Source organism: Stegostoma tigrinum, chromosome 11 (assembly GCF_030684315.1).
Source record: "Stegostoma tigrinum isolate sSteTig4 chromosome 11, sSteTig4.hap1, whole genome shotgun sequence".
NCBI classification, from domain to species: domain Eukaryota; kingdom Metazoa; phylum Chordata; class Chondrichthyes; order Orectolobiformes; family Stegostomatidae; genus Stegostoma; species Stegostoma tigrinum.
Window position 1 is genome coordinate 60133772 of NC_081364.1, and position 136147 is coordinate 60269918.

At 43.9% G+C, this 136147-nt stretch overlaps 2 protein-coding genes across 3 annotated transcripts in view; both read left to right on the plus strand.

Annotated features, from left to right (window-relative positions):
* Positions 1 to 21658: 21658 nt before the first annotated feature.
* Positions 21659 to 89691, plus strand: LOC125460134 (protein SSUH2 homolog). Its single transcript, XM_048547252.2, has 12 exons — positions 21659 to 21776; positions 49693 to 49797; positions 51047 to 51125; positions 51822 to 51951; positions 57852 to 57912; positions 66726 to 66850; positions 68876 to 68938; positions 71306 to 71391; positions 77064 to 77156; positions 81541 to 81646; positions 83480 to 83587; positions 87502 to 89691. The coding sequence occupies exons 1-12, from the start codon at positions 21752 to 21754 to the stop codon at positions 87637 to 87639; spliced, it is 1119 nt and encodes a 372-aa protein (XP_048403209.1). The 5' UTR covers positions 21659 to 21751; the 3' UTR covers positions 87640 to 89691.
* A 14037-nt stretch (positions 89692 to 103728) lies between these two features.
* LOC125460376 (interleukin-1 receptor-associated kinase-like 2) overlaps positions 103729 to 136147 on the plus strand; it is a 51521-nt gene continuing 19102 nt past the window's right edge. For both annotated transcript variants that reach the window (XM_048547809.2, XM_048547810.2), the window contains exons 1-10: positions 103729 to 104354; positions 115786 to 115962; positions 124324 to 124464; positions 124953 to 125050; positions 127148 to 127342; positions 131467 to 131531; positions 131900 to 132014; positions 132885 to 133000; positions 134070 to 134280; positions 135756 to 135818. In XM_048547809.2, coding sequence (XP_048403766.2) covers positions 104255 to 104354; positions 115786 to 115962; positions 124324 to 124464; positions 124953 to 125050; positions 127148 to 127342; positions 131467 to 131531; positions 131900 to 132014; positions 132885 to 133000; positions 134070 to 134280; positions 135756 to 135818 — 1281 coding nt within the window. In that variant the 5' untranslated portion in view covers positions 103729 to 104254. The remainder of the gene's footprint in view (positions 104355 to 115785; positions 115963 to 124323; positions 124465 to 124952; positions 125051 to 127147; positions 127343 to 131466; positions 131532 to 131899; positions 132015 to 132884; positions 133001 to 134069; positions 134281 to 135755; positions 135819 to 136147) is intronic.

Genomic DNA, 136147 nt, shown 5'->3' on the forward strand with positions numbered 1-136147 from the left:
TTAAACTAGCTGAAGTAAGAAGTAGATGTTATAATGAATGTATGTTTTATGTTGAGTATTGGTACCTAATTAGTTAAATAAAGAAGGATTTGTTTAAGTAAAGTCTGAATCAGTTCCCTGCCTTTTTGTGTTTTTCACACGAGAAGAATACCTGGGTGAAAGGTTTGAGTACTTCTTTTCAGGCAACAATGCAATGTGAGAGCACAGAGTGGTGAGTGTATGCCTAATGAGATGATGCAGGAGGGAGGACATTGGCTCCAGTTTTGGGGGGAGGATGTAGAACCAGGATGGCTTACACCTGAACAGAGCAGGACCAGTATGTTGCAGAGAGAGATATTTACAGGTGCCACCTGAAACAAACCTGGCAGAGAGATGAAGGCGTACACATAGATCCTGAGGCAAAACTGGAAATAGTAGGCAGAAAATTAGCGAGAATGCAAAGTTGAGGAATCAAAGGAGAGACGATAAGATACCAGAGGAATTCAGTGCATACTGTTATACACTTCAGTGCAAGGAGTTGACGAATATGGCAGATGAACCAAGGAATTCTCTCCCTCACAGCATTCAACCTACAGCACATGGGCTTCAGCAGTTCAAGAAGGCAGCTCATCACCACCTTCTCAAGGGCAATTATGGACAAGCAATAAAATGCTGGCCAGGCAATGATGTCCACACCCCACAAGTGAATTAAAAAAGGGAGAAATGATACTTTACAGGATCATCAGGTGAGGCTGTATGTGTAGAAATAAATAACACAAATGGGGAAAGTACCCAAGATAACAAAGTGTGGAGCTGGATGAACACAGCAGGCCAAGCAGCATCTCAGGAGCACAAAAGCTGACGTTTCGGGCCTAGACCCTTCATCAGAGAGGGGGATGGGGTGAGGGTTCTGGAATAAATAGGGAGAGAGGGGGAGGCGGACCGAAGATGGAGAGAAAAGAAGATAGGTGGAGAGAGTATAGGTGGGGAGGTAGGGAGGGGATAGGTCAGTCCAGGGAAGACGGACAGGTCAAGGAGGTGGGATGAGGTTGAGGTTGGAGATGGAGGTGCGGCTTGGGGTGGGAGGAAGGGATGGGTGAGAGGAAGATCAGGTTATGGAAGCGGAGACAGGCTGGGCTGGTTTTGGGATGCAGTGGGGGTGTCTCCGCTTCCCTAACCTGTTCGATTCCACCCTCGGGCGACTGTCTGTGTGGACTTTGCACATTCCCCCAGTATCTGCATGGACTCCCTCTGAGCGCTCTGGTTTCCTCCCACAGTCCAAAGGTGTGCAGGTTGGGTGGACTGACCATCCTGAATTGCCCATAGTGTCCAGGGATGTGCAGGCTAGGTGGATTAGCCATGAGAATTACAGGGTTGGGTTGTGGGGCAGGTCTGGGTGAGATGCTCTTCGGAGGGTTGGTGTGGGTTCGATGGGCCGAATGGCCTGTTTCCACACTCTAGGGATTCTATGAATCTAAGTAGTGTCCTCGCAACAGACTAAGCGACACCCTGAAATCAGCAAGTGATGACACTATTGCATGACTTTGTGGATTTTCATTGATAGATGGGAAAACAGCCGCCTGCTGGTTCTCCTCCAAGCCACACACCAAACCTACATTGCCATTCCTCTACTACTGCTGGGTCAAAGTCCTAGAATTCCCTCCCTAACACCAGATGAGCTGCATCAGTTCAGGAACTATCTCACCACCACCTTCTGAAGGACAGCTAGGGGCAGACAATGAATACTGGCCTAGCTCTTCACTAGTTGGAGCGAGACCTATTGGAGATTAGACATCTCAATCCCAGGATGTTACTGCAGGAGCTCCTCAGGGTTGGGACCCAAGTCCAACAATCTTCTGCTTCATAACATGACCCTCTCTCCATTATAAGGTCAACAGAGGAGACGTTCACTGACGATTGCAGTGTTCAGCACTATTCACAGTTCCTAGAATAAAGAAGCAGCACACACCTGCATACAGCTCTGTTAGTACATTTGTTGTAGGGACCTGGGTTTGGATCCCATTGTGGCAAACAGTGAAATTCAATTTCAATAACATCTGAAATTGAGAGCTGACATGGAAACAATGTTGATTATTCTAAAAACCCATCTGGTTCACCAATGTCCTTTAGAGAAGGAAACTGCCATCCTTACCTGAGCTGGCCTACATGTGACTCCAGACCCACAGCAATGTGGTTGACTCTTAACTGCCCTCTGGGCAATTAGGGATGGGCAATAAATGTTGACCTAGCCAGTGACACTCACATCGATGAACAAATGAAAAAACACCAAAACAACATTTTGTCTTAGGCTGATAAGTGATAAGGAACCTTTGTGTCATGCAAGTGATTGTCAATTTGCATTTCCAACAAGACAAAGCCTAACCATGCCGCCATGTGACTTTCAACAATCTGACCAGCACTGGATAAGTGCAGCCCCAACAATACTTTAAAAGCTCACCACCCTCCAGGATAAACCAGTCCATTCAACTGATAGCCCATTCACCATCCTGAATATCCACACCCTCCACCATTAGCACAGGAGTGTGAACCATATACTGCAGCCAGCTTCCTGTGATGACTCCTTTGCCGACCCATAACCTTCGACATGGAGAGAAACAAGAGCAGCATATGCATCAGGAATAACATTGAAAGTTGCCTTCCAAGTCACATACTAAACTGACTTGGAACTACATCACTGCTCCGTCACTGTCACTGAGTCAAGATCCTGTACCTTCCATTGTAACAGCACTGTAGGTTTACCAACAGCATGTGGACTAGAACTGTCCCTGAGTGCAGCTCACCATCAACTTCAAAATGTGAAACTGGGGAGATTGGATTAGATTCCCTACAGGAAATAGGCCCTTCAGCCCAACAAGCCCACACTGCCCTGTGGAGCATCCCACCAGACCCATCCCCTGATAACCCACACACCCCTGAACACTACGGGCAATTTAGCATGGCCAATCCACCTAGCCTGCACATCTTTGGACTGTGGGAGGAAACCTACGCAGACACAGGGAGAATTGCAAACTCCGCACAGACAGTTGCCCGAGGCTGGAATCGAACCCGGGTCCCTGGTGCTGTGAGGCTGCAGTGCTAACCACTGAGCCACCATGCATGACAAAAACCGGCCAGCATGTCTCACATCCCCGAAAGAATGAAATTAAAATTTAAACAGGCAGGTCAGGCTCGAACTTTAAAGAAACATTTGTCAGACCTCCACTGAATTACTCCATGCTGGTAAAGGCACCTTAACACGGGAAAGATGTGATCACACAAGAAAACACCTCAAAGGGGTTGGTAAGAATGCTGTCAGGAATGGAGAATTTTACCCCTGAGGAAATATATGATGGGCTGGTGTTGTTTTCTTTGGAACAGAGTATACACACACAAGTTTTAATCGTGGGATTTTCAATTAAAGACAGGCCTTACAAAGTATGGACATAAAAAAATCTATCCTACACGGTGAGAAGAGTAACCAGCCAGTATAGATGCAGAATAGTTGGCAAAAGATTTAAGGGGTTTAAGAGAATTTTTCTTTTCACCCAGAGCGTGGTGAAAAATGAAAATGGGAACTCACTGCCTGAAACTGTTGTACAGGTGAAAACATTAAAAATATTTGGGTCTGGTGTTAAACAGCTGTAAAGTGGCGAGCTCCGGATTGATGGCTGGAAGTGGGATTAGGCCGGATTGTTCTTTTTGTCTGGTTTAGGTATGATAGGCTGAATGGCCATTTTCTGGGCTGTAAACTGTTCAGACGCTTCAGCTAATACTTACAACCATCACTAATTACACCAGGGAGAATTCACCTTATTGTGACTCCCTGTGACACTGGTAAAAGGAAGCTGATGAAGTTATCTGACCTTGGGTTTGAAAATGTTTCAGGGATAGTAGGAACTGCAGATGCTGGAGAATCTGAGATAACAAAGTGTAGAGCTGGATGAACACAGCAGGCCAAGCAGCATCAGAGGAGCAGGAAGGCTGATGTTTCGGGCCGAGACCCTTCTTCAGAAATGGTGGAGGGGAAGGGGGTTCTGAAATAAATAGAGAGAGAGGGTGTGGCGGATAGAAGATGAATAGAGGAGAAAATAGGTGGAGAGGAGACAGACAGGTCAAAGAGACAGGGATGGAGCCAGTAAAGGTGAGTGTTGGTGGGGAGTTAGGGTGGGGATAGGTCAGTACAGGGAGGATGGACAGGTAAGGGGGTGGGATGAGGTTAGTAAGTAGGAGATGGGGGTGGGGCTTGAGGTGGGAAGAAGGACAGGTTAGGGAGGCAGGGACAAGCTGGGCTGGTAGCGGGAGGGGAGATTTTGAAGCTTGTGAGGTCCACATTGATAACATTGGGCTGCAGGATTCCCAACCGGAACATAAGGTGCAGTTCCTGCAACCTTTGAGTGGCACAGGAGGCCCAGGATGGACATGTCGTCTGAAGAATGGGAGGTGGAGTTGAAATGGTTCGTGACTGGGCGGTGCAGTTGTTTAGTGCAAACTGAGTGTAGGTGTTCTGCAAAGCGGTCCCCTAGCCTCCGCTTGGTTTCCCCAATGTAGAGGAGGCCATAACGGGAACAGCGAATGCAGTATACAACATTAGCAGATGTGCAGGTGAACATCTGCTTGATGTGGAAAGTCTACTTGGGGCCTGGGATGGGGGTGAGGGAGGAGGTGTGGGGGCAGGTGTAGCGCTTCCTGCGGTTGCAGGGAAAGGTGCCGGGGATGGTGGGGTTAATGAGGAGTGTGGAGTGTACGAGGGAGTTATGGAGAGAGCAGTCCCTCTGGAAGGCATATAGGAGTGGGGAGGGAAATATATCCTTGGTAGTGGGGTCAGATTGCAGATGGTGGAAATGGCGGAGAATGATGCATTGAATCCGGAGGTTGATGGGGTGATATATGAGGACAAGGGGAATTCTGTCTTTGTTGTTATTGCAGGGAGGGGTTGTGAGGGCTGAGGTGCGGGAAACACTAGAGATGCGGTCAAGGACATTTTCAACCACTGGGGGTGGGGAATGTTGCGGTCCTTCAAATAAGAGGACATCCGGGATGTTTGGGAGTGGAATGCCTCATCTTGGGAGCAGATGTGTTGGAGGCGGAGGAATTGGGAATTAGGGATCGCATTCTTGCAGGGTGTGAGGAGGTGTGGTCTCGGTAGCTGTGGGAGTTGGTGGGCTTCATATAGATGCCTATTTCGAGGTGGTCGAGATGGAGATGGAGAGGCCCAGGAAGGAGAGGTATCAAAGATGGTCCAGTTGAACTTGAGGTTGGGTTAGAAGATGAAAGGTGAAGTCACCGATTCAGTCATCCATGTAGCAGAAGAAGAGGGACTATTCCACGTATCCTACAAAGAGGCAGGCATAGCTTGGGCCCATGTGGGTGCCCATGGCCACCCATTTAGTCTGTAGGTAGTGGGAGGAGTTGAAGGAGAAGTTGTTAAGTATAAGGACAAGTTTGGTGAAGCGGATAAGGGTGTCGGTGGAGGGGGACTGGTTGGCCTGTGGGTAAAGAAGAAGCAGAGGGCTTTTAGGCCAGCCACGTGGGGGATGCAAGTGTATGGGGATTGGATGTCCATGGTGAAGATGAGGGCTGGGGGCCAGGGAATCAGAAGTTTTGGAGGAGGTGGAGGGCGTGGGTGCTGTCCCGGACGTGGGTGGGGAGTTCCTGGACTGGGGGGGTGGAGAAACAGATTCAAGGTAAACAGAGATAAGTTCGGAGGAGCAGGAGCAGGAGCAGGCAGAGCCAATGGGTCGACCAGGGCAGTAAGGTTGTGGATGTTGGGGAGGAGGTAGAAGCGGGCGGTGGGGGGTTGGGGAACGATGAGGTTGGAGGCTGTGGGTGGGAGGTTACCTGAGGTGATGAGGTTGTGGATAGTCTGGGAGATGATGTTTTAGTGGTCGGCGGTGGGATCATGATTGAGGGGTCAGGAGGAGGAGGTGTCAAAGACCTGGCATCTGGCTTTGGCGGCATAGAGGTCAGTCCGCCATACCACAACTGCGCCTCCCTTGTCCACAGTTTTGATAGTGATGTTAGGGAGGGAGCGGAGGGCTGCACTTTCTGTGGGGAAGAGGTTGGAGTGGGTGAGAGGGGATGGAGAGGTCAGAGTGGGTGAGAGGGGATGGAGAGGTTGGAGTGGGTGAGGGGGGTGGAGAGGTTGGAGTGAGTGAGCGGGGTTGGAGTGGGTGAGAGGGGTTGGAGGGGGTGAGAGGAGATGGAGAGGTTTCAGTGGGTGAGAGTGGATGGAGAGGTTGGAGTGGGTGAGAGGGGTGGAGAGGTTGGAGTGGGTGAGAGGGGATGGAGAGGTTGGAGTGGGTGAGAGGGGATGGAGAGTTGGGAGTTGGTGAGAGGGGAAGGAGAGGTTTCAGTGGGTGAGAGGGAATGGAGAGGTTTCAGTGGGTGTGAGGGGATGGAGAGGTTGGAGTGGGTGAGAGTGGATGGAGAGGTTGGATTGGGTGAGAGGGGATGGAGAGGTTGGAGTGGGTGAGAGAGGTGGAGAGGTTTCAGTGGGTGAGAGGGGATGGAGAGGTTGGAGTGGATGAGAGGGGATGGAGAGGCTGGAGTGGGTGAGAGGGGATGGAGAAGTTTCAGTGGGTGAGGGGGATGGAGAGGTTGGAGTTGGTGAGATGGGATGGAGAGGCTGAAGTGGGTGAGAGGGGATGGAGAGGTTGGAGTGGGTGAGAGGGGATGGAGAGGTTTCAGTGGGTGAGATGGGATGGAGAGGTTGGAGTGGGTGAGGGGGGTGGAGAGGTTTCAGTGGGTGAGAGGGGATGGAGAGGTTTCAGTGGGTGAGATGGGATGGATGAGATGGAATGGAGAGATTTCAGTGGGTGAGGGGGGTGGAGAGGTTTCAGTGGGTGAGAGGGGATGAAGAAGTTGGGTGGGTGAGGGGGGTTGGATAGGTTGGAGTGGGTGAGAGGGGATGGAGAGGTTGGAGTGGGTGAGGGGGGTGGAGAGGTTTCAGTGGATGAGAGGGTATGGAGAGGTTGGGTGGGTGAGGGGGGTTGGAGAGGTTGGAGTGGGTGAGAGGGGATTGAGAGTTTGGAGTGGGTGAGGGGGGTTGGAGAGGTTTCAGTGGATGAGAGGGGATGGAGAGGTTGGAGTGGGTGAGAGAAGATGGAGAGGTTGGAGTGGGTGAGAGGGGAAGGAGAGGTTTCAGTGGGTGAGAGGGGTGGAGAGATTTCAGTGGATGAGAGGGAATAGAGAGGTTTCAGTTGGTGAGAGGGGAAAGAGAGGTTGGAGTGGGTGAGAGGGGATGGAGAGGTTGGGCTTGGTGAGAGGCGATGGAGAGGTTGGAGTGGGTGAGAGGGGAAGGAGAGGTTTCAGTGGGTGAGAGGGGATGGAGAAATTGGAGTGGGTGAGAGGGGATGGAGAGGCTGGAGTGGGTGAGGGGGTTGGAGAGGTTGGAGTTTGAGAGAAGGGATGGAGAGGTTTCAGTGGGTGAGGGGGGTGGACAGGTTTCATTGGGTGAGAGGGAATGGAGAGGTTTCAGTGGGTGAGAGGGGAAAGAGAGGTCGGAGTGGGTGAGAGGGGGTGGAGAGGTTGGACTGGGTGAGAAGGGATGGAGAGGTTTCAGTGGGTGAGGGGGGTGGAAAGGTTTCAGTGGGTGAGAGGGAATGGAGAGGTTTCAGTGGGTGAGAGGGGAAAGTGAGGTTGAGGTAATTGATGTCTCGATGACAGTTATAGATTAAGAGGTTGAGGGAGGGTTTGAGGCTTTGGGATGGGATCCAGGAGGATGGGGCATGTTAGAGGCGGGAGAAGGGGTCTGTAGGGGGATGGGTTAGGCTCACAATTAAAGAAATAGGTGCGGAGGGAGAGGCGATGAAGAAAGTGTTCAACGTCCAGGCTTGAATGGCATTTGTTGATGTGTGGGCAGAGGGGATGAAGGTGAGTCCTATGCTGGCAGACTGACTGTTCATCCTCAGTGAGGGGCAGGTCTGGGAAGTCGAGGGCGGTGATGGTGAAGACACGGCAGATCTGGGGCCTAGAGCTGGGTGATGCCCTAGCAATGTCGGCTGTGGGCGGGGCAATCTCTGCAGTGGGTGGGGAGATGTCAGCAGAGGGCGGGGCAATGTTGGCAAATGGAGGGGCGATGGCAGCGGTGGGCAGGGGGTGTTGATGGAAGTGACATCATCCTTGATGTAGGCTTTGCCCTCAGTCTCAACGATGGAAGTGGCACTATCCATGGTGTGAGCCTTATCCACGGTGTGGATGGTATCTGTGGTGTGGGCAGTATCCGCAGTGTGCATGGTGTGGGCAGTATCCATGGTATGGGTGGTGTCTGCGGTGTAGGTGGTATCTGCGGTGTGGGTGGTATCTGCGGTGTGGGTGGTATCTGCGGTGTGGGTGGTTCCCGCAGTGTGGGCGGTATCTGTGGTGTGGGCAGTATCCAAGTTATGGGTGGTATCTGCGGTGTGGGCAGTATCCACAGTGTGCGAGGTGTGGGCAGTATCCACGGTATGGGTGGTGTGGGCAGTATCTGCAGTGTGGGCGGTGTCCGTGGTGTGGGCGGCGCTAGCAGTGGCACGGTTTGTGGCACCAGAAGTGACATGACTGGCGTCGGCGGATGTGATGAGATCGGTGGCGTCAGTGGGTGATGTAAAAGTGAAGACATGATCAATGGTGCCAGGCACACAAGGTACTAGGGAAGTTTGGGCACTTGGGGGTTGTAAGAGGCTTGTGTTTGGTGGCAGGCACCGGTATGTTTAGTTTTCTTACTGTTTGTAATGTCCAATAGGGCACACTCAAATTGATGTAAAACCTCCCATGTTCCTTTTTTGAAGAAGAACAATGGAGTTCCATCAATATACATCCTTCAACAAATCATCATTAGAATACTTTAGCAGGTCTTGACTCTGTGGGATCTTGCAGTGCACATTGTTTATACCTTGCACCAGTAATATTGGATGGTGTCGTCCTGAATGGTGTGAACATTGGCGAGTCAGTTGGAAAAACAGTATGAGATTCTCAACATACAGAGATAATAGTCAATCCCAAACCAAGATTTGAAGGCTGAGACAGGAATCGTGCTAACGAGTGGCGAAAGTTCCTTTGCCTTACATTAAAGTTCTATAATTACACAATCTCGTCTCATTGATATGCACTCACACCCAGTGGAAGAAGCTAAACAGTGACAATTTGAAAACTATCCACATTCATGATGGCCCCCTGGACCCTCAACAGGTCTCACCCCTGGTGATATTGTAAGAAAAGCTCCCAAGCTATTTCAAATCAGCACACCAGAAACATATAAAGGTAAAAGTGGTGAATTTATGTGACAGCATTAACAGTGCAGGCGTGACTCATCATAATTCAGGATTTTGGACCAATTCGCTGTTGTACAGTTCTTTCTAAAGCAAAAGAAAGCAAACACTTTCTTGCTCTAAGACAAATGTGTTGACCTGTTCAGAAACGAATTGAAGGACTGAAGTGTTGCAAAGGTGGATATAATACTTGTGGATTGGAAGGCAGGAAGTTAGAATTTGGTGCTCGTAAGATGGAGGGGGATGGAAACCATTGAGTGATCCCTTCTAAAAGAACAAGTGTTTTTTCAATGCTTGTACAGTTAAAATGGATATCTGTGAGCAGCAGTTTTAAAGTTTGCAAGTACACAGAGAGCACCCGCATTGAAACATTTGTATCAAAAGGCCATACAATTAACAGACCAAGCAGCAATTTTTACCAAGACAACAAGTTTTGGAATTTAGCTAACAAATTTGTGCCAGGCAATTAGATACCAAAAATCAATTAAATTTAAATCTGTTGGTTTTGACAACATAGGACCAATCCTATTGTAAGAAATTGCTTTGTCATCAAAGATATAAAAGGGGGCAGTTGGACAAAGCCCCAGAGCTAGCTGCCATCCCCTAGAGTTAACAGCCCTCAGCTCTCAAGAGAGAATCGCTGGCTCTCACATCTTCCTCTATGTCTTAGAGAAAGCACCATCTAAATAACAACAGTACCAATGGCACAACTAGTTAATAATCCTGACAGAAGAATCGATGGAGAAGGCACAGAACATTCTCGAAGATGCAAAGCCTGGCTGCACTTTGGAGAGACTGAATTCTATATTTTATATAAGTGGGACCTACATTTATTGGAACAGCATACCATTAGAATTTTGTTTCTGTCAGGAATAGTTCATAGTTAAAGGGATTTATTCGGTTTGTTAATAGTTCACTTAATTTGTTCACTGTTAGAGTTAGATAAACTCTAGTTTATCTAAGTAAATTACTAATTGATTGTAAAGAGAGTGTCAGCGATTTATTTTGTTTAATCATTAGAAGTTGCTGAAAGTGGGTTATGCCACTTTTCACACTCCTTTTGCAGAATATAGGGTGAGGTACCCCTCTTTGGGTATTTCAGTGCTAATCCTTAGGGGTTGCTGGGGTGGGGGCGTGCGTTGGTGGTTACTCCACTTTATAATGAAAGAGATTATGAATGTCCCTGGACACAGAGAGATCTATAAGCTTTCTGTGTTAGGTGAAAGCAATGAGGGGAGAGAAAGGGGAGGGATATCAGGGAAGTGGGAATGTTTTCATTCTCTTCTACAGCAATAGGAGGGAAGGCAGGATGTTACCACCACATACCATCAACTGAGATTGGCTTCTGGACTGGGACTCGTCCATCAAACCTATGGTCAAAGTTATCCCTTCTCTCTCCTGAAGTGGGGAGGGTGAGAGAACATTTTGGTTCTGGTGAAGATAGAATTATAAAACTAGACAATTATTGAACTGGTCAACAGAGACAATGATCATGTGGAGAATGGTTAATGCCAGGAAATTTTGTTTCAAACGTGCCAAGCTAGTAAACCAGAGACAGTATTTGAAAAGATTGTCACAGCCACACAAAACTAAAAACACAAAATAAAATCAAAAATAGCCCTGACTATTTTCCTCAGACGATGTCAATGTCGCAGGCTGATTGCGAAAATATCAATTTTGTTTTCCATCTGCTGGCAGACTTTTCACCAGTGTTCTGTAAATCAGATTTATCAACATAACACTAAAGGATTGGCAATGCCTCCAGGATGAAAAAGTGTCATTACAGTGAGATTAGCAATATATGATCTTAACACAGAACATAGAACATTACAGCGCAGTACAGGCCCCTCGGCTCTTGATGTTGTGCCGACCTGTGAAACCAATCTGAAGCCCATCTAACCTACGCTATCCCATTATCATCCATATGTTTATCCAATGACCATTTAAATGCCCTTAAACCTGGCGAGTCTACTACTGTTCCAGGCAGGGCTTTCCACGCACTTACTACTCTCTGAGTAAAGAGCTTACCTCTGACATCTGTCCTATATCTATCACCCCTCAGTTGAAAGCTATGCCCCCTCATGCTAGCCATCTCCATCCAAGGAAAAAGGCTCTCACTGTCCACCCTATCTAATCCTCTGATTATCTTGTTTGTCTCTGTTAAGTCGCCTCTTAACTTTCTTGTCTCTAACGAAAACAGCCTCAAGTTCCTCAGCCTTTCCTCCTAAGACCTTCTCTCCATACCAGGCAACATCCTGGTAAATCTCTTCTGCACCCTTTCCAATGCATCCACATCCTTCCTATAATGCGGAGACCAGAACTGTACAAAATGCTCCAAGTCCGGCGGCACTAGAGTTTTGTACAGCTGCAACATGACCTCATGGCTCTGAAACTCAATATCTCTACCAATAAAACCTAACACACCATACACCTTCTTAACAACCCTATCAACCTGGGTGGCAACTTTCAGGGATCTATGCACATGGACACTGAGATTTCTCTGCTCACCCACACTGCCAAGAATCTTACCATCAGCCCAGTACTCTGTATTCCCGTTACTCCTTCCAAAGTGAATCACCTCACACTTTTCTACATTAAATTCCACTTGCCACCTCTCAGCCCAGCTCTGCAGTTTATCTATGTCCCTCTGTAACCTGCAACATCCTTCCGCACTATCCTCAACTCCACTGACTTTAGTGTCATCCGCAAATTTACTAACCCATCCTTCTACACCCCATAAAAATGACAAACAGAAGAGCTTCTTGTCATTAATAAAAACCAGGAGTGACACTGCTGCGATGGGAACTTTTTCAACTGCCCATAAGTATCGCAATGTTCTGGGCACACAGCTTGTGATTTTGGAAAAGAACAATTAATGGGCTGGCAATGATGGGCAGTGCACCCATGAGGCAATGAACAGACAGGACTAGGCCAGGTTTACCATCAGTTCAGCAGTCTGTTTTGATAGTGCCGCAATTTCAAAGAATTTTTAAAAATTTATTCACAGGATGAGGACATCTCTGGCTAGCCAGCCTTTATTGCCAGGTCTGGAGTCAAACATGGGTCAGACCAGGTAAGGATGGCAGTTTTCTTCCGTGAAGGACATTAGTGAACCCGACAAGTATTTCCCCCAACATGGGGCACACAGTCATCATTAGACTCTTGCTTCCAGATATTTTATTGAATTCAAATTCCACCATCTGCCATGGTGGGATTTGAACCTAGGTCCCCAGAATGTTACCTGGGTCTCTGAATTAACAGTTCAGCAATAACACCACTAGACCATCGCCTCCCTGAGGCTGACATAAGACAATAAGATATAGGAACAGAATTAGGCCATTCGGCCCATCGAGTCTGCTCCACCATTATATCATAGCTATGTTTCTCAGACCCATTCCTGTGGCTTCGCCCTGTAACCTTTGATCCCCTCAGCAGTCAAGACCCTATCGATATAAGTGCTAAGGTACAAGAAAGGCAGGGCACTCAAATTCATCAGGGAACATTTAAAGTCTACACCATCCAATTTGCATCCTGGTTTCATTTGCCATTGCTGGAAAGAAGGATCAGGTGGGATGTCAGCTCAGCATCTAGGGAAGGCATACTATCATTAGACTATGAATCATGTGACCCAGAAGATGTTTTGGGGATTGAGGTTCAAATCCTGCGTACAAAACTTGAATTTGATTGTGTTTAAAACAAAATCTGAAATTAAGAGTCTGCGGGTGTATAAGAAAACAGTGTGATTGAGCTAACATTGTCTAACAGTTAAATTTGTTTCTGCTGCTAATGGGGTTATGGTTTACTGGTGGAATGTCAAGTCGTTATTGACTAATTGTGTTGCTAAGGCTCGAAAACAAAATTAATTCGTTAAAACTATCAGTGTCTTAATGTTTAAAAATGTAAACTGAACTTAAAATCGACACAGCTATACGTTTATTTTCATACCAGAATGCAACCATCACTGCTTCTTAATAAAAATCCTCAAAGTTTTACCTATTAACAACTAGTTATTCTAAAAAGAAAAGAGAGTATTTATTAATTTATTAAGACCATAAAACCATAAGATTTAAGAGCGAAATTAGACCATTCAGCCCATTGAGACTGCTCCACCACTTGATCATGGCTGACATGTTTCTCAACTCAGTTCTGCTGCCCTGTAACCCACAAATCCCATACCAATCAAGGACCTAATTATCTGACTTAAATACATTCAATGACTTGCTCTCCATACTCTCTGCAACAATCAGTTCCATAGATTCGCCACCTCTGGCTGAAGAAATTCCTCCTTATCTCAGTTCTAAAGGCTGACCCTGCACCCTGAGGCTGTGACCCCAAGTCCTAGTCTCTCCTACTATTGGAAAGTTCATCTCCATGTCCACCCTATCTAGGCCTCTCAGTTTTCATTAAGTTTTAATCAGACCCCTCCTCATTCTTCTAAACTTCATTGAGTACAGACCCAGAGCCTTCAACTGCTCCTCATATGACAAGCCCCTCATCCCTGGGATCATTCTTGTAAACATCCTCTGGACTCCCTCCAATGCCAGCACATTGTTCCTCAAATACGGGGCCCAAAACTGCTCACAATATTCCAAATGCAGTCTGACCAGAGCCTTATACAGCCTCAGCAGTGCATCTCTGCTCTTGTATTCAAGCCCTCTCGAAATGAATCTAACATTGCCTTTGCCTTCCTAACTGCCAAGTGACCTGCCTGCTAACTTTAAGAGAATCATGAACCAAAACACCCAAGTCCCTTTGTGCTGTAGATTTCTGAAGCTTCTCTCCATTTAGAAAATAGTCTATGCCTCTATTCTTCCTATCAAAATGTATAACCTCACATTTTGTACATTGTACTCCATCTGCCCGTTCATTGCTCCCTCACGTAGCCTGTCCAAGCACTTCTGCGGCCTTCCCACATCCTCAATATTACCAGTCCCTCCAACCATCTTCGTGTCATCCACAAACTTAGCAACAATGCCCCCACTTCCTTTGTCTAGATCATTATTGAATAACATGAATAGATGTGGTCCCAACACCAACCCCTGTGGAACTCCACTAGTCACTGGCTGCCACCCCATTCGGGATGCACCCCTTTGTCTCCACTCTCTACCTTCTGCCAGTCAGCCAATTCTCTGACCATGTCAGTACTAAAACCATGGACTCTTATCTCATTTAGCATCCACCCTGTGCGGCAGCTTGTTAAAGGCTTTCTGGAAAAAACAAATAGATCACGTCTACTGGCTCTCCTTTGTCTAACTTTCTCATTATCTCCCCAAAGAATTCTAACGGAATTGTCAGATATGATCACCCCCTTGACAAAGGCGTGCTGACTCCGTTCTATTTTACCATGCATTGCCAACTAATCCGCAATCTCATCTTTAATAATAGACTGCAAAATCTTGCCAATGACCAAGGTCAGGCTAACTGGCCTACAGCTTCCTGTCTTCTGCCTCCCTCCCTCCTTAAACAGGCATATTTCATTAGCCACTTTCCAGTCCTCTAGGATTCTGCCTACCTCCAGTGATTCCTGAAAGATCATCACCAATGCCTCTACAACCTCTTCAGGAATCTCCTTCAAATCCTGGGGTGTAGTCCATCCAGCTTGGGTGGTTTATCACCCGTCAGACCTTTCAGCTTCCCCAGTACCTTCTCCTCCGTGATGGCCACTACACTCAGCTCTTCCCCCTGATTCTTTTGACATTCTGGTATACTGGCGGTGTCTTCCACTGTGAAAGTTGATGAAAAATACCTCTTCAGTCCCTCCAACATTTCTTTGCTCCCCATTACTTCTACTCCAGCCTCATTCTCCAGGTGTTCAAAGCCTATTCTTGCCTTTCTCCCACATTTTAAATATCTAAAAAAAATCTTGAAAGCTTCTTTTATAAGCGATGATGCCCACAAAGCTATTGTTGGGGAAAGCCTAGCTGCTTCACTACAGTCCTTGAGGGAATATCCTTACCTGGTGTGGCCTACATGAGACTTTTAACACACAGCAATGCCTCTCAGAAAGCAGGGACTTGGACTTTTGATGAGCTGGGCATGACTTGCAAAGGGAGCTTAACACAAACTGAGGAAAGGCAGTGCAAAAGTTAATTGAATTGAATTAGCTTTATTGTCACGTACTCACATCGGTATAGTGATAATTTTACAAGTCACTACGTAAGGTGCAGAGATGCCTTGGTACAATTCTTGACCATTAACCGGCCTCTTGAGAACCAGGGATGTATAATAAATGCTATCCTAGCCAGTGATGCCTACATTCTGTGAATGAATGAACAAAAAATTCTGATAGGCTGTTTTAACTCTAATGAAGTTGAACAGTCACTCTAGGACAGGGAATGTAATGTTTGCCTTCGATAGGGCATGTTGATGTTTGACCATTTTTATCCACGTTTCGCAGCTTGCTATGATCAATGTTTGAATTCAAAAGCAGAGTACTCTGGAAGGTTACAAGCATTTAAAATATGAGTTCAGTTTGGCTTTCGTACTCAATAGTTCAAAGTTTAACAGCAGCTTCATGAATTGTATGACTCAATACCACACTTGCATAAAGCAACTAAAATCCCAATATTTCTCAACAGAAATTTTAAAGGAATTCCCAATATTTACTAATGTTGCTGCGAAATGACTCGACTGTGATGAGAAAATCAATGAAATCTGCTCCTTTTCCAATTTTCTGTTGCTTAGGTAGAACTGCTGTTGTTTTTTTGTCCCTACTAGTGCTCTGCTAAGTCTTGAGGTTTGAAGTTTGTTTTGTAGCTACATCTTGCTCACTTCCTGTTTGTTAATTTCTCTGCACTCACAAGAGTGTATACTAGAGTAGAACAGCACATAGAAGTGTCAACTTTACACTCATAATTCACTCTTTCAGTTGTGACCACAAGCCACACATTTGCCTCTCAGAAAGCAGGGACTGTGAACTTTTGATGAGCTGGGCGTGACTTGCAAAGGGAGCTTAACACATACTGAGAAAAGGCAGTGCAAAAGTCAGTTGAATTGAATTAGCTTTATTGTCACGTACTCACATCAGTATACTGATAATTTTACAAGTCACTAAGTAAGGTGCAGAGATGCCTTGGTACAATTCTTGAGTGCAAAATTCTTAGGAAAGAAAAACAAAGAAACAAAAATTCCAGCATAACAGACTTTCAGAAGTACAAATCATAGTAATAAATTAGAAAAATAAAGAAATAGAAAAATTAAAAAGGTTCAGAATAACAATCTTTCCACAGTAATATAATTTTAAAAAGGAAATTAAATAAAAGAGAATTTAAGACGAAGCCCTCTTAATCCATTTCACTGCCCACTATGACATCAATCTCACACCTACAGCGCAGTTTCATAGAAATGTACAGAACAGAAACAGACTCTTTGATCCAACTAATCCATGCTGATAGAATATCCTAAATTAATCTAGCCCCATTTGCCAGCATTGGTCAATATCCCTCTAACCCCTTCCTATTCATATACTCATTGAGATGCCTTTTAAATGTTATAATTACACCAACCTTCACCACTTCCTCTGGCAGCTTATTCCATACATGCATCATCATCTGCGTAAAAATGTCACCCCTTAGATCCCTTTATGTCTTGCCCCTCTCATCTTAAACCTATGCTGTTTAGTTTTGGATTCCTCCACCCTGCGGTAAAAGACCTTGTCTATTCACCCTATCCACATCAGTCATGATTTTATAAACCTCTGTAAGGCCACCCTTTGGTGATCCAGGGGAAAATAGCCTCAGCCTATTCAGTTTCTCCTTATAGCTCAAACTCTCCAACACTGGCAACATCCTTGTAAATTTTTTCTGAATCTTTTCGAGTTTCACAACATCTTTCCTATAGTGGGGAGAGCAGAGCTGGATACAGTATCCCAAAAATGGCCTAACCAATGTCCTGTATTGCCACAACATGACCTCCTAACTCCTATACTCAATGTATTGATCACTGACGGCAACTGTACCAAACATCTTCTCCACTACATTGTCTACCAAAGACTCCAATTTCAAGGAACTCAATTTCAAGATTTCAAGGTCACTTTGTTTGGCAACACTCCCCAGGACCTTACCATTTTACCCAGACATGGAAGTCAGTGTGGTTACCTGGCAGCTCTTAGGCTGCTTCTCTGTGTTCGCTGGCATTTCCCTGCATGCATCAAGGACACTATCATTCTTCCAACCTTCATCCATGTGAGTGGGCATTGCCAAAACACCAGCCTCATCATACCATCATGGTACCCCTTCAGAGAAACTCATGCACCACATCAGCCCTGCAGGACCTTATAGTGAAGTGCAGGGATACCTATGAACTGCATGCCAAGCTGTTCTTCCCACAGGGACACACTCACTTTGAAGGCTGCCAGGTCCTCAGTCTTGCATTGCTTTCTTAGCACAAAGGACAAGGCAAGCAACTCGTCATATTTGTGGGCACTGAGCTGTCAAAGGGGTGACCAAATGGCACCATGCCACCTCCATGTCAGACTGACGATATTTGCCAGCAGCTTACATAGCAAAAACACTGCATTGTGCTTCAACTCAATGCCCATGTCTGAACGCCAAAGCACAGCACTCATCACCGGGGTCCAGGATCAGTGAGGAGGTAAAACCAAAGTCTGTCCAAGGTTTTGTCTAATTCCGAGCCAGCAGTTTGGCCATGATCAGTCCCTGCAGGTCAGATGCAATCAGTTTGGGAACTACAGAGGCATCAGCCAAGATCTTTTGATGACATCAGCCTGAGGGCATGAGGGGAATGGGCCACTCTCTCTAGCAGTGGCACAAACGGAGGGATTCGGAGTAATGGAAGTGAAGAGCAGTTAGTGGTAATACACGAGCAGGATAGAAGTTGAGCTGTCCCCAGTGAGTGAATAAAACAGAGGGGACTGTAAGGGTTAGCAATTTGGGATAATGAAGTAGGTAGAGAAAGAGTTGTCGTCCGTTAACCCTGGCGAGATGATTGTGCAGTGGGTTTAGAATAAGTGGTGGTCCTGTCAGTGTGAGGTGGCCTAAAAAAGACGGTGGCTTGCTGAGCACAGAAGATCATTAACCTTCTATCTGCACTGCTGTGTATTGATAGAGACCGAGGACAGTGTGCTGGCCTCGACGCTATCTGGGTTCTAGTGGTGTGGTCTCCTTCGCTGGTTAGCATACTGTCCTTCCCACCACACCATCCACCAGTAACTGCAGGTCCTTGTGGGTGAGCAGAGAAGCTAACTTGCCTCTCTGGGCCATTTATCCGAGCTAACAGTGCAGGAGCAGAGTGTTAAGGACAGTTTCTGGCAGGCTATGAAGCTGGGGTTTAAGTATGGCACCAGGACAAAATCTTAGCAATGCAATTACAGTTTCACAAGACAGGCACTGAAGAGTAACTAGTGAGCTGAAGAGTGGAAGGTTGCATGAATAAAGTAGACTCATCACTCAAGGCATACTGGCCACCTTGAGTCTCACTGAAAAGAGCATTGAGCCCTCAGAGTCATTATAGCACAAACTGAGCCATTTGACCTATCAAGCAGGTAGACCAGAGTGGTTAAGAGGGCATTTAGCACTGTCTTCACACTTGCCTTCATTGCTCACACCTTTGAGCATAGGAGTTGGGACATAATGTTGAAGTTACACAGGACAATGGTGAGGTCTCTTCTGGAGTACCGTGCCCAGTTCTGTTGCCCTGTTATAGGAAGGAGATTATTTAGTTGGAGAGGGTTCAGAAGAAATTCACAATGATGTTGCTAGGAATGCAGCGTTTCAGATTTAAGGAAGGGGCTGAATGGAGTATAGGAGGTTGATGGGCGGCCTTTACAAAGGTTCATGAAATCATGAGGGGTATAGGTAAGGTGAATGGCAGGTGTCTTTTCCCTCGAGAAGATGTTTTCAAGACTGGAGAGCATACTTTCAAGGTGAGAGGAGAAAGATTCAGAAAAGACACGGGGGCCAACGTTTTACGCAGAGTGGTTTGTGTGTGGAATGAACTGCCAGAGGAAGTGGTCAATGCAGGTACAGTTACAACCCTTAAAAACCATTTGGATAAGTACCTGAATAAGAAATGTTTGGAGGGATGTGGGCCAAGCACAGACAGGCAGGACTAGTTTAGTTTGGGGTTATGTTCAGAATGGACTGGTTGGATCGAAGTGTCTGTTTCTGTGTTGAATGACTCTATGATTCTATAAGTCTCTGCAGAGCAAGACAGTCAGTTCCATTCATCTACTTGTGCTCTGCAAGTGTCTGCCCTACAAGTGGCCCTCCAATTTCCTTATGGAAAGTTTTGATCATCTCCAAATTGGCAGATTCCCTTAGAACAAGAGTCAAGATTGCCGAGTACATTTATCCCACATTTCAGGAGGTAGTGTTCCAATTCATTTGAGATCTACCACTAGAGATGTTCTAAAAGGCAATGTCTAGAATTCTGGAAGTGAAACAGGGATTCATTGGCCACATGAATAACATATAGTGCATGATTAAACATGACAGGAGATCTGGTATATGTTAAAGGTGCTGCAGTACAAAGGCCTTACACTATGAGAAACAGAAACATTCCAATTTACAGTCTGAGAATGCATTGTCCAAGATCAAGGCAAAAGAGGAAGACAAGAGCCGCACAGGAACTTCCGATGTTGGAGTCAGAGTCCACACAGTGTGGAGCTGGAGGAACACAGCAGGCCAAGCAGCATCAGAGGAGCAGGAACATCAATGTTTCGGATTTACACCCTTCATCAGACAACAGCCATCTATGAATTTTTGGAATCAAAGAGCATAAATGATGCACAGCACTTCATAGACATGGAGAATTCAATGGGAAAGTTTATCTCCATCTGAGCTAGTCTTACTCAACCTAGAGAGTAAAAGGCCAACTACAGGATTGGAATGAGGAACAGACGACAGCTTTTGAAAGGATTAAAGAGGGCCTCCTTTCCATGGATGATTTAGCATGTTACAATCCTGTCTTATTCACTATAATAGCCACAGATACATCATCCTTAGGGCTAGAAGCAGTCCTTAATTCAAGTGCAAATGGACAGAGCATGAAGACATGATTGCACTAAGCACATAAGTAAGTAGAAGTAGACTTCTTGAATAATGTAGACTAAATAGAGTTTAAGTTGGTAGGGTGGGGACAAGATGTGTTATATTGATGTTGATTTTAGGGGGTTTGTGATCACAGGTGCCTAATATAGGCAGTCAATTGTTCCCTGCAATTTTCAATAGTTTATTGAGAAACAGCAGCTTAGATATGGAACATTAGTTATTTATGCAAAGAAAGGAAATATGCAACCCATGACAGATGAGCACACATTATCAATCCTGGAGCCATTCTGTAGAATGGAGGAGTGAAGTCCCAGTGGTTCTATGCCTTTTGTGGGGGTCTCAGGTTGTCTTTGGTGGCCTCGGTACCAATTTAGTTTTCCTGTCTTCTAACAAGGAGGGAGTGTGGCGCATCTCCCTGGATCACCTTGCCCCCTCCCTTGCCTTCTGTCCCTGTTAGTACAACGTTATTTTGGAGGGTGGGGCATCAATACAATGTCAATCACCTGCCTAACCCTTCTTGGCCAACTGCCATGGGGCAGCTACTCATGACGTCAGATGACCATTGACCCCTTTGCCCACATTTATCTTAAAGATAGTTTCCATTCTTTCTAGCATCAGAAACCTTCTTATTTCCTGTGCACTATATTGATAATGGGGTAGGCTGATGCCTGATAAAGCTTTGATGTGGCCTTGATGATTCTTATGATCTCTTTGTTTTTGTACAGAGGGGTGTTTACATTTGCAGAAGGGCTAGTTAGTCATGGCGACACAGAAAGGCTACACAGGAATAACCTAACATGGAATGAGGTTTAAGGGGACACCCACTTCTTAACAGTGAGATTCATGTAAATAATGATCATGTAACTGACCACATGTCTCCGAGATCAGTAAGAGGGAAGACATCAGTCTATGATAGTCAATTGAAGAGATAAGATACTGCAATCGACAGCTGCATTCGATAATCTACAATGCATAGATGTAAGGGAGGATTATACTATATTAAGCAAATTTTTGAGATATAAGGATCAGGCAGTCTCAGGGCCAGTGCATGTGCAGGTGCCCACAGACTACAATATCCTCCAGATTGATTTCTGAATGTGCAGTTTAGTAATTGCTTAAACCATAAGATAAAGTGTCACTTTTCTCCCACTATGAAAATGGTGGGACCCTTATTAAGTGGCGGAAATTCTAGATGTTGGCAACTGGTGCCATTTTCACAATGACCCTGAGGCTGCCCATCATCGTGAAGGTATGGGTGTTTATATCCATGGCCATTTTATATAAATCAAATTCTATTTTATATTGAATACATGTGACAATAAATGATTCAATTTGATTCAATGTAAGTAGTCAATTTTAATGTAGCCCTGACCATCTGATATATCTTACATTGTGCTGAAGAGGGAGTCATTGAGTCAACATTCACTTGCATTCAAAACAGCTAACTTTACATTCCTGACCATTTCTTTGATGAGCGATCTTTATTTTCAACATGAATGTTTAAGCTGAGGAAGCATGGATCCTCAACAAGCAGAACCATGTAAGTCAGCATTGGTTTATATTTGTGCTCACAGCCTGTAATTATAGTGGAAAAGTACGTGTTCTTGTTCGTTCTGTGTGACCTACAGTGCCATCTTACTAATGTTCTCAGCAAAACAACAAGGGGCCTCCGGAAACAATGTAGTCAGACTGAACAACATGGTTGACAGTGTGCGAACACTTAGATTTTTGTGTTTTTGCAGCAGACAGTTCTCAAAGCTCCAAATACTTCAGGCACAAAAAGAAAGTTTCAAAAGGGCCTCAGACAGAAGCAGAAGTTTAATCAAAATGATTTTCACTGTTTGGGGCACATTTGTCAAATTTTGAATATGGCTCTCAGCCTGCAGTAAACAGCAGTTTTCAGACAGTGACTTGAGTGATTCCAGAATCTGGTTGTGTAGAATGGTTTCTGGAGGTCTTGGGAGAGGTTTAAATTCAGTACACCAGCTGCAGGCTTCTGTGTCCGGACCAGGCAGAGAATTGGGCAGATGTTTCCCAACTGGGATCCTGGCAGTCCAGTGACTCCCGCAAGGAATCCAAGGTGAATCAGTTTTAGGGAGAATGAACGACCTGGACTTTTTCAATATCAACTAGGTGGCTCAAAGTATGATAAAACCAATGATGTACTTTGGAACTGGAGCTGTTTTGTGGTCAAGGCAACGCGGCTGTCAATTAACTCGCATAAACAATACTTTGATAACAACCAGATACATGAAGGAGCAGCGTACAGTGTCAGAGACAGGAGTACAATGATGGAGCAGTGTACAGTGTGAGAGACAAGGGTACAATGATGGAGCAGTGTTCGGTGTGAGAGACAAGGGTACAATGATGGAGCAGTGTACAGTGTCAGAGACAGGAGTACAATGATGGAGCAGTGTACAGTGTGAGAGACAAGGGTACAATGATGGAGCAGTGTACAGTGTGAGAGACAAGGGTACAATGATGGAGCAGTGTACAGTGTGAGAGACAAGGGTACAATGATGGAGCAGTGTACAGTGTGAGAGACAAGGGTACAATGATGGAGCAGTGTTCGGTGTGAGAGACAAGGGTACAATGATGGAGCAGTGTTCAGTGTGAGAGACAAGGGTACAATGATGGAGCAGTGTTCAGTGTGAGAGACAAGGGTACAATGATCGAGCAGGGTTCAGGGTGAGAGACAAGGGTACAATGATGGAGCTAAGTACAGTGTGAGAGACAAGGGTACAATGATGGAGCAGTGTACAGTGTGAGAGACAAGGGTACAATGATGGAGCAGTGTACAGTGTGAGAGACAAGGGTACAATGATGGAGCAGTGTACAGTGTGAGAGACAAGGGTACAATGATGGAGCAGTGTACAGGGTGAGAGACAAGGGTACAATGATGGAGCAGTGTTCAGTGTGAGAGACAAGGGTACAATGATGGAGCAGGGTTCAGGGTGAGAGACAAGGGTACAAAGATGGAGCAGTGTTCAGTGTGAGAGACAAGGGTACAATGATGGAGCAGTGTACAGTGTGAGAGACAAGGGTACAATGATGGAGCAGGGTTCAGGGTGAGAGACAAGGGTACAATGATGGAGCAGTGTTCAGTGTGAGAGACAAGGGTACAATGATGGAGCAGTGTACAGTGTGAGAGACAAGGGTACAATGAAGGAGCAGTGTACAGTGTGGGAGACAAGGGTACAATGATGGAGCAGTGTACAGGGTGAGAGACAAGGGTACAATGATGGAGCAGTGTACAGTGTGAGAGACAAGGGTACAATGATGGAGCAGTGTACAGTGTGAGAGACAAGGGTACAATGATGGAGCAGTGTACAGGGTGAGAGACAAGGGTACAATGATGGAGCAGTGTACAGTGTGAGAGACAAGGGTACAATGATGGAGCAGTGTACAGTGTGAGAGACAAGGGTACAATGATGGAGCAGTGTACAGTGTGAGAGACAAGGGTACAATGATGGAGCAGTGTACAGTGTGAGAGACAAGGGTACAATGATGGAGCAGTGTACAGGGTGAGAGACAAGGGTACAATGATGGAGCAGTGTTCAGTGTGAGAGACAAGGGTACAATGATGGAGCAGGGTTCAGGGTGAGAGACAAGGGTACAATGATGGAGCAGTGTTCAGTGTGAGAGACAAGGGTACAATGATGGAGCAGTGTTCAGTGTGAGAGACAAGGGTACAATGATGGAGCAGTGTACAGGGTGAGAGACAAGGGTACAATGATGGAGCAGTGTACAGTGTGAGAGACAAGGGTACAATGATCGAGCAGGGTTCAGGGTGAGAGACAAGGGTACAATGATGGAGCTAAGTACAGTGTGAGAGACAAGGGTACAATGATGGAGCTAAGTACAGTGTGAGAGACAAGGGTACAATGATGGAGCAGTGTACAGTGTGAGAGACAAGGGTACAATGATGGAGCAGTGTACAGTGTGAGAGACAAGGGTACAATGATGGAGCAGTGTACAGGGTGAGAGACAAGGGTACAATGATGGAGCAGTGTTCAGTGTGAGAGACAAGGGTACAATGATGGAGCAGGGTTCAGGGTGAGAGACAAGGGTACAAAGATGGAGCAGTGTTCAGTGTGAGAGACAAGGGTACAATGATGGAGCAGTGTACAGTGTGAGAGACAAGGGTACAATGATGGAGCAGGGTTCAGGGTGAGAGACAAGGGTACAATGATGGAGCAGTGTTCAGTGTGAGAGACAAGGGTACAATGATGGAGCAGTGTACAGTGTGAGAGACAAGGGTACAATGAAGGAGCAGTGTACAGTGTGGGAGACAAGGGTACAATGATGGAGCAGTGTACAGGGTGAGAGACAAGGGTACAATGATGGAGCAGTGTACAGTGTGAGAGACAAGGGTACAATGATGTAGCAGTGTACAGTGTGAGAGACAAGGGTACAATGATGGAGCAGTGTACAGGGTGAGAGACAAGGGTACAATGATGGAGCAGTGTACAGTGTGAGAGACAAGGGTACAATGATGGAGCAGTGTACAGTGTGAGAGACAAGGGTACAATGATGGAGCAGTGTACAGTGTGAGAGACAAGGGTACAATGATGGAGCAGTGTACAGTGTGAGAGACAAGGGTACAATGATGGAGCAGTGTACAGGGTGAGAGACAAGGGTACAATGATGGAGCAGTGTTCAGTGTGAGAGACAAGGGTACAATGATGGAGCAGGGTTCAGGGTGAGAGACAAGGGTACAATGATGGAGCAGTGTTCAGTGTGAGAGACAAGGGTACAATGATGGAGCAGTGTTCAGTGTGAGAGACAAGGGTACAATGATGGAGCAGTGTACAGGGTGAGAGACAAGGGTACAATGATGGAGCAGTGTACAGTGTGAGAGACAAGGGTACAATGATGGAGCAGTGTACAGGGTGAGAGACAAGGGTACAATGATGGAGCAGTGTTCAGTGTGAGAGACAAGGGTACAATGATGGAGCAGTGTACAGGGTGAGAGACAAGGGTACAATGATGGAGCAGTGTTCAGTGTGAGAGACAAGGGTACAATGATGGAGCAGTGTACAGTGTGAGAGACAAGGGTACAATGATGGAGCAGTGTACAGGGTGAGAGACAAGGGTACAATGATGGAGCAGTGTACAGTTTGAGAGACAAGGGTACAATGATGGAGCAGTGTACAGTGTGAGAGACAAGGGTACAATGATGGAGCAGTGTACAGTGTGAGAGACAAGGGTACAATGATGGAGCAGTGTACAGTGTGAGAGACAAGGGTACAATGATGGAGCAGTGTACAGTGTGAGAGACAAGGGTACAATGAGGGAGCAGGGTTCAGGGTGAGAGACAAGGGTACAATGATGGAGCAGTGAACGGTGTGAGAGACAAGGGTACAATGATGGAGCAGTGTTCAGTGTGAGAGACAAGGGTACAATGATGGAGCAGGGTTCAGGGTGAGAGACAAGGGTACAATGATGGAGCAGTGTACAGTGTGAGAGACAAAGGTACAATGATGGAGCAGTGTTCGGTGTGAGAGACAAGGGTACAATGATGGAGCAGTGTACAGTGTCAGAGACAGGAGTACAATGATGGAGCAGTGTACAGTGTGAGAGACAAGGGTACAATGATGGAGCAGGGTTCAGGGTGAGAGACAAGGGTACAATGATGGAGCAGTGTACAGGGTGAGAGACAAGGGTACAATGATGGAGCAGTGTACAGCGTGAGAGACAAAGGTACAATGATGGAGCAGTGTACAGTGTGAGAGACAAGGGTACAATGATGGAGCAGGGTTCAGGGTGAGAGACAAGGGTACAATGATGGAGCAGTGTTAAGTGTGAGAGACAAGGGTACAATGATGGAGCAGTGTACAGTGTGAGAGACAAGGGTACAATGATGGAGCAGTGTACAGTGTGAGAGACAAGGGTACAATGATGGAGCAGTGTACAGGGTGAGTGACAAGGGTACAATGATGGAGCAGTGTACAGTGTGAGAGACAAGGGTACAATGATGGAGCTGTGTACAGTGTGAGAGACAAGGGTACAATGATGGAGCAGTGTACAGTGTGAGAGACAAGGGTACAATGATGGAGCAGTGTACCGTGTGAGAGACAAGGGTACAATGATGGAGCAGGGTTCAGGGTGAGAGACAAGGGTACAATGATGGAGCAGTGTTCAGTGTGAGAGACAAGGGTACAATGATGGAGCAGTGTTCAGTGTGAGAGACAAGGGTACAATGATGGAGCAGTGTACAGGGTGAGAGACAAGGGTACAATGATGGAGCAGTGTACAGGGTGAGAGACAAGGGTACAATGATGGAGCAGTGTTCAGTGTGAGAGACAAGGGTACAATGATGGAGCAGTGTTCAGTGTGAGAGACAAGGGTACAATGATGGAGCAGTGTACAGTGTGAGAGACAAGGGTACAATGATGGAGCAGTGTACAGGGTGAGAGACAAGGGTACAATGATGGAGCAGTGTACAGTTTGAGAGACAAGGGTACAATGATGGAGCAGTGTACAGTGTGAGAGACAAGGGTACAATGATGGAGCAGTGTACAGTGTGAGAGACAAGGGTACAATGATGGAGCAGTGTACAGGGTGAGAGACAAGGGTACAATGATGGAGCAGTGTACAGTGTGAGAGACAAGGGTACAATGATGGAGCTGTGTACAGTGTGAGAGACAAGGGTACAATGATGGAGCAGTGTACAGTGTGAGAGACAAGGGTACAATGATGGAGCAGTGTACAGTGTGAGAGACAAGGGTACAATGATGGAGCAGGGTTCAGGGTGAGAGACAAGGGTACAATGATGGAGCAGTGTTCAGTGTGAGAGACAAGGGTACAATGATGGAGCAGTGTTCAGTGTGAGAGACAAGGGTACAATGATGGAGCAGTGTACAGGGTGAGAGACAAGGGTACAATGATGGAGCAGTGTTCAGTGTGAGAGACAAGGGTACAATGATGGAGCAGTGTACAGGGTGAGAGACAAGGGTACAATGATGGAGCAGTGTTCAGTGTGAGAGACAAGGGTACAATGATGGAGCAGTGTACAGTGTGAGAGACAAGGGTACAATGATGGAGCAGTGTACAGTGTGAGAGACAAGGGTACAATGATGGAGCAGTGTTCAGTGTGAGAGACAAGGGTACAATGATGGAGCAGTGTACAGTTTGAGAGACAAGGGTACAATGATGGAGCAGTGTACAGTGTGAGAGACAAGGGTACAATGATGGAGCAGTGTACAGTGTGAGAGACAAGGGTACAATGATGGAGCAGTGTACAGTGTGAGAGACAAGGGTACAATGATGGAGCAGTGTACAGTGTGAGAGACACGGGTACAATGATGGAGCAGGGTTCAGGGTGAGAGACAAGGGTACAATGATGGAGCAGTGTACGGTGTGAGAGATAAGGGTACAATGATGGAGCAGTGTACAGTGTGAGAGACAAGGGTACCATGATGGAGCAGGGTTCAGGGTGAGAGACAAGGGTACAATGATGGAGCAGTGTACAGCGTGAGAGACAAGGGTACAATGATGGAGCAGTGTTTGGTGTGAGAGACAAGGGTACAATGATGGAGCAGTGTACAGTGTCAGAGACAGGAGTACAATGATGGAGCAGTGTACAGTGTGAGAGACATTGGTACAATGATGGAGCAGGGTTCAGGGTGAGAGACAAGGGTACAATGATGGAGCAGTGTTCAGTGTGAGAGACAAGGGTACAATGATGGAGCAGTGTACAGTGTGAGAGACAAGGGTACAATGATGGAGCAGTTTTCAGTGTGAGAGACAAGGGTACAATGATGGAGCAGTGTACAGTGTGAGAGACAAGGGTACAATGATGGAGCAGTGTACAGTGTGAGAGACAAGGGTACAATGATGGAGCAGTGTACAGTGTGAGAGACATTGGTACAATGATGGAGCAGTGTACAGTGTGAGAGACAAGTGTACAATGATGGAGAAGTGTACAGTGTCAGAGACAGGAGTTCAATGATGGAGCAGTGTACAGTGTGAGAGACAAGGGTACAATGATGGAGCAGTGTTCGGTGTGAGAGACAAGGGTACAATGATGGAGCAGTGTACAGTGTCAGAGACAGGAGTACAATGATGGAGCAGTGTACAGTGTCAGAGACAAGGGTACAATGATGGAGCAGTGTTCAGTGTGAGAGACATGGGTACAATGATGGAGCAGTGTTCAGTGTGAGAGACAAGGGTACAATGATGGAGCAGTGTACAGTGTGAGAGACAAGGGTACAATGATGGAGCAGTGTACAGTGTGAGAGACAAGGGTACAATGATGGAGCAGTGTACAGTGTGAGAGACAAGGGTACAATGATGGAGCAGTGTACAGTGTGAGAGACAAGGGTACAATGATGGAGCAGGGTTCAGGGTGAGAGACAATGGTACAATGATGGAGCAGTGTACAGTGTGAGAGTCAAGGGCACAATGATGGAGCAGTGTACAGGGTGAGAGACAAGGGTACAATGATGGAGCAGTGTTCAGTGAGAGAGACAAGGGTACAATGATGGAGCAGTGTTCAGTGTGAGAGACAAGGTTACAATGATGGAGCAGTGTACAGTGTGAGAGACAAGGGTACAATGATGGAGCAGTGTACAGTATGAGAGACAAGGGTACAATGATGGAGCAGTGTACAGTGTGAGAGACAAGGGTACAATGATGGAGCAGTGTACAGTGTGAGAGACAAGGGTACAATGATGGAGCAGTGTACAGTGTGAGAGACAAGGGTACAATGAGGGAGCAGGGTTCAGGGTGAGAGACAAGGGTACAATGATGGAGCAGTGTACGGTGTGAGAGACAAGGGTACAATGATGGAGCAGTGTTCAGTGTGAGAGACAAGGGTACAATGATGGAGCAGTGAACGGTGTGAGAGACAAGGGTACAATGATGGAGCAGTGTACAGTGTGAGAGACAAGGGTACAATGATGGAGCAGGGTTCAGGGTGAGAGACAAGGGTACAATGATGGAGCAGTGTACAGTGTGAGAGACAAAGGTACAATGATGGAGCAGTGTTCGGTGTGAGAGACAAGGGCACAATGATGGAGCAGTGTACAGTGTCAGAGACAGGAGTACAATGATGGAGCAGTGTACAGTGTGAGAGACAAGGGTACAATGATGGAGCAGGGTTCAGGGTGAGAGACAAGGGTACAATGATGGAGCAGTGTACAGGGTGAGAGACAAGGGTACAATGATGGAGCAGTGTACAGCGTGAGAGACAAAGGTACAATGATGGAGCAGTGTACAGTGTGAGAGACAAGGGTACAATGATGGAGCAGGGTTCAGGGTGAGAGACAAGGGTACAATGATGGAGCAGTGTTAAGTGTGAGAGACAAGGGTACAATGATGGAGCAGTGTACAGTGTGAGAGACAAAGGTACAATGATGGAGCAGTGTACAGTGTGAGAGACAAGGGTACAATGATGGAGCAGTGTACAGGGTGAGTGACAAGGGTACAATGATGGAGCAGTGTACAGTGTGAGAGACAAGGGTACAATGATGGAGCTGTGTACAGTGTGAGAGACAAGGGTACAATGATGGAGCAGTGTACAGTGTGAGAGACAAGGGTAGAATGATGGAGCAGTGTACAGTGTGAGAGACAAGGGTACAATGATGGAGCAGGGTTCAGGGTGAGAGACAAGGGTACAATAATGGAGCAGTGTTCAGTGTGAGAGACAAGGGTACAATGATGGAGCAGTGTTCAGTGTGAGAGACAAGGGTACAATGATGGAGCAGTGTACAGGGTGAGAGACAAGGGTACAATGATGGAGCTGTGTACAGGGTGAGAGACAAGGGTACAATGATGGAGCAGTGTTCAGTGTGAGAGACAAGGGTACAATGATGGAGCAGTGGACAGGGTGAGAGACAAGGGTACAATGATGGAGCAGTGTTCAGTGTGAGAGACAAGGGTACAATGATGGAGCAGTGTACAGTGTGAGAGACAAGGGTACAATGATGGAGCAGTGTACAGGGTGAGAGACAAGGGTACAATGATGGAGCAGTGTACAGTTTGAGAGACAAGGGTACAATGATGGAGCAGTGTACAGTGTGAGAGACAAGGGTACAATGATGGAGCAGTGTACAGTGTGAGAGACAAGGGTACAATGATGGAGCAGTGTACAGGGTGAGAGACAAGGGTACAATGATGGAGCAGTGTACAGTGTGAGAGACAAGGGTACAATGATGGAGCTGTGTACAGTGTGAGAGACAAGGGTACAATGATGGAGCAGTGTACAGTGTGAGAGACAAGGGTACAATGATGGAGCAGTGTACAGTGTGAGAGACAAGGGTACAATGATGGAGCAGGGTTCAGGGTGAGAGACAAGGGTACAATGATGGAGCAGTGTTCAGTGTGAGAGACAAGGGTACAATGATGGAGCAGTGTACAGTGTGAGAGACAAGGGTACAATGATGGAGCAGTGTACAGGGTGAGAGACAAGGGTACAATGATGGAGCAGTGTACAGTGTGAGTGACAAGGGTACAATGATGGAGCAGTGTACAGGGTGAGAGACAAGGGTACAATGATGGAGCAGTGTTCAGTGTGAGAGACAAGGGTACAATGATGGAGCAGTGTACAGGGTGAGAGACAAGGGTACAATGATGGAGCAGTGTTCAGTGTGAGAGACAAGGGTACAATGATGGAGCAGTGTACAGTGTGAGAGACAAGGGTACAATGATGGAGCAGTGTACAGTGTGAGAGACAAGGGTACAATGATGGAGCAGTGTTCAGTGTGAGAGACAAGGGTACAATGATGGAGCAGTGTACAGTTTGAGAGACAAGGGTACAATGATGGAGCAGTGTACAGTGTGAGAGACAAGGGTACAATGATGGAGCAGTGTACAGTGTGAGAGACAAGGGTACAATGATGGAGCAGTGTACAGTGTGAGAGACAAGGGTACAATGATGGAGCAGTGTACAGTGTGAGAGACAAGGGTACAATGATGGAGCAGGGTTCAGGGTGAGAGACAAGGGTACAATGATGGAGCAGTGTACGGTGTGAGAGATAAGGGTACAATGATGGAGCAGTGTACAGTGTGAGAGACAAGGGTACCATGATGGAGCAGGGTTCAGGGTGAGAGACAAGGGTACAATGATGGAGCAGTGTACAGCGTGAGAGACAAGGGTACAATGATGGAGCAGTGTTTGGTGTGAGAGACAAGGGTACAATGATGGAGCAGTGTACAGTGTCAGAGACAGGAGTACAATGATGGAGCAGTGTACAGTGTGAGAGACATTGGTACAATGATGGAGCAGGGTTCAGGGTGAGAGACAAGGGTACAATGATGGAGCAGTGTTCAGTGTGAGAGACAAGGGTACAATGATGGAGCAGTGTACAGTGTGAGAGACAAGGGTACAATGATGGAGCAGTTTTCAGTGTGAGAGACAAGGGTACAATGATGGAGCAGTGTACAGTGTGAGAGACAAGGGTACAATGATGGAGCAGTGTACAGTGTGAGAGACAAGGGTACAATGATGGAGCAGTGTACAGTGTGAGAGACATTGGTACAATGATGGAGCAGTGTACAGTGTGAGAGACAAGTGTACAATGATGGAGAAGTGTACAGTGTCAGAGACAGGAGTTCAATGATGGAGCAGTGTACAGTGTGACAGACAATGGTACAATGATGGAGCAGTGTTCGGTGTGAGAGACAAGGGTACAATGATGGAGCAGTGTACAGTGTCAGAGACAGGAGTACAATGATGGAGCAGTGTACAGTGTGAGAGACAAGGGTACAATGATGGAGCAGTGTTCAGTGTGAGAGACATGGGTACAATGATGGAGCAGTGTTCAGTGTGAGAGACAAGGGTACAATGATGGAGCAGTGTACAGTGTGAGAGACAAGGGTACAATGATGGAGCAGTGTACAGTGTGAGAGACAAGGGTACAATGATGGAGCAGTGTACAGTGTGAGAGACAAGGGTACAATGATGGAGCAGGGTTCAGGGTGAGAGACAATGGTACAATGATGGAGCAGTGTACAGTGTGAGAGTCAAGGGCACAATGATGGAGCAGTGTACAGGGTGAGAGACAAGGGTACAATGATGGAGCAGTGTTCAGTGAGAGAGACAAGGGTACAATGATGGAGCAGTGTTCAGTGTGAGAGACAAGGTTACAATGATGGAGCAGTGTACAGTGTGAGAGACAAGGGTACAATGATGGAGCAGTGTACAGTATGAGAGACAAGGGTACAATGATGGAGCAGTGTACAGTGTGAGAGACAAGGGTACAATGATGGAGCAGTGTACAGTGTGAGAGACAAGGGTACAATGATGGAGCAGTGTACAGTGTGAGAGACAAGGGTACAATGAGGGAGCAGGGTTCAGGGTGAGAGACAAGGGTACAATGATGGAGCAGTGTACGGTGTGAGAGACAAGGGTACAATGATGGAGCAGTGTTCAGTGTGAGAGACAAGGGTACAATGATGGACCAGGGTTCAGGGTGAGAGACAAGGGTACAATGATGGAGCAGTGTACAGTGTGAGAGACAAGGGTACAATGATGGAGCAGTGTTCGGTGTGAGAGACAAGGGTACAATGATGGAGCAGTGTACAGTGTCAGAGACAGGAGTACAATGATGGAGCAGTGTACAGTGTGAGAGACAAGGGTACAATGATGGAGCAGGGTTCAGGGTGAGAGACAAGGGTACAATGATGGAGCAGTGTACAGGGTGAGAGACAAGGGTACAATGATGGAGCAGTGTACAGTGTGAGAGACAAGGGTACAATGATGGAGCAGTGTACCGTGTGAGAGACAAGGGTACAATGATGGAGCAGTGTACAGTGTGAGAGACAAGGGTACAATGATGGAGCAGTGTACAGGGTGAGAGACAAGGGTACAATGATGGAGCAGTGTTCAGTGTGAGAGACAAGGGTACAATGATGGAGCAGGGTTCAGGGTGAGAGACAAGGGTACAATGATGGAGCAGTGTACAGCGTGAGAGACAAAGGTACAATGATGGAGCAGTGTACAGTGTGAGAGACAAGGGTACAATGATGGAGCAGTGTTCAGTGTGAGAGACAAGGGTACAATGATGGAGCAGTGTACAGTGTGAGAGACAAGGGTACAATGATGGAGCAGTGTACAGGGTGAGAGACAAGGGTACAATGATGGAGCAGTGTACAGTGTGAGAGACAAGGGTACAATGATGGAGCAGTGTACAGTGTGAGTGACAAGGGTACAATGATGGAGCAGTGTACAGGGTGAGAGACAAGGGTACAATGATGGAGCAGGGTTCAGGGTGAGAGACAAGGGTACAATGATGGAGCAGTGTACAGTGTCAGAGACAAGGGTAAAATGATGGAGCAGTGTACAGTGTGAGAGACAAGGGTACAATGATGGAGCAGGGTTCAGGGTGAGAGACAAGTGTACAATGATGGAGCAGTGTACAGTGTAAGAGACAAGGGTACAATGATGGAGCAGTGTTCAGTGTGAGAGACAAGGGTACAATGATGGAGCAGTGTACAGCGTGAGAGACAAGGGTACAATGATGGAGCAGTGGTTGGTGTGAGAGACAAGGGTACAATGATGGAGCAGTGTACAGTGTCAGAGACAGGAGTACAATGATGGAGCAGTGTACAGTGTGAGAGGCATTGGTACAATGATGGAGCAGGGTTCAGGGTGAGAGACAAGGGTACAATGATGGAGCAGTGTTCAGTGTGAGAGACAAGGGTACAATGATGGAGCAGTGTACAGTGTGAGAGACAAGGGTACAATGATGGAGCAGTTTTCAGTGTGAGAGACAAGGGTACAATGATGGAGCAGTGTACAGTGTGAGAGACAAGGGTACAATGATGGAGCAGTGTACAGTGTGAGAGACAAGGGTACAATGATGGAGCAGTGTACAGTGTGAGAGACATTGGTACAATGATGGAGCAGTGTACAGTGTGAGAGACAAGTGTACAATGATGGAGAAGTGTACAGTGTCAGAGACAGGAGTTCAATGATGGAGCAGTGTACAGTGTGAGAGACAAGGGTACAATGATGGAGCAGTGTTCGGTGTGAGAGACAAGGGTACAATGATGGAGCAGTGTACAGTGTCAGAGACAGGAGTACAATGATGGAGCAGTGTACAGTGTCAGAGACAAGGGTACAATGATGGAGCAGTGTTCAGTGTGAGAGACATGGGTACAATGATGGAGCAGTGTTCAGTGTGAGAGACAAGGGTACAATGATGGAGCAGTGTACAGTGTGAGAGACAAGGGTACAATGATGGAGCAGTGTACAGTGTGAGAGACAAGGGTACAATGATGGAGCAGTGTACAGTGTGAGAGACAAGGGTACAATGATGGAGCAGTGTACAGTGTGAGAGACAAGGGTACAATGATGGAGCAGGGTTCAGGGTGAGAGACAATGGTACAATGATGGAGCAGTGTACAGTGTGAGAGTCAAGGGCACAATGATGGAGCAGTGTACAGGGTGAGAGACAAGGGTACAATGATGGAGCAGTGTTCAGTGAGAGAGACAAGGGTACAATGATGGAGCAGTGTACAGTGTGAGAGACAAGGGTACAATGATGGAGCAGTGTACAGGGTGAGAGACAAGGGTACAATGATGGAGCAGTGTTCAGTGTGAGAGACAAGTGTACAATGATGGAGCAGGGTTCAGGGTGAGAGACAAGGGTACAATGATGGAGCAGTGAACAGCGTGAGAGACAAAGGTACAATGATGGAGCAGTGTACAGTGTGAGAGACAAGGGTACAATGATGGAGCAGTGTTCAGTGTGAGAGACAAGGGTACAATGATGGAGCAGTGTACAGTGTGAGAGACAAGGGTACAATGATGGAGCTGTGTACAGGGTGAGAGACAAGGGTACAATGATGGAGCAGTGTACAGTGTGAGAGACAAGGGTACAATGATGGAGCAGTGTACAGTGTGAGAGACAAGGGTACAATGATGGAGCAGTGTACAGGGTGAGAGACAAGGGTACAATGATGGAGCAGGGTTCAGGGTGAGAGACAAGGGTACAATGATGGAGCAGTGTACAGTGTCAGAGACAAGGGTACAATGATGGAGCAGTGTACAGTGTGAGAGACAAGGGTACAATGATGGAGCAGGGTTCAGGGTGAGAGACAAGTGTACAATGATGGAGCAGTGTACAGTGTAAGAGGCAAGGGTACAATGATGGAGCAGTGTTCAGTGTGAGAGACAAGGGTACAATGATGGAGCAGTGTACAGTGTGAGAGACAAGGGTACAATGATGGAGCAGTGTACAGTGTGAGAGACAAGGGTACAATGATGGAGCAGTGTACAGTGTGAGAGACATTGGTACAATGATGGAGCAGTGTACAGTGTGAGAGACAAGGGTACAATGATGGAGCAGTGTACAGTGTGAGAGACAAGGGTACAATGATGGAGCAGTGTACAGGGTGAGAGACAAGGGTACAATGATGGAGCAGTGTACAGGGTGAGAGACAAGGGTACAATGATGGAGCAGTGTTCGGTGTGAGAGACAAGGGTACAATGATGGAGCAGTGTACAGTGTCAGAGACAGGAGTACAATGATGGAGCAGTGTACAGTGTGAGAGACAAGGGTACAATGATGGAGCAGTGTTCAGTGTGAGAGACAAGGGTACAATGATGGAGCAGTGTACAGTGTGAGAGACAAGGGTACAATGATGGAGCTGTGTACAGGGTGAGAGACAAGGGTACAATGATGGAGCAGTGTACAGTGTGAGAGACAAGGGTACAATGATGGAGCAGTGTACAGTGTGAGAGACAAGGGTACAATGATGGAGCAGTGTACAGGGTGAGAGACAAGGGTACAATGATGGAGCAGGGTTCAGGGTGAGAGACAAGGGTACAATGATGGAGCAGTGTACAGTGTCAGAGACAAGGGTACAATGATGGAGCAGTGTACAGTGTGAGAGACAAGGGTACAATGATGGAGCAGGGTTCAGGGTGAGAGACAAGTGTACAATGATGGAGCAGTGTACAGTGTAAGAGGCAAGGGTACAATGATGGAGCAGTGTTCAGTGTGAGAGACAAGGGTACAATGATGGAGCAGTGTACAGTGTGAGAGACAAGGGTACAATGATGGAGCAGTGTACAGTGTGAGAGACAAGGGTACAATGATGGAGCAGTGTACAGTGTGAGAGACATTGGTACAATGATGGAGCAGTGTACAGTGTGAGAGACAAGGGTACAATGATGGAGCAGTGTACAGTGTGAGAGACAAGGGTACAATGATGGAGCAGTGTACAGGGTGAGAGACAAGGGTACAATGATGGAGCAGTGTACAGTTTGAGAGACAAGGGTACAATGATGGAGCAGTGTACAGTGTGAGAGACAAGGGTACAATGATGGAGCAGTGTACAGTGTGAGAGACAAGGGTACAATGATGGAGCAGTGTACAGTGTGAGAGACAAGGGTACAATGATGGAGCAGTGTACAGTGTGAGAGACAAGGGTACAATGATGGAGCAGGGTTCCGTGTGAGAGACAAGGGTACAATGATGGAGCAGTGTACGGTGTGAGAGACAAGGGTACAATGATGGAGCAGTGTTCAGTGTGAGAGACAAGGGTACAATGATGGAGCAGGGTTCAGGGTGAGAGACAAGGGTACAATGATGGAGCAGTGTTCGGTGTGAGAGACAAGGGTACAATGATGGAGCAGTGTACAGTTTCAGAGACAGGAGTACAATGATGGAGCAGTGTACAGTGTGAGAGACAAGGGTACAATGATGGAGCAGGGTTCAGGGTGAGAGACAAGGGTACAATGATGGAGCAGTGTTCAGTGTTAGAGACAAGGCTACAATGATGGAGCAGTGTACAGTGTGAGAGACAAGGGTACAATGATGGAGCAGTGTACAGTGTGAGAGACAAGGGTACAATGATGGAGCAGGGTTCCGTGTGAGAGACAAGGGTACAATGATGGAGCAGTGTACGGTGTGAGAGACAAGGGTACAATGATGGAGCAGTGTTCAGTGTGAGAGACAAGGGTACAATGATGGAGCAGTGTACAGTGTGAGAGACAAGGGTACAATGATGGAGCAGTGTTCGGTGTGAGAGACAAGGGTACAATGATGGAGCAGTGTACAGTTTCAGAGACAGGAGTACAATGATGGAGCAGTGTACAGTGTGAGAGACAAGGGTACAATGATGGAGCAGGGTTCAGGGTGAGAGACAAGGGTACAATGATGGAGCAGTGTTCAGTGTTAGAGACAAGGCTACAATGATGGAGCAGTGTACAGTGTGAGAGACAAGGGTACAATGATGGAGCAGGGTTCAGGGTGAGAGACAAGGGTACAATGATGGAGCAGTGTACAGTGTGAGATTCAAGGATACAATGATGGAGCAGTGTTCGGTGTGAGAGACAAGGGTACAATGATGGAGCAGTGTACAGTGTCAGAGACAGGAGTACAATGATGGAGCAGTGTACAGTGTGAGAGACAAGGGTACAATGATGGAGCAGTGTTCAGTGTGAGAGACAAGTGTACAATGATGGAGCAGTGTACAGTGTAAGAGACAAGGGTACAATGATGGAGCAGTGTTCAGTGTGAGAGACAAGGGTACAATGATGGAGCAGTGTACAGTGTGAGAGACAAGGGTACAATGATGGAGCAGTGTACAGTGTGAGAGACATTGGTACAATGATGGAGCAGTGTACAGTGTGAGAGACAAGGGTACAATGATGGAGCAGTGTACAGTGTGAGAGACAAGGGTTCAATGATGGAGAAGTGTACAGTGTCAGAGACAGGAGTTCAATGATGGAGCAGTGTACAGTGTGAGAGACAAGGGTACAATGATGGAGCAGTGTTCGGTGTGAGAGACAAGGGTACAATGATGGAGCAGTGTACAGTGTCAGAGACAGGAGTACAATGATGGAGCAGTGTACAGTGTGAGAGACAAGGGTACAATGATGGAGCAGTGTTCAGTGTGAGAGACAAGGGTACAATGATGGAGCAGTGTTCAGTGTGAGAGACAAGGGTACAATGATGGAGCAGTGTACAGTGTGAGAGACAAGGGTACAATGATGGAGCAGTGTACAGTGTGAGAGACAAGGGTACAATGATGGAGCAGTGTACAGTGTGAGAGACAAGGGTACAATGATGCAGCAGTGTACAGTGTGAGAGACAAGGGTACAATGATGGAGCAGGGTTCAGGGTGAGAGACAATGGTACAATGATGGAGCAGTGTACAGTGTGAGAGACAAGGGTACAATGATGGAGCAGTGTTCAGTGTGAGAGACAAGGGTACAATGATGGAGCAGTGTTCAGTGTGAGAGACAAGGGTACAATAATGGAGCAGTGTACAGTGTGAGAGACAAGGGTACAATGATGGAGCAGTGTACAGTGTGAGAGACAAGGGTACAATGATGGAGCAGTGTACAGTGTGAGAGACAAGGGTACAATGATGGAGCAGGGTTCAGGGTGAGAGACAAGGGTACAATGATGGCGCAGTGTACAGTGTGAGTGATGGAATACAATGAGGGAGCAATGTGCAGTGTCTGTGACAGAGGTACAATGAAGGAACATGGAGGGAATCATGCTAATGCTATTTGTCTGATATTCAATGATTCATCTGGAATTATTTAACTCCATGTTTATTTAAAACAGTAAACCCAATTATAAGTTATGAAACGACGTAACAGTAACCAGCTGGTTTCTATATTGCAGCTTTGCAAATCAAAACTCACTGATAAGCAGGGGCGCAGACTTGTCTACGTATAAAACACATGGAGTCATTAAAGATTAACTCTCTTAAAGGACTACATTTAGAGGAAAGCCTATGGGTCTGTGTGTAATTTATGGATAATTTACTGATGCAGCCAGATCTGTGATGATGAAATTTTCTGAGTGTGCTGTTGATTACCACGTTCATCACTAATATTATCAGTTACTCTTGTTTGTGTTAGCAGTGTTGTTGTTATACCCGAATGTGCTTATCCTGATGCACCACAGCTAGGATTTGTTCCAGATTAGCTTTGACTGGTCTCATTTTTCAGCTTGTTTTGAGTGGCTCACATCTGCCTAGCATTTGTTGTGTTATTCATTTTGAAACTTCTAGCTCTGCAAGTAGATACTCAAATCCTACAGAAGTTTTAACCTTTTGCTGAGGCAGTATATTTTCTGTTTTAACCCTGATCTAATAACTGTCCAGCCTTATCACCTTCTTTTTTTCTTATAGTTTTCTTTACATCTTGCACCTCTTCCAAGTGCTGCTTCAGTATGTTCGATTCCCTCTATATCTTACTTGCCTTCCTTCCCAGCAGTATCATTGCATGACATTTATTTCTGTCTCATGAGCGATCAGCAGCTCCTTCATGCATCTTCAGGGCGTTTGGAGAGCTGTCTTCTTTTCTGGTAATGATTTCAGTTTAAACCAATGTTTGTGTAACTGCTCCTGCTGAGCCTGACCTGTTTTATGTGCAAATTGTTCGAGAGCTTCCTGCAAACCTACAATGTTTTCATTGGATTAGTGATACAGAGCTCTTCGTATATTTGTCTTTGAGACCTTCTCTGTATACCTCCTAAAGATGTCGTGTTGAAGTTGATATTCTCAAGTTTAGATTTATGCTGTGCTAGTTGCATTGCCTTTTCCTCTTCAACTTTACTTTTTTCTCCGCAACAGGAAACTGTGATTTTAGTTCCACTAATTCAGGAGGAAGTGAAGTATTCAATTTTTCTTTACATTCAATTCTGCAAGTGTTTTTTTGAAAAGACAGCTGTGGTTTGATTCTGTAGTTGATGTCTTACAGAGTTCATGGACTGTGATTAATACAAAATTTCAGCATGCTGATACCGACAGTCCAGCAACATCTGGGACTTCCAGGTGGATTGACTGTATTTGGACACCAGCACTATTGACCTTGCATATGGAATTTAACGAAGCTTAATAGGTTTAAGGTTTTACCTTCATAGGTTTCATCATGGCTTCCCAGGCCACATGGTTTCTTGCAATTCACAGGGATAGTATATTGGTATTTGTCCCTGTGCCAGCTTTCATCAATAACAAAGAGTCCCCCGTTTTCTGAGGACAGACAATTGGAAATTTTGTCATCGCTCTGGACAAGTGATGACATGGATGTCTTCCATGAGATTAACATTGTTTACTCCTCTTGTACTCACTGTATACATTGTCAGATTCTGGTTTGTTGATTACAGGTTATGTACATGATTCTGACAGGATACTACATTATCTTTATGCCAGCTTGAATAGACTGCTTGTGCACAGTATATTTGGGGTGATGTTTCAGCCTTTGCTCTAGTGCGCTCCCTCTGCCAATGATTTTTTCCACCATATCTTACACAATTAATCGAAAGCTGAGTATTTTCTTGACGGATGCAGAAGGTCATAACTTTCTCATGCATTGGTATGATTACTTATTCTACTGAAGGTCTGCAAATGTTGTCACCTTGCAACAATCCCTTCATTCTTATGTTCTAACCCTAAGTAGCTCACGAATGATATAAATCTTCACTTTGTCTAAAAGAAAAATCTCTCTGGAGAACTGTCAAGAGGCGGATATGACCAGCAGTTCAACAATTCTGTTTGCTAATTCCCATCTGAAAAATCACCCACAATAAGTCCTTTTTATCTGCATCACTGACAAAATGACCTACATATTTTGTAGGCTTCTGTTTAAATGACATGGATACAAGCTGATGAATACAGAGGTTAATGTAACTCCGAATTGGTCTTCTAAAATGTCCATCTATCTTTTGATGCTATTTTAGATCTTTAGCTATTAATCCTGGCACATTAGATCTGTCGAGAGCTTTATTCCCAATTGTTAAGGAAATTCTAGTGGTTTATTTTTCTGCACTGGACACATCCAAACCATAACTTTTAATACCGCATAAACATCTTAAGCTCTGTTAGATGGTTTGCTGTATCACTACTTAAACCGGGGAGTTTCTTTTGCACAACATGCCTCAGATAATATGAACTGCAGATGCTGAAGTCAGACATAACACAGTGAAGGAACAGCAGGCCAAGCAGCATCAGAGGAACAGGAAAGCTGACATTTCGGTTTGGGACTGAAGAATGGTTCTGACCCAAAATGTCAGCTTTCCCGCTTCTCTGATGCTGCTTGGCCTGCTTGTGTTCCTCCAGCTCCACTCTGTATTATTTATGCCTTTGAACCTCCCTTGTTTGCTATCAAGCCAACACCCTGAATACTTGCCTTTCTCAAGCAAGTAAACATGACCTGTCAGTAGGGATTTGTCTCCTTGCCAGCAAGCTGTCTTTTCAACATGCTGTGATGCTGTAAAAACCAAAGATTTTGACGTCTGTCTCAAGCACTTTAGCACAATTTAAGAATGTGTGTCATGTATTCGACATGTAGAATATTTTGCTTGCTGACTGTTGAAGCATGATAACCTTCATCAGCGTAATGTTTTCCACCACTGGGCATGTACCATGTCATGTTGATGACAATGGCCAAATAACCAATCTTATCAGGGGCAGATTATTTAAAACAGTAAAACACATTATGATTTATGAAACAGGCATTACATCAGACAAAAGCAAAAATATAGAACTGCAGATGCTGGAAATCTGAAACTAGAACAGAAACTGCTGGAGAAACTCTGAAGGTCCAGTAACATTTGTAGAGGGAAGCAGAGTGAACATGTTGAGTCCACTGGCCCTTTGTCAGTTCTGATGATGGGTCACTGGACTCAAAACATTAACCCTACTCCTCACTGACTTTTTTTTACTTTATTCATTCATGGAATGCGAGCCTCGCTGGCTAGTTAGTATTTATTGCCCATCGGGCAGTTCAGAGTCAACCACATTGCTGTGGGTCTGGAATCACGGGTAGGCCAGACCAGGTAAGGATGGCAGTTTCCTTCCCTAAATGTCATTAGTGGACCAGGTGGTTCCCCACCACCCCAATAATCAACAATGGATTCATGGTCATCATTAGTCTCTTTAATTCCAGATAGTTATTGAATTCAAATTCCACCATCTGCCATGGCGGGATTCGAACTCTGGGTCTCTGGATTCACCATCCAGTGATAATACCATTAGGCCATTGCTTCCCCTACTTGTTGCAATATTGGAATGAAACAGCATAAATTGTAAATGACCAGAGGATTGCAGTTGGCGTTCTATTTCAGAACTGTGTTCTAGATCATTGAACGTAATTCGACTAGTTGAGGGATTTGTCCAACAAGTAAACTGATTTGTGGGTTGTAGCTTGCAATAAACCTGGAACGGACTATCTGGAAATCAGTGTACTTAAAGGGAACTCTCAGAAAGGCACTGTACATGTACAGTAGAGGAGAACAATATAGCATGACAGACAAAGTTACAGTATGAAGGAGCTGGGTACATTGTGAGAGAGTAAGGTTCTTTGTAAGGGAGCAGTGAATGGTGAGGGTTAGGACATACTGTGAGAGAGAACAGGTACAGGATACAGTAAGAGCTGGTTACAGCATGAGAAACAAGGCACAGTGTGCATGTTTTGAATTTTAATAAGGTGCCACAGAGATGGAGCTCATGGAATTGTAGGCCTCTCCAAACATTTTCTCTTCCATCCAATCTCTTTCTAAGAGTCAAGATCAAAACTGCCTCCAGCAATTTTTTTCTTGGAATTGTTGATAAAACCAAACCAGCTGCTCCAATTCTTACTGAACTACAGAGCTTCCTTTCACTAGTTTCCAATGAAATGAAACGTAAGCTGTTTCCAGTAAAACAAAACCTCCAGAATGAGCCTCAGAGATAGTAAGAACTGCCGATGCTGGAGTCAGAGAGAACAAACAGTATGGAGATGGAGGAACACAGCAGGCCAGGCTTTACTTAATCTTATCTCTAATGTAACCGTCAACTTTCTGCAGCAGAATTTTGTATATATCTCTAATGTCTAAGAGTAGTTGCTGGAGGTATTTCTTTCGGAATGAATAGACATGAGCCGGGCAAAATTGAGGGCAATTTGGAAAAATGGTGAAAAAATTGGAGGTCACCATAAGACGCAGAAAAGGTAGAGAGATGGACAATGAGCCATTCACTAGTTTCCATTATCTTGATTTGATGGAGTGGCAAAAAACAAAATGATTGTGCCAAGGGAGTAGACATGCTGTACGAGAGTGACGATATCTCAGCATGCTTTACTGACTGTACATGTGTGATAGCATTGTTATGCGGAGTTGATGCATGCAGATTATCTTTGACACTGTGCATGCGTACAGCTGCTTTGTCCCGGTTCGCGATGAGCATCTTGGGTGATGTTGGAGGGGTGTTCCCTCAACCTCACAAGATGAGATAATCCATCACACCAGGGCCTTATGCCTTGACAGATGGTGGATAGGCTTTGTAAAGTGAAGGGGTCAGTTAGTTGCCTCAGAATGCCTAGCCTCTGACCCATTCCTGCTGCCACAATATTTATATGGCTCAGTTTAGTTTAGTAAAATGCTAAAATGCGCGAAAGAAAAGAACAGACATTCCATTGGAGATAATGGGAACTGCAGATGCTGGAGAATCCGAGATAACAAAGTGTGGAGCTGGATGAACCCAGCAGGCCAAGCAGCATCTTAGGAGCACAGACAGATATTCCATGCTTTGTTATTTTAGAACTGAAGACAAACACATTCAATTTGCAAGCTACCCTCATCAAATTGCAAATAAATTCTGAATGACCTTTGGTTATACTTCTTAAAAAAAATCTTTTGTGGGAAGTGGGCGTCATTGGCTGGGCCAGCATTTATTACCAGTCCCTAGTTTCCTTGAGGAGATGGTGGTGAGATGCCTTCTTGAGTCGCTGTAGTCCTAAAGGATCAGGCCACTTTAAACATAGCTCCTCTGTAATCATTCACATTGCTGGGATGAAAGAAGTGTTGGTGTATGCCTTAGGAATCATTATGAGACAACACCAAGAAACAAAAATAAAAGGAATTAGGAATTGACGGATAGCCAAGAACATCAGTTCCCTAGGGAATTTGAAGATCATGATCTCCATCAGTTTTCTAAACCAGTGTATAAATGAGATACCTAGGAAAGGCAGCACTATTGGAAGCTCTATTGTATGAATGTGAGGTGTCAAAGTGAGATTCTCTCCTCTCATATTTGCATTAGAGATCCATGGCATTCCGTTACCAACATTTATCCCTCGGTCAACCCAACTAAAACAGATCAGTTAGCCATTTATCTCACTACTGTTTGTGGAACCTTGTTTGGTGCAATTTGACTGCGGCGTTCATTTACGCACCCACAGTAACTGTGCTTCAGCAATGAGCGCATGAAAGTTGACTTAACCTTTGGCCTAAAAGGCAGAACCTCTAATAGGGAAGCATTATGACAAGGCAATGGCATGGTGGTATTGCTGCTAGATTAATAACCCACACATCTAGGTAACATCTGGTGACCTATGATTTCAGTAAAAAAATGGGAATTAATTAAAATTGAAAAAACCCCTGATTCCCTCCTGTCCTTATTTAGTCTGGCCCACTTGTGGCCCTACACCACAGCAATGTGGTTGACTCTTAACTGCCCGCTGGGTAATTAGGGATGGGCAATAAATGCTGGCCCAGACAGCAACGCCCACATCTGGTGAACTAATGGATTTTTTAAAAAATCCCTCAGAACTGAAACAATAGCAACAGCATTCTCAAGTTTCTGGAGTTAGGTTTGGCCCGTCGCTTTCAAACTCACAGGCTCAGATTTTTTTAGATTTAGATTTAGATTTTATTGCCATGTGAAAGGTGTACGATGTCACCACACACAGCACCATGTAGCTTCCAACAAACCTAGGTACAAAATCTTAGTTACAGAAATAGAAAAATAAAGAAATAAGTCAAGGAGTTCAGCACTACAATCTTCTTAGCCTATAGTTGAGAAAAGTAAAGAAATAAAGAAAAATAAAGCATATAAGATTTATTTGATTAATTTGATTTATTTATTTGATTTGTTTGTTGTCACATGTATCTTGTTACAAAATACACTGAAGCCTGTTGTATAGAGTCACCACTCTTCACCGGCATCTTAAAACACAGAAAAATGAACCAAATCACAGAATATAAAGGCAGAAAGAAATAAATAGAAGAAGTAAAAGAATAAAAAAAACAATAGAAGAAATAAAGAAAACGTGTTCAGTTTTACAGTGTGCTCCTGAGACGCTGCTTGGCCTGCTGTGTTCATCCAGCTTCACACTTTGTTATCTCAGTTTTACAGTCTTTTTTGTTTAAGTGCTCCATCAGGAACCATGGGCCTCGTGGCCAGGCATGGACCCCTTCACCATGCCCCCACCACTGAAACAAAAGTAGCCGCACTTTGGCACCATCTTGCCTCTACCGACACCCTCATCACTGATGAGCCCTTGATGGACCTCGCCAGTGTAAACGCCACCAATGATGCACTGGCCAAACTTGGCTCTGCCACTGCCTCCAGTCTGTTTTGGGCCCACCTCACCGATGCAGCTCCTGTTGGCACCGCCAGAAACTTAAACTCGCCCTCTCCACCACAGCGGCCATGTGTCACTGCTAGGACTGCCTCATCTATGCAGAATCTGCCAGGAAACCCAAACTTACCTCTAATGCTGCAGCATTACAACCATGTCAAGGCTGATTATAATGATAGTAACATGAAGGTTAATGTCTCCTTCAGCCTGCTTCTGATGATTCTGTGCATGTTTAAACTCAAGATAGCAACTACATTGTCCAGTGTTATCCGCGGATTTGCTGTGCCCAACAGTACAAACTATAGGATTACTGCGATAGTCTCGCTTAATTGACTAAAACTAACTGGCATCTCACATGTTCCAGCTCAGTTGTTCCCACTCGCAGCAAATGAAACAATATCATTTTAACTGCTTGGGAAATCCCTGACAGGCCCCAACTCAACAGGAAATCATACAGAGAGGCAGCTGAGAAAGGAACGGGGCTTATAATTATTTTCAGATCCTCTTAGCACGCAAAAAGGAAATGAAATTAGTTATGTTCTTTCCCTGATTACCACTCCCAAAAGCAAGTACGCAAATGAAGGCCCAGTCAGTATTGGATTCGATCATGACATTACTTCCTGGTCAAATAACTTGCAGCTTGGGCTCATGAGTAAAAGTGGGCAAGGGAGCAGGGGACTGTCTGCTCTCAATGAAATGTATAATCTTGTAAGTCCTTGCCTTGTAAAAAAAATTGGGGGCATTAAAAGAAAATTAACGTTTTTTAATAGACTTTAAGATATCAAAATCACCATCAGATGAAAAATCTTTCTCACCAATTTGTAACTGTCTGATAAAATGAGTCTGTATTGGGGCTGAAGTGTATTATTAACAGGGCATTCTATAGGGGCACTGCTAGTGGAACTGTCTCAGTATGAGGAAATTGATAGTGGAATTTTGTCTCTATAAAAGGGGCTGGTGTCAGGAGCCACTCTTTGTTGTATTATGGCATAGATTTCCAACCAGAAATGCCTGTGCCTTTGAGACAGTAACATACCATCACTACATATGACCTTCTGGTTTAAAGATATTTGCCTCACCTTCAGTCACAGTCTCTCTTTAATGAGTCAATGCAGTCAGTTAGCTACGTGTATCATAATATTGATAGCACTGAATACAGACCATGAATGTTTGGCTATGTTATTGTAGCTTTGTAAATGGTTAGTATTGCAAATACATTTGAAGGTTTTGAGGTTAGAAGTGAAGATTTGAAGCAGTTACGCAGAAACAGAATAACCAGTTAGAAGTGAAGGTTTTACACCATCCTGTAAGGATAGGAGACTGTCTGTAAAAGGGCTCCAATCGCATGGCTGTCTCTGTAAAGGAAATACTAATTTCATGAATCTCATCTTTGGAACTGTTACCAAACTAAGATCTTTAAAATTCCGATTATATTGTGCATTTTTGCCTTAGGGATGTTGCATTTATCCTCAACAAACTCTACCGTGAGGCTGACAATTGAATCTAGCTTCAGCTTGGTCTCTGTTCAAGTTTCTCTGATATATCGAGCCAAAAAACCAGTTCTGCATCAGCTATCTCTAGTTCCGATCTTTGTTTAGCTTAACCTCAGGAAAATAAAAAAAACATCAAAATCACTGCCATACACTTGGCCCACGGCTGTGTTTTTCAAAATGGCCAAAAACGTTCCAAAAATATTGATGCAAAACTAACAAACTCCAAGAACAGCAGAGACCAGAACAATAAAATAATGGATATATTTCAACTGTGGCAATTCAATTTCACTTTAAAGTGAGATGGATTAGTATCCATTTAAGAATGAGACTGGATATTACTCAGAGGTGGTCATGATTGAGTCTTTTCCCAATTACTTCCCCAATTTTCTGATTATTTAAGTTTCAACATATCACAGAATCACAAAATGGTTAGGGCATAGAAAGAGGCCATTCAGCCTACTGTGCCTGCACTGGTTCTATTATTCAACAAATTTCCCCAAATGCTATATATATAATGGTTGATCTCAAAGAGTTTCCAGAACAATTTTGGGTGATCGGTTCCCATTTATTTTAGTTAATAGTGGGTGTTGCTGACCGATCAATTTTTTAATTGAATTTTCCAACTTCAATGCTTAGCTTTTCCTGTTTGCTGATTGGGAGTTTTCCTACATTGTTCAGTTGTGACTATTTCCACCGATTTCTGCTAACGTACCTCTCCATACCATTGTCCATTTCACCCCTGCCTCAGTTACTGATGCCATCACTCATATTTTTGCTACCCCCAGACCTGACCAATCTCCCACATGATATTGCTTATAAACTTGAGGTCATTCAAATCTCTACAGTCCATGACCAAAATCATATCAGGTCCTTTCAACGCATGACCTATGTGGATGTGAGTTTGCTCACTGAGCTGGAAGGTTAGTTTTCAGACGTTTCGTCACCATTCTAGTTAACATCAGTGAGCCTCCGACGAAGCGCTGGTGTTATGTCCCGCTTTCTATTTATCTGGTTACGTTTCCTTGGGTTGGTGATGTCATTTCCTGCATTGGTGATGTCATTTCCTGTTCTTTTTCTCAGGGGGTGGTAGATTGGCTCCAAATCAATGTGTTTGATGATGGAGTTCCGGTTGGAATGCCATGCTTCTAGGAATTCTCGTGCGTGTCTGTTTGGCTTGTCCTAGGATGGATGTGTTGTCCCAATCAAAGTGGTGTCCTTCCTCATCTGTATGTAAGGATACGAGTGATAATGGGTCATGTCATTTTGTGGCTAGTTGATGTTCATGTATCCTGGTGGCTAGCTTTCTGCCAGCTTGTCCAGTGTAGTGTTTGTCACAGTTCTATAGACAACAAACAAAACGAACGTCATCTACAAAATACCTTGCAAGAACTGTGACAAACACTACATTGGACAAGCTGGCAGAAAGCTAGCCACCAGGATACATGAACATCAACTAGCCACAAAACAACATGACCCACTATCACTCGTATCCTTACATACAGATGAGGAAGGACACCACTTTGATTGGGACAACACATCCATCCTAGGACAAGCCAAACAGACACGCACGAGAATTCCTAGAAGCATGGCATTCCAACCGGAACTCCATCATCAAACACATTGATTTGGAGCCAATCTACCATCCCCTGAGAAAAAGAACAGGAAAGGACATCACCAACGCAGGAAATGACATCACCAACCCAAGGAAATCTAACCAGATAAATAGAAAGTGGGACATAACACCAGCGCTTCACCGGAGGCTCACTGATGCTGTTACCTAGAATGGTGACGAAACGTCTGAAAACTAACCTTCCAGCTCAGCGAGCAAACTCACATCCAGAACCTCAACCTGAGCTACAAATCTTCTCAAAACTCGCTAGCATGACCTATGTGCTTATTGAGCCACACTATCTCTTGATTAAGCAGCATTTCTATTTTAAAATGATCCTGTTTTGCAATCCCTCCATTGCCTCAATGCTCTCTGTCTCTGTGACCTTCTCCAGCCCCACAACCCACTGAAATATTAGTACTCAGCTAAATCTAACCACTTCAGTATCCTTCTCTTTCCTTCCTTTCAGATATTCTTTAAAACTTAACTTTTTGACCAAGTTTTTTTCTCCTCAACTGCTTTAATATCACCATTTGTGGCCCTGTGTCAGGTTTTACCTTATAACACTTTTGAAGCACCTTGGATTTTTAAAAATCATGTCAAACCTGCTCCTACAGGTTATTATTGTGATTGACCACTGTTTTACTTTGCATGCCACTTAACTTTCCAAAATACAACACCTCGCATTTATCTGAACAAATCTCCATCTGCCATTCCTCAGCCCATTGGCCCATGTCATCAAGTTCCCATTGTTCTCTGAAATAACCTTCTTCACTGTCCACTATACCACCAATTTTGGTGTCATCCAAAAACTTATTAGCCTCCTACATTCACATCCAAATCTTTTAAATAAATGACAAAAAGCAGTGGACACAGCACTGATCCTTGTGGTACAACCGCTGGTGACAGACCTCCAGTCTGAAAAACAATCGTCCACCTCCACTCACTGTCTCCTACCCTTAAGTCAGTTTTGTATCCACAAATGCTACTTGCAAAAGAAGTAAATTGCGTAATGCTAAACCTGATGTCCTACTTCACACAGGGGCAGCACCTGGAAATCCTCCAATGGCAGCAGAGGGCCCGACGGCCCCACCAGCAAGCATGCTGGATAAAGTGGCTGGTTACGAATCAATAACAATCGGTGATGGTATGTGAAGGGCGGAGGTTCAAGGGTCGGTGCAGATTAAATACATTAAGAAAACCAAGCACCGCAGAGAATGGAAATCTGAAACAATAACAGAAACTGCCGGAGAAAGTCAGCAGGCTTGGCAGCATCTGTGGAGAGAAAGCAGAGTCAACATTTTGAGTCTTTCTTCAGAACTGATAGTAGTTAAGCGAAGGCGATATAGATGCTGATAACACATGGTAGGGGTGAAGGAGTGAGCAAATAGACGGGGTTGGAGCCCAGAGAGAGCGAAAGACCGTTAGACAGTCAAAGGGATGGATAATAGTAAGCCAGGGAAGAAAAACTGTTAATGGCGGTCAATGAGAAGTGGGTTGGCTGTGTTGAAAGCAGTGCTTGCCTTGACAGGTCCTTGGGTCAATCTGGAGGGAAAGGGACATGGAAGAACATACTCAGACCCTAAAATTATTGATCTTGATATTGAATCCTGCAGGGTCCCCACGTGGAAAATGAGATTCTCTTCTCCCAGCTCACACTGAGCCTTGCTGGAGCACTGCAGTAGGTCCGAGACAGAAATGTTGGCCAGGGAACAGGGTGGTGGATGGATCAACTGGAAGTTCAGAATCATTTTTGCTGTCAGAGTGTTGCCAGGACTGGAGAGTTTGAGCTATGGGAAAAGGCTGAATAGACTAAGGCTATTTTCCCTGGAGGGTCAGAGGCTGAAGGTGATGATATGGAGGTTTAATAAATCACGAGGGGCATGGATAGGGCGAATAGCCAATGCCATTTTCCCAAGGTATGAAGTCCAAAACTAAAGGGCATAAATTTAAGGCGAGAGGGGAAAGATTTAAAAGGGACCTGAGGGGTGAGTTTTTTGGGCAGAGAGGGTGGTACGTGTATGGAGTGAGCTGCCAGAGGAAGTGGTGGAGGCTGGTACAATAATAACATTTGAAAGGCATCTGGATGGGTGTATGAATAGGATTTGGAGGGATATGGGCCAAATGCTGGCAACTGGGACTAGATTAATTTAGGATATCTGGTCAGCATGGATGATTCGACTGTTTCTGTGCTGTATGTCTCTCTGACTCTATATGGGATCTCTTTCAGATTTAAGTGCATTGACACTGACGGGACATTCTATCGATTATTTGTGCATGGCTCCGTTTAAACTGATGTTGTAACAAAATTACCGTAAACGTTGTATAGTATGTGTACTGTAGGCATAATTGTGATGCTGTGTAATGAGAGGGAATTCTGCCTGCACTTTCCACAGAGGAGAGATATCTACCTCCCCCGGTTTATCCAGTGCCCAGTGCAGAGGGCGGCCAGCGACAGCATGTTCAGCAGTGGAGGTGAGACTTGAATCTGAAAGATATCAGTTTGGAAGTGCCCCTGCTCTATATGCTGTGCTTTAAAGGGACACCTTTCAGAGCATTGACAGCAATCAGTCATTTTGGCCCATCTGCGGAGGGCCGACTTTGTCGAAGTTAGCAGCGTACTTTTCTGTTCCTTTCCGCCTCACCATATGAAATGATATTTAAACACTCCTTTGAGGTAACAAGTCCCACATTATAGCCATTCTTCGGGTAAAAGCATTGGATTTATTCTTGACTGTCTTACATTTTTGTCCCAAATTTTGAACTTGCCCGCAAATATCAATTTTTATTGTAATGCCCCTGGGCAGACCATTTCCATTTATTTCTTGATGTTGAACCTCCCTCATCCTCTAACTTTACATACCCTTGCAGAATGTCCTATTTTCTGATTAACAGGACAGGCAAGTAAATTTAAAAATTTGATTGCTTGGCTAGAAGGTGGAGTGGAATGGCAATGTGCCAGGCCATGAGGGTACAGATTGTGGTTGAATACGAAATTCTGCTGCTGTTCATGGCCCACAGCATCCCATGGATGCCCAGTCTTCAGGTGCTAGATCTATTCAAAATCAATTTTGGCAATGATTACTTTTATGATAAGCGAACGAATGAAAAACAAAAAGGCAATTGACGAAAAATACACTGACAACATCCCCTGTGCCGTCTTGCCCACAGTATTCCCTCCATCAGTGAAGATATAGCGAGACAAGCATTGATCAAATATGCTTCTGATCATGTCACTTACAGCAGCCGACCTGCAGAAGAAATGGTCATCAAAGAGTTAAAACCATATAACATGTACAGGGTATGTGATTGCTCAACCTATTATTGTGGATTTGAAGTGGCTTATGTTCTAAATTGTGTCCCTCACTGATAATCGAGAGCTTAATACAGGTAGTCAGCATTAACTGGGGATTCAGTTGTGTTCCTTGTATTAAGAGCAGGAGTGGGACATCAAGTAACTTCCTTATGGTAATGGTTACCAACAGGTCCAGGTAGTGGGTGGTCGAGGGAGTCATTCAGAGTAACCGTGACTACATCTCCTTACAAAGTGAACACACAATGTTCACTGGTGTACTAGTGACTTTCTGCAGCCTGTGGCAATGGGTGTCCACTATTATAATTGCAACAGTGTATTTGGAGCTGTCACATATTAAGTGTACCTTATCACTTGCGCTTCAATAAGACCCACTGGATCACCTGCCCACTGGATCAAAAATGCCTCCATCCAAAGAAGAAAGCCAGCCAACAGTTTTGCTCCAAATTGCAATCGGATTTTAGCCAGGTTGTAATTTTCTCAGATATTGTAAGGGTCCTGGTAAAATTTCTCAGTCAACATTTCTTCCCCAAAAGGGTTTACAAAATGTGAATAAATAAGACAATTTAACTTTCAAACACACACAAGCTTATTACATTGAGCAAAAGCATGTGATTCTGTGAACATGAAAAATATCAATTGCAAAACTAGATTATCCCAAAAAAAGGATAGCCAGCTCTGATTTCTATACAATGATACAAGGTTTAAAATTTACTTGATACGGATTACTTTCTTCCTAAACAAAACGAACGATATCAATCAGGTTTTGAAATAGATATTTTTCTCATCAACCTTTGACAGTGAGAGTCTTTTTCCGAGGATGATGACTTCAGCTTGTACAAGGGGGCATAGCTACAAATTGAGAGGGGATAGATTTAAGACAGATGTCAGAGGCAGGTTCTTTACTCAGAGAGTGGTAAGGGCGTGGAACGCGCTGCCTGCCAATGTAGTTAACTCAGCCACATTAGGGACATTTAAACAGTCCTTGGATAAGCATATGGATGATGATGGGATAGTGTGGGGGGTGTGGGCTTAGATTAGTTCACAGGTCGGCGCAACATTGAGGGCCGAAGGGCCTGTTCTGCGCAGTATTGTTCTATGTTCTATGTTCTATGTTAACCTTTTGGGAGGTTATTATACATGTCTGGAGTAGATGTGAATTGAACCCATGCCTCTTAGTCCAGAGTAGGGACGCCACCACTGCAACACAAGGAGGGTTAATTCCTGAGTGCATGAGACTTTTTAGGGGATCTGAAGTTAATCTAAAGAATTCCAATGAACCTGAAATTGTTTAAGTTACACTTGTAATAACTTTTTGGTGTTTTGTGATTAATGGTTACATAGAAAACGTTAACCTGATCAATGATAGACTACCTCTAGTTGTTATTGGTTATTTAGTGACCGCATTGCAAAGCATTGGGAGGTCAGCATTTATTGCCCATGCCTGGTTACCCTTGAGAAGGTGGTGGCAAGCTGCCTTCTCAAACTGCTGCAGTCTAATGCCATTAGGAAGAGCGTTCCTTAGCAACTAGTTGACCTAGCCGCAGTGAAGGAACAGTGATGTATTTCCAAGCCAGGAGACCTTGATGTCAATCTGTTCATTGAACAGATTAATGGAAGGCCACAGGTCTCAAATTATGTCCCAAATCCCAAACATTTACCTGAAATTCTTCACTGCTGTGTCTTAGAAAGTCGGAGCTAACTTAAACCTACTCTGCCCTTTGGGGAACTGAGCAGATTGAATGTAAAGGGTCTAGGCCCGAAACATCAGCTTTTGTGCTCCTGGGATGCTGCTGGGCCTGCTGTGTTCATCCAGCCTCACATTTTATTATATAAGATCGAATGTAAAGCTAGTTCTAAACCTTATCCTCAAATCTGCTGTGCACTAAAGCTAATGTGGTGTGAAACTGAGTGAGGGGTAAAACCTCCTCCCATGCCCTTTTGGATTTCCTGTCTGCCAAGGTTACAGAATCACAGAATTGTCCTGATGCAGAAGGAGACCATTGTGCCTGTGCCAGTTCTGTTTTCCAGTGCCAATCAGCTGCCTTGCCCCATACCCCTGCACATCAACTCCATCCAGGTAATTAGCCAATGCCCCTGCCTCCACCACATTTTCAGGCAGTGCACTCCAGATCCCACTTTGTGAGAAACGTTTATTTCTCATATCACCCTTACGTCATGTGCACATCACTTTAAGTCTATGCCCTCTCATTTCTCGTTGCTTTTCCAAGCACAAACAGCTTCTCCCTCTCTACTCCGTCCAGACCACTCATGATTTTGAAAATCTCAACCAGATCTCCCCTCAGCCTCCTCCTCTCCCAGGGAACAGTTCCAACTTCCTCAATCTGTCCTCACAGCTGAAGTTCCTTCTGCCTGGAACCAATTTTGTAAATCACTTCTGCATTGCATTCTCATCTTACTTATAATGTGGCATCTACAACTGCGCACAATACTCCAGCTGACAAGTGTCTTGTACAAGTTCAATATTGTCTCTCTGTCCTATTAATAAAGCTGGGAATACTGTCTGCTTTATTTTCTGCTCTCTCTCCACCTCTTCTACGATTGTCGATGATCTGCACACATATACACCCAGTTCCCTCTGCTCCTAAACAATCCTTTGGCATTGTACCCACTATTTTATCTTCTCTTTCAATCTTCTTCCCACTGAAGTGCATCGTCTCACACTTCTCTGAGTCGAAACTTATCTGCCACCTGTTGGCCCACTCCACCAACTTTTCAATGTCCTTTTGGAGTTTTACGTTATTTCACCCCCCCCCCCCCCCCCACCCCGCCCCACACTCTGGCTCAGTGGTTAGCAGTACTGTCTCATGGTGCCAGGGACCTGGGTTCGAATCCCAACTTGGAAGTGGAGTTTTCACATTCTCCATGTGCATATGTGGGTTTCCTCTGGGTGCTCTGGTTTCCTCTCACAGTCCAGGGATGTGCAGGCTAGGTAGATTATCCATGGGAAATGTGATTTTATAGGATAGTGGGGTGGGTCCGGGTGGGATCTTCTTCAGAGGGTTGGTGCAGACTCAGTGGGCCAAATAGCCTGCTACCACACTGTAGGGATTCTATGATTCTCCTCACAGCTTACATTTCTTCCAAGTTTAGTGTCATCTGAAAACTTTGAAACTTCCCCCTGCACAGTAAGATCCTGATTAGTAATATGTATCAGGTTTCCCTGGAAACCCCACTACAAAACTTCCTTGAGATGAGTACTTTCCATTGACTCTCACTTGCTGCTTCTTATCACTCAGTTTGTATCTATATTGTTACTATCCCTTTCATGCCATTACTATAACTTTACTCATAAGTCTATCGTCTACCACTATATGAAATATCTTCTGGAAATCCATGTATACCACATCGACAATGTTACTCTTATTGGACCATTTCTGTTGCCTGATCAAAATCTCCCGCAGATTAATTAAACACAATTTCCTCTTTAGAGATCCACGCTGACTCTTTCTAGTCAACACAGTTTTTCCATGTGCTTACTAATTCAATTCCGAATATTTGGTTCTAAATGTTTTCCCACCGCCAAAACTAAACATTAGATTTAGGTCTAGATTTGTGGAGATTATCCTTATAACCTTTCTTGAATGAGGCCCTCCTCCAGTCCTCTGGCACCTTCCGCCAAGTCCAGGAAAGACTGAACAATTATGACCAGGGTCCCCCTAATTTTCACTCACGCTCGCTTCAAAATCCTTAGATGCATCTCATTCCAGCGCAATGCCTTGTCAATTTTAAATGCCAACCATCTCTAACCAAGAATTCATCAATACTAATTTTGAACCCAAGTTGAGGCAAAGTTTCCTTAGCTGTCAACATGGCCTGAGCAGCATCTTCCTCTTTTGTAAAGACTAATGTGGAGTTTTCATTTAATACCACAGCCAGGTAACCCACCTCTGTGTGTAAATCCCCTTTTTGGTCTCTGATTGGCCCGACTCCTCTTTGAATTTGTTTATTTGCCTTTAGAAGACTTTGGAATTCCCCTTTATATTAGCTGCTAGTCTTTTCTCACAATTCCTCTTGCCTTCTCTTGTTTGTTTATCACCATGCTGAAATCTGCAGCACTTCTGTTGGCTCTCAAATTGAATTCCATCGACCTGTTACACTTTGCTTGGCTTTACCCAAATCGCCACACTGCAGTTTCAACAGAACTCCACCTTTTCTTTCTAACCATGTCAATTAAACGTGATTTGCTTCACTGTTGACTTTACTTAATTAATCTATACTTATCCAGATGCCCCAAACTACAATTTCTAAATACTTTCCCACAACCAAGATTTAAATGACTGGCCTGTTGGGATAATCCTTAAGCTTCTGCCTTGAACAAAGGCATAAAATATACATAATTAGGGAAGGAATATCTGGGGGAGGATAAAGGGAGTAAAGGAAACGGACAAAACAAAGGCATTAGACAGAGTCCAACTCATCTGTGCCAACCACAGATCTTAAATTAATCTAGTCCCATTGGCCAGCATTTGACCCATATCTCTCCAAACTCTTCCTATTCATACACCCATCCAAATGCCTTTTAAATTTTGTAATTGTACCAGCCTCCACCACTTCCCCTGGCAGCTCATTCCATTAACAGATCGCCTTCTGCATGAAAACATCACCACTTAGACCCCTTTTATATCTTTTCCCTCTCACCTTAAACTTATGCCCTCTAGTTTTGGACTCCCCTACTCTGGGTAAAAGACCTCGGCTATTCACCCTCTCTGTGCCCCCTCATGATTTTATAAACCTCTATGAGGTCGCACCTCAGCCTCCAATGCTCCAGGGAAAATACCCCAGCCTATTCAGCCTTTTCCCATAGCTCAAACTGTCCAATCCTGGAAAAATCCTTGAAAAGGTTTCTGAACCTTTTCAAGTTTAACTACATCTTTCCTATAGCAGGGAGACCAGGATGCAGTTTTCCAAAAATGGCCTCATTGTACAAACACAACGCGACCTCCCAACTCCCGTACTCAATGCACTGACCAATAAAGGCAAGTGTACCAAATGTCCTCTTCGCTACTCTGTCTACCTCTGACACCACTTTCAAGGAATTATGAATCTTTGCCCCAAGCATTCTGATTGGTAACACTCCCCAGGACCTTACCCTTAAGTGCATAAGTCCTGCCCCGATTTACTTTACCAAAATGCAGTATCTCACATTTATCTGAATTAAACTCTATCTGCCCCTTCTCGGCCCATCGGTCCATCCGATTTAGATCCCATTGTACTCTGAGATGACCTTCTTCACTCTCCCACACCCAGTTTTGGTGCCATCTGCAAACTTACATTCCTCTAATATTCACATCCAAATTAAATACAGAAGAGGTTTAATTAAGTTGCCAGCCATCCAAGGAGGACAGAGCTGAGAAGCTTGTAACATGTAAACTGGATATCAAGATCTGTTAAAATCAAAGCTGTTTTATAGATTAAGATGCTGGAGAATTGCCATGATTGGTAAATCCATGTTCAGCACAGGTCACTGGTTTAAGGATGTTTATACCATAGGAAGGGTCACTCCTTAAGCGAAGAAGGATGAAAAATATAGAAGACCTTTTTTCTTCCCTTTCTACTTCCACTTCATTTGTGGACCCCTGGAGAAGCTGCTTGTTTTGAGCCCAGTTTTTGGCTCTCGGATAGATTTCCCAGTGTATCCATTCAGCACATGAACTTTGTCCTGTGTTCTCAAATTCTGAACCGAAATTTGGACTGCGTGAGAATTGCTGACAAACTGCTATCTTGGAATAAAACACTCGTACTCAGAGGCTGACGTACATTGTATAGCCCTTCTCATTCTGTATATTGTGTAACACTGCAAGATGGAGCTCATAAAACAAACTAGAAGACTTTGATTGTTCAGCTAACTTCCTCTTTCATTTCAGTATTGCCTGGAAAGCTTCACTGAATCCAGATCACCAGAATGGAAAAATGAACCTTACAGCAGTGAGTATGTCGCATTTCATGAAACCTAGGACAGGATCTTACAAGGCCCTGAAAAATGTGGGCTAGAGTGAGAAATTTGGGATCATCATTTCTTGACACTGAGGACAACTCTTTGCATTTTCAGACAGAATTCCAGTTGACAGAGCAAGATTCTGGCTACGGCTTGGCGCAATGCCAAATAACAGCTTCGTTAACTGCAAGCCTCACCTCATTAATAGGCAGCTTCCTATTCTATGACTCATCGCGACCTGGCCAATGATAGGCATGAAAGTCCAAGCAGGTACCTGCTGATTCCAGTTCATTGCTTGCTCCTCCATATTGGTCACTTGGCAACAGTGTCTCTGGACACTGTCTGAGGCACTAGCCACATGCACCTCTCACCCACAGAGGCTGGCATCTGCAACCTGCTGGCACCTTAGAACCCTCGTGGTGTCTCTCTGATCCACCTGCAGGATGCATCCGCACTTTAAAGCTGTACAACAAGACACACTGCCAACTGACATTGTAATGCTGCAAAATCGGAAGTTGCTGGAAAAGCTAAGCAGGTCTGGCAGCATGTGGGAAGACAAAACGGAGTTATAACGTTTCAGATCCAGTGACCCTTCCTTAGGAACTTCTGCTTTTGTTCCTAATTTACAGCATCCCGCGTTCTTTCAATTATGAAATGCTGCTGCAAGGGCACTTTGTGCATTGGGACAGGTACCCAGCTCATGGATTCTGCCATGCTGCATCCCACGGCTGTTTCGCTCACTCTCTCAACACCACCCAATTTGAACCTAACCCTTTCTTCACACTTGACTCTCCCAGCCTGCGACACTAGGCTGATAGTACTGCTGTCTTGCTGTGCCTTTTGGAGCAGATGCAAAGCCAAGACAGTTGTCACAGTTGCCAGCAGTCCTCAGGCAAGTCAGGGCCTATGGCTTTCAGTCAGGGGGTTCTGGTGCTACAAAGCCAAGGGCAGTCTTCTGCTATCAGTTCAGGGGCTTGGGCACGGTTAGTTGGCCACACTGGGCCGTCAGGGTCAGGATCCTCTCCGTCTGGGGGCAGAATGAGAGTCAAGTGTTGGGCAGTCCACCTCCCACCTTGATTTTTTCTACCCTGTTGTGGGCCATTTTTCTCCTGAATGAGAGAAAAGGAGGGACTGAGTGAGATGAAGATGGCTGGCACATGCTTTCGTGCTGGTTGGGGAAAGGTATTGAGATTCTCCGAGCAAGTGAGTTGACAAGGCAGAGGGTTAAGAGGAAGGGGGGGGGAGGGGCGGCAGGGCTAGGTGAGAGTTGGTGAGGAAAGGTATATTGAGAGTGATCAAGTTAAGCCTTGGTGAGAGATGGGTCCAATAGCAGTGTGTGGTAGCAGAGAGAAGGTGGGGGCACCTACCCTGGCCAAGTGGAGGTGGCCATCAACTGGTGGGCACTCCTCCAGACAGCTGAGACTGCACTGACCCCAGGTGGCACCTTCAGAACAGGTTGGCAGGCTGTGATGGAGCATCGTCATTTATCCTGCTCTGCACCACCCTGCCCACCAGCATTTCCAGGCCCTACCCATCCATGTGGGGTACCAATATCTGCCATGGTTGGGGCAAATTTCAGGATGTGCAGGGCAGCTCCAGACTGGCAGTGCATATCTGGGTGCTCAAAAGCCTTTTAAAGATGGCCCGGGCACCCAGCATATCCAGTGAGTGGCACGCTCTCCCAGGTACAGCAGGATGGTACAATTGGGTTCAGGTCCATAAGACCATTAGACCATAAGACATAGGAGTGGAAGTAAGGCCATTCAGCCCATCGAGTCCACTCTGCCATTTAATCACGGCTGATGGGCATTTCAACTCCACTTACCCACACTCTCCCTGTAACCCTTAATTCCTTGTGAGATCAAGAATTTATCAATGTTTGCCTTGAAGACATTTAACGTCCCAGCCTCCACTGCACTCCATGGCAATGAATTACACAGGCCCACCACTCTCTGGCTGACGAAATGTCTCCTCATTTCCGTTTTAAATTGACCCCCTCTGATTCTAAGGCTGTGCCCACGGGTCCTAGTCTCCCCCACTAACGGAAACAACTTCCCCGCGTCCACCCTTTCTAAGCCATACATTATCTTGTAAGTTCCTATTAGATCTATCCTCAACCTTCTAAACTCTAATGAGTACAATCCCAGGATCCTCAGCTGTTCATCGTATGTTAGGCCTACCATTCCAGGGATCATCCGTGTGAATCTCCGCTGGACACGCTCAAGCGCCCGTATGTCCTTCCTGAGGTGCGGGGCCCAAAATTGGACACAGTATTCTAAATGGGGCCTAACTAGTGTTTTATAAAGTCTCAAAAGCACATTGCTGCTTTTATATTCCAACCCTCTTGAGATAAACGACAACATTACATTTGCTTTCATAATCATGGACTCAACCTGCAAGTTAACCTTTCGAGGATCCTGGACTAGCACTCCCAGATCCCTTTGTACTTCTGCTTTATGAATTTTCTCACCGTTTAAAATATAGTCCATGCCTGTATTCTTTTTTCCAAAGTTCAAGACCCCGCATTTGCTCACGTTGAATTTCATCAGCCATTTCTTGGACCACTCTCCTAAACTGTCTAAATCTTTCTGCATCTTCCTCACCTCCTCAGTACTACCTGCCTGTCCACCTAACTTCGTATCATCGGCAAACTTCACCAGAATGCCCCCAGTCCCTTCATCCAGATCAATAATATATAAAATGCCAGCTGCGGCCCCAACACCGAACCCTGCGGGACACCACTTGTCACCAGTTACAATTCCGAAAAAGAGCCTTTTATCCCAACTCTCTACCTTCTGTCAGACAGCCAATCCTCAATCCATGCCAGTAGCTCACCTCGAACACCATGGGCCCTCACCTTACTCAGCAGCCTCCCATGAGGCACTTTATCAAAGGCCTTTTGGAAGTCTAGATAGATAACATCCACTGGGTTTCCCTGATCTAACCTACTTGTTACCTCTTCAATGAATTCCAACAGGCTTGTCAGGCACAACCTCCCCTTACTAAATCCATGCTGACTTGTTCTAATCCGACCCTGCACTTCAGAATTTAGAAATCTCATCCTTAACGATGGACTCTAGAATTTTACCAACTACCGAGATTAGGCTAATCGGCCTATAATTTTCCATCTTTTGTCTTGATCCTTTCTTAAACAAGGGGGTCACAACAGCGATTTTCCAATCATCTGGACTTTCCCAGACTCCAGTGACTTTTGAAAGATCACACCAAAGCCTTCGCTATTTCCTTAGCCACCTCCCTCAGAACTCTAGGATGTAGCCCATCGGGGCCAGGAGATTTATCAATTTTTAGACTCTTAGGTTTTCTAGCACTTTATCTTTTGTAATGCCTACCATACTCAACCCTGCCCCTGCATGGTGGCTCAGTGGTTAGCACTGCAGCCTCACAGCACCAGGGACCCGGGTTCGATTCCACCCTCGGGTAACTGTCTGTGCAGAGTTTACACATTCTCCCCATGTCTGCGTGGGTTTCCTCCGGGTGCTCTGGTTTCCTCCCTCAGTCCAAAGATGTGCAGGCTAGGTGGATCAGCCATGCTAAATTGCCCGTAGTGTTCAGGGGTGTGTGGGTTATAGGAGGATGCGTCTGGGTGGGATGCTCCAAGGGGGTTGTGGACTTGTTGGGCCGAAGGGCCTGTTTCCACACTGTAGGGAATCTAATCTAATTGTTGGGATACGACTCATGTCTTACACTGTGAAGACTGACACAAAGCACTTATTAAGTTCTTCAGCTATTTCCTTATCTCCCATCACTAGCCTTCCAGCATCAGTTTGGAGCAGCCCAATGTCTACTTTTGCCTTTTGTTTGTTTCTTATGAATTGAAAGAAACTTTTACTATCATTTCTAATATTACTAGCTAGCCTATCTTCATATTTGATCCTCTCCTTCCTTATTTCTTTCTTTGTTATCCTCTGTTTGTTTTTGTAGCCTTCTCAATCTTCTGATTTCCCAGTGCTCTTGTCCACTTTATAGGCTTTCTCTTTTTCTTTGATACATTTCCTGACTTCCTTTGTCAGCCATGGCTGTCTAATCCCACCCCGGATAATCTTTCTTTTCTTTGGGATGAGTCTCTGTACTGTGTCCTCAATTATACCCAGAAACTCCTGCCATTGTTGCTCTACAGTCTTCCCCGCTAGGCTCTGCTTCCAGTCGATTTTCGTCAATTCCTCTCTCATGCCCCTGTAATTACCTTTATTTAACTGTAACACTACTCCGCTATGAATGCCCTTGCATTTGCTCACGGCCAGGCAGGGGGTGCCGTAGAGAGTACCATGGGATGTTTGTGAGTTAACCCGAGATGATGTGGTGAGAAATCTCAATACTGGCCTCGCAGAGAAAAACCTTCCAGGCAGCTCAAGAAAACTGACACGGCCAAAATGTAGTGTCAGTGAGTAGAAATCAGTGCCTAAATTTGTGTTCAAATGTTTGCAGATGTAATGAGTACCAGATTAACCCAATTACTACCTCACCAATAGAAATTTACTTTAATGTCCCATGTCTTGAATCCAAAGGCTATTTTCAATTTGTAAGGTGGTCTAACAAGCCTAAATGAACGGCTAAACTCCCCAAGCTGGAAAAGGTGCAATCCTCATCATTGATTGTGTTAGCTGATCTCAGCAGAAGTGTTTAACTGACCTTAATGTGCTTGCATCACGGAAAGGAGGGGTGATAATGAGAGCTCCTCATGCTGTTACTAATCATTGAGGCTCATTTTGTCAGTAAGCCATTCAACTGGACCATTATGAATCTTAAATGAAGTCATGGAAAGTGACCATCACCAGCAGAGATCCAACACCTAAAGTTCAGCTGTGTATATGAATCAACAGGACAAGTTAAAATGAATGAAGAGCTACCGCATACGGCTTAATCAAATGATGTTGAGCCTACTGGCAAGTTCTTGTGCTTGAAATAAAACTGCTTGTCTTCCTGTTCATTCTCTACTCTCTCACAGCTGCTGTGTTTCCAATTTAGAGACCATTCATTTCACGACCATTTGCTGTGCACATTGTCACATTTGGCTACACAACAGTCACCATTCTCTAAAGCTCATATGACCCTGTGGGCTGTTTTCAAAAGATGCTAGAGTCCTGTGAAAGTGCACACTCTACAAATCTCTCACACAACTCGTGGTTTGTGTAGAAGTGGTGATCATGAGCGCTGCCTTCACTTTCTCTCTTCAGTATTTGCAGCATTCCTGTGACAGGGAGAGGAACAATAAACCAGGATCATAGCTGTGATGCAGTCTACTGTCAAATAGCCTGTTGCCATTCACTTTTGCATACAATGGTTTTGTACAACTGAAGCAAATTCTCTTTCGCATTTGAGGCCTAATTGTCTTTTCGATAGCTTTTGATATCTCCTGGCTTTTAATAATTCATATGCGAGGAATTCCTAACCTCTCCAATCCCTCTAGTTTATTAGTTTCTCCCACACAAAACCAGAAGTTGCTGAAAAAGCTCAGCGGGTCTGAGGAAGTGTCACCGGACCTGAAACGTTAATTCTGATGTTGTTTCTCTTCACAGATGCTACCGGAGCTGCTGACCTTTTCCAGCAACTTCTGTTTTTGTTCCTGATTTACAATATCTGCTGTTAGTTCTTTTTTTTCAGTTTCTCATGATTTGGAAACGCGCAAATGTGTCTTTCTTGGTTCCAAAGTAGATGAATACACATTTGCACACGTTCAGAGATAAGAGAGAGATAATGGGAACTGCAGATGCTGGAGAATCCGAGATAAAAAAGTGTGGGGCTGGATGAACACAGCAGGCCAAGCAGCATCTTAGGAACACAAAAGCTGACATTTCAGGCCTAGGCCCTTCATCAGAAAAAAGGGCCTAGGCCCGAAACGTCAGCTTTTGTGCTCCTAAGATGCTGCTCAGCCTGTTAGAACATAGAACATAGAACAGTACAGCACAGAACAGGCCCTTCAGCCCACGATGTTGTGCCGACCATTGATCCTCATGTATGCACCCTCGAATTTCTGTGACCATATGCATGTCCAGCATTCTCTTAAATGTCCCCAATGACCTTGCTTCCACAACTGCTGCTGGCAACGCATTCCATGCTCTCACAACTCTCTGTGTAAAGAACCCGCCTCTGACATCCCCTCTATACTTTCCTCCAACCAGCTTAAAACTATGACCCCTCGTGTTAGCCATTTCTGCCCTGGGAAATAGTCTCTGGCTATCAACTCTATCTATGCCTCTCATTATCTTGTGTTCATCCAGCCCCACACTTTATTATTTTGCACACATTCAGCTCGATCTGCCACAGTTTTGCCCACTTTTTAAATCTACCTATGCACTGCCACATCCTTTTCCCACTGGCACTGTAACTCTGAATTAGCAACATTTTAGAAATATTACTCACTATTCTTAGGAATTTAGGACTTAGATACAGGAGTAGGTCTTTAGCCGGTCAAGTCTGCTCCAGTATTCAATAAGATTGGTTGCAATCCTCACTTAGACTTTCCTGTTTGAACACCATAAGCCTTAGAGCTTCTGGAATTAAGAAAAAGCAAATGGAATTTTGGCCTTAATTGCTAGAGTTTTAAAATTAGGGAATTCTTGTTACAACTGTATAGGGCCTATACTATAGAGGCCACATCTGGTGTACTAGGTACAGTTTTAGTCCTTCTATTTTTAAAAAAAGATATACTGGTATTAGGGACTGCTCAAATAAGATTCACCAGGATTGCTTCTGCGATGAAACAGTTACCAAAAACAACTAAACAGGTTAGGCCTTTATTGGTTAGAGATTTTGAAGAATGAGGGGTGATCTTATTGAAATGTACAAGGGTGGATGGTGAAATGTTTCCATCAGTGGGAGAGTCTTGAAATAGGGGAAATAATTAGAGAATGACAGGACGCTCACACAAAACTGAGATGTGTGGGAATTTCTTCTCCCAGACGGCAGTAAATATCTGGAATACTCTACCCCAGAGAGTTGCTATGGCTGGATCACTGAAAGTATTTAAGGAGGACATAGACAGATTTTTGAAGTATCAGGGGGAAGCGAGCTATGATGAGCTGAGACGAAAGGAGTTGAGATCTGGGGAGGATTAGCCAAGATCTTCCTGAATGGTGGTTCAGGCTTGAGGGGGCCAAATGGCCTGCTGGCGTTCCAATTTCTTATGTTCTCCCTTCATCCGAGACACGAATGAGTACGGCAGAAAGTTAGGGCTGAAGCACAGACTCCTGGAGAACACCATTTGTTATGTCACATCAATCCAACGACCTTCCCTTTATCCACTAGTGGGGTGATTTTTTACAGAGGCTTCCAGTCTGGAAAACATGCAGTACTGTGTTTTGGGACTGAATTGGACAGGATGCAAGGCCTTGTGTGCACCAGTTGGTTCTGTGCAGTTCTGTTTGGGTTAAGTTGGGGGTGTGGGGGGGGGGCGTCAATGGTGGGGAACCATTTGTAGCTGTGAAGTTGGGGTGACAGCAGAGAGAAATGGATGAGGGTGGGGGATCAAAAGCACAGTGGAGTGGTGAGTTTGTTGAGATTGTACAGGACATTGGTAAAGCCTGGTCTGGAGTACTGTGTCCAGCTCTGGTTGCCCTGTTATAGGAAGGATATTATTAAGCTAGAGAGGGTTCAGTAGAGATTTACCAGGATGTTGCTGGGAATGGAGGGTTTGAGTTATAAGGAGAGGCTGGATTGGCTGGGACTTTTGTTCACTGGAGAGTAGGAGGTTGAGGGGTGACTGTGTAGAGGTTTATAAAATCAGAATCGTTAGAGATAAAGCGAATGGCAGGTGTCTTCTCCAGGGTGGGGAATTTCAAGACTAAGGGACTTATTTTTAAGGTGAGAGGGAAAAGATTTAGAAACGACACGAAGGGTAATTTTTTTTACAGAGAGTCGTTTGTGTATGGAGTAAAGTTCTAGAGGAAGTAGAAGCTGGTGCAGGTACAACATTTAATAGACATTTGGATAAGTACATGAATAATAAATGTTTGGAGGGATTTGGGCCAGGAACAAGGTGTAGAGCTGGGTGAACACAGCAAGCCAAGCAGCATCATAGGAGCAGGATAGCTGATGTTTCTGGGCTAGACCCTTTTTGCTCCTCTGATGCTGCTTGGCCTGCTGTGTTCATCCAGCTCTATGCCTTGTTATCTCAGATTCTCCAGCTTCTGCGGTTCCTACTATCTCATGGGCCAGGAACAGGCAGGTGGGGCTAGGTTAGCTTGGGATTATGGTTGGCATGAACTGGTTGGATCAAAGGGCCTGTTGCCACTCTGTATGACTCAATTGACACAGACCTGAAGATAACACCACTTGGCCATCGCCTCCCCTGAATCTAAATCTCCTCTATCTAAAAGGGTTCCTCAACTCTTCAAAGTGATACCTTACCACTCCAAAGAACTCTAGACAGTTTAGACTTTCCCCTGAAAAGTATAAAGTCTGCAGCTCATGGAAAACCTGCTAATGAAAACTGGATTCATTTGAAGACAAGTTTGGAGTTCTTTTAGATCTGCAGCTGGCTCTGCGAAGGATGTCCTTATGAACCACAGATTATCCTATTTCTGCCCCAGCAGCATTTCTGAATGTCAGATTAAGGGGCACCACGGGCTAAGGCAGACAGCTTGTCCATTTTTGCAAATATTCACGGCAAAGAATGAAATTTTCCCCGGCACATCGGAGTCCCATTCTCACCAGTCTGAATCCTTAGCTGAAATAGAGGCACTATTCAAACAACAGTGGGGAAGGACCCTTTCTTAATTGCAGTTACAATATAAAGTTAACGTTTGTCTCTCTCTTTCTCTCTCTCTCTCTCTTTCCTTTTTAGGTCAGATTGTCGATAATTATGGCCTTGTAGCACCTCCCCTTCCTTGGGAAGTACCAGTTGACATTCCAAAAATGTTTGAGAAAAATAAAACAAAGGTACAGGTGCCAAACACTGCATCTATCAAGGTATGGCGACTCAGAACTAAGGCCAGATATTGTTCATTGTAAGTGTCCCAGCTAACAGAATCCCAAGGTTTCAGTCAAGTTAAAGCTGATCTGTACCATGTCATATAGAATGAATATGATTAGAACTCTTTCCCTAACTCTAAATGATGATAGCATCTAAGGCAAATGGCATTAATGTGTGACAACAAGTTATTTGATTACAGCTAGGGCATGTGGATGTAGTCCATGGCGCCATGCCTGTAACAGAGAGAAGGGCCATGGCTGCATGTTAGTTAACAATGGCTGAAAGAAAGTTTCCAGTTATGTTATTTCTTCACAACCTAATTAAACTTGTTCCTTTGCTTTGAGGAAGCCTTGTTATATGAATGTCCCATTGGGCATTTAGTTGGCCAGAGGTGGGCCCTCCCTAGGATCAGGGCGCCCAAGAGGCAGAAATCCATGCCCCTCACCAAAAAGAAAGCTGGTGGGCAATCAGAGGCTTGCAGCCTTACAGTTGCCAGAAACCCCCATCGGCCCACGATCAGCAAAGGACCTCAGGCGAATGAGAGCACATTTGTGGGATCTTAGGTGAGGGGAATGGTCAGCAGCGTGGGTAAGAGGATGACACTTCACGGGGTCTCATTCCCAATGCCAGTCCCACTGAGTGGTTCGTGTGTGGAATGAACTTCCAGAGGAAGTGGTGGATGCAGGTACAGTTACGATGTTTAAAAGACATTTAGATGAGTACATAAATAAGAAACGTTTGGAGGGATATGGTGGGACTAGATTAGTTTGGGATTATGGTCAGCATGGACTAATTGGACCGAAGGGTCTGTTTCCGTGTTCTATGGCTGTTAAGATGCCCACCTAAAGGTCTTAGTTTTTGGTGAACGAGACAGCTTAATGCTAGCATAGCCTCCCTATTGGGAGGGAGGGAGGCGTGCAGAGGGAGGAAGATGATATAGCCACCCAGCTGGCACCCTCCCAACTCCAAACTTCCCTCAGAGTGAGGACACAGAATCCGACAGTGAGAACCAATAGCTGTACACTAATTGGGTTAACATCAGAAGCTTACAAAGTAAGTAAACAGTAAATTTAGAGCCGCATGATTGAGTCACAAGTCCTTGGAGGGGGGGAATAGAAAATCAAACCTGAAGAGAAGGTGTGAAGAGAAACTGTGTCTAAATTAAGGTGTAAATAAACAGTTCATGCAGGAAACGTTGTGGGTTCCAGCAGCACAACTTTGTGAGATTAAATACCAAAGGGCACCCAAACAGCACCAATACAGGCATTCTCTTTAAAAGTCCTCTTTTGATTGTGCTGTTTTCTGTAGGACAGACTGAGGGATGTGAATGATGGGGAAGGGGACATACTTAGTCATCCCACGTACCACGAGTGCACTCCCACATTGTAATCAAAGGCCAATAGAGAATCAAATCCACTTGACTTTGGTGTGACTGCCTGCCAGCACCGAGGAATGCTTCCTGATAATCAATGTGGCTCAGCTCCACTTCACCTAAAAGCGTACCTCAAGAACGGTGTCCACTTTAGTGCAAAGCTAAGTAGCAAAGGTCTGAGCTCACAACGAGACCAAATTTGGTAATCTCCTCATTCAGGAGACAGAAGACTTTTCATCTGATTTCTGTCACACACGTCCAGGCTGGATCTAAACACAGTCAAAAACCATTACATTGATCACTTTGTCACCCACACTCTAAGATGCCAGTGAAACCATGGTTACTGTTGCTAAAGGAATGATGGACGCCATATTGGATGCTACATTGGACAAATCTAGCACATATCAGCTATATTTTGAGAAACCCTTTGATAAAAGCCCTTTGTATCATTCATCTGCAGTTTTCCCTCTGACTCCCAATTGCCAGTTGGTATTTTTATGTTGGGTACATTTCTGTGGGCACCAGCAGCCATATTTCAAATCCATCGCCAAGCATTATGCAGTCTGAGATTCATGCCTCAACTGCAAAAATCTGATGTGTAAAGATCTGGGAGGCAACACTCACTTTGTTCGAATATGATTTATTTCAGGGATGCCACAGATGTATGACCATGGGTAAAGTACCATGCAATAAGTGTCTTCAAACAGGACGGGTAAGTAAGTGAATAAAGATTTGCATTTATATTGAACCTTTTGTAATTTCCAAGCTTCCCAAAAAGCTTCTCAATGAATGATATTTTGAAGTGTTATCTTTTGGCAAACATGGCAGCTTATCCAGGCCCAGCGAGGTGCCAACAATGTTAGTGACCAGTTACATTTATTTGGAGATTCCTTTAGTTAGTACTGAGGAGTCATTTACAGCACAGAAGGAGACCATTCAGTCCTGTTTACTCTCTTTAAGAGTAATCCAGTCAGTCCCATTCTCCCACTCTATCTGTGAAGTTTTACAAGTTTAATTTCCTCATGAAGCCATCCAACCTCCTTTTGAAACCACCCAACACTCCAGCGTCCTCCATCATTGTGGCAAGTTCAAGGTCATTATGACTTGCTGCTTAAAAGAAAGCTCTTCCTCAACTTACACACACACACACACACACACACACACACACACACACACACACACACACACACTCTCAAACGCACACTCACTCACTCAAACTGACACTGTCACACACACACACATACACACAGAACCACACACACACACACACATGCTCACACACAGACACACACGCATGCACACACAGACACACACATATACAGACGCATAAACACACACACACACACAAATTCACACAATTACTCCTACCTCCCTCTTTCTAGTCCATAACTGTCCTCCCCGGACTGACCTATCCTCTCCCTTCCTCCCCACCTATACTCTCCTCTCCACCTATCTTCTCCTCTATCCAGCTTCGATCCACCTCCCCCCTCTCCCTAATTATTTCAGAATCCTCCCCCAATCTCCCTTTTCTGATGAAGGGTCTAGGCCTAAAACGTCAGCTTTTGTGCTCCTAAGATGCTGCTTGGCCTGCTGTGTTCATCCAGCTCCACACTTTGTTATCGTACACTTGTGTCCCCTGGTTCTTGTACCATTAGCCAATGAGAATAGAAAACCAATTAATGAGTCTTTCCTGGTCAACATTATCCAAACCTGTCCTAATCTTGCACAGATCAAATCTGACTTTCTTCTCCTTTTCTCCAAGGAGAGTAAAGTCAGCCTCTCCAAACTAACTTTGTACTTCAAGGGCAGAGGAATTGTTGCTTCGAATGACACTGAGAGAACTCCACATCTCTCATCTGAATATTGCTACAGCAATATAAATGGTCATCTTGAAAGATGAACGGATGACCATCTCATCCAAAAGATGGCACCTCTGAGAGTGGAGCATTCTCCCCAAACAGCACTCATGGCAATGAAATTGTGTGTTCAATTTCTATAGTGGACTTAGAATGCTGCACTATCTCACTCAGCGATGAGCATGAATGGATTGTCCCTCACATTTCTGGGTGCATATATTAGCAAATTCTGCACCGCAGTCTGCAGTTTTACCGTATTTCAAAATGACAAACTGCATGCGGATACTTTGGACAAAAACGCATGTATGTTTCTGGATATCAAATAAAGGCAGGATTTAGTTATAGCATAACTCATAGTAAAACCGCCTGCAAACACAGTCAATGCTTTTCTATGAAGAGTGGCCGAAGTGGCGGAGGGTGCCTGATATCTCAAGTCATAGTGAATTTCTCGCTCTACAGGTGTTGCCAGACCTGCAGAGTTTCTCCAGTATTCTCTGTGATTGTGCCTGGCATCTTATCTTGTGTATTCCAACAACAGCTAGCATTTTCAGTGTTAATGGAGTGATAACATCCTTGCAATGGACTTGCTAGCTTGACTGCCCTATTCTAAGGTATGTGGATGCACACTCGAAGAATCACAACATTCAGAGCTATGGGCCAAGAAAGTAGGAAACGTGTAGAATGGTCAACACAGACCTGATGGGCCAAAGGACCTCTTCAATTTTACTTTAATGAGGAAAATTAAACCTAATGAGATTACTAAAAATACTACAATTAGGACCCTATTTGAAGAAATGGTGATGGTAATGAGGTGCAGCAAAAGTAAAGTTTGAATTACTTTTCTGGCTTTCACTGTACACTCTCCACAATCACAACTCTCTATTCCTGGCAAAAGTTGCATGTTATTTTCCTTTGCCAAACCTGACAACACGTGTGACAGTAGCTCCCTAGTGGTCCACAGCTTACCCAGCCAATCTACACAAGCCCGCAGCCTTTCAATTACAATGGCAGGCGAACGATCGCTCTGCTGTTGAACCGTTGAATGGATCTCATTGAATGGAGTGGGAGGAAGGGAGTGAGGTGACAAAGTTTAGTCTCCACCTAAACCCAGGAGCAGACTCCCTTCTTAAACAGAGTCTTTTGCACGTCAATCGAAGGGTGCAATTGGGGTGGTAATTTTGTGAAATATGTTCAAGTAACCCTGAGCCATTTTGATGCCACAGGTGAAATGCTGGATTTGTCATGGTAATGGCTCTCGGTTTGGCGGTGAGGACAGATGTAATCATTGCATGGGCAGTGGGATGGAAAGGTAAGGATGCAGCATTGTGTTCTTAAAAATGTAAAAGCCCATCTACAAAACAGAGCTGGTTATCACTTGTACATCAACAATATTTAATTGCATGTGTGTGGTGAATAGTAACTGGGGGATTCACTTTTAACCCTTATGGATAAGAAGAGATAGAAGTTGTCTACGTCTTATTTCTGAGTATAAGCGTCTACAAAAAAATGTCCTGGGCCTAACCAACTTCATCTGCTTCATCAATGACCTTTCCTCCATCACAAGGTCAGAAGTGGAATGTTCACTGATGACTGCACAACGTTCAGCACCATTCATGAAGCACACAGTGTCCATATGCCTCAAGACCTGGACAACATATGATCTGATTAGTGACAAGTAATATCAGTGACATGCAATGACAAGCTCAAACAAGAGATCATTTAATGGTCAGAGATAATGGAAACTACAGATGCTGGAGAATCCAAGATAACAAAGTGTGCAGCTGGATGAACACAGCAGGCCAAACAGCATCTCAGGAGCACAAAAGCTGACGTTTCAGGCCTAGACCCTTCATCAGGCCTAGACCCTTCATCAGAGAGCATCCTCTCTGATGAAGGGTCTAGGCCCAAAACATCAGCTTTTGTGCTCCTGAGATGCTGTTTGGCCTGCTGTGTTTATCCAGCTGCACACTTTGTTATCTATAGATAATTTAATGGTTTCCACTTGACATTCAAAGCATAACCATCACTGAATCAACCTTGGGGTTAACATTGACCAGAAACGGACCTGTACAAGTCATATAAATGCAGCAGCTACAAGACCAGGCCAGAGGCTAGGAGTTCTATAAGTAACTTGCTTCTTGTCTCCCCAGAGCCCATCCATCACATACAAGACATAAGTGTAGAGTATGTTGGATATGCTCCATTTGCCTGTATGGGTGCATCTCCAGTAACACTCAAAAAGCTTAGAGATAATAGGAACTGCATATGCTGGGGAATCCGCGATAACAAGGTGTAGAGCTGGATGAACACAGCAGGCCAAGCAGCATCTTAGGAGCAGGAAAGCTTGACACCTTTAAGGACAAAGCAGCCTGCTTCTTTGGCACCCCACCCAGCAACTTCAACATTCACTCCTCTCACCATCAACGCACAGTGGCAGCAGTATGTACCATCTACAAGATATACTGCAGCGACCTGCAAAGACCCTTTCATCAGCACTTTCCAGACCTGCAACTTTGATCACCTCGAAGCACAAAGGCAGCGGGTGCTAGCAGCACCAACAAGTTCCCCTCCAGGTCACAGATCATCCTGACTAGAAATCATATCGCTGTTCTTTCAGTGTCATCTGAAACTCTGTTTGTAATAGCATTATATGGCAAGGGCTGCAGCAATTCAAGAAGGCAGCTCATCAGCTTGTCAAGGGTAATTCAGATTGAGCTACAAATGATGGCTTAGCCAGTGACACCTATATCTCAGAAATACATTTTGATTGGTTTCAATTCCACCGTTATGGAGTATAATACACTGTCCGTTAATACGCTGAGACTTTATAACCCAAATGTACTGTTTATGAGATCTTTTGCCTCATGTGGTGGCCCAGCATCTAGTGAGCAGCTGTACATTCTGAGAATCGGGTTTCTGTACCGAGATCTCAGGCGTCTGACACTCACTGCATTGCTTCACCTACAAAAATATATAACAACATTTTGACTGAAAAGACGTTTTACTGAAAGCCAGTTTGCTCCCAGGTTGTGCACAGTACCAATTGCTGTGCAGCATATTCTATTCCTTTTAGTTTTGCTGGATTTGAACTGAGGCGAGATTAACATAGTGAGTCCCATATCATAGCACAGCTATCACTTGCATACCACCCTGTTCACACTCACTGACATCCAAAGTTCTGTTCAAAGGAATCATTATAATCTGTGCACATAGACCCTTATTCATTTCTGTGTCATCAACTTTTCTAAACATTATTTTTCCTAACCTATCTGTTCAGAGATGTCATTATACACCTCTGGAGCAGATGGGATTTGAACCTGGGCCTCCTGTCAGGGCATCATCACAAGGCCATAAGCAACCCCATCATCTTTTCTCACTGTACTCCGAAATGCTATTACACACAACTGAGCGACCTTCCCACCTCCTAAATTACTGCGGCTGTTTTTGGCTCTTTTTTCTAAACTGTGATCTAACACCAGTAAAAACATTTGTGTGGCTAATTCAGTGCTTTCATGCAAAGCCCATTACGAGCAACACCGTCGACTTTTATTGTTTCCACGATTAAAAGAAGCAAGAGTGTATTAATTAGAAAAAAGATTGTGAAGGATCTGATTTGAGTAGATCTGATTCCTCATACATTTGCCCTGTTCCAGCATCGTCTGCTGGTGACTGCTGCTCTGATATAATTGAGAAGTGTGTGAAGAAGCATAGGCACTACCCAGCCCACAGTGCCCTATGTTGCACTGTCCTCAAGCAAAATGCACATTGTGCAATAAATATTGGAATGAAATGTCTCATGCAGCTCCAGAAGAAATGTAATGAATTGTACAATCATCTGAAATGCAATGAAAAACATGGATGCATCAAAAATATGCCACAAATTATTAGCTTACTGGAATTAATTCAGTGCTTAATGGACAAATTAAGCAAATTATATATTCTGTGAATATATAAAACTAATTATATGGCCAATTAAAAGATAACTGGCAATAGAAGGCAAGCTGCTGACCAAACATGAAGCAGAGACGAGAGGTAAATAATTACTATTGCAATTGATAAGTTTTTGCAATTGAGAGGAACTAACATTTCACAAGAATTAATGCTAGGAGCACTGCAGTTCACCATTTAACTAAATGGCTTGGATGCAAGAATCAGAAGTACAGTTTCAAAACTTGTGAATTACATGAAACTGGTGTAGGTGGGTATAGGTTAATACAGAAGGGTACTAACATAAAATACAGGTAGAATGCAATTTGCAGACATGTGATTGGGAAATAGCCTTCAGTACAGGTGGTTGTGAGATGACTCATTCTGGCAGGAATAATGAGGAGGTCAAAACCCTGGGTATGGGTATGGGTTCAGGGCATCTGAGGATACAAGTAACTAAATGTTACAGCATAAATTAAAAAGAACATTAAAAAAAAGTGTTGAGGTTTCTCTCTAGAAGGGCAGAGTTGAAAAACAAAGAAGCTACGTTGAACTTAAATTGAAAATTGATTTGATCGAACTTTGACCCAGCCCTTTGAGTATAGGAGATAACAAGGTGTAGAGCTGGATGAACACAGCAGGCCAAGCAGCATCAGAAGAGCAGGAAGGCTGACGTTTCGGGCCTAGACCCTTCTTTGGAAATGAGGGCAGAAAAGGCGGTTCTGAAATAAATAGGGAGAGAGGGGGAGGCGGATAGAAGATGGATAGAGGAGAAGATAGGTGGAGAGGAGACAGGTCAAAGAGGTGGGGGTGGAGCCAGTAAAGGTGAGTGTAGGGAGGGGAAGGTCAGACCAGGGAGGACAGACAGGTCAAGGGGCAGGATAAGGCTAGTAGGTAGGAGATGGGGGTAGGGCTTGATGTGGGAGGAGGGGGTAGGTGGGAGGAAGGACAAGTTAGGGAGGCAGGGATGAGCTGGGCTGGTTTTCGGATGCAATGGGGGAAGGGGAGATATTGAAGCTGGTGAAGTCCACATTGATACCACTGGGCTGCAGGGTTCCCAAGCGGAATATGAGTTGCTGCTCCTGCAACCTGGCATTGTTGTGACACTGCAGGAGGCCCAGGATGGACATGTCGTCTGAGGAATGGGACGGGGAATTGAAATGGTTTGTGACTGGGAGGTGCAGTTGTTTTGTGCAAACCGAGCATAGTTGTTACTATCTTTCAGTAAAGGAGTTAGGATGTCATGTTGATGTTGTACAGGATGTTTGTGAGGCCTCTTCTGGAGTACTGTGTGCAGTTCTTTCACCCTGTTATAGAAAGGATACTATTCAGCTGGAGAGGGTTCGGAAAAGATTTGCCAGGATGTTGCCTGGAATGGAGGGTTTGAGATATAAAAATAGACTGGAAAGTCTAGGACTTTTGTTCACTGCAGCTTAGGGAGGTTGAGGGGGTGACCTTATCAAGGTTTATAAAATCATGATGGGTATGGGTATGGATAACATGAATGACAAGGGTCATTTCCCTAGGACGTCCTCACTTTTAGTGCTGAACTCTGTTTCAGCTAGATTAATCCACTTCACCGAGTAACCACTCTTAAATACGCTTAAAGAATCTTTGTTGAAGCTATATTTTTTTCAATTACGTTTTATAGTTTGCCTGATCCTACTGTTACATTGCAGATCTGGGTCGGCAATGGTCTAGTGCTATTAATGCTGGCCTGTTAGTCCAGAGACCCAATAATGTGCTGGCGACTAAGTTTCAAATCCCGCCACCGCAGACGGTAGAATTTGAATTCTATAAGGAAAAATCTGGCATTAAGAATCTAATGATAACCATGAATCCATTGTTGATTGTCAGGAAGAACCCAACTGGTTCACTAATGGCCTTTAGTGAAGAAAACTGCTATCCTTACCTGGTCTGGCCTACCTGTGACTCCTGGTTGACTGTTAACAGCACTGTGGGCACTTAGGGATGGGCAATAAATGCTGCCCTTGTCAGCAACGCCCTCATCCCATGAATGAATAAAGAAGCTCGCCCCTGCCAGGGCTCTGCTTGTCACTGGCTCCTTAGTCACATGGCTGTTTTTTCCTGGTGGCGGAATGTCATTAAACCTATGTACACAGCTGGTGTTTTCACTGTCTTGTGCACACACACACAGACACACACACACACACACAGACACACACACACACACACACAAGCACACGCACACGCACACGCACACGCACACGCACACGCACAGATACACACACACACAGACATGCACAAACACACAGACACACACACACACACACACAGACATATACACACACACAGACACACACAGACACAGACACGTACAAACACAGATACACACACACACACACACACACACACACGGACATGCTGCATGGCAGTGGTTGTAGAAACAAAATAAGATGAAAAAAGAATAAAGCAGTGCGGTGCAAACCATCACATTTGAGTAATCCAAGTCACTGAAAATCATTGAATGAATCATACACAACCTGTCTCCAGTTCAATCGGGATACAGTATTCAATTACTTTGGTTTTGGTTTAAAAAAATTAACCTTTCAAAGCCAACTGAGTGCTGTAACCACAAACTGCAGTCTTGTTTGTGGATATAACTATTCTCCTCTTTGATCATTCCAGCTCTCAGGAGTCAGAAAACATCATCACAGTGGGAGGTGCTAATCCATCAGTCCCAAATATTAACCCTTTCAGACCCATTCACAACACTTACTAGTGTCAGCCGTGCTCAACTGGAGCCTTCTTGAAAGCTTGCAGACAGTTACAGTTGGCAGAATGCCCCCAGCAGTGGTGAAGGTGACATGGTTATGTTGCGGGTCTGACCAGTTTTGTAAGTGTGGCCTGATTCTAATGCAATGCTATGAAAACTAATGGACGACATTGGGAAAACAAGAACTATACACATAATTGGTACTTAAATGTTGGAATCTCTTACATCAGTCAACATTCAGCGATTTATCCCAAAAGGTTAGTGCATTTGAGTCAAGAACCTGGGTTTATATATGATGATTTTGGATTTACCTCTAGGTGTCAACCCTGCTCTGGATATGGTTGTCAGGTGTGCAGTGTTTGCCGGGGCCAAGGAAGATTGTTTTTCTACATTCAATTGACAGTAAAATGGTAAGTTTCATTTCTTACATGTGCACTAGCATCTGAAATAGGAGTCTTAGTAAGACTCAAGCCTGTTCCACCATTCAGTAAGATCATGGCTGATCTTTTTCTGTTTCAAATCTACATTCTCATCTATCTTCCTCAGCTTTAAAAATATTCAACAATCCCACTTTCAAAGGGAATGAATTCCAATGTCACACAAACCATTGAGAGAAGATGTTCCTTCTCACCTCTGTTGTTATGGGCCAGACCCAAATTCCCTCAAAACATATTAAGAAATTAGCCTAGGCCCTAACATTTTCTTATTTTAAAGGCAAGTGCCAGGCATTATGTTCCAGATGCAGTTCATTTGGTCAAACTATCAGCCTTGAAGGAAAACACAATTTATTCAAACACTTTAGTTAAAAGACATCAAAAGAAAGAAGAAATTGCAATAGCTTAACTCTATTGGAAACCCTAACAGAATAATAGATTATTTAACTACTAAGTGGTAATTGCTCCAATATGGTAACATCCCCTATACACACCCTTGGCAAAGGCAAAATCAGTAAAATAGATTGTTTCAAATGCAATTCTCCTGTCCAGAAGCAAAAACATCAAGAGAAAACCCTGAGAGAGATAGCGTGGCGGGGAAAGATATACTGCACTTTCCAAGTCCAGCTTCAAGACCCCAGCAACTGCTACTGAAAAACGAAAATGAAAAATCCTGGTTCTGAGGGAGCCTGACTTCACTCATTCAGTCTGCTTCTATTGTTACAACTTTAGGCAAAACAAACTTGAGGCGTCACAAACTGTTTAATTTATGGGCTTTGAAGCAGACTTCTCACCACCTCTGTCCCAACCTCTCCTAAAACAAAAAGGACGAAATACCCCTGTTAAAGCTGTAGCATTGTCACACTATACTTGACAGCTTTTTAATCAATGTATTCAGAGATGCTATGACATATCTCTGGCAAAGGTGGGACTTGAATCTGAGCCTTCTGCATCAAAGTTAGAGACACTACCACTGGACCAGAAAAGCCCTTTTTCATCTGTGTTGTAAAGGGGCAACACTCATTTAAAACAGTGCTCCCCAGTTCTGGGCTCACCAGAAAAGGACACATCCTTTCCTAGTCAAGTTAATTGTCAATACCTTTCAGGATCCTTTATACCTTAATCAAGTTACGCCCCCTCACTCTTTTAATCAGCAGTGGAAACAAACCAAGTCTGTACAACATTTCCACTTAGAACAACTCACACATTCATGTATCAATCTAATAAACCTCCTCTGAACCACCTCTGGTTCATTCACGTGCCTTCTTTAAAATAAGGAGGCCAAAACCCCACACAGTATTCAAGATGTAGTCTCAACAATGTTCCGTATAACTGGCACAAAATATTCTCGCCTTTTCTTTCACTACCTGTCATAATAAACTGTAGCATCTTGGCTACGCGCTGGACCTGCACACTAACATTTTGTGATTCATGTACCAGAGCATGGGGAGCCCTCTGCACTTTGAAAGGCTGCAGCCTCTCTCCATTGAGGTCATATTTTGCTTTCCTATTATTCCTGCCAAAGTGAATAACCACACATTTTCCCATAGTATATTGCATCTGCCAGATTTTTTCCACTCATTCAACTTATCTTCCTCACCAATAGACATGAGCACAATCCTCAATAAATATGTAGCGTCAGTCTTCACAATGGAAATGCAGCATACAGCTATAGAAGGGTGGGGTTTTGGGAAATGCTGGAAGAAATTAACAGAGAGAGGATGTACTATTGTGTTTAGCAGCCCTACAAGTGTATAAACCCAAAGGGCCAGATGAGACATATCTCAGGCTGTTGATGGAGAAAGGGAGGAGATTTCTGAGGCCCTGGCAGTAATTTTTAAATCATGTCTGGCCAGGGTTGAGGTGCCAGAGGATCGGGGGACTGCTGATGTTGACCCATTTTTAATAAAGGGACGAAGTGATAGACCATGAAGTTATAGGCCAGTCAGTCTAACCCAGTGGTGGTGAGATTATTAGACAGAATTCTGTAGGACAGAATATGTCAGTACTTGGAGACCTACAGATTAATCAGGGTTGCCAGCATGGATTTGATAAAAGAAGTTAATGTTTGACAAGTTTGATCAAATATTTTTTGGGGGTAACCAGAAGTGATGAGCATTTGATGTGGTCTACATTGACACAAGCAAAGCTTCTGATGTGATTTGTCAGGGCCAACTGGTCAAGAAGGTAAGACCTCATGGAATCCAAGGCAAAGTGGCATGTTGAATCCAAAATTGGCTGAGACACAGGAAACAGAGAGTGATGTTAGAGGGACACTTTTGTAACTAGAAGTTGTTTCCAGTGAGGTTTCCACAGGGCTTGGTGCTGGGACTTTGCTGTTTATGGTGCACATTAATAACTTGGACTTAAGTGGAGGGTTATGATCAAGGACTTTGCAAATGATATTTGAAAATTGGTCGGGTGTGGAGGACAGCCTTAAACTGCAGGAAAAAAATCAACAGACTAGTCAGCTGTGCAGAGCAGTGGCAAAAGGAATTCAACCTGGAAAGGTGTGAAGAGATGCACTTGAGAAGGACTAGCAGAACAAGGGTTTACACTGTGAATGGCAGGACCCTGGAAAGGACTGAAGATCAGAGGTATTTTGTTGTGCATATTCATAGATCCTTGAAGGTAGCAGAGCATGTAGATAAGGTGGCTAAGAAGGCATATGGGATACTTGCCTTTATTAGCCAAGGCATAGCATATAAGGGCAGGGAGGTTATGCTGGAACTGTATAAAATGCTGGTTGGGTCACAACTGGAATACTGTGTGTGTGGTCACCAAATTTTAGGGAAGGATGTGATTTCAGTAGAGATGGCACAGATGAGAGTTACCAGGATGCTGTGAGGACTTGATGGTCCGAGCCATGAGGAAAGATCAGATCTGCCGGGATTGTTTTCCTTGGAGCAGAGAAGGTTGAGAGTGGACCTGATAGAGGTGTATAAGATTATGAGAGGCATAAATAGAGCTGGAGAGGATGGCACTTTTTCTATGAAGAGGATGGTCAGTAACCAAGGTATCACAGGTTTAAGGTAAAGGGTTGAAGACTAAGAAGAGATATGAGGAGAAACGTTTTCACGTAAAATTGGCAAGAATCTGGACTTCACCTCCTGGAATGGTGGGGTCCAATCAGAAGCTCTTGTAACCATTAAGCACTATTTAGATAATCACTTGCACACTCATCTCTTCTGGAGCTATGGGCTGAGAGCTGGAAAATGGCATTAGTATAATTAGATATTTGTTAACTGGCACAGACATGATGGACTGAATGGTCTCCTTTTGAGCTGCGAGTAGCTATAGATCCATCTATATTTATTTGCAGACTCCTTCACAACATACTGTCCTGCCGATCTTTACGTTGTCTGTAAATTTAGCTACCACTTCCCTCATGTAAGTCTTTGATGGAAATTGTAAAAAGTGAAGGCCCCGGTGCCGAGCCCTATGGGATGCCACTCAGCACATCTTGTTAATCTCGAAAGACCATTGAAGCACACTCACCAAGCAGCCAATCCATGTTTGCTATAAGAGACCTTGACCACATTTCAATTCTCCTAGTTTCTCCATCTCTGCATCTGTTCTGATGATACCACCTTCCGCATGTTACAAAGCAATTGGAACATATTTGGTTCCGCAACTAGAATTGTACAGAAAGACAGATACTTAATTAAAACAGAACAAAGGGCCTGTACTGTGCTGTACTTTTCTATGTTCTATGTTCTAGGATCAGGGTAAACCCTAAGGCTTTCTATAGGTATTTAAGGAATAAAAGAATGATGAAAGTAAGATTAGGGCCAATCAAGGATAGTAGTGGTAAGTTGTGTGTGGAGTCAGAGGAGATAGGGGAAGCACTGAATGAATATTTTTCAACAGTATTCACTCTAGAAAACGACAATGTTGCCTAGGAGAATACTGAGATACAGGCTACTAGACTAGGTGGGATTGAGGTTCACAAGGAAGAGGTCTTAGAAATCCTACAAGAGGGTGAAGATAGATAAGTCGCCTGGGCCGGATGGGATTTATCCTAGGATCCTCTGGGAAGCCAGGGAGGAGATTTCCGAGCCTTTGGCATTGATCTTTAACTCGTCATTGTCGACAGGAATAGTGCCAGACATTTAAGTCGTCATTGAATAAGCATATGGACGTACATGGAATAGCGTAGGTTAGCTGGGCTTCAGATCGGTATGACAGGTCGGCACAACATCGAGGGCCGAAGGGCCTGTACTGTGCTGTAATGTTCTATGTTCTATGTTCTAAAGCCTGACTGAGGAACCCGGTGAAATGCATTTCAGATTTTGAACGAGCAAGACACATTTTGAATGCACAACTGAAGGAATGCCCTTTCTCATTACTTCTTAAACAGGGAAAACCACAAATTTGAACAAGTTATCGATCACCAATGTGGATTACCTGTCAAGATGCTCAGCAAAGTCACCGGGCACCAGCTGTTCAGTGACCAACAGTTTCAGGTAAGGTATTTAAGAGCCATGAGATTCAACAGCTTGTTAATTTGAAAATCGGTCTCATATTGTCAGAAATAAACCCTTTACTGCCATTGAAGTTCAGAGCTGAAACGGTCTTGCATGTTCTGACCAATTCCATTCGTGATGGAGCTAAAGCTAGCTGCCAAAGGTGAGTGCCAAATTGTTTTTATCTGACCTGTAAGAGGATAAGTGCTTCATCAGAGTTCACAAAAATAATTTGGGTCACCGCCACCTGCGACGCCATCCTCTCCCTCTAATTTCCATGATTGCAACTGGTTAGGGGCTTACAACAGGCTTGACAAATTTAGAAGGCGCGTCTTCAAACATGGGGACCTCTTTGCAGAGGGTCAACTGATCACCCAGAAGTCTAAATTGAAACCCCACTCCTTCCCACCCTCCCTGTCTCCCCTCCCAACCCCCAATCTAATGAGCCACCGTGGTTTCTTGCAAATTTTTCTCTTCTGAGGCACTACATCATGGAGAGAGTGAGTTGGAGTGTATCTGTTTATAGGATTTCTTGTGATGTGACGAGGAATTGGTGGTGTATATGGATTTCAGCAAGGCGTTTGATAAGGTTCCCCACAATAGGCTATTGTACAAAACGCGGAGGAATGGAATTGTGGGAGACATAGCAGTTTGGATCGGAAATTGGCTTGCTGAAAGAAGACAGAGGGTGGTAGTTGATGGGAAATGTTCATCCCGGAGACCCGTTATTAGTGGTGTACCGTAAAGGTCAGTGTTGAGTCCACTGCTGTTTGTCATTTTTATAAATGACCTGGATGAGGGTGTAGAAGGATGGGTTAGTAAATTTGCAGACGACACTAAGGTTGGTGGAGTTGTGGATAGTGACGAAGGATGCTGTAGGTTGCAGAGAGACATAGATAAGCTGCAGAGCTGGGCTGAGGGGTGGCAAATGGAGTTTAATGCAGACAAGTGTGAGGTGATGCACTTTGGGAGGAGTAACCAGAAGGCAAAGTGCAGGGCTAATGGTAAGATTCTTAGCAGTGTAGATGAGCAGAGAGATCTCGGTGTCCATGTACACAGATCCTTGAAAGTTGCCACCCAGGTTGACAGGGCTGTTAAGAAGGCATACAGTGTTTTAGCTTTTATTAATAGAGGGATCGAGTTCCAGAGCCAAGAGGTTATGGTGAAGCTGTACAAAACTCTGGTGCGGCCGCGCTTGGAGTATTGCGTACAGTTCTGGTCACCGCATTATAAGAAGGATGTGGAAGCTTTGGAAAGGGTGCAGAGGAGATTTACTAGGATGTTGCCTGGTATGGAGGGAAAGTCTTATGAGGAAAGGCTGAGGGACTTGAGGCTGTTTTCATTAGAGAGAAGAAGGTTGAGAGGTGACTTAATTGAAACATATAAAATAATCAGAGGGTTAGATAGGGTGGATAGGGAGAGCCTTTTTCCTAGGATGATGACGGCGAGCACGAGGGGGCATAGCTTTAAATTGAGGGGTGAAAGATATAGGACGGATGTCAGAGGTAGTTTCTTTACTCAGAGAGTAGTAAGGCAATGGAACGCTTTGCCTGCAACAGTAGTAGATTCGCCAACTTTAGGTACATTTAAGTCGTCATTGGACAAGCATATGGACGTACATGGAATAGTGTAGGTTAGATGGGCTTGAGATCGGTATGACAGGTCGGCACAACATCGAGGGCCGAAGGGCGTGTACTGTGCTGTAATGTTCTATGTTCTATGTTCTATATATGGCTGTAGAACCTTTTGCAACTTTAACAATCTGTACATTCTGCAACTGAATATTCACAACTTGGCTCTGCCTTATCCCCAGATTTCCTCCTTACATCCTAGGTACATCCATTAATGACCTTTCCAGATCCCAGGATTAACCAGATGTCGCAACAGGGGATCCAGGAGCATTGGACCCAGTTTGGCAAAATCTCACGCATAATCCAACAGGTGAGGAACAAAGCTGCAACGGGTGGATGTAAGAAACACTCAGATATACTCAGTTAACCTTTTGCTATGTTGATTTTGTCAGAATTTAACTCTTGTTTGCTTAAGTGAAAAGCAGGAGCAAGAGAAATGAGCTGTTTTGGCCGCAACCTTAGGAAAGTGAACGAATTGAGCTCGTCTCCAATCTTTCACCACGGACAACCCGATAGGTTTGCTTGTGAATCAGCTGCAGTATGGTGCTCACTTCTCTGTCTGTGCATACTCCACCCATCTCACGTGTTTAAGTGGCCAAAAAATGGCTAAATGGTGGCCGAAATTTCCTGTAAGCTAAGCAAGTGGATAGCAGTTGAGGGGATGGACTGTGTAGGGAATAAACACAAGCAATATTCCCTCTAACATTCACAAAGCTCTGAGGTACCACGCCATGCAACGAATTGACTGATTAATTTATTTATTGTCACGTGCACCAAAATACAATGAAAAGCTTTGTTTATGAGCAGTACAGGCAGATCATAGTAAGCAAAGGATGTACAGATCGAAAAGGCTTAGACAGAGACATACAGTTTACATTGCACAGGGCGTGCGCGAGGCAAGATCAGCGTCAACAAGATCAGCGTCATTTGAGGCTAGAGAGTCCATTCATCAGCCTGATAATGACAGGAAGAAGCTGTTCCTGAGCCTGCTGGTGCGTGTGCTCAGGCTTCTGCATCTTCTGCCTGATGGAAGAGGTTGTAGGAGATCATTACAGGGGTGGGAAGGGTCTTTGATGATGTTGGCCGCCTTACCACGGCAGTGAGCCATGTGAATGGAGTCCATGAAAGGAAGGTTGGCTTCCATGATGGTCTGGGCTGTGCACACCACCTTCTGTAGCTTCTTACAGTCCTGGGCAGAGCAGTTGCCATACCAGGCTGCCATGCACCCAGACAGTTGCTTTCAATGGTGCATCTATAGAATTTGGACATGCCGAATTTCCTGGGCCAACTGAGGAAGAAGCAGCATTGTTGTACCTTCTTGACTTTTGTATCTATGTGGGAAATCCAAGACTGGTCATTGGTTATCGTCACTGTAGGGAACTTGGTATTCTTCACTCTCTGAATCTCAGTTCAGTCGATGCAAATCTGGGCATGTTCTCCTCCTTTCTTTCTGAAGTCAGGTTCTTTAGTTTTGCCGACATTGAGAGAGAGGTTGTTTTCACTGCACGATGTCACCAAACCTGCTGCCTCCTTTCTGTATTTTGATTCATTTTTAGGTATCTGTCTCACCACTGTGGTATCATCAGCGAACTTGCAGATGGCGTTCATTAGGAATTTGGCAACACTGTCATAGATGTATAGGGAATAACGATAGGGGTCTGAGGATACATCCTTCGGGTGCTCCAGTGTTAAGTGTTGTCGTGGAGGAGGTGCAGTTGTCTATCTTCACTGATTGCGGTCTGTGGGTTAGAAAGCTGAGGATCCAGTTGGAGAGGGTGGAGCTGAGACCAAGGTCTCGGAGTTTTGAGAACAATCTGGCGGGGATAATGGCAGAGTTGTAGGCGATGAGCAGCAGTCTGACAAAGGTGTCCTTGTTGTCCAGATGTTCCAGGGACAAGTGCAGGGGGAGGGAATTGCATCCGCTGTGGACCTGTTACATCGGTCAGCAAATTGCAGGGGATCGAGGCAGGCTGGGAGGGAGACTGGATTTGACGTGCGCTATGGTCAGTCTGTTGAAGCACTTCATGATTATTGAGGAGGTCAGAACCACTGGGAGGTAGTCATTAAGGCTCACTGCGGGGATGATGGCGATCTTCCTGAAGCTGGTGGGGACTTAGCTTGTGGGAGGGTGATGTTGATGATGTCAGTGAATACCTTCACCAGTTGGCCCACACAGGATCTGAGTGCTCGGCTGGGGACACCATCTGGGCCTGTCACTTTCCTTGGGTTGCCTCGCAGGAAGACTGACGTGACATCTGAAGCAATGACACAGTACACAGGAAACAGATAATAGGGGGAACTTTGGTAGTTTATGACAGTGTGACGAGACGACGGTTATTTATGCATGTGACAATATTGTTACCAAACTACTTGAGTGCTCACAAATCTTTGGCAAAACTACTTTCATTTATTTGGAGATAATAGATTTTATTACATCATAACAACAGGTAAAATGAAATATACAATTAATACCCTTGCTGATATTTAATGAATGAATAATGAAATTAATTAAATTATTAATAAAGTAATATGGGGGAGGCATAGTGGTAATGTCCCTGGCTAGTAACCCAGAACCCCAGGCTAATGTTCTGTGAACATCGGTTTAAATCCCACCATAGTATATGGTAAAATTTGAACTCAGTAAAAGTCTGGAATTTAAGAAATAGCCTGTGATAGCCATGTGACCGCTGCGAATTTTTGGTAAATCCCATCTGGTTCACTAATTTTCTTTCGGGTAGGAAATGTGCTGGCTTGATCCAATCTGGCCTACATGTGACTCCAGGCCCACAGCAATGTGGTTGACTCTTAACTGCCTTCTGAGTAATAAGTGCTGATGTAACCAGTGACACCCACATCCCATCAATGAATTTTTTTAAAAATTAAAGCCCCATGTATGATGAGATATTCCCCACTTGTCTGGATGAGTGCAACTCCAACAACATTCAATAAGATTGACACCATCCAGGACAAAGCAACGTACTTAATTGGCACCTCATTTACTTTCAATATTCACTGAAATGCAATTCACCAAGGTTCCTTAGACAGTACCTTCTCTACCCACAAACTCTAGCATCTAGAGGGACAAGGACACACATACACTCTTTCTCTCTCTCTCCCTCTCTCCCTCTCTCTCTCTCTCTCTCACACACACACACACACACACACACTCACACACACACTCTCTCTCTCCCTCTCACTCACACACACTTTCTCCCTCGCACACTCTCTCCCAAACATACACACACACTCTGTCTCCCATAGACACACACACACACACTCTCTCTCTCTCACTCACTCGCTTTGTCTCTGTCAAACACATACACTCTCTCACACATTTCCCATCATGAAACTCTGGAATGTGTTCTTGAACAGGAAGCTCCACTGTTCTTTCAGTGCCCCATGCCATCCTTCTGACGAGGAATGCTGTCTTGAAGGGTCCCTCTTGCCGTTCTCTGTGAGATCAGTGAATATACAGCCAAGCAGAGATCAAACCTGTGACCTTACTGCTCTGAAAACAAAACGTGCTGGAAATCACAGCAGCTCAGGCACCATCTGTGGAGAGAGGACGAGCTCACGTTTCGAACTGATATGACTCTTCATCAGAGCCACCTAGACTCAAATCATCAGCTTGCTGCCTCTCGATGGGTGCTGCCTTCCCTGCTGTGGTCCCCAGCATTTGTTGCTTTCAGTACAGAGTCCAGCACATGCAGTAATTTGCTCCTACCTAACTGCTCTGTGTGCTTTCCTCAGGCACTACTTTCTGCATTTAGTTACAGGGACGCTGAGAAAGCGCTGGGCAATTTTGCGACTGTCACCTTCTTTAAGACCACTGCCTGGGCTGTCTGAGGCTGGTAACTGTACTGTGACACTCACCATTCATTTAGACTCAGTCTGACCTTTAATCTCTGAAATTAATCTCCAAAGGATTGCAGAATGGTTATGGCACAGGAGGCAGCCAGTTGCTTCCTTGTGTCCATGCTTGCAGGAACAGTTCAGTTAGTCCTATGCATTCTCCCACCCTTATTACATAACTCTGCAATTTCTTTTCTTTCATGTATAAATCCGATACCCTTTTAATGGCTACAATTGAATTAGCCTGCACTATACCGATAGGCACTTCATTGCGGATTCTATTACCACCCACTGAACTAAACATGTCTATTTAGTTACACATTCCCATCCCACTGTAGCTCTGACAGATTTTTTTTATCCTTTCTTTAACAGCGCCACACTGTTGAACTCATTCCTGTTGTCCAAGTACATTTCCAGTGGAAAAGAAAGGAGCACAGTTACTTTGTGTACGGCATTGAAAATAAGATTCATGCTCCGGAATATCCTGGCAAGAATTGCGCAATTATGTGAACTGTTTTATATGCCAATTCCCTTTTCTATTTACTGCAAACTCATTCATTGTTTCTTATAAGCTTGTATCTCCAGAAAGAGTTAAATATACATATTAATGGGATGATTAATCAATGAGTCGATATATACATGCACAAACATATATATGAAGCACCTGTGAATTCTAAAGTAATTCTTAATGCAGGAAGGAGACAGAGAATCATAAAATTCCTACAGAGTGGAAGCAAGCCATTCGGCCCATCAAGCCCACACTGACCCTCCAAAGAGCATCCGACCCAAACCCACCAACACCCTGCCTTCCCCATGGCTAATCCACCTAACCTGCACACCTTTGGGACTGTGGGAGGAAACTGGAGCACCCGGAGGAAACCGATGCAGACACAGGGATAATGTGCAAACTCCACACAGACAGTGGAATTGAACCCAGATCCCTGGCGCTGTGAGGCAGCAGTGCTAACCATCGAGCCACTGGGCTGAAAGAAGCGCATCGAATTGTCTTAAACTTCGGTGCAGAGTATCTGGTTATATTTAAGTTAGTTTGAAATTTTGTCTGCACCAGGTTGGTCAGCTATTAACTGTAACGCTGGCTAGCATTTCATTTTGGTGATAAGAGACTCATCTGCCATGAATGGAATTAAGTGGCCAATGTTGGGCCTTCTGTTAGATTTTGGAAAGCAGAGGTGTAAATCGTTTAAAGGTTGGCACCACTATTAAGCCAGGTCCCTTAATTGGGCCTAGGGTTTGCAGGATGACCTTTGTTAGATGGCATTGCATCTTCTGTTGGTTGGACACCAGGTGGGATGAGGCCACAATTGTCCTTCAGGCAGGAAGGCCATCCACAGGTCTTTCCCCCTTCCTCTACCCCCAGCTCCCACTCCCCTCCCTCAGAGCAGTGAGGTGGACGAACGTCAAATTTTGCCTACCACTGACAAGCAAACAGACAATCCAAACAGAATTATTACTGTATAACCCCAATGGAATGGATGACCAAGTATGTGCAGCTTGGCTGGATTGGCCATGCTGAATTGCCCGCTGTGTCCAGGAATGGGCAGGTGAGGTGATTAGCCATGGGGAAGGTAGGGTTACAGGGTTGGGGTAGGCTGCTCTTTGGAGGGTCGGCGTGGACTCAATGAGCCAAATTGCCTGCTTCCCCACTGTAGGATTCTATTCTATGAAATTCCATTTGATTTTGTGCTTTGGGATAATCAATGTGGAATTCTAATCCATTCTCTGTGCGTCCCATTCTGCAATTTATTTACCTCTTTGTATTGTAACATTAAATGTGATGGTTCAAATGTTACTCCCAAATCTATTTAAGTGTCTCTGTGCTAAATCTATATCTTCCATTAAGATAAGCAATTTTCATGGAGCTTGGAATATTTTTAATTTTGCTAACAAGTATTAATTTTCATTTGCTAATTTTTGGCTCAATGGTGCAAGTGTTCTAAATTCATTGGCAAACATTTATCTGCATCCTTTGGCTCTGTGACACCTTATTAAATAGGAGCTATTCTCGCTCTCACAGATGGGATGTGAAGTTAAAACTGCTCAGATAGATGAATTTAAATCCTTTTACAAGGGAAGGTTTTATTCTAGTACAGTTAAGAAAGATATGTAGAATCTAGAGAAAATTTGATTGGGAAGATTAACTTTGGAGACTTTCCAAATTGGTAAGACCGAAGAATTTTGACTCTTGCACCTTGTGCATTGCAGGGTTTAACAGATTGTAATTGGATCTAATTTCAGGAAGGTCAGCGAAGGTCAAGGGAGGAGTTTGCAGGAAGAGGAACAGCAGTGGTACTTATAATAGGACAGATGCCTCAATTATTAAAAGGCAAATTTCTGGTGGTAATCTGGTAAAATAGCAAAGAATGACTTAAACCTCTGCTAAAACATCCAAAACACTATTGTCTAATATGCCGTCGAGGACCAAAATAATTTGGTTAAGGAGTACGTTCCATGTAAAATAACTGCTGGCTGATAGTTTAGGATTGGATTTGCTACTTCAAAGAAAATATGGTTTAATAATTAAATTTTGATATTCTGAACAAACCAATTGGTAATCTTTTTTGTATCTTGATATTTTGTCTCGGAGTGAAGTCTACCACTTCAGTCTGAATGAATACAATTCCTAGGTATTTGAGCTAACCTCAAGGGAATTGAAAGTAAAGTTACAAGCTTAATGCTGGATGACTGTTCAGGAAACCCAGTGCCTCCTTTCCGTTAGTTTCTGTCCAGCTTATTTTTCTCCCCACTGATGACTTAAAGCACAGGAATATGTCCCCGCTATCCCTCTATCATACCAAAGCCACTCTTAATGTGTAAGCCTAATGTGGAGTAGTTACAATGACACATCAGGAATCTGTTTAGTTTCGTTCACTTGACAACTCCCTTTCATTCCTTGTGATATAATTCAGTGGGCAGTGAGCAGGAGCAAAATGCTGGCTGATCCCACCTCAGCAACCCTGTAGTTACCCTGTTTGTTCCAGGTAAAATTTAGGCTGGCAAGATGGCTCAGTGGTTAGCACTGCTGCCTCACAGAGCTGGGGATCTGTGTTCAACTCCACCCTCGAGCGACTGTCTGTGTGGCGTTTGCACATTCTCCCCGTGTCCGCATGGGTTTGCTCCGGTTTCCTCCCACAGTCCAAAGATGTGCCAGTTGGATGGATTGGCCGTGCTAAATTGCCCCACGGTGTCCACTGATACGCAGGCTAGGTGGATTGGCCATGGGAAATACAGGGGTGGGTCTGGGTGGGATGCTGTTCAAAGGGTCAGTATTGGCTTGATGGGCCTAAAGGCCTGCTTCCACATTGTAGGAATTCTATACTCAGAGACTGAGGACATAATTTGAGAGCATCTTTATGGCTGAGTCCAAAAATTCCTGAAGTTTTTTTAGCCCCCACCATTCCTTTACAGTCACATGTGATGAAGAGCTTGCAACAAGACACAAACCTAAGCTGACTTTGAAGCTTTTTCCATTTTGTATCAAATAGAACATATTGTGGTTCTGCTGTGGGTGAAATACAATCTGACCACATCCTTCACTTCTAAAGAGTGCTCAGACACATACCTGAAGAACAGATTTGAAATTACATTATACTCTAACTGCAATGACATGTCCCCTTCCGTTTCTCCATGGGAAGTGCAGCAACGACCAGCCAAGCCTGAGTGGAATTCGCCTTCCTGTGATAGCCCATCATGGAGGTTGGCAGGAGTATGGAGTGAACTTTCTGTCCCATTCTTGTACCAATCTCTTCACTGCCAATGGCGCGCAACTCCATGTAGAATTAGGTGCAGGTGGAATATTAGTCATGGGGTCTTAAAAATTGCTCGCATGTGAAATTTAATAGAAAATGACAACTAAAAGGGACTGCTGAATGTGGGGTGGTGCTGGCGAAGGACAGTTGAAACGCTGAAAGCCTTTGTTCAAAATATACTCGAGTCATATCGCATGGAAACAGACCCTTCGGTCCAACCAGTCCATACTGACCATCATCCCAACTAAACTAGTCCCACCTGCCCTATGCTTGGCCCATATCCCTCCAAACCTTTTAAACATTGTACCTGCATCCACAGGAGAGAGAACTAAAAAAGTAACAAGTGCTTGCATAGGTCACATTTCACACTGACAATCCATCTCTAAGCGGAGGCTTGGGGACCACTTTGTGGAACACCTACACTCGGTTCGCAACAAACGACTGCACCTCCCAGTCGTGAACCATTTCAACTCCCACTCCCACTCTCTGGATGACACGCCCATCCTGGGCCTCCTCCAGTGTCACAACAATGCCACCCGGAAACTGGGTGAGCAGCACCTCGTATTCCGCCTTGGGACCCTACAGCCGAATGGTCTCAATGTGGACTTTACGAGCTTCAAAATCTCCCCTCCCCTGACCTCCTCTCAAGACCAGCCACCCACTCATCCCCGCCTCCTTGACCTGTCCATCTTCTCTCCCACCTATCCGCTCCACTATCGACCTGCTATCACCGTGCACCCCCCTCTCTATTTATTTCAGAGCCCCTTCCCCTCACACATTTCTGAAGCAGGGTCTCAACCCAAAACATCAGCTTTCCTGCTCCTGTGATGCTGCCTGGCCTGCTGTGTTTGTCCAACTCCACACTGTGTTGTCCCATCTTCACTCAGCCTGGCTTATTAAACAGAAATATTTATTCACATGCTAATATTTTATTGAGAATATTCCAGCTTTAGAAGGTACACAAGTGTTTGATAGCACATCAGCCAAACACCTTCTTTAAGCATGAACACTGATCTCCCAAGATTAAACTGAGAAAGTTTTATAAGGTAGATTGCCACCATTCAATGCAAGCTGGTGGCAGATAAATAACAAATGGGCCCAAACCGGTTCTTTGGTAATAAAGCAAAATTCGGTGAAGTGGATGTATCCTGTTCTTTGTTCAAGGTAATTAATAATAAAAGCTTAAGATGCACTGTTGATTCACATTCTGCTAGTTGGTTCCAGTGTAAACACACTAATTAGCAAGCCTATGAATATGTGATTCAGTCGTTTGAATTCAGTATTTATTATGCTTATCATGGAAGCATATAGACTGTTGCGTCCAACCAGTCCATGCCTACCATAATCCCAAACTAAGCTGGTCCCACCTGCCTGTGCTTGGCCCATATCCCTCCAAACATTTCTTATTCCTCTGCTTATCCGAATGTCTTTTAAACATTGCAACTGTACCCACATCCACCACTTTCTCTAGAAGTTCGTTCCGCACACAAACCACTCACTGAGTATAAAAGCTGCCCCTTGTGTCTTTTTTAAAAGCTTTCTCCTCTCGCCTTAAAAATACACCCCCTGGCCTTGAAATTCCCCACCCAGGGAGAAGGCATCTACCATTCACCTTATCTATAATCCTCATGATTTTATAAACCTCGAGAAAGTCACCTGTCAACGTCCTAAGCTCCAGTGCAAAAATACCAGCCTATCCAGCCTCTGCTCATAATAAAACCCACCATTATTGGTTGATATGTTTGCTTTTGTTCCCAAATGAAATTTGCAAGAAAGACCTGCACAAAGTGGGGGGAATATACTAGTCAGACAGACACAGTTGTGAAGAGCATTAGCTGACTAGCAGCTTATGAGGAAAGTTGAGAAAGGGTTCTCTCTGCTTATAAGCATTTAAATCTTTCACTTGAGTTTACACACTTCTCATGCAAAATGTTGACGATTACTAGTTGCCAGAAGATGTCTTCTGATTAATCATTGACTGTCGACCCCACTGCATTCTCAAAGTTATCTCTGCTGCTGGTTTGCCCAGTGAGCTGAAACTTCCGAAAGAGTTGTGCTGAGACAGGCCTGGATGGGGTTTTGTTTTGTGTTCCTGAACCCAAGGATGCACTCAGGGTCTGTAAGAACTAGAGGCCAGTTTCCTGCAACAAGGAAGGAAAAAAAATCAACAAGGCAGTTAGAGACAGTATTGCAAAATGTCCTTGTGGCTGCTTACAGAAAAAAGGTATTTATCCAACCTTCCAGCTGAGCCATCAAGCGATTCCGCAAAAAAACCATGCCCTAACAATTAGTTCTTACTCAGAAAATCCCAACTTCAAGTTGAATATTGGCTACACTGGCCAAACTTTAATATAATGAAGGTCATCAAACACTTGAATAGCAAATCATTAATACATGGTCACGGTGGTTGACTCTCAACAGCCCTCTGGGCACTAGGGATGGACAACAAATGCTGTCTGACCAGTGACACCCTCATCCTTTGAATGAATTAAAAAAACTTCCCAAATAAATAAGAGTTCACATCGCTGTTAACCACACTGTCAATTCCTGAAGATGTTGGTGTTCTTCTTTGGTGTTCTTTTGGATTTAGCCAAAATCTCAACAGCTCAAGACTCGTCCCATAAGAAATCAGAATTCCGATTACAAATAATACCAAACAATTTCGCAGAATGCAACAGAACTTTTAGATAAATAAACTGAGACTCCTTTTCCTTGGTAGCCATTAACCACCTTAAAAATATCTTCAGAGACTCTCAAAATGGAACACACAAACTTCTGATATCAACACAATCTCGCAGCTCTTAAGCAAATTCCTGCAGCCAGGCTAACTCATGGAACTTTCTGATATTGCCTTATTAAAATAACAGTTATTCCGACAACTGAAGCTTCCTATTGAAGCCATCGACCAAGTTGCAGAGTGGCTCCACACCCTGATAGACAATGACATTTTTTTTCTATTCACTCAGGGGATGTGCTTGGTGGGTCAGCATTTACTGCCTGTTCCCAGCTGCCCTTGAGAATGTGGTGCTGAGCTGCCTTCTTGAACTGATGCAGTTCACGTGCTGTAGGTTGGAAACAGCGGGTGGCTTTTACAGGGCAAAAGCAAGATATTGGAGGCTAGAAATTCAAATGTTGATGAAAGGTCATTGACTTGAAATCGCAACTTGGTCGCTTTCCACCGATGCTGCCTGGCCTACTTCAGCAGGGACTTCCTTTCAGTTCCTCTTCTGGTTGACTGATCTAACTGAAATGGAAGCTGTGTTTACACCAAGTTACTACTGAAACTGTTGGACACCAATTGAAGGAAATCCGCAGCCACATCCCTTCCGGAAAAAGGCTCACTAGTTGACCAGTACGCGCGCACTGGCTGCCCCAGTCAATCATCTTGTGCTGACTGGAAAGCACAGCTATCTAAAGTTACATTAAAAACTACACACTGAAATCCGATTATTTCTTTGCACGTGTGACAGCACGGTCACAGGGCAACAGTAGGCCATTAAACCCATCAAGTCTGCATTGTCTCTTCAAGGGTAACCATGCTTTCTAGATAGCTCCGGAGTTTTTTGCTCTTTTCCCAGGTGCTTAATCCAATTCCTTTCTGAAAGCCACGTTTTCACTGCAGCCTCAGACAGTGTCTTCCAGATCCTAACTACTCAATGTGTAAAATCTATTCCCCTTTAGCCTTTAGTGTTTTGCATATTCACCTAAACTGCTATCGCTCTGGACCCTTCTGCCAACTGGAACAATTCCACTCCATCTTCTCTGCTCAGGCCCCTTGAGCACGTCTCTCAATGCTACTCGCTATCTGCTCTTCTCTAAAGAGAATCACCCCAACTTCTCCAATCTCCCGCAACCAACGACTATTCCCATAAAACTTTTCTGCAGTCTCTCCAATGGATTCATATCCTGCCAACTCTGCATGGCCCAGTGTTGGATGCAGTACTCCAGTTGAGGCCAAACTGGTGTTCTGTAAATGTTTATTCTGCCCCTAGCTTTTGTTATCTCTGCCTTGGTGTGTAAGCCCATGATTCTGCATCTATTTTTAACTACATCAGAACCTGTTTTTCCCTCTTCGCTGATTGGGCTCCTAGCTTTCTGCGTCGCTGGACTCTTTCACAGGTATCCCCTTTAGTTTACATTGTTTGTTCCCATTCTTCCCGCCAAAATGTATTCATCCAATCAAAGGTCATCTGCCATGTGTCTGCCCACTACTCCAGACTTTCTATATTCTTTTATGGTCTTTCATTATCCTCCTCACAGTGCACAATATGTCCAAGTCAATCTGTCAGTTTTGACATTAGGTCCTGTTTGCCCGGACCTAAGTCATTAATATGAAGGAAAACGCCAGTTTGAGACCTGAAACAGGGGAACCTGATCGTATAACTTCCACCAGACCAAAACTAGCTACTTCTTTCTACTTCCTATCATTCAGTGAATTTCATACCAATGCCATTACCATTCCTTTCACCCGACCGGCTTTACCTTTGTATATTATGTGGCACTATTTTCAGTCCCATTTGAAATTCCACGTGCACACGAAATTCCATTACCCTCATTGGCTACTTCTTCAAAAAAAACCTCAATCGAATTCGTGAAAGACGATTTGCTTTTACCAATCCACGCTGGCTTTTTAAAAGTAATTCATCCTTGCCGGAGCGTTACTTTTGCCCAGGATTGTCACCTTCTAAAGACTCTCTTAATCAGCAGGTGACAGGTTCTCAGTGAGACCAATCCCTGGAGCATTGAACGCAATTTTGGTCTCCTTATCTGAGGAAGGCTGCAACAGCTACCGGTGAGAGTGCAGCAAAGATTCACCAGATTGATCCCTGGGACAACAGGGCTGGCATATGAAGAGAAACTGGATCTGTTAGGACTATATTCGCTGGAGTTTAGAAGAATGAGGGATGGGGAATCCTATACAATTCTAACAGGACTAGACAGGGAAATGCAGGAAAGTTGTTCCAATGACCAGGAAGCCCAGAACCAGGGATACAGTTTAAAGGTATAAAGTAGGCCACTTAGGCCTGAAGAGAGGAGAAATTTCTGAACCTGGAAAATGGTGAGTCTGCCATGGAAAGTGGCTGAGACCCAAAACATTGATGTTTTCAAGAGGGATATAGATATAGATTGGATTAGATTCCCTACAGTGTGGAAACAGGCCCTTCGACCCAACAAGTCCACACCGCCCCTTGAAGCATCCCACTCAGACCCATCCCCCTATAACCCATACACCCCTGAACACTGCGGGCAATTTAGCATGGCCAATCCACCGAGCCGGCACATCTTTGGACTGTGGGAGGAAACCGGAGCACCCGGAAGAAACCCACGCTGACACAGGGAGAATGTGCAAACTCCACACAGACAGTCACCCGAGGCTGGATTTGAACTTGGGTCCCTGGTGCTGTGAGGCTGCAGTGCTAACCACTGAGTATAGATCTTAGAACTAAAGGGATCAAAGGAACTGGGGCATAAATGGGAACAGAGTACTCAACTGGATGATCAGCCATAATCGTAAAAATGGTGGGGCAGGCTTGGAGGGCCAAGCAGCCTACTCCTGTTCCTTCATTCTATGTTTCTCAAGTGGTTGACCTGTAATTGCTGAGCTGATTGTTACGGACCATGTTTGAACATGGTGTAAAATGTATGATTCTCTAGGTCCCCTGGCACCATTCATGTATCCAAAGGGGAATGGAACTATAAGGCCACTACAAACACCTCTGACATTTCCGCCCCTACCTCCCTCAGTATCACTGGATGCATCCCATCCAGTCCTGCCGACATAGCGACTGCAGGCGCAACCAGTTTTCAACCACCTAGAGATCAGCCAATGTCTCTTTGTTAAATAAAAACAGCCAGCGATGGAGGAACTCAGCAGGTCTCCTTATGTGCGTCAGCCTTCCTGCTCCTCTGATGCTGCTTGACCTGCTGTGTTCATCCAGCTCTACACCTTGTTATCTCAGGTCTCCTGATGTCACTCTGTTTTACCACAGCATCTCCCTTGGAGAAGGCAGACACAAGATATCTCAAACATGCTCCTTGCTGCCAAGCTTTGAGCCTTTGTTTGGCCCTTAATCAATCCACCCCTTTGTTTTAACTATTTAATGAGAGGAAAGCTTTGGATTCCCTTTCCTGTTAGTTGCCAGCATTTTATATCACATTCGCTTTGCCTTCCTCCTTTTTCTCACCTCATCCCTGAGCCTTCAGCCTGGCTGTATTACCACACTGATCCATTTACTTTCTGTCTATCACACATCTAGGCAGCTCTATCTTTATTGTTTTTCCTTGCCTGGTTGTGGGCATACATCTCAGTTGTGCCCTCGCTATCTCCATTTTAAAAGAAGCCCATTGCTCCGTTGTTGTTCTCCCTTCCAACCTTTCACCTGACTCAGGCAAGTCCATTCTCAACCCATGGAATTACCTTCCTTCAACTGCGCATTTTTATTGTTGATTGTTACTTGAATTTATTCATAGCTATAGAGGCCCTCCCACGCTGCTATGACACTTGCCCCACCTCAAATCCCAGAACTGGATCCAGTTATTGCCTCCCCCTTCCACGTTGGGTGGTGAACATACTAATCAAGAAAACTGTCCCAAACAGGAACGCTTCTCCCTCTCTGCTTGTACAGTCTGGCTATGGTGTGACAATTAATGATGCCTACCACTGTCAGACTGTGGACATGGGTGAGAAGAAAGAATGGCCTCTGTTTTAAAACGTTGGTGACATCTGGTGGCACTATCCACACAGTGCAAGAGAACAGCACAAAGTTACTCAACAGGAAAAGAAAGACTTGCATTTATATTGGGCCTTTCACCAGCAGTTTTCCTGCCAATGAAGTGCTATTAAACATAGCCACTGTTAGAATATAGAAAATGCAGCAGCTAATATATGCACAGCAAGCTCCCACAAGCAGCAACATGGTAATTCCTACAAAGGTAGGAAGAACTGTCAATGCTGGAGACAGAGATAACACAGTGTAGAGCTGGAGAAACTGCTGTATTCCTCCAGCTCCACATTGTGTTATGACAATTCCTTTATTTGGTTACAGTAAATCCTCACTGAAATGGTGTAGCTAATTATCTGGCATGTTTTGGGAGATATGCTGTCAACAATCTTCCTCATCGGTATTAGTCTAAGCTATTGATACCAAATGAGGAAGGATGACCATACCAGGTTTTGGCTGAAGATGGGTGAAAAGGTTTAATTCTATTTTTGTGAATAGCTATTCACAATACCTTTAAGATATATAATAGTCACTTGTCAGATATTAGGTTCAAGCCAGTAGTAAGTTCACAATACTGTTGGTTGGGTTAACTAAGCAGCAGAAACATCGAATCAAGTCATATTGGACTACCCTTGCGATTTGCATTAACTGATGTCTTCAAAAATCAAACAAGATACAATCCAGTGTGCCTATGATATTATGTATCATTAAAACTACTTAAGTCAATTCGCCAGATGAATCCTTTCCAAAGTTCTTAAAGTAACTGTGTCTATTTGTCTTTGGGTGAGTGGGGCTAGAATCAAAGAATGTTGGGTTTAAATCATAGACATTAATCAGGTTACCTTATCACCTAGTTTTGGTCTTCTAAAGTTACAGTATTAACAATAAATTGTTGACTTTTGTTTGAGCCGTAAACTTGGTGCCTGGTATCTGTTATTCTTAAAGTCGACTTAGGAACAACAGGGAAAATTTTGAATGTTTTAATTTTACTGTGTTGTGAATGCATGGATAGGAAGGCTGATTTGATTTGACTTGCTGTCCTCATGTATTTAAGACACTTCTTTAAACCTACCTCTTTGACCAAACTCGTGGGTATCTCCTTATCCATTTTATATCGTCGTATCCATTTTATAATGTTTCGGTGAAATATCTTGGGACAATACATCCTGTTGAAGGTGCTCCTCGAATTTTGTTATTTTCCGATCAAAATTGTTGTATAAGGCAGTTAGTACTTCAAAGGGTTAACTGACATCATGAAATAAGCTCAGCCCATCAGGATACAAAGGACTGTTTGCAGGAAGAGCTATCCAGTGTGTTGCACTATTGTCTAAGTAGTGTTTGACTCTAAATAAAAATAAAACGTGCTGGAAAAACTTAGCAGGTCTGGCAGCATCTGTGGTGACAGAAAACAGATTTAACACTTTAAGTCCAATATTACTTGATTCAATGTTTCTGGTGCTTAGTTAACCTAGCCAACAGTATTGTGAACTTACTATTGGGTTGAACCTAATGTGTGACAAGTGACCATCATATATCTGAAAGGTAACATAAATAGCTATCCAAGAGATATTCACTTAGTCTGTACAACTGGGATTCTGTTCTTCGAACTTTCAATAAGTTGATTACAGGATGATAACTAGAGACAAACCAAAACTTCTTCCAGCAGTTTTTACAACCATGACCTTTCTGTCTAAAAATACAACTCAAACTAGTTCAAACTTTAGTTTCTTTTTCTGTTTTATTCTAACATTGTCTTTGTTAAATGGATCAGCACCAGCACCCCTGTGATGACTGCTTTTTAATATTCAAACATTTGCCAATCTTTGAGCATAATACAAATCTGGAACCAACATGTCTACAATAACCGACCTGCAATTAACTTCCCAGGCCAGAATCCATGTACAAATGTCAGTTTAATAATTTTTTTTAACCAAGCTGCTGCTCACAGTGCAAAGGTTGTCTTCAATTCACAGTTCCAACCAAAAGTGACAAAAATAAACACAATGTGCTGAAGGTCTCAGCATAAAGGAAAATGAGGTCAAGAAGCAGAGAGGTTTTGAGAGGATATTCCAGAGCTTGGGGTTGAGACAACCGAAGGCACAGCAAACAATATTGTTGTAATTAAAAAGAAGGATGCACAAAAGGCCCAAATTGAAGGAGCACAGGACAATTTGCAAGAATACAAACTTAAGGGAGTAAATGAATATTTATGCTGAATTAGAAGAGACTGCTGATTCCATGGACTCAGTGGACTCTGATTGGTAGAGGCTGTGCCATGGAGATTGCACCAGATAATGATGACTGACAGTTAACCACCAAACTTTTGAACAGACCTATCAAACGTTAACTCTGATCTCTCTGTCTCTCTGTACCTTCTCCATGACTATAACTCTGTATTCTGCAATTTGTTCAGCCGCCCTGATGCACTTCTTACGGTACAATCTGCCTGTACCGCACACAAAACAATACTTTTCACTGTACCTTGGTCCATGTGGCGACAATAAATCAGATTTTAAACCAGGCGGGTTGACTCTGATTGGTAACCATGTTGCCATGAGAAATGAACCAGAAAATGGCAGTCACCCATTTTGTTGAGTTGTGACGGGCACAGTGCATGTCCTTTCTGTCTGGAAGGAACAGGGCTCTGAGTATTACTGTATGTAGTATCCAGTACACACAGCCACATCACATGGTAAGCAGAACTGAATTGGTAGTCAGTGTAATTCTTTTCACATTCAAGATTATCCAGCAAACTTTACAGTATCAGAATTGGACAATACGTTGTTCAGCTTTGCATCTTATGTCTTGCAAGTATTTGTAGGGATCATAGAATCATAGTATCATGCAGCACAATGTAGAACAGGCACTTCAGCCTCTGAAGAAACAAAATTGCGCTAAATCTAAATGGTTAAAAAGGTGTTTGTCATGTTTGCCTTCATTGCTCAGACCTTTGAGTATAGGAGTTGGGAAGTCATGTTGAGGTTGTACAGGACATTGGTGAGGCCTCTTCTGGAATTCTGTGTCTGGTTCTGGTCGCCCAAATGTAGGAAGGACATTATTAAGCTGGAGAGGGTTCAGAAGAGATTTACCGGGATGTGGCTGTGTATGGAGAGCTTGAGTTACAAAGAAAGGCTAGGACTTCTTTTCACTGGAGCCTAGGAGGTTGACAGGTGACCTTATAGAAGTTTATAAGATCATAAGGGGTATAGATAGAGTTAATGGTAGTTGTCCTTTCCTCAGGGCGGGGGATTTCTAGACTAGAGGGACATTTTTATGATGAGAGAGGAGAAATCTAAAAAAGGCATGAGAGACAATTGTTTTTTACACAAAGGATGGTTTGTGTGTGGTATGAACTTCCTGAGGAAGTCATAGAGATATATAACACAGAAACAGACCCTTTGGTTCAACTTGTCTAGCCAGCCAGATGTCCTATATAAATCTAGTCCCATTTACTAGCACTCGGCCCATATCCTTTTAAACTCTTCCTATTCATCTACTCATCCAGATGCCTTTCAAATGTTGTAATTGTACCAGCCTCCATCACTTCCTCAGGCAGCTCATTCCACACATGCAGCACTCTCTGTGTAAAAAAACTGCCCCTTAGGTCCCTTTTAAATCTTTCCCACCTCACCTTAAACCTGTGCTCTCTGGATTTGAACTCCCCTACCCAGGGAAGAGACCTTTCCTATTTACCCTATCCACGCCCATCATGATTATTTAAACCTCTGGAAGGTCACCCCTCAAGGATGTGGGCACAATGATAATGTTTAAAAGACATTTGAATTAGTACATGAACACGAAAGTTTTGGAGGCATATGGATCAGGAGCAGTCAGGTGAAACTAGTTTAGTTTGGGATTATAGTTGGCATGGACTGGTTGGACAGAGGGGTCTGCTTCCATGCTGTATGATTCTACATTAGATCCATCTTCTAATACTTGGCCAATGGCTTAAATGTTAGGACATTTCAAAGTGCTTATCCAAGCACTTGCTAAAGGTTATAAGGTGTTCCACCTGAACTATCCTCCCAGATTCCCACCATCCTCTGGGTTAAAAAACAGTTTCTTGAAATCCCCTCTAAACTTCCTGACCATCACTGTAAAATCACGCATCCTCATTATTGACTCTTATTTTCAATCCACCTTGACCATGCCCTTCATTATGCCATAATTGGATATGCTGTTTGATATAATCCACTGGTCCTTCTGTTGTAAAGCCTGCATAGTTGGCAGCACACCAGTATTGGAAATTCATCTGCCACATTATCACATTGTGTTATAAATAAAACAAATCATTGGCTTGGTGGGCAGCATCCTGTTAGTGGCAAATAGTAATCATGTTGTTACTGCACACTAGTAGTGTAAAATAGACAGCTTCACCTGTTGCTCAAGTACCTTACACTTCCAGGATAATCTGAGGTAGACCAGCATTCTTAAGGATCAAAACTGACAGCACCTTTTAACTGAATAGATGACAGCCATTTGCTGTTTTGTTTCTCAGGGCAATGCTTTTACCAATCAGAGTCAACCTGACTCATTTAAAATTCAAACAAAGCCTGTCAGTTAACTGTCAATCATCATTAACTGGTGCCTGGTGTGAGACAATTCCTCTACCAAGTTGAGTCCATGCGAAAATCAATCAGCACTTTCTTCCCACAGAGTAGAAATTGTGATTTCCCCCATAAATTGGTAGTTTTGTACTACCAAGTTGCTATTTGTACAGCAATAGTTGAGGCTGGAGGTAACAAAGGGGTTTCAGCAGCTGTGCTGAGGTAGGAATGAAGTCAGGCAATGTTACAGGAATAGAAATTGGTATCTGAGTGAAGGTGGGCTTTCAAATAGTCAGATGCTCAGCTTAGGATCAAGGTGATGCTGGAGTTATAGTCTAGTTTAATCGCAGACTATAGCCAGAGAGAGGGACAGCGGCTGCAGTGTTAAAACAGAGTTTGGAGCAGGACTGAAAACAATACCTTCAACTTCCCAAGTTAACAGCCCCATTTGCAAAAGGCTGCCACAAACAGCCATGGCTGAATGATCAGATAATCTTGTGTAATGTGTATTTTTGTTGCAGGCTGCCTAATGAACAGCAGGATCTTGGGCTGCAATGGTAGTGCCCATGCCTCTGAGACAGGAGGTCTTGGTTAAGACATGGTGGTCGTTCAGATTATCAGCAATTTTTTTAAAAATCCAGCCTATTGTTGATGACAGCCCAGGATCGGACTACACTGGTCAAGGACATGTTTCTGAATCACTGGAATCAACAAAGCCAACGACGTTTCTAAACAAAAATTGCATTCAATCTAGAACTCCTTAGCTCCTCAGGGAGTGATAAATTAAAAGCTGGATATCATTCAAAACTACTTCAGAAACAAGTGGAGAAACTCAGCAGGTCTGGCAGCGTCCGTGGCGAGAGAGAAAGCAGTCCTGGCGAAGGTGTAAACCCGAAACGTTGGCTTTTCCGGCTCCTCTGATGCTGCCCGACCTGCTGTGTCCCTCCAGCTCAACACTGCATTGAGAGATAACAAAGTGTAGAGCTGGATGAACACAGCAGGCCAAGCAGCATTTTAGGAGCACAAAAGCTGACGTTTCAGGGTTGAGTGAGCACGGTTAGCGTTTCCAATACAGTGACTCTTCCGCCGAACATGACGGAACGTTAAGTCTCAAATGCAAATAAAAGCTCCTTTTATGCCCCAAAAATTAAAAAAAAACATCCATTTTTGGTCTAGTGTGTTCCTTCAAACCTGCCGGGGGTCTAACTGTTTTGTGCTTCATGATTACTGAATCAGCCCATCTTGTGTATTTGGTTATTTTTGCTAAAGTAATCAAACTCGCCGACTGTGAATATCGAGCATCCTCATTAGGTCATCGTTTTGATCCACAGCTGATCCTGATCTTCACTTTTGGGCTGCTGCTGTTTTTCTATTCTGAGACCTTAAGCAGGTAAGATGTAGGGAAGGAGTAAAATAATTTTGCACAACAAAATAAACGTAAGAGACACAGCAAGTATACTAGCTATGGTGATGGTAAGATGATCAGAGGATTAGATTGGGTGGACAGTGAGAGTCGTTTTCTGAGGATGATGACGTCGCTTGTACAAGGGGGCATAGCTACAAATTGAGGGGTGATAGATTTAAGACAGATGTCAGAGGCAGGTTCTTTACTCAGAGAGTGGTAAGGGCGTGGAACGCCCTGCCTGCCAGTGTAGTTAACTCAGCCACATTAGGGGCATTTAAACAGCCCTTGGATAAGCATATGGATGGTGATGGAATAGGCTTAGATTAGTTCACAGGTCGGCGCAATATCGAGGGCCTGCTCTGCGCTGTATTGTTCTATGTTCTAGAGACGGTGAGGGGTCAACAGTGGAAATGTGTGTGACAGTCAGAGAATGGGTGAGCGAGCCAGCGACTGGCGTTGAGGAATATTTTTTTCGAGCCCCGTTCGTTGTTTTTTTTCTTTCCTGTCGTGGGCCCATCTCAACTTCCCCATTTCCTCCGACTGACGCAGAGCAGAGAGAAAAAAGTTGAAAGTTTCTCGGCTTCAAAACATAACTGGGCTCTGTGTGTGTGCGCACGTGTAGCAGAGCAGTGAATCTCAAGGAGTGCGTGAGAGACAGAGAGGAAGAGGAGCCGAGCTGCCAACATGTCTTCACCGTACTTCGTGTTAGACATCCCTGCTCAGACTATGGAAGAGTTTTATCTGATAATGGACACTCTAGCCCCGGGGATGTGGCACCGTTTTGGTGAGTGTTGGTCAGTTTCAAAGTGCACGGTGCCGCTTACACGTTCCCTCTGAGCTTGGAAACATAAACGATTTTTTGTTTGTAGTCGTGCTTTTTTTTGTAAATTTCAAAGAGGAAGAGTGGGGGCTAGGTCACTGTATTTTTCTTTTGTAGCAATTGTTGTATTTCCCAAGTTCCCACGCGCCCACCCCCCGTCCTTGTAGAAGCTGATGGGTCGCACGTAAGGCTGAAGGAGAGTCATTGTGGACTGGGAATGTTCGCTCTGAAAGCGGCTGTTTCGTTTTGTGGGATTTCCACATGTTGTCTGTTTGGGAAAAATTGTAGGCGTGTGGCCAGAGGCGAACTGGAAGCGATTAGGCACGAACGCCACCCCCCACTTTAGGCTCACATTGCTCCAAGGGCTGGTGATGATCTTATCATTTTTCTTGAATACATCACAGGCCTGGTCCAGCATAATCTTTCCGCTCACCCCAGCCAAACGGGAGGCGCTGTTGCTCCCTACTCCCCTCCCATACTGACTACAGCTTACATTCCCACCCCCCGGACTACAGCAACAACTATCTGCATTACTGTAGCGCTCCCCGCTTCCACCCCGACTCCCCTCGCGTGAGTGTAACACGCTCTTGGTGTTTCGTGGGAGCGTAACAAACACCAAAAACAAAAGAAAATCCCGACCGATGTTCGTATCCAAAGCTTGGTTAAAGGTGTTTTTTAAAAAAAGTTGGTGTTTTGGTGGGGGGGGATGTACTTGTTGTTTCATGGAGGGGAGAGGGATGTGGAATGCTAGAACCTGGCATTTTGGCACCTGATACTTCTAGCTGGTAGTGATGGGTTATAGCTTTTGTTTTCAAAAAAAAACTACAGACAGCATTGCCAGTTTAAAACAAATTCTAATCAGCTTGTTCAGATTGCTCAGTTGTAGGTAGGGACACTGCCTTTGCGTCATGAGCTCCTTAAATGATATCGTTAGCAAGTTCAAAACTAGCTGTGGGGTTGAGGATTAGGCGGAAGGTGGGGTTCGAGGATTATCAGATCATTTCATCATCTCATTGAATGGTGGAGTGGACCCACTGGGCAGAATAGCCTTCTCTTCTGCCTCTCTCGGACTATTTGCGGATCTCTACTTTCCCTGTAACCAGGTAATAGTGACCCTTCTACTCAAACCTGTAACAGCTCTGGAAAGTCTTTACAATTCTGCAGTCTCCCAGTTCCAGCCTCTCGCATGTCCCTGATTTACTTCACCCTGCCGCTGATGCCATGCCTTCAGTCAATGCAGTATTTCCTCTTGGCATTTCTCCCCTTTTAATGTGCTTAAAACCTAACTCCATTGCCAGGCATTTGTTCCCATATCTTATTGTCTCCTTGTAACGCATAGTGTCAAATTTTAACCATTAACTTGCACTGGGCAGAAGCCTTGGAATGTATGACTACCTTCAAGTTTGTTGTTCTCCCCAGATAGTCTTTTTCTCATTTGCAGCAGTTCCAGGACCATCAACACCTGAGGCTTCGGCTAGACACCATTTTGGCAGGGTTTGCTGTAGTCTTGGTGGTTTTTGATGATTTATTAATTTGCTCTAGGTACTTTGTATTCTGACCACGTGCAAGTGGCAAGCTGTGTGCAAGACCAATTTGAAAATTTCCAAGATGCTGAATCTGTGACTGTGTAATAAACAGACAGCAGCCATCTCTTGTTGGATTTGATGTGACTAACCGTATGTCAAGCATTGAGAAATTGTGGCCAACTGTGACTTAATAAAGTTGCATCAATGGCATTTTACGCTGTCATGAATTAATTTGTAATTAAATTTTAATTCTTAAATTTTAACAACCATCCGTCTCCCCAGTGACTGTCTGAGAGTAAGCCAGTCTCTTCACAGCCTCGGGGTCTCAGTTCATGTTCTGATGAGCTTCAAAACTTCATACATGTGTCTATTCTGGCCTCTGGAATGATATCCAACTTCCTCCAAGCCTCAGCCCATCTGACGAAATCCTTAACCTTGCCTTTGTTACCTCTAGACTTCATTATTCCAGTGCACTTGTAGCTGGTCTCCAATGTATTGTCCTCCCTAAACTTGTGGTCACTCAGATTTTTGCTGCTTTAATTCACAGTAAAACCACATCCTTTTTGCTGACCCATCTTGATTTTTAACTTTCTCATCCTTGTTTTCCAACCCTCCCCACGCCTGCAGCCACTGAGCCACCAGGCTGCCCTTGCTGATATGTTTCTGAACCCCATTCTCCGTGTAACCCTTGATCCCCTTACTGGCCACTGTGCTATACAGACATCATTTGTTGCTCTGTATTTCAAGTGAATGGCTACTCTGTACATCATCTGTATAGATTTTTGTGGAAACCATTTGGCCAATTGTGCTTCACAAATCTACTGGGGATTTTGAGGATGTGACCAGCAGAACCATTGTTGTGGTGTGTTTGTAATTTCAGAAGGCTTTTGATAAGGACCCTCCCAAAAAAAATGCCAGTGGGTGAAGTTAGAACACATGGGATAGGGAGCAATATATTGGCATGGAGTGAGAATTGGTTGACTGACAGGAAACAGGGAGAATAAATGGGTCTCTTTGAGTGGCAGAGATTAGTGGGGTACTGCAAGGTTCAGTGTTTGGGCCCCCGGCAATTTGCAATATACAAAAATGACTTGGATGATGGATCCGGAAGCAACGCTTCCATGATTGGTGATGATACAAAACGGGCAGCACACAAAATGAGTGAGTGCATGAAGGCATGGCAGATGCAATAAAAACAAGGCTAAATGCGAAGTTATACGTTTTGGTGTGAAACTCATGAAGAGTATTATTTTACGTTGTGATGTACTGGGCAATGTGGATGTACAAAGGGATCCTCGCATCCCTATACACTAGGCAAAGGAAGTAAAAGCCAAAAGAACTGCAGATGCTATAAATCAGGAACAAAAACAAAGTTGCTGGAAAAGCTCAGCAGGTCTGACAGCATCTGTGAAGGAGAAAACAGAGTTAAAGTTGTGGGTCCAGTGACCCTGGAAGTACACAGGCACATGCAGGAAGCAAATAGGAATGTAATGGTATGTCGACCTTCATTGCGAGATGATTTGTGTTCAGAAGTAGGGGATACCTTCCACCTTGTGTCACATGGGCTGCATTTGAAAATCTCTGCCCTCTTGTTCTCATCCCTTTCGTGGGTTCTGTTCTCTCTTTTACTGCCCGCAGTCAACGTTGAGACCAGACCTATCAGATCATTATCACCTTCCCACAGGATCATAATCTTGAGCATTGACACATGTATTGATATCTCCATGACGTGTCTCTTTCTCTTGTTCTCCAATTTGTCTTACAATTCACTTATGAGTTACAGTAAAGATTGCAACAGAGTGAAATAGCTTCCTTTTACGAAATTGAAAGTCTGCTGTGTAGGATTGTCAAGATCAATGTCATTTTCCCCTTGAATGCCCACTCAGGGGAAAAAAAAATCATTAAATAGATGGTATTAAATAAATCTTATTTAACTGACCACTCTGTATCTTTGGCTTTTTTTGAAGTACTATCTCACCACCATTAAGCTGGGACCCTGATGAGCTCTTTTTAAAGTAACAGGACCAGCAGTTTTTCTTTTTGCGTGTAGAAACCAACCAGGTGCCTTCTGTATTCGGAACTAAAGACATCAGGCATTTTCACAGAGCGCTTTTGTTTTGGCCTTTTGTGCCCAAATTTGTGTTCTGTTCGCAATTTCCACCCCTTTCCTGAAAATCTGTAGCCTGGGGGTGTGTTGGATAATCAGACCGGGTTACTAGCTGGTATCATCACCCCCGTGTGTAGCTATTTTAGTGAAAGAAGTAATCCTTGACTGTCACACCTATTTAAATATATGGGCGTTCACTACTTAGACTCATTTCTTTAAAAAAAAGCTATGCGTTTAGGAGGCATGAGGAGAACATAGAACAATACAGCACGGTACAGGCCCTTCAGCCCACGATGTTGTGCTGACCTATTATCCTACTAAGATCAAACTACCCTGCATACCCTACATTTTACTATCCTCCATCTGCCTATCCAAATGTCACTTAACAGTCTGTAAAGTATCTGACTCCACTACCACTGTCAGCAGCGCATTCCACACACCCAACACTCTCTGTGTGAGGAACCTACCTCTGACATCTCCCCTATACCTTCCTCCATTCACTTTAAAATTACGCCCCCTTGTAATAGTCATTTCCACCCTGGGAATAAGTCTCTGGCTATCCACTCTATCTATGCCTCTCATCCTCTTGTACATCTCTGTCAAGTCACCGCTCATCCTTCTTTGCTCCAATGAGAAAAGCCCTAGTTCCCTCAACCTTTCCTAATAAGACCTGCCCTCCAGGCAGCATCCTGGTAAATCTCATCTGCACCTTCTGTAAAGCTTCCATATCTTTCCGATACTGAGGCGACCAGAACTGAACACAATATTCCAAGTGAGGTCTAAAACAGGGTTTTATAAAGCTGCAGCATAACTTTGCGGCTCTTAAACTCAGTTATCCTGCGAATGAAAGCAAACACACCATACGCCTTCTTTACCACCCTATCAACTTGAGTAGCAACTTTGAGGGAATCTATGGATGTGGATCCCAAGACCCCTCTGTTCCTCCACAATGCCAAGAATTCTCCTGTTAACCCTGCATTCAAATTCAAATGCAACCTTCCAAAATGAATCACTTCACACTTTTCTGGTTTGAATTCCATCTGCCACTTCTTTGCCCAGCTCTGCATCTTGTCAATGTCCCGTTGCAACCTACAACAGCCCTCCACACTATCCACAACTCCACCAACCTTCATGTCATCCGCAAACTTACTAACTCACCCTTCCTCTTCCTCATCCAAGTCATTTTAAGATCACGAAGAGCAGAGGCCCCATAACAGATCCTTGCAGAACACCACTGGTCACCAAGGTCCAGGCTGAATGCTTTCCATCTACTACTACCCTCTCTCTTCTGTGGACAACCGGTTTTGTATCCAGACAGCCAAAATTCCCTGAAGCCCATGCCTCCTTACTTTCTGAATAAGCCTACCATGGGGAACCTTATCAGATGCCTTCTTAAAATTTGTAAACACCTCATGCACTGCTCCACCTTCATCTATATGTTTTGTCACATCCTCAAAGAATTCAATAATGTTTGTGAGGCATGACCTGCCCCTCACATTGACTATTTCTAATCAAACTGTGCTTTTCCAAATAATCAATAATACTATCTCTCAGAATCCTCTCCAATAATTTGCCCACCACATGAGTTCTAATGATTGGGAATCAGCTCTTCTGTTCTTGCAGTTTGTGTCAAGGTTGGCTGGAATAGTGAAGCACAGAGCTAAAGTGATGAACGTGTTAGAGTCAGAGACATAGAGCCGTACGGCACGGAAACAGACCATTTGGTCCAACTCATTCATGCTGACCAGCTATCCTAAATTAATCTAGCTCCATTTCTACTCCTAAACCTTAGTAATCTAGTCCCATTTGCCAACATTTGGCCCATACCCCTCCTAAACCCTTCCTATTCATGTACACAACTAGATGTCTTTTAAATCTTGTTATTGTACCAGCCTCCCCCACTTACTCCAGCAGCTCACTCCATGCACGCACCACCATCTGCGTGGGAACCTCGGGTCCCTTTTAAATCTTTCCCCCTTCACCTTAAACCTGTGCCCTCTAGTTTTGGATTCCCCTACCCTGGGGAAAAAGACCTTGGTTATTCACTCTATCCATGCCCCTCATGATTTCTACAATGTCACTCCTCGGCCTCCAATGCTCCAGGGGAAAATAGCCTCAGCCTGTTCAACATCTCCCAATAGCTCAAACCCTCGAGCCCTGGCAACATCCTTGTCAATCTTTTCTAGACCCTTTCAAGTTTAGCAACATCTTTCCTGTAACAGGGAGAGCAGCACTGAATGCAGTGTTCCAAAAGTGGCCTAACCAATCAATGTTCTCTTGATGACTGGAATCAAATGTTCTCGGATCACTTTGCATTAATATAATTTCTGGATTCAAAACAGTTGTGAAGACACTTGGTAGGTTGTAAACAAGATTTATAACTATTGTAAAGAACGAACAGGCAGGAACTTCAGAAAAATGAAAGGAAGCCTACAAGGTGAGTAGAAAATCATGAAACAGTTTGATGAGAGAGATGTGAGGAGGTTGTTTGCATTTGTGGGGAATGTCCCTCTAAGGGCTTATGAATGTAAGGTGGACCCTAGTTAAAAGCAGATTGATGCAGGAAAAGCTTTTAAAATCAGAAATTGGTTTGACTGTGGAACTTATTGCAGTCTGAGGATGTCACATCAGTGGTGGTTTATTTTCACCTCCTAAACGAAAAAGTTTGACAATCACTTTTTCAAGATAGTGCCCCATTTGAAAAGGAGCTGGCACTGAAAAGGTGTACCTATGGTTTCATTGCTAATGAACCAGAATGTTAGCAGCTGAATCCAGTTGCGTATCACACATATTTACAAAGCCTTGAGGATCCCACTTTAGAATCGTTGTGTAGTCATTCACTGCTGCCTTACAGAAAATAAGTTACCTGCATTTATGTAGCATCCTTTCAAGGCCACTGACTCAATTATTGACAGTTAATAAAGGGCTCCCGAAAAGTAGCCCCAGTTGTGTTGCAGGGAACACAGCATCTCCCACATGCAGCAGCACGGTGATGACTGAATATTCTGGTTTATTTTGAGAGTTGTGAGGTGTGTATTGCCAGGACACACATTTGATTTCGACCAGAGAGGGCAGATAGGGCCTTTGGTTCACTGATTCATCTGAAATGCTGATACCTCCAGTAGATGGACGGCTCCCTCAGCACAGCACTGATGCGTTTGCTGGATCTTTGTGTTCAGGCTCCAGAGTGACAATTGAGCCAAGAACCTTCTGACACACAGACAAATGTGCTACCCGCTGAGTTACGGATGACAAAATATTGAACTTTTTCTTGAATAACCATGGAGGATGTTTACAAGCCACAAATATCCACATGGAAGGAAAATATTCTGGGTTAACAATGTCTTCAAATATCATTAGCAGATATGGTAACAATGTGAAAACTAACAACATGAGGCTATTTACTGCCAACTGAAACACTTCTCCTTAGACTGAGTGAGATAGCCTAACTTCAATGGAACTGGGTTTGTTTACTTGAATATTTTCCAACCAGTTTCATTACATAGAGTGTGGTTACTCACTGTAATAGTCACCATAGTCCTACTGGGCCATAGGGCTGCTCTTTCAGAGAGAGAGAGAGAGAGTGAGTAAGAGAAACCAGAAGTTGCTGGAAGAGCTCAGCAGGTCTGGCAGCATCTGTGAAGAAAAGAACAGAGTTAACGTTTTTGGTCCGGTGACTCTTGCTCAGAGCCATCAATAAAATGCTCCTGAAGAGTAGTCACAGATGTGTTGCCGGGAACACAGCAACTCCTACATACAGTAACCCTTACTCGGAGAGAGAGAGAGAAAACTAGCTCTCAAGTTCTAAACTGGAGGAGGGCCAATTTTGACAGTATTAGGCAAGAACTTTGAAAAATTGATTGGCAGTGGAAGTCTCCAGGCAAAGGGATGGTTGGAAAGTGGGAACCCTTCAAAAGTGAGATAATGAGAGCTCAGGGACAGTACCTCCCAGTTAAGGTGAAGTGCGATAGGGTTAGTAGGTGTAGCAAATGCTGGACGACCATAGAAATTGAGGTTCTGGTCAAGAACAGGAAGGAAGCATGTGTCAGATATAGACAGCTGGGATTGAGTGAATAGCAGTATGAGTATACTTAAAAGGGAACTCAGGAAGGCAACAAGGGGACATGAGATAACTTTGGCAAATAGGGTTAAGGAGAATTCAAAGGGATTCTACAAATATGCTAAGGACAGAAGAGTAGTAGGGGAGAGAGAAAGGCGACCCTGCTGATCTTTAAGGAGCCCATGTGTGGAACTGCAAGAGATGAGTGGGATACTAAATGAGTATTTTGTATCGGCGTTTATTGTGTAAATGGTTAGGATGTGAATAGGAGGCATCGCTAGTATGTTTACAGATGATACCAAAATTGGTGTTGCAGTGGACAGTGAAGAGGTTATTCAGAGTACAATGGGCCATTGGGCTGAGGATAAATGGGAGGTACTGCATTTTGGAAAGGCATATCAGGGCAGGACTTATTTAATATAAGGTCCTGGGAGGTGTTGCCGAACAAAGAGACTTTGGAGCCAGGTTCATAGTTCCTTGAAAGTGGAGTCATAGGTAGACAGGGTAATGAAGAAGGCATTTGGTATGCTTGCCCCTATTGGTCAGTGCACTGAATAGAGGTGTTGGGAAATCATGTAGCTGCACAAGACATTCAAAAGGACACTTTTGGGATACTGCAATCAATTCTGGTCTCTGTGCTGTAGGGAAGATGTTGTGAAACTTGAGACGGTGTGGAAAAGATTTACAAGGATGTCGCTGGGTTTGAAGGGTTTGAGCAATAGCGGGGTGGGGGGGTGCTGCTGAATAGGCTGGGGCTATTTTCCCTGGAGCAATGGAGGTTGAGAGGTGATGTTATAAAATCATGAGGAGCATGAATAGAGTGAATAGTCAAGGCTTTTTCCCCAGGATAGGGTAGGTCAAAACTAGAGGGCATTGGTTTAAGGTGAGAGGGGAAAGATTTAAATGGGTCCTGAGGGGCAACTTTTTTCAGGCAGAGGGCAGTGCGTGTATGGAATAAGCTGCCAGAGGAATTGATGGAGGCTGGTACAATTACAACATCTACAAGGCATCTGTATGGGTATGTGAATAAGGAGGGTTTAGAGGGATATGGGCTAAATGTTGGCAAACGGGACGAGATTAATTTAGGATACCTGGTCAGCAAGGACGAGTTGGACCAAAGGGTCTGTTTCCATGCTGTACATCCCTAGTACTTTAGGGTTGTGGTTTAAACCTGACGGTCACCATGTCTCAGGCAAGCAAAGGGGCCGAGAAGGAGAATCCTCCATAATAACCTGAGCCATTGCAACAATTGAACCCATGCTGTTGGCGTCATAAACCAGCCGTCAAGCCTCTCAAGTGTGAAGATGCAGTTGTGCAAAAGGGCCACAAAAATACCATTCCAATAAAGAAAATAGCCCAATCAAAAGTTTGCCGAGTTCTGTCACTTATTCACCACCAAGCAAATTTCCAGTCAGGTGTCATGCATAGTGCTTTTGGATTTCCACAAAATAGTCAGTAGGGTAGCACTAAAGTTGACAGCACGAGAAAAGAGTTCCCAGTATTGAGTAACACATTAACATGGATAGGGGACTAGCTACCAAATGGGAAATAGCGTAAATTAGTCATTGTACAAAGTGGGGCGCCACAGGAACTGGTGGCGGACCCTCCTCATTTATGATTTATATTAATGTCTTCGATGGAGGGATTGAGAGCCATAGAGATCTGCGCAGGAAACAAAGACTCTTGAACCATTCCAAGTAGGGCAGCACTGTGGTTAAGTGGTTAGCACTGCTGCCTCACAGGGACCTAAGTTCGATTCCACCCTCAGCTGACTCTCTGTGTGGAGTTTGCACATTCTCCCCGTGACTGCGTGGGTTTCCTCCAGGTGCTCTGGTTTTGTCCCACAGTCCAAAAGATGTGCGGGCTAGGTGGATTGGCCACGCTAAATCACCTGTAGAGTTCAGGGATGTGTAGATTAGGTGGGATATAGTGGGATGGCTCTGGGTGGGATGCTCCAAGGGTCAGTGTGGGCTTGTTGAGCCAAAGGGCCTGTTTCCATGTTCCATAAAAGAATCTGTGCCAGTCAAAAATCCCTTTTTCCATGGTGTATTGCAGGCAAATTTGCTGATAATAAAAAACATAGATAGGAAATCAAGTTGTGAGGAGCCTGCAAAATGATGTTGTTAATGAACAGAATATAAGATAGGAAGATGCAATATTGGCCAAAAATAGATAAGCCAAGTTTACTATTTAAATGGAGAGAAAGGGCAGAATGCCACAGTTCATAGGGATTCGGGTGTGCATGAACATGTTAGTATGCCCATACAGCAAGTAATTCAGAAGGCAAAGTGAACATTGCCCTTTGTGGCAAGTAGTGTGGTATGTAAAATTTATGAAATCTGGGCAGCATGATGCCTCGCTGGTTAGCACTGCTGCCTTGCAATGCCAGGGAACAAGGTTCGATGCCAGCCTTGAGCAACTGTCTGTGTGGAGTTCTTTGCATTCCCCTGTGTCTGCGTGGGTTTCCTCCGGGTGGTATGGTTTCCTCCCACAGTCCAGAGATGAGCAGGTTAGGTGGATAGGCCATGCTAAGTTACCCATAGGAAATACAAGGTTACAGGGATTGGGTAGGGTGGTGAGTCTGGTTGGTATGCTGTTCGGAAAACTCGGGTGGACTGGTTGGGCTGAATGACCTGTTTGAACACTGTAGAGACTCTGTGGATCTGTGCTTATGATTGTACAGGGCCTTAGTGCAACCATACCTAGAGGACCATGTAAAATTTGATTTTTTTTTTAAACTTCTGGAGGGATGCATTTGCATTGAAGTTCATTCAGAGAAGGCTAACTAGGTAGATTCCTCGGAGTAATGGGCTGTCTTACGGAGGAAAGTTTGTGCAGATTGAGCCTATACTCCATTGGGGTTTAGAGGAATGAGAGGTGATCGTATTGAAACTCGGGTATCACTTGGCGGCTTAACAGAGTGGGTGCTGAGGTAATGTTTCTTAACAAAGTGTGAAATAAGGAGGTTTAAGATGTGAATGCAGAGGGATTTGTCCTCTCAGAATTGCTATTTTTTGGAATTCTCTACTGCAGGGTGCAGTTGATGTTGGGCTTTGGCTTGGGGGGGGGGGGGTTGCGGGGGGCGGGGGGCGTGGTGTTGGCAAGATTATAAAGTTAAGGATATCTTGCAATCAGATCAACCGTGATCTTATTGAATGGTGATCAGGCTTGAGGGGCCTAATGGCTCATTTCTTATGTCATTCTCGCAATTTTGTAAATGTCAGCGTAGGCCACCTATGTGGCATCTTTCGTATACTGCAATCTGATTGCAGGTGGAATATGCATTTGACTGGTGCCTTTGAGATGTATAAGTGTGAGGGATTAATTTTGTGAAAGTCTTCCTGACTCTGGTGCCTGCGATCAGCAGGTGAGCGCTAAGTTGCTTTGAACTGAAACACATCAAAAGGGATGGTTGAAGCATATTCGGTGACTACAATAATATTTCACTAGCTTAAAATGACCTGAAGTGTTTTAGTGATTGTGAACAGTCCCACTTAAATATGTTTGTTCATGCTTTAATTCCAATATGTTTTTATAACACTGCTTAGTGGAGCTTGTCTAGTGCTGCACTGTACAGAGTGTGACATTACCCAATGGAGTGTTTGCTTTCCTTATCTCTCCTCCCAATGATTTCTCCACGTGTGAAAGAAACTGATTTAACCGCTTTTACGTACTCAAATTGCCCATTTTGAAACTTTTCAGCCTCTCGGATCATAGCTGACCAGACTGAACTGAGAAAGATTGAATCTCTTGGAGGAAATAACAGCAGGACCAGAGAGCTGATGTGGGCATGGGGAATGAGACAGGCGACAGTTCAACAGCTTCTACACATCCTGAATGAGATGCAGCTGTACCGTGTAGTTGACGTTATTCTGTCACGTGAGTACATCCCTTCCGAGATAGAAATTTTTGACGTTCCGATAGTTTTACTTTTCTTCAGGAAAGGCATTGGAATGCTCATTATCAGCACAAACCACTGTCAATGAGTCTTCAGCTTGATTCCAGCCTAGACCACTGGGTCAGTCTCTTCTCTGTTCGCTGTAGAGTTCACAGATGAAATTGGTTTGGGGCCGCCTCAAAGCTCAATTCCTGGTAGGACAGAGCTCTTGATGTAAAATTGTCAATTTAGCACTGAATTAGGGTCAATCTCACTTCAAAGTGTGACTGATGGGCAGAAAGGGAAAAATAATTGTGTTCCTCCTGAGATATGTCGCTAAAATACAGTTGAGGGAGGATTATTTTACATGCAATCGACACAATTATTTGATTTGGCTTGCTTAATATTGACGCTGGAAGCTTATCAATTCCATAGAACAAATACAATGAAATGGCCATCACCAATAAGAGACAATCTAACCATTGCCCCATGACATTCAATGGTGTTACCATCACTGAATCCCCCGTTATCAACATCCTGGGGATTATCATTGACTAGGAACTGAACTGGACTAGCCATATTGATATAGTGGCTGCAAAAGCAGGTCAGAGGCTAGAATGTTGCAGTGAAACATTTCTAGAGTGGGTGGAACTTGAATATGGGTTTCCTGGCTCAGAGATAGAGACACTACCATTACACCACAAGCATTCTCAAAACATCTAACCAGCGAGTACAGGAACGATTCAGAGAACTTAAGGGCTCACCCTGGATTTGAACCCAGGATGTCCCTCATTTACACATCTTCCTGAAGTGGGAATGATATACCTAGACTGAAAAAACCCAACAAAGTACAATGCCGTTGTCTCAGAGGATCATGGGGTTGCTTTTACGATAGAGAGAGATGACTACTGGTGGGTTTAACCTGAAGGTCACCATGACCCCTGTAAAGGGTGAGATTGAGGAGATGGGATCTTTATGGTAACCTCAGCTGGTGAAGGAGCTTAACCCTGCTGTTGGCATCACACTGCATTGCACACCACCCACGCAGCCAACTGAGCTTTCTGCATTAGAGAATTTCACAAGTTCACTATCCTTTGAGTGAATGCATTTTTCCTCATCTTAGTCCTAATGGTCTACCCTATATCCTTAGACTATATCTCATGGTTTTAGACTCCCCAACCGAGGAAAATGCAGTCCCTGCATCTAGTCTATCCAACCCTTTTAGAAGTTGTACATTTCAATCCGACTGCCTCTTATCCTTCTAAACTCTAGTGAATATACAGGCCCAGTCAAACCGATCTTTCTTCGGAGGATAGTCTTACTATCTCCGGTATCAGCCTAGTGAACTTGTGCTGCACTTCTTCTCAGTGTATCCTTCCTTGGGTGGGGAGACCAAAACTGCTAACGCTACACCAGGTGTGGTCTCACCAAAGGCCCTGTGTTACTGTAGCAGGTGTCCCTACTTTTAGTTTTTCACATTTAGCCTCTTCACATTGCGCCTTCTGCCAGTAAACCAATCCTCCCACTTACTCAACTTCTCTGAACCACATTGAAGCTTCTTTCTCACAACTCTCAATCCCACCCAATTTTGTCGTCATCCTAGTCATTTATAAATATAGCGAATGGCTGGGGCCCCAGCACCGACCTTTCTGGTGCTGCACTGGTTGTGGACTGCCACTCAGAAACGTACACATTTATTGCCATTGTGTTTCCTGTCTGTCAACCAATTCTTGATCCACACCAATGTATTACCTCTTATCCCATATGGTTTAACTTCATTCACTAACTCCTTATGAAGGACCTTATCCAAAGCTGTCTGAAATTCCAAGTACCCCACAGTTACAGGTTCTCTGTTATCTATTCTACTGGTTACATCCTCAAAAACCCCAAGTAGGTTTGTTCTGTGTGATTTGCCTTTTGTAGACCATGTTGGCTTTGCCCAATCCCACAAATGCTCACTCTCAATGTGTTGGCCTCTACAGCCTTCTGCAGCAGTTAATTCCACGGATTCTCCACCTGCCGGCCGAAGAAATTCCTTCTCATCTCAGTTCTAACAGGTCGCCCTTTCCTGCTGACGCTGTGGCCCTCGGGTCCTAGCCTCTCCTACCAGTATCTGTCCTGTACATTTCAATCAATCAGATCCCACCCACCCCCCCCCCCCCCCCCCCCACCTCCGTTACCCTTTTAAATTCCATCAAGTACAGACCCAGAGTCCTGAACTGCTCCGTATATGACATCATCCCCAGGATCATTCCTGTAAACCTCCTGCAACGCCAGCACTTCTTTCTTTAGATATAGGGCCCAAGACTATTCATAAACTTCCAAATGCTACCCGACCACAGCCTTATGCGGCCTCAGCAGTACATCTCTGCCGTTGTATTCTAGCCCTCTCAAAATGGATGCTATCATTGCATTTACCTTCGTAACTGCCAAATGAACCTGCATGTTAACTTTGAGAGAATTCTGAACCAGGTCTACCAAGTCCCTTTTGTTTCAGATTTCCAGAGCTATTCCCTATTCAAAAAATAGTCCGTAATACTTCTTCCCACCAAACTGTATAACCTCTCACTTGCTACACTGTATTCAAACTGTTACTTTTTTGTCCACTTTCCTACTTTATCCAAGTCCCCCTTCAACCACCCTACTTCCTCAACACTACCTGTCCCTCCACCCATCTTTGTGTCATCTCCGAACTCAGCAACAATGTCCTCAGTTCCTTTTGACTAGATCATTAATGTTTAAGGTGAATAGTTGTGCGCCCAACATTGATCTCTGCGGAACTCTACAGCTGCCATCCTGAAAAAGACTCCTTTATCCCTATGCTGCGCCTTCTGCTAGTAAACCAATCCTCTATCCATGCCAGTACCTTGACCATACCACATTTGGTTCTTATCTTATTTAGCAGTCTCCTCTGCATTACCTTGTCAGAGGCCTTCTGGAAATCCAAATAGATCATGTCCAATGGCCCTCCTTTGTCTAACTTGCTCATTACCTCAAAGAACTCTAACAGATTTGTCAGCATGACTCCCCCTTGATAAAAACCATGCTGACTCAGCACCATTTTCACAGTGCACTTTTAAGTTCTTCGCAATCTCATCCTTAGTAATGGGACGCTAAAACCTTACCAATGACTGACGTCAGGCTAACCAGCCTATAGTTTCCATTGCATAGAGTCATTCTGGAGTCCCACATCTTGAGTTTGAAAATTCATCAAAAAGTATACCTTTATCAAAAATTTCCTGCAAAAATCCAATCGCTGCCAGTTTGAGGGTAGTCACAGACCACATCCTGTTTGTTGGGTACTCCTCTTTCTTTTAATCTATTTTAGTATTTCTGTTGAAGTTATGTTAAACCTCAAGCTCAGTATACTGTTAATGGGCGGAGAAAAAGGAAAAGTAAAACATAAAACATTAGGACCGTTAATGGTCTATTGTGTTTCTTTTGGTTTGTTAGTTTCACTGATTGTTGAACTCTAATTCTGGCAACCAGGAAAAAAAAAGCTGAATTCTTTATTGTGAAGAAGGTATGATGGAGTTTGACAAAGCAAAACTAAAATCCACAATATGAGATTAAACAAAAAGATCATTGCCTCTAAGTCTTTGTTCTTGCCTTATGCTGGAAAGGTCAACACTTATGAGTGCACATTTTTGAAGATGCTGGAACTGCTCTGTTATATAATTCTTGAAACACAGAAGCAGGTGATTTGCTGCAAATCTTGGGTGCATGTATACCCTTTGATGAATCTTCAAACTAAAGATGTGGGACTGCAGAATAAATAACACCTCTGTTTTGTGTTTTGGTGGTCAGCATTATGCGTTTTAAGGTATGTATCCAGGTTCTGTTGCATCCTTGCAGCCCAGGCGTCAGATATGGGTGTATGTCTGGGCTATCCGTTAGAGTTAAGATAATGCCATCAGGTATTATCGGTTATTATGCTATATTCAAACCTCCTTCCACCTTTGTTAATCTAACACTATCAACAAAATCTTCCTATGGCTTTCCTCACTCACACATTTGTCTGGCTTCCCCTTAGATAGATGCCTCAGCTACTTTGTATTGAGCTCAACTAAGACTTAGACTCATTGGATCCAATCGCCAGTTCTTGTCTTGTAAATACTATCCAACAGAACTGTGCCAACACCTACAGATATGTGTCCTCAGTGTCAGCATTTTCTGGATAAGTAGGGGAGAAGGGCAAAGAATTAGAGGGATTGATCTTATAGTTTAAGTCCCAAAATACGGACCTTGGATTTGCTTTGTAGAAGTGAATCGAATCATCATCACTGTATGGAGGTCTACTCATTTCTTCCACTTGCCAGAAAGAACTCCCCAATGATTGTAACACAGACATCAAAGGAAACACCAACAGACTACTTATCAGTGTGTTTTTGTCTTGGATTTCCAGCACCTGCAGTATTTTGCTTTTAGTTATTATATTTTACACTTCCTCTTTTCTTTGGGTTAAATCTCAAACTTTGTACACTGTTAGCAATGCCAATAACCATTCCAAAATAGATTAAAAGGAAGAGGAGTATCCATTAGACAAGACATGAGTGTTGACCATCTACCAGACAAAAGAGTTGAATTTTTTTGGTAGATGTTGTATCAATTTATATCTTCATCCAAGTCATTTGTGTAAATTGTAAAAAGTTGAGGCCAAGCACTAATCAATGTGGCACACTATTCATTACATCTTTCCAATGACATATTTATGTCTGTTTTCTGTTTGCAAATCCATCTTCCATCCATACTAATTTGATACCACCACATCATGAACTTTTATTTTCTACAATGTGGCAACTTATCAAATCCCTTCTGGAAATCTAGAGTAGAGTTGAATTCCTACAGTGTAGAAACAGACCATTTGGCCCAACAAGTCCTCACCCACTTGCTAAAGAGCATCCCACACAGACTCCCTACCCTATAACCCTGCATTTCCTATGGCTAACTCACTTAACCTGTACATCCCTGGACACTGTAGGCAATTTAGCATAGCCAATCCACCTCGCCTGCACATCTTTGGACTGTGGGAGGAAACAGGAGCACCTGGAGGAAAGCCATACAGACATGGGGAGAATGTGCAAACTCTACACAGACAGTCGCCTGAGGCTGAAATCAAACCTGGGTCCCTGGCACTGTGAGGCTGCAGTGCTAGCCACTGAGCCACCGTGCCGCCCTGCTAAGTACCATACATCCATCAGTTACCCTTTTGCCCAAGGAACGTCACTCCAAAAATGTCTTTACTTTTTAGTTAGCATTGAGCACCTTCATATCCTCATTTAATCTGCCTTATTCACACTCTGAGGTTTGTTGAACCAGGCAGCCAGTTTGCAGTTTATGTACTCATATGACCCTCCCTTTTTTGAAAAGGGATTTGAATTACCAGCTAGTTCCTGAAAGGATGATGGAAATATTTTACATTTCTTATGCTGTTGACTAAACATGATTTGTGCAAGGCAGAACAGTCTTTTACGGTACAAGATTTTCCTGGAGCTACTCTCACTCTCTATCGTGCAAGCTAAACAACTTGTCCAGCCAAGTGAGAAATCCTTCTGAATTTGGTCTTTTCAATCAGAATATTAGCTTCCATTTGCACACCTGCACAGTGGGCCTTAGAGACTGACATCCAGCTGCTCTTTCTCTTCTGAATCCTAGCAGATTACCTCTATCTGTGAGTTTTTCAGATTATCTGAGATGCACTTTCCTCCTCAAAGCTCACTACCATTGGCAATGTGAATCATGTGGGCCTTTATCTTTTCAGAAATACTTTTTTTTTAATCATCCTGTTAGAAGTGTTCTGACTCAGTTCTGGACCAAGCATGACATACACCCACACCTTCTGGAAAAACTACCACTGCACCATAAGAGCCCAGCCATGTAGATTTAGACTGCACTGAATAACCAATTAATTTTCCTCAAGTATTTTTTTTTAATCTAATCAACCTGTTCAGAAATGTATTAGCTATTCTTAAGACTCAACTCTACTTTAGTTTTAGAATAAATGAATAATTTAATGGATAACTGTTTACAATCTGATGTTATCAACACCCTCTGGGACAGTAGAAACAAACAATCTAACGGCTGTAAAGATCTAGCTGCAACTGTCTCCAAGTGAAAATACCTTACACCTCCCCAGAGGAAAAAACCTCGGCTCTCTTTCAGGTAATAGCCACGTCGCCAGGCCTGCTGTCAGGTAGACTTCAGACTAGGTGATACAACCACTTCCAGGTTTTAGCCAAGATCTCTAGCTCAGGTGATGGGTGAGGTTGTTGACTTGCTCGCTTAGCATGCAGAATCAACATAGTTTACAAAATACCACGCAACGACAGCCGCAAACATTACACCAGACAGACAGGAAGGAAACTAGCCATCAGAATACATGAACGTCAGACAATTAAATCCATCAGTTTAACTGGGACAAGCTAACCATAATAGCCCAAGCCAAACATAGAGGTGTGGTTCTCCGCCTGCAATGCAGTCAACAAACATACAGAATTGGACCCCATATACAAACCCACACAGAACAAAAGTTGGAAATGACACTACTCACTATAATGGACCGGACAGCATAAATTCCGAACAGAGCAGAACAACAACATTGCTTCTTCGGATGCCTCACTGATGATGTTACCTCCCATGGTGACAAAATGTTTGAACAAAAACAAGCCAGCTTGGCAATCAAGTCGACAACCTCATGACCACTTTCACTATACAGGCAGTCCCTGAGTTGCAAATGGGTTCCCTCCTTGAGTCCATTGCAAATCAGTTTGACTGCAAGTGGGAATGTAATGCAGAACAATATAAAATAGCCACTTATAAGTATGAGGGAACAATCATTTGTCAGACCTCTAAAATTAACATTAATCCACTCCTGTATGGGATAGTGTTCTTAAGTTGAATGTTCATAAATCAATTTCCTCTGTAGTCTGAAGTCCAAATATCAAAACATACAATTCTCTGATCCTCTCTGATGAAGGGTCTAGGCCCGAAACGTCAGCTTTTGTGCTCCTGAGATGCTGCTTGGCCTGCTGTGTTCATCCAGCCTCACATTTTATTATCTTGGAATCTCCAGCATCTGCAGTTCCCATTATCTCTGATACAATTTAACCCTGGATTATAAGATTTTTCACTCAATATTTAGCCTTAGACATCCCATTTTGCACAACCCACAACTACATCCATATAGAAGGACAAGGGCAGCAGATACATGGGAACACCACCACCTACGAGTTCCCCTCCAAGCCACTCACCATCCTGACTTGGAAATATATCGCTGTTCCTTCACTGTTGCTGGGTTAAAGCCCTGGCATTCCCTCCCTAAGAGCATTATGGTTCAACCTACAGCTCAAGAACTGCGGTTCAGGTAGGTAGCTCAACACCACATTATCAAGGGCAACTAGGGACCGGTAATAAAAGCTGACCATCCAGTGACACCCAAATCCTACAAGTGAATATGGATTTTAGAGCCATTTTGGTAATATAGTTGGGATGTAAACCATCTTGGGGGATTATGGAATTACTACCAATTTTTAGCCTTGTGCACATCACTTTCCCCATTTGGATATTTTGAGTAAGTTTAATCCTGACTTCAACTTATCAGGCGGTTGATTTTTATGTGAGTACTTTATCAAGGAACACTGTATCTCCCCTGGGATTCTACCTATCAGCTCCCGTAATACTGGTGAGAAACCTCAGCTAAACACCATGAACACATTTCCACTCATCTTTGAAGCTCCACCATTTTAGGCTCCTTGCACATTTAATATTTGGCTTAATGAGAAGCATAGTCTGAATCTGGAGGGTTTTGATTCTTTGTCATGCATGAGTGTACAGATTCTTGTATACATTGGTTACTGTCTGTGATACGTGATTGAAATTACCGTAGAAAACCAGTTTCCTAATTAATAGATTTATACTTGAACGATCATCGCGATCTTAGGTTTTCTTCTCTGCCGCTGACAAGGCCAGTATTTATTGCTCATTTCTGGATGTCCTTCAGACGTGGTGGTGAGCTGCTGCTTCTACCACATGATCTGCAACGTTCGAATCTACCTATAATGCTGTTGGGTAAGGATTTTAACTCTGCACCAGTGAGGGAACAGCAACAGCTCACAGCAAGTTAGAATGGTTGTGAATTATAGGAAACTTGCAGGTGATGGCATTCCAGAGCTGTCCTTTTCTGTGTGAGCAGTGGAAATCTCAAGTTTACAAGATGCTGTCAAAGAATCTTTTATTCTAAACGACGCATCATGTGGATAGTGTGCAATAAGATGCCTATCAGTGTCAGTGTGTTAACATTTCTTTGCATTGTTTTACAACATGACTATGATGTTATTACTAAAATAGCTTTTCTTTTAAAACAGGAAAGCCCACAGCTTCTTTCATTACACAGCTTGCGAGCTTGCATGTTCCCTTGCCAGAAACGTCTGAGATGTTCTGTGCACCTCTACCTTCCACTCATCCAGTATTGAATTGTGAAGACAACATAGATTTGTTGAACAATGGTAATTACAATGGGCAGTTATTAAAGGAATGGGCTTGTGGTCATAAAGTATTTATGCAATTACTTCAGTACAGCCTCATTAGTATGTTGATGTACAGTAATAGCAATTAATATTTCAGGTCAGATCATGTTACATATAATACTCTCTGAGCTGCAAGATAGTTTTGAATATGATTATGTCAAATGGAATAATTCCAATCTGACTCAGAAATCTTACACAAATGTAATGGTTAGTGTCATACAGAAAGATAGTGTAGAAAATCTGTAATAACAAGAGTTTGTACTTTATCTAGAAACATCTGTACCTGATCTTATTTCATCTATCACTTGTAAAAAAAAGCAAGCCTTTGCATAACATTACTCATGTGCAACACTGAAGGTGTTCAGAGTATACTGAGCAAGTCATGGAAGACACTAGTGTAGAACTGCAGGGTTTTTGTTTATACATTTTTATCACTCCTGACTGATTTTTGTCTTTACTCTCTGCAGTGCACCAACAGAATCCACTTCCTAGACCATCTGTTCCTTCAAGTCTCTGGAGCTCTACTTTAGAGTCACACCGTGACAAACACGGTGTGCCCAAGATGGTAAGATTAGCAGCGCATTGGGCATTTCAAACGTATCAGCTGAACATTCCAATAATTGGAGATTACTGGGCATCCAATGTATTACATCCGTTTGCCACAGATTATCATAATATTGGGGCCTTATTTATTGAGGATCAGAAATTCAACAGAAAGCAATTAATTAGAGGTTGCTGACTGAGTTAACTCAGTGTCAAATATATAAAGAAGGAAGAATGGAAAAGAATATGAGGAAAAGAGAACGACGTCCTTGAAGACCCATCATTGACACAGGCTGAATGCCTTCTTAATTTCTGTCCTCGTGTAAAAACATGAAAATGATTAAGGATGGCCAGGAATTTTATGAACTGGAATTGTTATCCTTGAGGTTCTGCTCTTCAGTTTGGTGCCTAGCTCCTCATGCTGTTGAGTCAGACCCTCTTTCCTGGTCCTACCTGGGTTGTTGGTATCTACAAGAAGCACAGCAACTGAGTCTGTGCACCCCCAGTTCCTCCACTCCGCCTTGGCAAATGTTCCAAACCCTGGCATGGGGGAGGTAACACAGCCTTCTGGACTTGCAACCTTAGCTGCACAGAATAATGTTTACACACCTTCCTTTTATTGTTCCTTCCGAACTTTACATTTGTTTTTGCTGCCCCTATTTGAAAGACTTCCTGGACCAACAGTCCATGGTCAGTTAACTCATCCGCCCAGTAGCTCTTGTTCATCCAGACAAGCTGAAAGGTTCTCAAACCTGTTGGAAAAATTGGTGAAGCTAAGACTCCTGACCTTTGGACCCGTTACTTGCCTCACCCTCAGTCTTACCCCCACTTTCCCTGACCACTGACCAAACCAGAAGATCTTCTCCAAAGGTGAGTGATAGCTTCCTGGTGCAAAATATCCAGGAAATATCCAGTGTCTGTAGTTCAGCCTCCAACTCACAAGGACTGAGCCGAGGTTGCTCAAGCTGCTGATGCAGACGTGTTTGCGCCAATCACATTGGCATCCAAAATCTCCCATATACCACACCATGACACAGCAACCTCATGCCAACATTAGTATTTGTTTCAAGTTAACGTTTTCAATTACTTGTTTGTTGATTTTTTAAAAAAAATATGTAATTATCACCACCACCAGTCCCTGGACTATTTTAAATTTTAGGAATAGGACTTTAACCACTTCTTTTATTCATTTATGGGATGAGAATGTTGCTGGCTAGGCAGCATTTATTGCCCATCTCTAATTGCCCCGCAGGCAGTGGGTGGTCGACCACATTGCTGTGAGTCTGCAGTCACATGTAGACCAGGTAAGGATGATAGCTTTTTTACCCCTAAAGGACATTAGTGAGCCAGAGGGGTTTTTTTCAGCAATTGACAATGGATTCATAGTCATCATTAGATTCCTAATTCCAGATATTAATTGAATTCAAATTCCACCATCTGCTGTAGCAGGATTGGAACCCCAGCCCCCAGAACATGATCTGGATCTCTGAATTAATAGTTGAGTGATAATACCGCTAGGCCATCACCTCCCTGCTTACCAGATACTCTAAGAACAACCAGATTTCTCCCTTTGTAGTAGAGTAAGAACCAATTATAAGCTGCTAGCTGTTGGCCTCTGCGACACCTCCCCTTCACTCCGGGGAGGTCATGGTAGATCTGGATAGGGAAGTAATGAGGAAGCTGTTCCTCATTGGTGGAAGGATTGGATACCAGGGAACAGAAAGAGCTTTTGCAGAAAGCCAGTCTACACATCACAAACTAAACTAGTCTTTCCTGTGTGATAGCCATTCCATGATTCTGTGTATAAATGTTTCTGCAATCATGCACTTGATTTTTCCATTCATTTTCATCCTTGAGAACAACTTTCTTAATCCTTTCTCTTAATTCATCCCCACCTCCACCTACTACCACTATTTAACCTCTCATTCACGCCAAAGGGCAGAATGCGCCGATTTTGGTGATGCAGAAAGGAAGAATGTCAGATATGACAACACTTAATTCTTATTGATGCATTCAGCTAGAAAGGTAGTATATCTCTGGTGCCCAGTTGTACATTTTCATGTGTGTCTCCATACCAATTCCTGTTCGTGTTATAATTTGTTCTATCTGGTTTGTTCAGGGTGAATTCAGCAACATACACCTCCAGGAATCCAATAACCATCCTGCTACATTCAACTATATCTGGCCCTTACAGGACCTGAAGGAAGCCACTGATAATTTCAACGACAAGTATAAGATTGGCTCAGGAACATTTGGCCACGTTTACAAGGGTCACCGCTTCAATACTGAGTACGCCATAAAACTGCTAAAGAAGGCATGTCTCTTCATCTTCTAATAATATAGATTCATGTGATGATCTTGCTCAGCAGTGTGTAGCTTGCTTTTTAATATATCTATATTAACAATGTCAAAAAATATTTTGACGTGAGAAGCGTCTGACGGTCACATGTTTTCCTCTGTCACTTTAAACAGCTGGTTTTAAAAGTTGCAAAAGAAATAACAGAACTGCTGCCAGAGATGAAAGGGTTGGTTTTTTCCAAACCTGTAGGTGATAAGTGAGTATAAGCCAAGGCAGACTATCCTCACACTCCCAGAGTATCAGGTCCAACTTTATCTACTGAGCTCCTCTGAATGGGCTCCATGTCTCTACCATGTGAACCTGGAGGACAGTACAAGCTGGACCACGTGTGGAAATGAGAATCTGTGCGACTGCAAGCCGCCACTTTGTTTCTGATGCAACAATCCCTGGAAATCGATTTGGTCTGATGTGGCTGGGCATGCAGTGGCAGAGAGGTGGAATATGGGATCGGCTGAGTCTCACGGTTGCAGGATCGTAGGATCCCTATGGCTTGAAGCTGGCCTTTCGGCCCCTTGAGTCGATGCCAACCCACCAAAGAGCCTGGCACCCAGGCCTACACCTCTGTCCCTGTAACCCCTGAATTTCCCATGGCTAACCCACCCAGCCTGCACATCTTTGGACAGTGGGTGGAAACTGGAGCACATGGAAGATACCCACAGAGTCCCGGGGAGAAAGGGTGGCTGTCGCTGTGGCGTTTGCACAAGGTTGGAACTGAACCCGGGTCCCTGGCACTGTGAGGTACAGTGCTAATCATTGAGCCACAGTGCTGGAGGGGTCCATGAAGTGTGAAGGTACTCGAGTTCCATGTTGGATCAAAAGAGAGAAGTTGCCCTCCTCCTGGCCTTTAAGGGAAAGTAAAGAATAAAAGGAACTTTCCCCTCTTGATATTGGAGTTTGATCAGTATATTTAATGTATGACTAATCTGCTCTCTAGTGCATAATCCCTCTTGCCTATTCTAAAGAGTTGGTTAAAAAATACAGCCTGAGAAAAGACTGCAGTCTTGGCCCAGGAAAAGGAATGGAGCCATTTAACTCCAGTTTCTGCTGGTTTAGTAGGATTTAAATTAGCCGTCTGAGATCTGTCAGAATAACTCACTTGTTCACGTTGGCTCAGTGGTTAGCACTGCTGCTGCCACAACACCAGAGGCTCGGGTTCACTTCCAGCCTTACGCAACTGTCTGTTTGGAGTTTGCATGTTTTTCCTGTGTCTGCGTGGGTTTCCTCCAGGTGCTCCAATTTCCCACCACAGTCCGAAGATGTGCAAGTCAGGTGGATTGGCCATGCTAAATTGTCTGTAGTGACTAGGGATGCTCAGCCTACATTGATCAGCCATGGAAAAAGCAAGATTATGAGGATAGGGTTGTGGGGGGTGGTGTTGAGATTCTGTGCAGGGAGTCAGTACAGTCTTGGTGGGATGAATGGCCTCTTTCCACACTGTTATTCTGTAGTTAGTCTAAGTAATTGCAGTTCTTTGAAAATTGCAAGTACAGCAATTAACAACATCCTGTGGCATTTTAATAGTGGTTCAGATTTATTAGTTTTGTGGCCATTCCGGGACTGTTGGGGAAGGTGCCTGCATATGAGATTGCACACAAACTGAAATAACTGTGTACTCAGTACTGTTGATACCAGTCAATTTAAAGAGCTCATTTCCAATCAGCCGTTCTTACCAGCAAGAATATCTTTGTGGTACAGGTGATATGACAGTATCTTGTATTTGACTTCCCCTTTTTAAAACAGCCTTTTTGCTAGTCCGTATAAATAGATGATTTTGTTGGGGCCAGTATAAGGGAAACTATTGTCCAGGTAAGAATGAGGAAGTGGCAGAGATATGAACAAATATTTTGTGTCTGTCTTCACAGTAGAAGACACAAGTTGCATTCTGGAAGTAAAGGCAACCTAGGTGTTAAACGAAGTCAGGAAATTAACATAATTAATATCTGCAGAGTAAAATTAATGAACAAACTTGAGGGACTACAGTCCAACAAATCCCCAGGACTTGACCACCAACAGGCTAAGATCCAAAAGAGAGAGCTGCAAAGATGATGCATGTGTTGACCACGATTTTCCAAAAGTTCCTAGATTCTAGATCATTCCCAGGAGCTTGGAAGTTAGCAAATGTAACACTGCTAACCAAGAAAGAAGACAAAGAGAAAACAGGAAACTCCAGACCAGTTAGGTTGATATGAGTCATTGGGAAAGTACTGAAATCTGTTATTACAGAAGTCTTAATGATGTATTTAGTTCTCACGTGGTCAGCATGTTTTCCAAATAGGAAACTGTTTGAAACTTATTACAGCATTTTGATGACGCAACAACTAGAGTAGGCAAAGGGGCATTATGGATCTATTACCTGGATTTCCAAAATGCAATCTAAGGCGCCACACAAATGATTCATAAGTAATTAAGATAATAAATTAGCACAGATAGAGGATTGGTTAATGATGAAGACCAGACAACTGGCATCAGTGGGGCAATTCAATGTGACAAGTTATGACTAGCCAATTTCCATAAAGGGATTAATGCTGGGGCCACAGCTATTTATAATTAATATTAATGGTACAGACAATTTAGGATATTTTTATTTACAAGTGATGTAAATAATATTATATGATATGGTAGAGAATAACATCTAAATTTGCTAATGATACAAAGCTGGGTAGAAACATAAGCCCTGAGAGGCCTCAGAGAGGCTGCAAAGAGAGCTTAAGTGACTTGTCCACAAGATTGTAGGTGGAGTGTGATATAGTGAAGTGTCATCATAAGTGAATAGCAGAATATTCTTTTAAAAGGCATAAGATGTGTCTATGTTATTGTTTAGATAGACTTCAGTGTGTTTGTATGGAGGAATGCAAAGTGAGCAATCAGCAAGGTAGTTTGCATGCTGGCCTTTCTTGGGAGTGGACCAGAGTACAAGGCTCAATACAATAAATAAATAAATATAATTCTAACATTATACAGGGGCTTGGTGTTACTAGACCTGGAATCTTTGTGTAGTTTTGGTCCCCAGATTTAAAGGTATATAGATATTTTTAATAAGCTTATTATGACACACACCTCTGGAGCAAATGGGATGTTAAACCTGGGCTTCTTGGCCCAGAGATAGAGACAGTACCACTGCCACAGAAGAGCTCTTGAATTATTACTGAGTTGGAGGCAGTACAATGAAGGTTGACTAGATTAGTTTGTGGGACTGGATGTTCAGTCCTGTGATGGGAGGCTAAGTAGGTTCAGTCTATATTCGAATTTCTAGAGAAAAGTAAGAGGTGATCTCATTGAAACATTCAAGATTCTAACAGGACTTGACATGGCAAATTCTGAATCACATTTAAAACATGGGGACACAGCCTTGAAAGAATGCGTTGATCATTTATGACTGAGGTGAGAAATTTCTTCCCTCAAAGGCTTGTGAATCTTTAGAATTCTTTATCCGAGGTTGGGCAGGCTCCTTAGTTGAATATTTTTAAGGCTGAGATAGACATTTTTTTTGTCCTTCACTGAATTGAGGATATTGATGGTGGTTGAAAAAAAATTATTTGAGGCATAAGATCAGTCATGACTAAATTGAATTGCAGAGCAGCTGTATATGGTCAAATAACGCTGTTATTTCTTGTGAGTCCAGTCTTGAGTTTGCCCATTATCAAGAGATGGAGGCTGCTTTCACCTAAACATTCACCTATCTTAATGGTTGTCCTGCATCCCACCTTTCTTATTTTGCACCAGTGAAACTCTGGGAAGACCAAAGCCATTCTCTTCATACTCATCTCTTATCCCTCCTCTGGTTAGTACCTTGAGCTGAACTTGAATCAGCACCCTGCTTGACTTTATGTTAAATTTTACACCTCCTATCATCTCTATTATATTTCAACCTCTGAAACTGCAAATTTTAACCAAACCCATGGCCAGTTCTCTTACTTTACCTTCTTTGTTTTTTGCTGTCTGAGTTTCCTCGGGACATTGGCCTATGCATTCTCAAAAATGCAATGGGTGTTGTTGAGGGATACTGTTTGAAAAGTTTCTCAGTTTTGTAACTTTTGATTTTTGTTGTGAGTCTTGTATCTGCATTTTCTTTTGTACAGGTGGATGATGCCAATTTGAAAAACACAAGGGATTTTTTTCACAGAGAGGTTGAAAATCTTTACCAGTAAGTATATTATTATCATATGCCAAGATTCCTCTGCATCTTGTGATGTTTTGGATTTTAGAAGGATAATCTGATACTGTGTTCCAATATTCATTGCAAAATCTTTACCAAAAAAGCTGCTACATCCTGGAACATCCATGCCCAGGATAGCTGAGGCATTACCTGGTTTATGAAGCCAACAGATTTGTTTCAGTTTACTCAGAAGGGGATGTACCAATAGAAAATACACAACTTTTCACCTACAAGAGCAGTGAGATTTGCTGCTCCAAAGGTTGATGCAATCGTGCGAGTTTCTCATGAAATATCTGACCGTATTTCAATTAAAAAGTTTTTGAGTTGGTTCTTTTTTCCACTCTCTTCCACCTTAGGCTTCGACACTCTAACATTTTGGCTCTAGAAGGCTGCTGCGCTGAAAATGACATATACTGTCTAATCTATCATTACATGTCCAATGGTTCGCTTGAGAGCAAACTTCAGTGCACAGTAAGCAGTTGTTATTCTTCAATTTGTGCATTATTAAAAAATTTTACAAGCAATAGTCTAATTCTGTAATAATTCACATTCCCATTTGTTATCAAGCCCCAGTAAAAGCAACTCACTTCTTAATGTGGTATACTCCCTGCGCTGCAGCTGGTGCAACTGAACAATGCTTCACATACTTCATACCCATTTGCTGCAGGCATTTCAGGAATGAAAGACAGTCAACCTGCAATGACTTCAGGTTATCCTGAAACTGTACACTCCCGAATCTGTACACTGTAAACACAAAGAATGCTGTTGAGAATCAACAAATCTAGCAGCAGCATCTTGTGGAGGGAGAAACAGGGTTAATGTTTCAAGTCCAGTATGACTCTTATGGGTTTGTTTTTTAGCCATGTTTATTAAGGGATAAACATTAACCAGAGTACCAGAATATCTCATAAAAACTGAGAAAAAAACTGCGGATGCTGTAAATCAGGAACAAAAACAAAGCTGCTGGAAAAGCTCAGCAGGTCTGGCAGCACCTGTGAGGGGAAAAAAACAGAGTTAACGTTTCAGGTCCAGAGGAAGGGTCACTGGACCTGAAACATTAAAGATAATGGGAACTGCAGATCCTGAAACATTAACTCAGTTTTTGCCTTCACAGATGCTGCCAGACCTGCTGAGCTTTTCTAGCAGCTTTGTTTTTGTTCTGTGTACTAGAAAATCTCTCCTGGATTTCTTTGAGCAGTGCCATAGGATCTTGAATATTCACTCAAAAAGGAAAATGGGTTTCCAATTGTTCTCCTCTGAAAGACATCACTTCCAACAGTCTGGCACCCTTCCCTCAGTTTGTACTAAGAAACTTTAGAACGATTTTTTTTTATGTTCCAGAATCCGGCCGATGCAATTTCATGGAATATACGTATTAACATTGCAGTTGGAACAGCAAGAGCGATTCAGTTCCTGCATGAGAGTCATGTGCCTTTAATTCATGGAAATATAAAGTGGTAAATCTGCCAATTCCAGACCTTTCACTCGGGTCTAGGCTTGAAACGTCAGCCTTCCTGCTCCTCTGGTGCTACTTGGCCTGCTGTGTTCATCCAGCTCTTCAACTTGTTATCTCATGTTCTCCGGCATCTGCAGTTCCTACCATCCCTGCACTTGATACTTCTTTTTGTGATTCATTGCCTTCCTTAAGGCCACTTTTTCCTCTCTATTGCTGAAGATGTAATCATGCATCTGATGCCTCAACTCAGTAGTCACCTTTTCCTCCAAAGAATGCTTAAGTACTTTTTAGCATGTCATTCCTGGGCCAGGTTCTATCCTTGCTTGAAGTCTGAATATGAACTTTCTAAAGGATATAGGATAGCCAGTTTAACCAGGAATCCTGTCCAATACTGTTTTCCCCTCCTACCTTTAGAAATACTATACTTTTGCTCCAATTGAGATGAAATAATTTGATCAGAAACCCGTATAGGGATCTTCCAGGTCTGCGTAGCTTGACTATACCCAGAGTTGGTACTTTAACCCATTCATTGTCAGGAGAGCTCCTAGCTACTTTTTGTTCACATATTTGAGTTTAATACCACTACTTCCCCCCGTTATTCTAATCTCTACAGTTAAGTGCTGTTAAGATCAGAGATATATGGGCAACCTGTATGCAAACATTAGTTAACCATTTCATTCAAACAGATAATTGATGTGCAGGAATAATTCAGTTCTCAAACTCATCTTTTGTTAGACTCTGCTGCGCTTCTCCTTATCAGTGGTCCACCTGAAATCATAATTCTTCCAAAAAAAGACAATGTAATCCATATTGACAAGTCCAGATGGTTCCATGTTTAAACACCAAAATAAAACAGCCACAATGAAATCCAAATATGAGAGGTTTAGTGGAGGGATATTTAATTGTTATTTGTTAGCTCAGATGTGACTGCTGAAACCAAGTACCAGGACCTTCTGTAGGAAGTAGGATAACAATTGTAATATTACTGGAGGCTTAAAACCATAATAGTTTAAATATCAAATAACAAATGTTACTTATTGTTTAATTCCAAAATTGTCTTGATCTTGCAGTTCTAACATTCTGCTGGATGAATATTTTGTGCCAAAGCTTGGTGATTTTGGTCTGGTGAAGACTGGTCCTTTGAATGGAAGTGTGAATCCCTTGAACAGCCACACTACCCTGAAGACTAAGACTTTACAGGGACCTCTGGCCTACTTACCCGATGAGTTTATTCGTCATAGGTGGCTGTCTGTGAAAGTTGACACCTTCAGCTTTGGAATAGTAAGTACTTTGTCTGATCCATCACATGAATACTGGGATGAGGAGAAAATGCTTCACTCCAAAAGTTGTGAATCTTTGGAATTCTTTACCTCGGAAGGTTGTGGATCCACCATCAGGGAGCATTATTCTAGTTGAGATCTACAGATTTTTCTTCCGTCCAGGAATGGAGGGATATAGAGCATGGGCAGAAAAAGTAGATTTTTGGCAGTAGGTCCACCATGTTGTATTTAAAGCAGCAGATTCTGAATGACCATATTGTCTATTCCTTTTCTTATTTCTGATTTCTGATCTTATGTAATGGGCTTGACCATTGACCGGTTATTCTCAATGAATGCAGACCATCTGTTTCTCCAAACCTGTCCAAAGCCTGTTGCTAACGCGCATCTACCACAATGGTATCTGATTCTATGTCAAATTTGTTTCATCTGAATATAGATCATTGGTAAGGTTTCATTTAGAATTTGGCTTCTGCTTGATTGGTGTTGCATCTGACAGAATTCAGAGAAAAGTATTCTGGGATTTAGGGTCCCAGATTATAAAGAGAGAATCAGAACCAAACTTATTTCCTTTGGGAAATGAATTTAAGTGCAAGGATGGGACAAAAAGAGGTGTATGTAATATTCAAAATAGTGTGGTGATAGGGTGGAGTCTGAGCCCGTTGCCCTTCCAAATGTGACATATGTGTCCTCCATCTTAGTCTAATAACAGTGAGTGACACCCATCTACTATCTTGTATGCTTTGGTGATTAGCTCAGTTGGTTGATCAGGTAGCCCACAGTGTGTATTTGATTCCTGAACTGGCTGATGCGACATGAAGGTCCAGCCTTCTCAACCACTTCCCTCACCTGAGGTGTGGTGACCCTCAAGTTAAACCAGCACCAATCACCTCTCTCTCATAGAGAGCGGCCGTATTGTTCTCGAGGGGGGCTGTGGTGACTTTACCTACACATGCTTGAAAATTGTGAAGTAGTAGCTAGCTGATAATCAGTATAAATGTGATCTGATTTAAAAAAAGCTGTTTGAAATCCGCAACACTGCAATGTAAAACATTACCAAACGGTAATTATCAAGTCTATTTTCAATAATGAAGTAGCAGTGATGTGAAAATACTAAGTCGACGCTATAGTTGTGAAAATATTCTCCCAGCGCGGTGTAAATAAGCGAATCCATTTCTTATAACTGGAAGATTTGGACTGACGTTCTGCCAGATTTTGCCCACTTTCAAGATCTGTTGAAACGTTCCAGATTTGTCCTTCGGTTCTCCCAAGGGATCTGGCTGAAATTATGAAGAGATCTTATAAAAGATTCACAGACTGAAAATTATATGTGTGTACTTAGTGAGATAGCGAATCGGAACTCAGGATGCTGAGTGGTGATAGGTCACCTGTCCCCTCATTTGTAAGCACAATATGTATGTTTTCTACACAGCTATAGATTTAAGGGTAAAGCCCTGTGATATTGTCATTATGTTGCAGGTTCTTGCTGAGATTCTGACTGGTATCAAAGCAATGGATGAAAACAGGCAACCAGCATTTTTGGTAAGAACGCAGCTATAATAGCTGGTTGCCCGTGTACTTTACATTAACTGTCTCCCCTCTTCTATCTACATTGATGCACTAGAGGTAGACAGTGACACTAAATCTATTTTAATAACTTTTTATTAGTTGTCTTTATTAATACTAGCCTTTCCTGGGATGATTTTGGACTTCTGCTTTAAATCTGCCCAACTGCCTTTCTCTCCTTCTGCCTCTGACAGTCTATTTTGTATTTATATACGAAGATTTTCAGTTGTGTGTGCACAAATGCATTTCACATGGTTAGGCGACGGAAGATAATACTCCTATTTAACTCATTACAATTTATGGGG

Excerpts from the sequence above, each read along its gene's own strand:
- LOC125460134 (XM_048547252.2), top strand. The coding sequence starts at position 21,752 with ATGGATCCTCAACAAGCAGAACCAT. Across the intron at positions 49,798-51,046 it reads ATCAATAACAATCGGTGATG|AGGAGAGATATCTACCTCCC; the intron begins GTATGTGAAGGG and ends CACTTTCCACAG. Across the intron at positions 57,913-66,725 it reads GAAAAATGAACCTTACAGCA|GTCAGATTGTCGATAATTAT; the intron begins GTGAGTATGTCG and ends TTTCCTTTTTAG.